The sequence below is a fragment of the Mauremys reevesii genome, linkage group 1 (genome assembly GCF_016161935.1).
Source record: "Mauremys reevesii isolate NIE-2019 linkage group 1, ASM1616193v1, whole genome shotgun sequence".
Classification (NCBI taxonomy): domain Eukaryota; kingdom Metazoa; phylum Chordata; order Testudines; family Geoemydidae; genus Mauremys; species Mauremys reevesii.
The window spans coordinates 37,638,994-37,767,510 of NC_052623.1; the positions used below are offsets into that span (position 1 = coordinate 37,638,994).

General features: G+C 43.8%; 2 protein-coding genes across 6 annotated transcripts; one reads left to right on the top strand and one right to left on the bottom strand.

Moving 5' to 3' along the window:
- Positions 1–10,245: 10,245 nt before the first annotated feature.
- On the bottom strand, positions 10,246–31,122 carry ANGPTL5 (angiopoietin like 5). Its single transcript, XM_039512454.1, has 8 exons — positions 31,024–31,122; positions 28,943–29,090; positions 28,050–28,153; positions 27,520–27,613; positions 26,232–26,332; positions 20,668–20,788; positions 12,072–12,257; positions 10,246–10,629 (listed from the first exon to the last, which is right to left on the bottom strand). The coding sequence occupies exons 1-8, from the start codon at positions 31,120–31,122 to the stop codon at positions 10,310–10,312; spliced, it is 1,173 nt and encodes a 390-aa protein (XP_039368388.1). The 3' UTR covers positions 10,246–10,309.
- Positions 31,123–53,715: 22,593 nt separating this feature from the next.
- CEP126 (centrosomal protein 126) lies at positions 53,716–120,302 on the top strand. 5 transcript variants are annotated; one of them, XM_039542221.1, is made up of 12 exons: positions 53,716–54,041; positions 56,868–56,987; positions 62,347–62,492; positions 64,706–64,817; positions 69,015–69,213; positions 106,667–108,839; positions 111,061–111,219; positions 112,684–112,808; positions 116,321–116,408; positions 116,899–117,108; positions 119,086–119,150; positions 119,789–120,301. In XM_039542221.1, the coding sequence occupies exons 1-12, from the start codon at positions 53,884–53,886 to the stop codon at positions 119,894–119,896; spliced, it is 3,663 nt and encodes a 1,220-aa protein (XP_039398155.1). In that variant the 5' UTR covers positions 53,716–53,883; the 3' UTR covers positions 119,897–120,301. The 5 variants fall into 5 exon arrangements, 4 of the variants coding, with proteins under 4 accessions (XP_039398155.1, XP_039398222.1, XP_039398297.1 ...); XM_039542288.1 differs by having other exon boundaries at positions 106,667–108,242; positions 119,789–120,300; XM_039542363.1 differs by having other exon boundaries at positions 106,667–108,227; positions 119,789–120,300.
- The last annotated feature ends 8,215 nt before the right edge of the window (positions 120,303–128,517 follow it).

Genomic DNA, 128,517 nt, shown 5'->3' on the forward strand with positions numbered 1-128,517 from the left:
CCCAATGGATGACTCCTGCCAATGGCCACTTCTCCTCTACCTCTTCCTGTGACTTGGACCTCCAGCCAGGGTACTTTAAAGTCTCTTCCCTTCCAGGGTCGTCCACAAACAAAATGCAAGGAGAATTAATACAAAAAACCTGAGTTCATAGGAAATAGAGGGGAATGATTCCTTCCCAAGGTGCAACAGAATCTGGTCCTCCCTCCCATCATGGAGGGGCCTCTGGGAAACAGTCATCTGCAATGCTCCTGCCTTCAGATAGCCTTTTCCTCAGAAGGTGAGGGTTGGAGGGCTGTTCTCTTCCTTGATCTGCTGACAAGTGAGCTGCTCTGCTCCCCTTTTAAGATCCTCCTCCAGCATATGCATGTCCAGCAGGTATGGCAGGGTGGAGCTGCCTGAGCCCAGAGCAGCTTCTTAACCCCTTGTGGTTCAGTGTGAAGTTGAGTGGGCTGAAATGTAGGGTGGGCTGAAATCTCATTGGCATTTCCCTGGGCACCCATCTGGATGCCAGTATGGCCAACGGCATTGACATAATTATCACATGCTGTGCACTCCATAATGTTTGTGAGGATAACGGGGAGTGCTTGCATCCTGATTTGGCATAGGACAAGTATGGCTTACAAACTCTGTACAGGTAGCTGGATCCCACCTAAATGCACTCTGGTCCTGGTTCCCAGCAGGCATGGGAAATCAGGGATGCCATATGTGCACACATCATGGAACAGCAGGGAGGCAGAGGGTGGCATCTCCCTGTGCCGAGGAACACCTTCACACCCTGGACTGTTATTGGAAAAGCACATAGGGGAACATTGACATATCCATGTGGGGCTACATAGCTGTATGAGGGTTTTGTTCTGTTGCCTGATTTTAGGAGCTTAATATTATTGTTTAGATAATATGGGTTATAGGCTCACTAATTAATCTGATCAGAAGATAATGAGGGTCTTGTCCCAAAATCAGGCTACACAGAGTTTGCAAAGACCCTTGAGATGTACTTTATGTTTTAGCTCATCATTACCTATCTAGGATAAAGGTCTCGAACATATGTATGCTAACTTGCCTTAGCTCAACATACAGGATCTAGCCTGTAGGTTACTTGTGTTACAGCCAGAAATACTCTAATGCAAATCTATAAATCTATTGTAATAAAACAAATAATCAAACCCATAAGAAAAGATATATAAGCAAGCAAGCAGGCTAGCCCTATAGACTACAATTCCCTGTAGCCGATGGTCATTAGCTGTTTATTCCTGTGACAATTCACATGGCCTCTCCACTGAGTTATTACCTTAGGGTGGGATTAGTGCTGTTGAGAGTGGCGGCCAAGTCATACTGCGATCATTGTGCGAGGCTTGTGTCATAACTGTTCACGCTTGTTTGCAAATCTCTGTTATTGAGAACTCTCAATCTCTCCTGACGACCTTATCAACATTTGCTTTTGGGGCGTGCATTCATTCTATTTTTATAACCGTTGTTTTTCAGTAATGCTAGCTGCACTTAGCAACTGTTAAGGAGCACTAATCCCAAGGCTGAAACAGGTCAAGGGTTTTTGTGGAGGCGGGGGACACGACAATGAAGGTTAGTATCAGATGCCTGTATTGATATTTGATTTGTGTTTCATTTTTCTGCATGTGAAACAAGCCATAAAGATGTTTATCTACCCATTTCCTGGGTTGTGAATTCAGCTGCTTTTAGAACAAGTAGTGCTTTCTGTAAGCATGTAACACGAACTGTACTTTCCCTGTCCCTCCCATGTATCCTTGGGACTTCAGATATTTCTTAACCTGGGGGGCAGGGCTGCGGAGTGGGACAGACAGAAAGGTGTTCGCCGTATGATGGCACCAGAGAGTTACACCATTGCTCTTCATTTGCTGTAAATCCCAACCTGAAAACATCTCACATACTTAGGAAGGGGGTTCCACACACAAGTCAAAGAAACTATAATATTTATTCATAGTAGTGTGTGGAAGGTGTAATTGCAATATTTTAAAAAAGAAATGTAAACCAACAAAACATAATGAGACTGAAACGGTGAAATATGGCCAAATGTTAATGTTTCTGCTCACCACCCTAAGCAGCAGCTGGAGCCAGAGTAGGCAGGGCTGGTGGTTCATGGAGAGGTGCAGAGAACATGGCAGCAGGCGAGCCCTAAACTAATTCGGCCAGTAATTCTATGAGCCTTTCCATTAGGGCATGCTCCCCTGCTCTAAGGCATGCCTCCTTCTCCATGAACCAGTTCATTAGCATCTCTTCCTGCTGAAGAACCCAATCCTTACATACCCTAAGGAACTCAAACTGCTCCTGATTCCTATTGTCCACGCCAATGAGCAGGTCCTCCAGGGTCCTTCTCCATCTGCCTCTGCAGTGATGTCCTGCCTTTCTGGTGGAATGATTTCCCTATCAGGAGCAAAAGGTCCTGGCAATTCAAAGACAACTGTAGCATTATTTTTTGCCTTTGGAAGAGGCTGAGAAATTATCCCACATACAAAATGATGGGGTCTAACTTAGCAGTAACCCCTCAAGAAAGAGATCTTGGAGTCATTGTGGATAGTTTTCTGAAAACATCCACTTAATGTGCAGCAGTAGTCAAAAAAAGCTAACATTAGAACCATTAGAAAAGGGATAGATAATAAGATATTATTAATACCTCTGTATAAACCTATGGTATGCCCACACCTTGAATACTGCATGCAGTTCTGGGTGCCCCATCTAAAAAAAGATAGATTAGAATTGAAAACAGTACAGAGAAAGGCAACAAAAATTATTAAGGGTATGGAACAGCTTCTGTATGAGAAGAGATTTAAAAGATTGGCACTTTTCAGCTTGGAAAAAAAGACGACTAAGGGGGGCTATGATAGATGTCTATAAAATCTTGACTGCTGTGGAGAAAGTGAATAAGGAAGTGTTATTCATTCCTTCACATAACAAAAGAACCAAGGGTCATCCAATGAAATTAATAGGCAGCAAGTTTAAAACAAAAAAGGAAATACTTCTTTGGCGAAATACTTTGGCAAACAGGGGCTGCTAACAGGGAGTTTTGCAAGGGAGTTCTCCAGGTGAAGGAGGAGCAAATACAGCATCTGTGGGGTAAGTGACTGTCTGTAGTGTGTGTTTGTTTGTGTTTGGGGGTTACTTGCTGTGTGCTGAGCTTGTGTTTGTCCCTAGATCTCAGGGTGTCAGCCAGAGGGGCGTATTTCTCCAGCTTTTGAGATTGGGCATAAGGGAAGGCCAGGGTCCTGTTTTCAAAGACAATTGTCCCATCCCCAACTGGGATGTTTCTAAACCGGCCTCTCCCTTCCTCTGGTCAACATGGCCTTGGGACCATCACTGCCTGCATGCTGGCTGAGAAATGCACAGACACAGAGGCACAATGATTATTCATCAATATTCTGTTTCATAGCTTCTACCAAGTGCATAATAGTGGTTCATTGAAAATCAATAAAATCATTGATTTATAGCCGTGTCTTGCTGGGGGACCTTCTAAGGGTTGAAGTAGAGCAGCGGCTGGGGTTAAAATCAGGAATGTCTCACCAGAGCAAAAGGGGATATTGGTGGGCCCACCAGCTTCTCCAGGTAGAAGTGCAAAATCACATGCCTCTTGTCTTGCTGGGGGACCTTCTAAGGGTTGAAGTAGAGCAGCGGCTGGGGTTAAAATCAGGAATGTATCACCAGAGCAAAAGGGGATATTGGTGGGGAGGATGGGGCTCCAGCCATGGCTTGGTGTTCTTCTCAGGTTCGCTGGCAGTGTCTTCCTCCACCAGCTTCTCCAGGTAGAGGTGCAAAATCACATGCCTCTTGTCCTCTGGGTCTTCTTAGGCATTCTCCATGGTCCCTGCTGCCTCCTGGCTCTAGGCCTGATTGGCAATGAGGCCAATGGGTTTGAAGAGGCAGTCACGAGCCACTTCAGGCTCAGTACTGGGGGCTCTTGACAGCACCCAGTTAAGCTCCTTGTAGAAGGGGCATGTATGATGAGCCCTCCCAGAGTGACTGTTGGAGTCTTTGGCGCTCCTGCGCAGGAGCCTCACAGGCTTGATGCACTTCTAGCATTGCTGGGCCGGAGTCCACCCAATGCTTTCCAGCCTCCGTGAAATGTCCTGGTAGTGATGAATGTTCCTGGCACTCTGGGCGAAGTCATGGAGGACAGTGTACTCCGATCACATGTTGATCAGCATCCAGGTGTGGTTGGTGAGCCAAGCAGCTGCTTTCACAACAGGATCCATTGTTCACCTGTACTGATCAAGAGAGGTCAGACCAAAGGTCCATCTAGCCCAGTATCTGTCTACCGACAGTGGCCAATGCCAGGTGCCCCAGAGAGAGTGAACCTAACAGGCAACGATCAAGTGATCTCTCTCCTGCCATCCATCTCCATCCTCTGACGAACAGAGGCTAGGGACACCATTCTTACCCATCCTGGCTAATAGCCATTTATGGACTTAGCCACCATGAATTTATCCAGTCCCCTTTTAAACATTGTTATAGTCCTAGCCTTCACAACCTCCTCAGGTAAGGAGTTCCACAAGTTGACTGTGCGCTGCGTGAAGAAGAACTTCCTTTTATTTGTTTTAAACCTGCTGCCTATTAATTTCATTTGGTGACCCCTAGTTCTTGTATTATGGGAATAAGTAAATAACTTTTCCTTATCCCTTTCTCAACATCACTCATGATTTTATATACCTCTATCATGTCCCCCCTTAGTCTTCTCTTTTCCAAGCTGAAAAGTCCTAGCCTCTTTAATCTTTCCTCGTATGGGACCCTCTCTAAACCCCTAATCATTTTAATTGCCCTTTTCTGAACCTTTTCTAGTGCTAGAATATCTTTTTTGAGGTGAGGAGACCACATCTGTACACAGTATTCGAGATGTGGGCGTACCATGGATTTATATAAGGGCAATAATATATTCTCAGTCTTATTCTCTATCCCCTTTTTAATGATTCCTAACATCCTGTTTGCTTTTTTGACCGCCTCTGCACACTGCGTGGACATCTTCAGAGAACTATCCACGATGACGCCAAGATCTTTTTCCTGACTCGTTGTAGCTAAATTAGCCCCCATCATGTTGTATGTGTAGTTGGGGTTATTTTTTCCAATGTGCATTACTTTACATTTATCCACATTAAATTTCATTTGCCATTTTGTTGCCCAATCACTTAGTTTTGTGAGATCTTTTTGAAGTTCTTCACAATCTGCTTTAGTCTTAACTATCTTGAGTAGTTTAGTATCATCTGCAAACTTTGCCACCTCACTGTTTACCCCTTTCTCCAGATCATTTATGAATAAATTGAATAGGATTGGTCCGAGGACTGACCCTTGGGGAACACCACTAGTTACCCCTCTCCATTCTGAGAATTTACTATTAATTCCTACCCTTTGTTCCCTGTCCTTTAACCAGTTCTCAATCCATGAAAGGACCTTCCCTTTTATCCCATGACAGCTTCATTTACGTAAGAGCCTTTGGAGAGGGACCTTGTCAAAGGCTTTTGACAACCATAGCTGGGGCCACACCCCAATCAGGCCACAGGTGGTCCTATAAAAGGCTGTGGGCCAGGAGCTCAGGCAGTCTCACCCTAGCTGTGGAGAGAGATGGACCTGGCTGCTTGGGAGCTCGACAGGGTACCTAGAGTGGAGCAGGACTGAGGAAAGGCCAAAGAAGCTGGGGAGATCCAGGCTGGAAACCACCAGGCTGCAGGCCTTGGTAAAGGCCGGGAAGGGTACTGGGGTTGCAGAGGTGCAGTCCAGGGTTGGCAAAGGCAGCAGGTCCAAACCCCCCTTGCTGATGATGAGTGGTATAGACTGCAGTCTGCCCCAATGAGCGGGGGTTAGATGGTGACTGGCAGTAGCCACTGAGGCGAGGTGGGGGTAGAGGATTGGGGGTTCCCCTGGGTGAGGAGACCCAGAGAGTGAAGGTACTGCCAGGAGGCAGCACCCAAGGTAAAGGGGCACCGGGGTCTGGGAGGGACACAGGGCCAGCGGCAAGGTGAGAAACTGGCCTGCAGAGGGTGCTCTGGAGCTGGAGACCTAATTCCCTGGACGACCAGCAGGAGGCACTGTGGCAGTGAGTCTTCACTTCGCTACACAGGGGGACAGGGACCTTATAGATTGGGTAAGGGTCAGGCAGAAAAGGATGCCATGAGAGTTATGGAAACTTGAGACCTGGTACAGTGCACCAAGTGCACATGGGTACCGGGCTGTGCCGCAGTCTGAGACCCGTGCTTACCCACATGCCTTAGGCATGCTAGCTTACTTGTCCTCGACTCATCCTCACACATGTGCTTCTGGGGTTTCGATATAGACAATAGGGGGTTTATGGCACAATCATGCACATGGTACAGTTAATAGTGTAGATGTAGCCTAAAAGTTTGGTTGCTAAAGTTAACTGCATAGATGTAATATACTTAGACTTTTGTACGGCATTTGGCTTAGTGCTGCATGAGATTCTGATTTAAAAAAATAGCACAATATAATATTAACAGAGTACACTTTAAATGGATTAAGAACTGACTAACTGACAGTACTCAAAAAGTAGTTGTCAATGCAGAATCATCAACACATGGAGGTGGTTGTAGTGGGATTTCTCAGGGATTATTGCTGGAAGGGAATATATAAAATCACTGCTGATAACATTTGCAGGTGACACAAAGATTGGCAGAAAAGGAAATAATAATGACCATAGGGCAATCATACAGAGTGCTCTGGATTGCTTAGTAATCTGGACTCATTCAAACAAAGTGCATGTTAACACTGTGACACTACACCCCATATTCTTAATGGAAATATGGTTATGTTATGGATATGACATAACTGAAATGTACTTTATGCAAGATGGCTCATGCAGGGTATCGTTGGAAAGGTTATGAATTACTGAATGTATCGTTGTTGTATCTGAAGTTGGGAATATTGACCATGTCTTTATATTTCAAATGAGCTATGTTGGATGAGGCCAAACAATGTTAGCGGCTTATTGAAGCAATGCACACAAGCATAAGGATTATCCCAGGAACTGTGTGCAATAGAAACCTCTCAGAGACAGCTCTACATAATGGGGACTGTTTGACACAGGTCACAGTGAAAAAAGCTTTCCAGCAAGTGGGGGGAAGATCTAAAAGAGGAACAATGACAACATGAAGGGTCCTCACTCTTCCTACAATAACAAACATGAAAACACTGGAGGAACAAAACGGAACTGTGGGAAGTGATGGTCCCAGGCTAAGATCTTTAGCCAGTGTTTGAAAACCTGGGAAAGCCAAGACAACTTGTGCCTTAAGAATCTGCCAGCCTGTTTATCACTCAGGGTGAGAATTTGTTAATCTGTATTTTACCTATCTAGTGTGTTAAACTCAGTCTGCAGCTTTTGTTTCATTTGCTTAGTAATCTGCTTTGTTCTGTTTGCCTTGAACCACTTAAAATCTGCCTTTTGTAGTTAATAACATTTGTTTATAATATAACCCGGTTTCTGTAATTTCTAATGGGGGAGGAGGTGTGCATACCTTCCTCCACATTGAGGGAGGAAGCAGATTTCATAATATGCCTTGGGTCTGCACTCCAAGGGAGGTGGACACCTGAGTGCTGAAGCAAGTCCCTTAAAATGAGTCTTCCCAGAGCTGATCTGCAGCTGGGTGTGGCCCTGCCTGTGTGTGTGTTAGAGGAGGCTTTAATAGCCTGGCTCAGCAAGACAGGTTAAAGGGGGCCCAGGCTGGCTGAACAGATAGACTCAGTGGTATCTCAGCACATCAGGTGTCATCCCAAGGGGTCCAACCCATCACAAACATAGTCAAATGCAAATGTACCTAGAAATAAGGAATACAGTCCGTACCTAGAGGATGAGGAAAGCAAGACGTTTGAAAAAGATTTAGGGGTCACAGTAAACAAGTGACAAAGCTTGAGCTTGTTGCTGTGGCAAAAAATGGCTAATGGGATCCTTAGATGTATAAGAAGGGGAGTAGCAAGCAGAAATAAGGAGGTGATTGCTGAGACCGATACTGGAATAGCACATATAGTTCTGGTGTCCACATTTTAAAAGGGATCATGAAAAACTGGAGAAGGCACAGAAAAGAGCTACAAAAGTGATTTAAGGGCTGGAGAAAATGTTTTACCATGACAGCCTTAAAAAGCTCAATCTGTTTAGTTCGTCAAAAAGAGAGAGAGAAAAAAAAAGATTGAGCAGTGACTTGATTACAGGCTATAAGTACCATCATTGGGAGAAAATATTGGGTACTAATGGGCTCTTTAATCTAGTGGAGAAAGGCATAACAAGAACCAGCGACTAGAAGCTGAAGCCAGAAAAATTCAAATTAGAAATAAGGCAGAATATATTTTAAATGAGGCTGGTTAACCATCAAAACAAATTACCAAGGGAAGTGGTGGATTCTCCATCTCTTGACGTCTTCAAATCAAGACTGGATGCCTTTCTGGAAGATGCTTTAGCCAAAACACAAATTATGCTTTAATCAAACATAAGCTATTGGGTTCAATATTGGAGTAACTGGATGAAATGTAATGGCCTGGGTCACACAGTCAGACTAGATGATCCAATGGTCACTTCTGGCCTTAAATTCTATTCATCTATGAAAGTTAACACCCACCTCCACCCTGCCCAAAGATGCCAGCCTTCATCACCCACTTGTTACAGTTTCAAACAAGCACCTTTGTGCTTTCACCCATGCAAGCCCCTTGCACTTGGGAGGAGCCCCTGTAAATATTTGCAAAGCCAACTCATTGCCCCACTTTAAATCATTCCTCAAATCTCTCTTTTGCCGTGTTGTCTACAAAAAACTTGACACCAGTTAGACAGCTGGTGTGCTGACCAGTATTGTCTCATTGAATCTTATGTTCCTCCATCTGTCTGTCTACACCTGTTGTCACTTGTCTTTCAGTTCTGTGTTTATACAGTGGGACAGGTGACTAGTGTAATTGAGATCAGAATCCACTGTAAGGTTTGGATTAAAAATGTATTGAAGATGACTGACATTTAGATGTGACTCTCTACACCTACAGGGCCTGATTTCCCACTGCCTTGTTCTCTGTGTAGATATCTACATCTGTGGAAAGAAGGTGTAAAACATGACCTTTCTGAACAGATCATGTTTCACACTCACTTTTTACAGATGTAAATGATAACCCAGGGCACAAGGCTATGGAGAATGTGGCCCATAGACACCCTTTTTAGGTTTACAACGTTGCTTACAACAGTTACTCCTGATTAAAACTGAAGCAAAAGACGGACGAAACAGGGACAAATACTTTGTGCAACAAGGACGCCAGACTATGAAACCACAATTGCTCTGACAATATTCATATTTTTATTGATAGCCCTGCATTTTTACTGACAGAAAAAAATACAAACAATCCAGATTACTTAATATAATAGGCACTTCTATAGAGTGCGAGATGCAAGATCAGGTCCATAGTTCCAAAAATTACAATTTCAAAGACGTTTTGAAATTCCTACAAGTTCTGTTGGTGATCAGGCATGTCGTGCGTGCATTCATTTTTAGTGAATTAATAATTTAGGCCATTAGAAAGCCCTACATCTGTTTTACATATTAAGGACTCACTTGTTAAAGAAATCAGCCATGCATTTTTGAGTGCAAAATAGAGCTATAGTTTTGGGGCATGGCAGTGCATACCTAACTAGTTTACAAATCAGATCTGAAAGTATCCTTGACCATGTTGACCCTACTTTAATGGGATTTCTATTGAAATCTGTGAGAGTCTTGCTTAAGTAAGGATTGCAGGAGTCTGGAAGTTTATGCCAGATAAAGGAAATAATGTATTTTTCTAAATTATCTTAATGACACACATGTGTTTTGCTGCATTTTACTGATGATAGATTTTTTTTCTGATTGTTTCTTGGCAACTCAGATATGCAGAGAAACTAATTTCAAAAGTCAGCATTACTGCCACTTTATTATTTGAAAAAAATGTAAAATGCAAAGATGTGTGTGTTAAAATGCTGCCATCAGTTCTGAGAATTTCATAAGAGGCAGCTGAATAGAGATTAATGAATGTGAAAAGCCTTGTGCTCATATGATAAATATTACACGTAGGACCTTCTCATTCAGAGGTGAGGGTGCTAACCCATGAGCTATACTGACATATGGTAGTATAATATCATCAGGCATAATTTCATAAAGGAAATAAAATTGATTAGGTAGTGCTGAAAAGTGCAGTTAACAAAGTAGTACTGTATGTAAATAGTTAACATAATTCATAAGACTGGATTATTTAACTACAAGTGAGAGGCTTTAAGATTATGCTGATATATCAACCAGCATAATTGCTAAAAGAGCTATAATTCTATGTTATTAGGCTGCTATTTGAAATACGGATTATAGGTTCTTCTAATTTTCATTGAAACTGATTTAATTCTGATTGGCTTATTATTCTCTGCCCATGTATCCCAATGAATCCCTGTTGCAAGAAACTTTCCTGTGAAACGATGAACACCATTGAGATTTGCAAGGCCACACTGATTGAACCACCAGCCAGTGTTATCGCTGAAATTACTGCAGCTCTTCACGGGCTGCTCTTGGATAGAACATACTGGGTTGCATCCATCATTATCTACATCAAAAGTGCTGAAAGGCATTGCATTCTGATTATCTTCCTTTCTGTATCCTCGAAATGCATCACCTGAGTGAAACAGACCAGAAAGAAACTGCCATAAATGTTAAGATATTTATTTTTGTACAAAACCAAAGCCCTATAATTAATGCATAAATTGCATTTTTTAATCCTCTTTTGTTGGAAAGCTGCATTTCTTCAAACATCCAGGGTGATGTGTTATGGCATGACACCACAACTGTGTGTGAGAGAGAGGAGGGGAGAGGTAGAGTTATGTGCTGGAGAGAGAGGGAGAGAAAGGAATAGTTATTACTGAAACCAGGAGGAATACTGAGAAGTGCAGGAGAATTTGAAAAGTGTCAGAACAAATCATGGCTTTAATGTGGCTTTATAACAATAAGTACTTAGTATGCATGTAATCTAGAGCTTTCTGTCCTCAAAAATAGAAACAAAAGATGGGGAAACAGAAAAAAGAGAGGTTGTGATTCAGATTTTCAGTGGTGGCCTCTAATTTTGATTGCCCATTTTTAGACACCTAAGGCCTGGTTTTCAGAGGTGCTGAGCAACCACAGCTCCAGATGAGCTGTTTCAAGTTGGAATCTAAAATATGAGGTCACTTTTGAAATCTGGTCCATTGTGAGTGGCTCAGGCCCCCGAGAGAGAGGCAATCTGTAAACTATTTTCATTATAACACAGGAGTTCTTGACTACCAGTCCTGTACTTTAACCAGGAAATACTACTTCCCACAAAGAAGTACATCAGGTTAAATAAGACAAAGGACTGTCTACTGCTGGCTACCAAGAGAGACAACATGTGAAGAGAAGTGAGCAACCATTAGTATAGTTTTGGAGGAATACTGATACATTTTAATAAATGTGACAGGAAAACAAAAGGGCTGAAATGAGATGAAGTGTACTGTAGGCTCATTAATAGAAAATTGAAATACCTTTACCCGTTTGGAATGGCCTTAACTCTTCTTCAATACAAGTACTTAAATTGTGATTTCATCCACTACATTTACAGAACTGCCAGTGATATCAATGGAAGTTCTACACACTCTGGGCTTCATTTATTCTGTTCAGGTTTTTTTTTCACCCTCATCAGCATGGCATCGAAGCATCTTCCAGTAGTCCATTAAATAACGTGACTAACATCTGAAAGACTCTTATTGACTTCAGTAGGCTTTAGATCAGTCCCCGAGCAGCTAAAGAATCAGACCCTTATTGCATAATATATCTCACACTTAACTTGAATTTACTCAAATTCCTTCTTGGGGTGGGATGGGGGGGGATTATGCCTACACAAAAAATAAACCTTAATCCAACCAATCACCATAGCATTAATAGTCACTCACTTCCACAACTTTAAAATTCATCATGCACAGAAATAATTTATTTTATAGAAAAACACAAATTAGAAACGGACATTTTTCATATTATCCTAACTAAATATTTCATCATCTCCACCTTTTTTAGACAGACTTATTTTAATACTTAAGGGCGTGGTCTTACCAGCAGTTCCTGAATAACGCCCTAAATGGATTTTAAAGGAACACGCTTCATCCTCTAGCCAAAAGTTGTCATAAGATGCATAGGCATATCTGTCATCTTCAGATTCCAAACCCACATAAAGCATAAAGTTTGATCTTTTTTGATTTACTATATGAAAAACTTTCCTCAGTCCAAGCCAAAAGTCCCCTGTGAAAAAAAATATAATATAAATCACATAAACTTTGTAAAAAATATCTATAGAAGCAAAATTATCTCTTCCATTTTCCCCACTCTATTTCCCTTCCTAGACCAAAAGTAATGAATATTGTGCTGGTTGAAAGGAACATGCTTACTTAAAAGGCTTAGGAAGGAGGAGAAGGTTCTCTAGTTCATTGTGAAAATCTATTAACTAGATTCTCCTGTAAACATGTCCTAACTAAGGGCTGGTCTACACTAACGTTGTGAGTTGATCTAATTTACGCTAGTTCAGACACTCTCCCATCGACATTGTACTTCACCTCCCCGAGAGGCGGAAGCTGACATCAACAGGAGAGTGCTCTCACATCGACTTAGTGTGTCTTCACCAGACCCGCTAAATTGGCACTGCTGCATCGATCACAGCAGTGCCAATTTAGCCAGTAGTGTAGACATGGCCTCGGTGACATATATACAGAAGTGAGAACTAAATTGCAGTATACACTGCAGGTGTACAAAAAATTGGGTGGATTGTCTGCTTGGCCACACATAATCCAGTGTCAATCTTAATAGTAACATTGCTAATTAGAGCCACATCAAATCTCAAACCCTCTTGATAAGAACATGTTTGAGGTGTGATGCATTTATGAGCCTTAGGCCATGAAAGCTTGCCCAGCATGGGTTGTGGTTGTTTATGAAGCTGAAAAATTGCAAGCTTTCCTTCCTTGAACAAGCCCTGGTACTCCTCTGAAGGAGGAGCTGTCCTTACACAGAACTTTTCATTTTCTGATCTTTTCATTTGCTCACAACTTTCAGAAACTTGCAGCTATTGGAATGAAATTTTACAGGACCTGGGCTCTGCTTCAGGAGAAAAAAACTGGAGTATAAGCAAAAAGAGTAGAGCCTTTTTAAGTATGAAATGAATGGGGGGAAAATACACTTGATCCTCCAGCCCTTGTGCAGCTAAAAATCCCTGGAATTCAGTGGGAGTTGTGACAAAGTGTGCCCAAAGAGACACTCTGCACCCCAAATTCACCATATTAATACATAATTGTGATATGTTTTATACAAAGAATGCCTTGTGAGGTATCATTTTAAAAGTCTTAATCTGTTGAACGTTAATATCCTGCTAAATTGTGAGGTTGGGAACACCCACAAGCAGCCTTTCAGGTACAACAATAAAAAGGCCAAACAACACGGCTGTCTCATTGAGGAGAATACAAACACTCACAAGGATTACCTCAGGAACTGTGTACAACAGGAGCAGATTTACCCCGAAATATACCTTGCTGTGGCACGGGGCCCCCAATGACAGGGGGCCCCAAAACATAGGTGCGAGAACAAAGGATGTGGGCAGTGCTGTAGCACCCCCACATTTTATGCAGGGCTCTGCTGCCACCCCACGCCCGGGGTCCCGGCTGCCGCCCCATGCCACTTATGTTAAAACATATTGTTAGGAGCCCAAAACCACCTGGGCTCCTGGGGAGACAGGTAGGGCCCGAGCCCAGCCACTGGGGCTGCAGTGCAGCTGCCACAGCTAAGGGGGATCACAGCTGTCTGCTTTGCAAGGACCCAGCAGCCGGGGGAGGCGAGCAGAGATCAGTGTGCGGAGGCAGTGAGGTGGCCGCTCATGGAGCCGTATCCCCCCTCCTCACCTTCAGGTGGGTCTTCAGCCTACATGGATCTCTGCCCGCTTCTCCGGACCAGCCAGCGTGGGGCCGCCATGTGCCTGAAGCTGTCCTTGGCCATGAAGATCTTGGTGTCTCCTTCTCCAGCCCCATGGTGGCTCCACTCATGTCTCCAGGGCATCCGGGGTCCCAGCTGCCGCCCCACACCCAGGGCTCTGCGGGCTCTACTGCCACCCCACAGCCCATGCCCAGGTCTGGACCTGCGCCTGGGGTGGACAGAGGTCTGGCTTTCAGCACCCCCACTATTAAAAATGTTCCAGTGCCACTGGCATTAAACCTAATTGGGTGGTCCAAGGCTCACCCAGGCCCACCCATGGCTACGCCCTGGCTCTTTCAGACATTTTTATTGGCCTAAAATTGAGGTCAGTTTTTTAGCAATAATGAAGTGATACTATGAGTCTGGCAGTCAAAAACGCAAAAAAATGAAGGCAACGCAAGAAGACTAAGCTAAGCGACAGTTTATCATCTTATTTTAAAAAGCTTCAAGTATTGAATAGTGGACATTCATCAAAAAGTATGGGTCAGGAAACATCTGAATCATATGATCACTTGCCAAGTTGTGGGGATACCACGATGACTGCAAAAGTTGAACAAGTGGACTCTGAAGTGACAATGGAACTACAATATATTGGTAATTTTGTCAAAGTAAGGGAAGAAACCTACCCTGAAGACATTGCATTATGGCCAAAATCTGTTTCACTGGAAATGATAGAATATTTCTTAGAAAATAAACCAAAAAATGTAGATAATATGGAAAATTTGAGAAAAGAGTATGAGGTTGGAGGTCGAAAGCAATTAGAGGTCTTCATGAGTCCCATTTTCTGAGGATGAAGAAAAATGGGAGGACAGAACTAGAAATTGGTTGATTTTATTTATTTATTTTTTTGAAACCGTTAAGGCAGTCTACTGTTATGTTTGCAAATTATTCCCTGACCATAGTAAAGGAAAGCAAACACTCTACTTGGAGAAACATTGCAAGATATATTGCTGATCATGAAACTCCCAAAGCTCATATAAATGCTATGTGTAAATTTGTTCAAAGGTGTAAATTATCTGGAAGAATTGATTCTGTGTTATCAGCAGAGTTTGAAAAGGAGTGTTCTTATTGGAGGAAAGTGCTGAGACGTGTTGTTGCCATGATCACTCTGCTGTCTTCTTTGGGACTATCTCTAAGAGGACATGATGAGTCATCATTGTCAAATCGAAAAGGTAATTTTTTAACCTGCTTTGAATATCTTAGTGAATTTGATGATTTTCTCAAAGAACATTTGAAAAATTATCAGTTTTGTGGCTCAGGGAAATCCAACTTTTTAACACATCAAACCTACGATGAATTCATCACTATAATAGAAGAGTGGCTCAGAAACCAATTCACTGATAAAGTAAAGGATGCCAAGTACTATTCCATAATAGTCGATTCAACACCAGATGTGAGTCATGTAGACCAATTAACGTTAATTTTAAGATATGTGACCGCCAATGGTGAAATTGTAGAGCAATTTCTTTGTTTTGTCCTGCTAAAATTCCACACTTCTGAATGTCTAGAGACAACTGTTTTGGAAATCATTGCAAGTTTAGGTTTGGACATCAAAAACTGTTGTGGGCAGAGCTTTGATAACGCCACAAATATGGCAGGAAAATATTCAGGTCTACAGGCAAGACTGAACAATGCAAGCCCCTGTGCTTTATTCATACCATTTTCCAGCCATTTGTTAAATTTAATCTGCAACGCTGCAGCCAAATCTTGTGAGGGAGCTACACATTTTTTTGACTTTGTTCAAAATGTGTATGCCTTTTTTTTCAGTTTCCACGCATCAGTGGAGTATGCTACAATCACGCTTGGAGCAGGCAAATGGAAAACATTTGACAATCAAAAGAAATTGTGACACCAGGTGGTCTGCTCATGCAGATGCTGGTTTGGCTTTGAAAATGAGCTATATATAAAGAAAACCTTATTAGACATAATCACATCAAATTCTGAAAAAACGCATGCAGAAACTGAAGCAAAATGCTTAGCAATATAGTTTGAAAAGTATGATATTGCTGTTTTCACTCTTTTGTGGAATCGTTTACTTCAAAGAATGAATGCTGTCAGAAAATTCCTGCAAAAGGTTGATACAAATTTACTGAATGCTGCACAGTTGTTAGCCTCAGTTAAAAGTTTTGTCATGGAAGTTCGAAATGACTATAGCTCGGTGGAAGCAGAGGCACTAACATTAACAGAAAATATAGGTTCCTCTGATATGTCTGACGAGAAGCGTAAAAAAACCAGGAAGTTATTTTTTGATGAAACTAGAGACAATGAAATCAATTTAAAAGGGAAAGAAAAGATCATTGTTGAGATGTCAATGTTATTTGTGACACAATAATAGTACAATTGAGAGTAGAGGTGAATCTCTAAAGAAAATTGTTGATTTATTTTGCATGTTTTTTGAAGTAGGAATGAAAATGCTAAAAGCCACTACAGTAAGAAATTAAGTGAATTCTACCCAGAGGACATAGACACAAATCTTTTTGAAGATGAAGTGAAACATTTAATTCATTTTATAGAAAATGATGAGGTCTGTGCTTCGAGATCACCAGTTAATTTGTATACACTTGAACATGACGGTTTGCAGGCAACCTTTCCAAATATAGAAACCATTCTGAAAATATTTTTAAAAATATCGGTCACAAATTCTTCTAGTGAACATTCGTTTTCTGTATTGAAAAGAGTTAACAATTATTTGCAAAATACGATGAGGTAGGAACATTTGACAAGTTTGGCAATATTGACAATTGAAAGTGCGTCTTTACAAAATATTACTTACGATGACTTAATTGATAATTTTGTAAAGAAAAAGTGTAGAAAAAAAAGCTTTCTGAATTTTTTTTTTCAAATTGAAAATTTCTTCAGAGGAAGTTAACTTTTATTTTTCCATTCATGTATCATCTATACTTTTTATTTTTACCCATTTTTCACATTAGCATAATGCAAATACAAGATTTCATATAGACCAGAAGTTCTCAAACTGTGGTCCGAGAACTCCATTCAGGTGGAGCGAGGAAAGGTTATTAAGTATTTTTTTATAAAGCGCTCTTACCCAAAGCACTTTACAATAGTTAGCTAACGGTACAAACAACATTTGGAAAGATCATTAAGTGGTCCGCCGAGACCCTCAGCAATTTCTAAGTGGTCCGCGGAAAAAAAGTTAGACTACAAAAACAATCAAGGTACCTCACTTATTTCATTTACTTCCTATTACTTATAATATAGGAGGAAGATGAAGGAAAAAAGAATGAAAAACGGGGTGGGGAGATAAGAGAGAATGTTCTTTTTCTTGGCTGGGTCCCGGGGGGAGGGAGGGCAAAAAATGAAGCTGCGCATAGGGCCCCACTAACTCTAAATCTGCTACTGGCATACAATACAAACCTCTCAGAGATAGCACATACCCAAGGGAGACTTGTGACGGGCTGGATCACAGAAACCCCCTGGGAGCTGCCACCTGATGTGCCCAGACTACTTCTACCCCTGCTTTCCCTGCCAGCTCGGGACTCCATCACCCTGTCTTGCTGAGTCAGAGACTCCCGTCTGCTCCAACACAGACCCAGGGTCTGAATTACCTGCCCCAAAGCTGCAGGTTTGCCTGAAAGCAGCTCACAGAAGTGTTCCTGTCTTTAACACTCAGATGCCCAACTCCCAATGGAGTCTAAACCCAAATAAATCCATTTTACCCTGTATAAAGCTTACACAGGGTAAACTCATAAATTGTTCGCCCTCTATAACACTGATAGAGAGATATGCACGGCTGTTTGCTCACCCAGGTATTAATACATACTCTGAGTTAATTAATAAGTGTCATAAACAGATAGTTAAGGGTTAATGTCTCTTTTACCTGTAAAGGGTTAAGAAGCTCAGTAAACCTGGCTGACACCTGACCAGAGGACCAATAGGGGGACAAGATACTTTCAAATCTTGGTGGAGGGAAGTCTTTGTTTTGTGCTCTTTGTTTTGGGGGTTGTTCGTTCTCGGGACTGAGAGGGACCAGACGTCAATCCAGGCTCTCCAAATCTTTCTGAATCAGTCTCTCATGTTTCAAATTTGTAAGTAACTAGCCAGGAAAGGCGTGTTAGTCTTATGTTTGTTTTCTCAACCTGTAAATGTTTCTTTTTGCTGGAAGGATTTTTACCTCTGTTTGCTGTAACTTTGAACCTGAGGCTAGAGGGGGTTTTCTCTGGGCTATATAAATTTAAGTACCCTGTAAAGTATTTTCCATCCTGATTTTACAGAGATGATTTTTACCTTTCTATTTCTATGAAATTAATAGGCAGCAGGGTTAAAACAAATAAAAGGAAGTTCTTCTTCACGCAGCGCACAGTCAACTTGTGGAACTCCCTACCTGAGGAGGTTGTGAAGGCTAGGACTATAACAATGTTTAAAAGGGAACTGGATAAATTCATGGTGGCTAAGTCCATAAATGGCTATTAGCCAGGATGGGTAAGAATGGTGTCCCTAGCCTCTGTTTGTCAGAGGATGGAGATGGATGACAGAAGAGAGATCACTTGATCATTGCCTGTTAGGTTCACTTCCTCTGGGGCACCTGGCATTGGCCACTGTCGGTAGACAGATACTGGGCTAGATGGACCTTTGGTCTGACCCAGTACGGCTGTTCTTATGTTCTTATGTTATGTTATTTCTTTAATTAAAAGCTTTCTTTTTAAGAACCTGATTGATTTTTCTTTGTTTTAAGATCCAGGGAATTGGGTCTGGACTCACCAGGAGTTGGTGGGGGGAAAGGAGGAGGGAATGGTTAATTTCCCCTTGTGATAAGATCTAAGGGGTTTGGATCTGTGTTCCCCAGGGAAGGTTTTGGGGGGACAGAAAGTGTGCCAGACACTGACTTCTGGCTGGTGGCAGCTTTACCAGATCTAAGCTAGTAAATTAAGCTTAGAAGTGTCCATGCAGGTCCCCACATTTGTACTCTAAATTTCAAAGTGGGGAAAGAAACCTTGACAATAAGAAAAAAGTGATTTTATTAAATACAGAAAGTAGGATTTAAGTGGTTCCAAGTAGTAACAGACAGAACAAAGTAAGTCACCGAGCAAAATAAAATAAAATGCGCAAATCTATGTCTAATCAAACTGAATACAGATAAATCTCACCCTCAGAGATGCTTCAGTAAGTTTTTTCCTCAGACTGGACACCTTCCAGGCCTGGGCACAATTCTTTCCCCTGGTACAGCTCTTGTTCCAGCTCAGGTGGTAGCTAGGGGATTCTTCATGATGGCTCCTCCCCTCACCTTGTTCTTTTCCACCCCTTTATATATCTTTTGCATAAGGCAGGAATCCTTTGTCCCTCTCTGGGTACCCACCCCCTCCTTCTCAATGGAAATGCACCAGGTTAAAGATGAATTCCAGTTCAGGTGACATGATCACATGTTACTGCAAGACTTCATTGCCCACTTGCCAGCACACACATATACAGGAAGACTTACAGGTAAAACACACCCATCTGCAGACAATTGTCCTGGTTAAAGGGAGTCATCAAAATTCCAAACCACCATTCATGGCCCACACTTTGCATAATTACAATAGGCCCTCAGAGTTATATTTCATATTTCTAGTTTCAGATACAAGAGTGATACATTTATACATATAGGATGATCACACTCAGTGGATTATAAGCTTTGTAATGATACCTTACAAGAGACCTTTTGTATGATGCATATTCCAGTTACATTATATTCACTCATTAGCATATTTTTATAAAACCATATAGACTGGGTCCTGGTGGGAGGAGGGGCGAAAATGAAGCTGCGCACAGGGCCCCACTAACTCTAAATCTGCCACTGGCATACAATACAAACCTCTCAGAGATAGCACATACCCAAAGGAGACTATTTGACATATGTCACAGCAAAGAATCTTTCCAGCAAGTTGGAAGAATATATAAAAGGGAGAAGTGACATCATGAATTGGCTTCACTCCTCTTACAACACAGCACCTGAAAAGACCTCAGGAACAAAGACTGAACTGGGGAAGGGGGGCCCCAGGAGGGAAAGAAGGAAGCCTGCCTCTGTAAGGAAGCTTGGTGGGCTGTTTGTACTATCTAACAGGGTGAGACACTGCTTGATTCAAATCCTATCCAGTTTAGATAATTTAGATTGTGTTTTTGTTTATTTCCTAAGTCATCTTCTTTGATCTGTACACTTATCACTTACAATCACTTAAAATCTATCTTTCTGTACTTAATAAATCTATTTATATTTTACCTAAAAACAGTGTGGTTTGAGTGAAGTGCTTGGGGGAAAATCTCAGCTCAGTTAACAAAGGCTTATACACATGCCTCTCCACACTGAGGGAGGGGTGAACTGGGTAATAAATGTATACCGGTCAGGCTTTTGAACAGGGCAAGACAATACAGCTCTGGGGTCCGAGGCTGTGGAGCTGGGAAGAAGCCTTCATGTAACTGCAGCTGCGCGGATCCCTGCCTGTGTAAAAGTTTGCGTGAGTGCAGGACTCAGCATGGTCCGCAGCTTGTCCCAGCAGTGCAGTGTGAGAGGGCACCCAAGCTGGTGAGACAGAGCATTCAGTGGTACCCCAGTTCCAGGTTGCACCCCGGGGGGACCTGTCATAGGAGTGTAGCCAGCATTAGGACATCATGATTGGGTCCAAAGCCCTTTTTTACAATAGAAAATATACTTAGAATCTGGAAAATTTAGAACATTTATCTCTTGAACATATTAAATTAGTACCTGAAAGATCTCCAAATCCATCCAGGTATTCTGACCAATTTCTTTGGAAGTCAATTATCCCGTCGGTTCTTTTCTGAATCACAGTCCATCCACCTCCTTTAAAATCCATATCACACAAAACCTAAAACAGAAATGTGAATGGCTAGTGAATATCCTCTGATGAACCACTTACTGATGCAGCTGCAACATGGAAAATAACTTTTAAAAACCAGGACATTTTCCAAAATGACATCCCTTTAAAATGTATCAGAAAAAGTACTCTAAGATAAATGACTGGACCCAATAATGTTATAAGATATTTCTATATTGCCTCTTAATTGATTGGAAGACTTGATCAGAGAATTACTGAACTAGTGGAACCACCTTACATATATATATATGAATAAATATATTATCAGATGTGCTGGGGGAAGTATGTGTGTAGACACAGACACACACACCAATAAACATTATACTATGTTTGTATTTGTCTCCGTTTGAATTGGAAACATTTGCAATGAGTATGTATTAATAATGTTCAAAATTACATATATGTACAAGAATATTCAGTATTACATTTCTACTTCAGCAGAACAAAATTGGAAAAAGACATTAAAGGTGACAAATATTTCATCACCATTTTGTGCATTTTCCTCCTTTGCTTCCTACTGATCCTCTTAATTTAGTTTTCCAAACAACTTCTTATCCGAGATTTTTTTTTCCTTTCCAGTATTGTTTGTTATGCACGGGAAACACAGACTCCTAAGTGAAGGACTCACCAGGTACAGGAAGTAAAGAAAGAGCTTCTTTTCAGACATATCAGAATCACACTAATTCACCCTAGTGGGATGGAAAACTCTGCATGAAATAGATCCTGATCCAATCAAGCACTTAAGTACATGCTTAACATAGGCAAGCGTGTAGTCCCATTGAATGCAGTGGGACTACTCACATGCTTAAAGTTCTTTGCTGGATTGGTATCTTAGTCAAATTTATGCTGTAGTGTGTGTTAGAGATAGAGTCAATGCATGCGAGATCACATTCCCCAGTAGGGAATATCACATCATGTGCTTCACTTTCTCCTGATGTTCAAAACCTTTTGAACCCCAATATAACCTGACTCAAATATTGGCATACTCACCCATTGTCAGGGCTTGTGTACACTAAAGATATTTTTCAAATATTTCCCACCATAGCTAATGCTAATTCAGCTGCACAAGTGTTATCAACATTAGGTGCCCTAGTGCAGAACAGTGTGCACCATTTTAGACACCGCGTCACCTAAACTTGTTCAAAGGAGGTCTAATCATCACAGGGCTTAAAATGGCGGTTGCAGACAGTGACCTATTTATCTCTAGGCTCCAAATGTTACTAATACTAATAGAGCTTAACTCCTTAGAGCTGTAAGTCAGTGGGAGTACTCATGACAACAAGGGTAAGTACTGAGTACACTGTTGTTGCTCAGTAACTGATAATAATATAAGTAAAGGAAGGAATCCTGGAGCGAGTTTAGAAAATTGTCTCCATGTTCTGCTGAGTGAAAGCAGCAGAAAGTTTATGAGCCAGATCCTTAGCTGTGCCACAGCAGCATACAGCAAAGCAAAGGAGAGGAGTTGTAACATTGGTCACCTTTGCCACTCCCAGAGCCTGAGTTTGGATAGGAGCCAGTTTGGACCTCAGCACAAGTTACAGCAGCCTCGGGGCTGCACTCTGCTGCACCCAGTTGCTTATGTCCCCAAGTGGCTTTTCCTGCAACCAGGGACTGCAGGAACACTGCAGCACTCTTTCCAGGCCCTCTTTCCTCTGGAAACGTCCCTTATGCTAGAGCCAGGAAGGGGATAGCATAAAGCTCACTATGCTGAATCTCTACAACCTGGGGATTCCTGAATCTCAGGTAGCTGAGTAAGTCAACTTCCTGGATGCTTTGAGCTGGCCCTAAATTGTGGAAAGAAAGAACAATGCAGGGGCTAGAACAAGTCAGACCTGCTTGCTGGGAGAATCACAATGAGCTACAGGGGCAGCCTAAAAACCCCAGTCTGAAGAGAGAAGGATACAATTCTCTACCCATAGAGAGGTGATGGCATTTCTAGAGCAGACCACAGGAGGGAAACAATTACAGTCACCCCAAAAACTGTGACAAGGGTAAAGATATTTTGTTTTTATTTTAGTTCCTGTTCGTTTGAGGGGCTTTTTGTTTATTGTTGTTGGACAGTTGGTTACTGAAATTAATACTTTTATGCTGGCTTTGGTTGGTTGTTTTTTTTACTGGGACATACTGTCTTTTTTGTAATTTTTTCATTTAGTTATGTTTTACAAGCCTTCCACAGCTCTTGACTATGAGTGCCTTAGAAATGAATTATGAGTTATTTTGTCTACAGGTTTATGTCTTAATTTCTTGAGACTTTTGTTCTTCTATGTTTTAAGCTTTAATTGCAAACACATGTGTTTGTCTTTTGCTCTTTTTATGCCTTATCACATCGGTGGTTTTACATAAAAATATTTTCCCTTTAATATCATTCTTTAATAAAACACACACACATACTTTTGGACATTCTCAGGGAGATCCTGTCAGCATGATCTGCATTCAGATCTGTGTGACATCTATTAGACACGAAATGAGAGACCTTTCTGTAAGTGGAGGTTTTGTTCTCATTATTTATTGTTCCTTCATGGTTATAATTAATTTATGACTATTTTTCCCTTTGTCTTCTACTCTGTCAGTATTTTAAGGAATCTCCCCACTTACTTGATGTCTCCCACATCTTCAGATATTGGCAGTAAGTGCAAAATGTAGAAAAGTGTCAAAAATGCTTTTGAAGTGAAAAGAACTTTTTCATTTCAGAAGTGTTTGCACTGTGCTCTGAAACAGGTCATAATTTAACCACTTGAAGTCAAAAGTTACAGCAAATGGACTGAGTACTCTCTTTTCTCACTGAGAGGTAATAGTTAGATCTCCTCCAGTAAACACCTGATTTTGGAAAAGGCATGAATAGTTTTCTCAGCTGGAACCCTCCACTTCAGAGCCAAATCCTGACTCCTGAAGAAAGCCTGGAATACATGAGTTTGTGCAGTGGGTCTGCCTGGAATTGGGACAGAGAGAATCCTCCTCACAACAATCTGTGGAGCATTAACGCAACTGCTTCTGTGAACACTACCTCTGCTTTAGTAGCATCTGTGGCCTCTGCAGTCCACTTCCATGGGTAGAGTTGGCTGGTGATTCTGGGTAAAACATTTTTTGTCCTAAGCCCCATCCCCTACACTACGGTGAGAGAACTACTGAAGGACAAAGTTCTTTAGTACCAGGTGGAACCCAGACACACTGTGTAGCCTCTGCAGCTGGGAGAAGAACCACATTTCTGCTACTTTTGAGGGCTCCCAAGGCCCTTCTTTAGCCCTTTCATTAGATTTTGCCATATATGACAGTTTTATGTGCACAGGACTACAGGTTTGGGCTCAGAGTTTTGTGACTATTTTGTGGGATACAGTAGTAGGGTCCTCAGTGGGGTGGGTGGCCTAGTGGTTAGCATCCACTCAGTGAGAGGTTAGTGGTAGGTAACGCCGGCCCACCCACTCCACCAAACTCCAACCCAGGGTCCTAGGAGGGTCAGTAGCATTGACCCCTGGAGGTGGGGGGGGCCTTTTGAGTTATCCTCCCTGGGCTGCTTCCTGTCACTGCTCCCTCTGTTTCTGGTCCCAGATAAGGAAAAAGAAAAAGGAAACCAAACTGTCAGCACCAGCCAGGCTCATCCAGTCCTGGTACTTCAGGGCACCTCTAGCCCCTTTTGGCATGAGCTTGCAGCATAGGTCTGTACTCCGCTCCAGCCTTCTGAGCTGGGTTCTTCCCTTTTCAACCCTGTCTCCAGTTGGAGCATGCTCTGCAAGATTGGAGGGGTGGGGGTAGCTGGGCCAAGTATTGTCCTTCAACCCCTGCCATCCCAGTGTGCGGTTTATATACCCCATCACAGGTACCAATTGGCTAGGGCTGGACGGGACATTTCTACCTGCTTCCCCCATCCCCGTTTTGTTACAGCAGAGGTGTGTATATAATTAGGTATTATAGTGTAGTATTTGTTTTGTCCTCCATTCTTCTTCCAATAACTGAATATCCCAGACATGTATATGCAAAATTAAAGTGGAAAGGCCTGTAGATGCAATGCCAAATCTCAGCTAACACATATGGACTTCTTAAAACAGAGCACCCAGAAGCAGAAACAACAGAAAAACATTGGACATTGAATATTCTTTTTAAAAAAATAAGAATTTAATCTGTTTGGTTTCTGCGAGTTCCAATTTTACCCAGACTTTGAGGTCAGACTCAGAACTAAGATCATTATCCTCCTCACCCACTACCTCCCCCACTGACACGGAGAAGAGCAAAAGTGTGGAAACATGTGGATTGGGTGGAAGGGACAGCTGTTTGCATTGCATAACCAACCATACATAGGCTTCAAGGTACTGATGAGGGTTTTAAAATTCACATTGCTGGGAGGAAAGGACAGTGCAGCTAGGAAACCGCAGCCCTATATGCTCCCAAGGAAAGAGGCCCTAAATTTTCTTGCAAAAGGCCACATAGCTTAATGCAGCATTAACTCTTCCTCTACTCCTGTACCCTGCCCTTAGATAAGGAAGGATTATGCAGCCACAGTGAGGAACCCAGTGTCCATGTTGCAAGAGAGCATCTCTGTCAGTTTTGAGAAACTAATAGAGGGAATAAAGATTACAAGAAAATACCCTGACATCTCTGGTTGTGGGGACAGAATTTCTTTCAGTTCCTTAGTCTTTGTGCAGGTGTGTGCCATTGTCTAGTCATGCTCCATGGCCCTTCCATGGCCCTTTTATTCACACTCATAGGAGGAGAGCAAAAAAGCAATGTCTTTTCCACTCATTGAATGATGTGGAGTTTTTATAGATAAGGATGATTCATTGGTTAATGGCACTAGCCTAGAATGTTCAAGATCAGGTTCTGCTCTACCACAGATTTCTGAGAAACCTTAGGCAAGTCACTTAGCAGCTCTGTGCCTCAATTCCCCACCTGTAAAATAGGGAGAATTGCACTTCCCCCACCTCACAGGTGCGTTATGAGGGTGACAAAGTGGGTGAGGAAATAACTTTTATTGGACCAATGTCTGTTGGTAAGAGAGTGCTGTGTCAACTCAAAAGCTTGTCTTTCTCTCACCAACAGAAGTTGGTTCATTAAAAGATATTACCTCATCCACCTTGTCTCTCTAATATCCTGGGACTGGCACAGCTACAACAACATTGCATACAAGGGGTGTTATAAAGCACTCGGCTATTATGCTGATGAGGCCATATAAAGTACCTAAGATAGTAAGTTTTCTTCCAGGTGGTTTTCACTGTATCTGAAAAGAGAGAATATGGCTCTGTATCTGAGATTATATTTCTTTGCAAGAACTGGGAAAGATTTCAAAATTGTAATTATGGCAGAACCACTTAGATGGCTCTTACTATAAATTCTTATTCACACAATGAGAAATATCCAAGGAAAATACTTTAAAATTATTAAACATATTCTACATACATATTTTCAAGTAAAGTCTGTCCAATATGTGAGATAATTTTATTACCTCATAAGGGTAATTTGATCCTTCTGGATGGATTATGTACAGACCACTGGGAGTTTTTGCAACTGAACCTATGGTATCTTTAATATCAGTGCAATCCAGTCCTAGAGAACAAAATTATTCAATATAATTTAGGTTAAACATTGCAATAACAAATACAGATTGCAACAAAAGGAAAGCACTTAGATGTAAATGTATGAATGATCTCAAATTAAATTTCGTTGTCAAGTAAATTATAAAATTATCTTTAATCAGAGATTTATTTTGAAAATGTGAATTCTCTGGAATGTGGTAAGGTCAGAAATAGGCAGAGAATAGAGAAAAAGGAACTTTCCACACACAAAAAAAGCATTAGGTGCAGTTGATCTTTCTAACCATAACTAGCACTGCATAGAAGATTACACACCATGGATCTGATCCTGCAAATCTTACTCAGGCAAAGATCATATTGAGTCAATGGAAGCTTTGCCTGAGTAATGGCTGCAAGATAAATCCCTTTATGTAAAGCAATTGCTGACCCCCTCTTGTAAAGATTTAGATTTACAGTTTAAAAATCCTTTAAATCATACCATATATCAAAAATATTTTGCTTAAAAGTATTAGGACAAATCCTGCTTGACTTACTCAAGTGAGCGGCCTCATAGAACCCAATGGGACTGCTTAGAGGTGAAATTCCTCTCCTTGGAAGCATCAGAACAAGGAGGGCTTAAGTGTAACACAGGTCTTGTGTTTTACCAGATGCACAGGCATGAATTTCACCCAGTGTGAATAAGGAAGCAGGATTTTGCAATGTGCTGAACAACCCTGCATCCCCAATTCAGAAGGGACTCAGCACCTGTGTGACAGCAAATCTGATATTTTCCACAAATATCATCCATCTGGCGTAAGTTTTCTTTAAAAAGAATCCAAAGTACTTTTGCAAAATTAAGATTTTAAAACAGTTCATAAGTTTTCCAAAGCTTATGCAGTACAAATCACTTCTGAGTAGCTATTATAAATCCCCAGGAGCGCTGCCAGTTTTTTGGCGCCCTAGGCGGCGGAAGGTCCCGCCCCCAAAATGGCACCCCCGACAGAGGCAGCGGAAGGTCCCACCCCCGAAATACCGATGACGACCAGGGCGGCCGCCGCCCCTCAAATGTTGGCGCCCTAAGCGACCGCCTAGGTCACCTAATGGGTTGCACCGGCCCTGTAAATCTCATATCTTCTTGACTTTGCTTTTCTCATTTCCTTATCAGGACACTTATAAAGATAAAGAGAAAAGACGTAAAGGTTAGACAAGAAAAATACTTACCATGAGACTGAACTGCTTTGTAAGGAAGTGGATCCAAATGTTTTCTCAAAACTTCTGCATTCAAAAGAAGGACCCTGTTCATAAGTTCACTCACCTGTAAATTCAGAAGTAAACAAGAGTTTAAATACCCTTAGACTGGAGCACTGAGATCTGAAGTCTTATGACTTGCTTCTTCCCTTTATACAGATGTTCTGTAGTTAATTTCTATGATGCATGGTGATGCACACTTTACATATCCATAGGCCATGCTGAGTGCCTGATTTTCCACTGCCTTGTATTTGAGCAATCATTTAGGACTTGATCCAACTGCCACTTAAGTCAAGAGAAATTTTTCAAAGGACTTCAATGGGACTTGGGCTGGAGCCTTATATCTGTGCAAAGTGAGTGCACAACGGTTGTTAGACACTATCAAAGAAGAATGGCAGCGTTTTACATGCCATAAATACTTAGATTTACCACAGTAACACAATAACTATTAATGTGTGTCCTAAGTGAAAATAAATTTTCATATTATAAATAAAAATTAGTACCTGATTAGAAAGATAATCCAAAGAAGACTGTTGGTCATCCATCATATTTCTTATCAGCTTTTTTGTACTTCTTGCATATTCAACAAGAGAGTTCTGCAAATTTCCTAAAAAAGAGATATTGTCACCCACTACCATATTAAAACTGTAGAACCATTTTAAGCTGCATACACTTCATGCTTATTTTATGAAGTTTATGTGAACACCAAAGATGTCTTATTTTAGGGGGCTTAAGTGAGACCTAAGTGGTGCATGGGCTCTGGACTAGGCCCTCAGGAGACATGAATTGGCATAGCCCCATTGACTTCAGTGGAGCTGTGCTGATTCTGCAGAAGATCTGTCCCTTCAGAAAGGCTCTCTGCACAAGGATGAATCTCAGCCTCTTACAGCATTCGTAGGTACCAATGTGAATGATACCTTAGAAATACAAATGCAAATAAAAGACAGGTAGATATCTAAGGTTTTCTGTCACTGCAGCTTCAAATCTTTTGCTCATCTACCAACACTCATGCTTCTGGGCTTTGCTCACATGCCAATAGACCTAAATGTAAGACAGACAGAAGATTAATAATGCATGTTAAAAGAGACACGGAAAAGATAAGCAACTTGTTAGAATATTCTATGGCAGATTGCAGCAGGCTCTGCGGGGTTTGACAAGGCAGGGGAGAGAGCACAAGGAGTCCTCTTCCACCTGGGTATCTGCACAAAGGATAACCACTGTCTCAGCCCTTTTATGCCCACCAGTAAATCCTCTGCATGGTGCCCAAACTGAGTAGCTAGGTGTAGTGCTGGCCCACGTGCCTGGGAAGAATCAAAGTAAATACAGTTTGCTATAGGTACATAGAGCATAGGTGAGTTTGTTGCTGACCCAAAGGCTTTTCTTAAGGAATACATACGGCACATGTAATGTTTTTCTCCTTGTAACATTTTAGCTTGAATATCACATGGCACAAGGCATTGTTCCTTTTGTTTTGAAATAGCTGTTGATTTATTTTTTTCTGCAGTCTTGGGTGGTGTTTGCACAGCACTGCCATTGAGTGTACCCTGTTATACCAAATAATGGAAGACAGATTATGTTTTGAATTTGCCTTTTTATCCTTGTCTTAAAAAATTAAAGACAATAATTGCCAGCTAGTAACTCAAAGCAAAGACCATAGAGCTTTGAGCCCAGGTACTGTTGAGTGTTTCCTGCTCAGAAGCTCCCCCAGAAGATTGAGCCAGAAGTAAGTTAGACGTTTAAAAACAGTCTTAAAAGGCTCCTAAAAACTGGCTGGTGAACTACTTCCACCTCCTGGCATTGTAAACCTAAGGCCTGAACTTGCAAATACTCACTGCTAGGCTTAGAGCTTGCTGCCATGAGCAATCCCATTAGAGTCAATGGGACTGCTCGCAATATAGTAAGTATCACATCCAATAGTCCTTGTTAGCAGTCAAGCCCCACAACTAAACAAAATTATTTATGTTGTGGTGAAGAAGAAGATCTTCAGGCTTATCCCTTTTTACTCACAATTGTAGTCCCCCTCTGTCTAGTACATAGTACAAATTATCAGGTAGACCTCAACCTGGCAAATACTGACATATAGATATATACTCTACCCAGCTAAGAAGTCAATAAACTCTAACCACATAGACAGCTCATATTTACAATCAAATACTACATTGGCAAAATATATTTAATTTCCCTCGAGCAGAAAGTTTAAATGGACACTATCAACTTGAAATCTAGCCAATTCTAAACAAAGGGGGTCAAAAACAGTTTCAAGGCACTGCCCCCATAGGGTTTTGTGGTTATACATTAACATGTTCACACTTTTAAAATGTTTTTCACTCCCCTGTTGCTGTGTGAAACCCACAGCATCAACAGGGGGAACTTATTATTCACAAAGTTCTGTCAAAGTAAACAAATTGAAAACATGTTTTCTCTGATCCCTTTGGGCTGTGATAACCAGTGGTGTTACTTGTAACAATATAGGTAAAAACTCAAAACTAGTTTCTGCCTTGCAGAAAGGAAAAAATGCAATTGACTTTCCAAACATTTTCTCCAGATTCCCTTTTTGCCCTCTAAAGATTGATGTTTTTAAAATGTCATTGTTTTGTTACAACACTGTATAGTGATTGTCTATTGTGTTGTGCAAACTGAAGCATGATTCTTATAGTATTATGATTTTAAAAGGAAAACCTAATTTATTCCTGAATATTTCTAAAGCATTTTTGGTCCTCCCCTCCTGCTCCAGATTCCTCCCTCTGGCACTAGGACAACAGTGGCATAATACTGCATAAGTTTTTCATTGTCACCTGTTTTTCATTTTTAAAAGTGAAAGCAAAAATAACAAAAGATTGTGAACTGACAGGTTTTAGAAAATCTCTTGAATTACTAGGAGTATCTTGTGTCTCCTCTGCAGATAAATTTGTATCTTTCTTGGACTGCAGACTCCACTCTCAGTTGAAAATAATCACAAACCGAAGCAAGAAATGTTATGTAACAGTTAAAACCAGACCACTTGAAACAGAGTTCCGGAGCAGAGTTTCATCCTGGCTACCAACCAGGTATTAACCAACATCCATGTTCAATTACACAGGGTCAATCTATTATTTTTAACCAGTATTTATATAAAAACAAAAGCAAACAATTATTAAAAGACAAAGGGTCAGATTCTGATCTCAATTATATGGCTATAAATATCTGTGTAATTCTACCGAAGAAATGGAGTTACTCTGGAACATATGAATTAAAAGATTCAAAACTCAAATAACACTTGTTAAGAGGAATGTTTCTGTGTTCCACTGTTAATGAACTAATTTTCTTGCTGCAATTTTAACAGAGTTTTTTTCTTTCACAGAGGAAACTTAACTTTTCTATACATCATAGTCCATCTAGGGTAAAACAATCTACATTTTAAAAGCATCACTCACTGTTCAGAACCTCTATTCAGTTGCATTAATTATCTTATGAAATCAATGTAATTGAAAACCTTACCTTAGTAGAACAGGGTCTGACATTACCTAGCACAGTCTCACCCCCAATGAAAAAAATGATATTTAGACAGATCAATGAAGTTGGACTAAACTGGATCATCTTTTACTTGAAGAAATGCAAACGCTTCAACAGGTTTCAAATTTCTGTGGAAAGGCTTGTTCACTATGAAGTCCTGAGTCAAGTATTTGGGAATGTGTACAGCACAAATAGCAGCCAGCACATTAGTCCTTTTATGCCTGGATTTAACAAAACACATTTTATTCATAGAATAGAAGATGTATATACTGCACTTAATACAGTGTTTTGACCCTGAAAGCAATTACTGCTTAGTACCTGCATATGACACAACCAATGTATTAACATTTACATTGTATTAGGATTGTGATAGGTCTTGGGAAATGTTGCTCTTCAAACATGTTTATTTGTATTTAGTGGGCTGGACTGGTTGAAAGAAAAAATGATTAATTAGTGTCTAAATCCTTTTATAAACACTTTAACCTAGAAAAAAACTGTCCATATTTTTGTACTAGCAGTGCTAGACCTATGGCAGTTTCAGAATACAGTATGTAGGTTTTCTGTTTTTAAATTTAAACTGATAAAAATGCACTGCAGCTAAAAATCTGAGATTGGCTTTTTATAAAAACTTACCATTTGTGCTATATTGAAAATTGTTTATAGAGGGGACTAATGGACTTTAGAGATCCCTCAAACTCAGTGATAGAACATCTCTAGGACTAAAGGGATTTCGAATGGACTAGTTTTTTAAATAATTCAAGAAACACAATTTTTATTCCTAAAAAATTTCCCACAGTAGATGTGCCTTAAAATCTGAAAAACAGGAAAACTAAGCACCTAAACCATTAATCCCTAATTATAAGCCCTATATTCAGGTACTTACATCTTTTACATCGAACAGTACAATTTGGGCCTGAAATTCCTCATGCTTGATTTCACCTCAAAGCTGAACTGGTTTTGAAAGTTTAGTAAAGATCCACTTGACTATTTTCTGTGATCCAAGTACATGTGAGGATTGATATTTGGTATGATATGGTTCAATACATGAAAATCCCCAGCCTGCGGTACTGTATTAAGAGAACATCATGGCTAGTGAGCAATTGGTATATGCTGTAGTAACCCTGACTGGAGTAAGATTTGAAAATAGCTATTAAAAAATCCCATTTTGTACCAATGATATTTTTTTCAGCATGAAAATATACTGTATGTGACCTGATTCTGACAGGAGAACCTATAACTCTCACTCAAGTCAATAGCAGCTGCGGATGCTCAACATCTCTCAAAATCAGACCCTAATTTGTTCAAATGGGCTTCATAGCATCCCTGTAACAGTGTCAGTAGGATACAATAATATCTAATCAGAGCACCAATAACTTACTTGCTCATGGTTTACAGAGCTAAATTGTGCCCCACAGGACATGCCCACACAGGAAAGTAAGGGGGTGAAAGCCTGCATCTTATTCCCCTGCACCAGCTAACTACAGAGAATGTTACTCGTGGGGGACTTCTGTGCCACTGCACATGCAGAATTTGCACAGAAATTAATGGGTTTCGTGCAGAATTTCCTTTTCCTCCACAGAAATGAGCTGCAGAGCTGCTGACTGTCACTAGAGTCTGCTGAACCTGGCAGAGCACACTGCCAGGGGATGGGAAGGGAGCCCTCAAGGAAGGAAGATGCAGGAATATCCACACAAGCTCAGGACTCAGAATCAGGCTGTTTCTCCCTCTGGATCGCTGTGGGGGATGGGGTGCAAGTGTCTGGGCAGGAGGCCTGCAGCTGGGGACCAGGGGGAGGAGCTGCGGGTGTCTGGACTACGAGGCACCCCACAGCTGGGCTCTGAGGGATAGGGGAAGAGGATGTGAGTATCTGGGCTGGGGGGTGCCCCACAGTTAGGCTCGGAGGTAGAGGATGTGTGCAAGTGTCTGGGCTGGGGAGCACCCCACAGCTGAGCTCTGGAGGGAGGGGGTGTGGGTGTCTGGCCCCGCTGCTGGGCTCTGGAGGGAGGGGGCAGAGAAATAGGAACTGGGTTGTCATAGGAGTCTCCTTAATTCTCTACTCCAGGAGGAATTTTTTTGTGTCTGTATTGTTACAGACATAGTTGCTGATAGGTATTTGAAATAAATTACCAAAATAATTGAAATTGGCATGATTGTATAGTATTATTTTAAAAAATAAAAATGCAGATTTTTAAAATATTGTGCACAGAATTTGTAGGTTTTTGGTGCAGAATTCCGCCCGGAGTAGAATGTGTGGAGGGAGATAGCATGTTTACTCATTCTTCTGTACACATGGGTGAGAAGTAGAGGGGAAGTAGGCAGAGCCTTTACTCTACCCCCCACTCCAAGCACCAGTCACCACCACTGAGCTGGAGCATAGAGACAAGTAAGATACACAAGGTAAATGACTGCAACAGATTTACTTCCCCATGGAGAAATGGGGAACCAGACTGGCCTGCTCCTGCAGCAGCACAGCTACCTCTTACTCAAGGGTTGCTGTAAAACCACAATCTTCATCTTTGCTCTCAACCAGGCAAAACTCCCACTGACTACATTGGAACAGAAAAGTATTGAAGTACCGACCTATAACTTAAATTCAATATTTAATAAGAGAGTTGACTAAGTTCCAATGGATTATTGGAGACATGTTTATTGGAAAATATGTATTACAAGCGTGTGTGTATATATATGATGTCTGATGTTTATAACATGTTACATACAACATTTGAAGTTAATTAATACATCATTAAAATGGTGGAAGTAGCTGGAAGTTGAAGTTAGATACAGTCAGAATAGATATAAGGCATAGGGTAATTAACCATTGGAACAGGTTACCAGGGTTGTGATGGATTCTCTATCGGTGGCAATTTTAAATCAAGATTAGACGATTTTCTAAGAGATATGCTCTAGGAATTATTTTGGAGAAGTTCTGCGGCCTACGTTATACAGGAGGTCAGACTAGATCAGGGATCGGCAACCTCTGGCACGCAGCTTGCCAGGGTAAGCACCCTGACAGGCCGGGCCAGTTTGTTTACCTGCCAAGTCCACAGGTTCGGCCGATCGTGGCTCCCACTGGCCGCGGTTCACCACTCCAGGACAATGGGGGCTGCAGGAAGCAGCAGCCAGCACATCCTCAGTCCGCACTGCTTCCCGCAGCTCCCATTGGCCTGGAGTGGCGAACCATGGCCACTGGGAGCCGCGATCAGCCGAACTTGCGGACGTGGCAGGTAAACAAACTGGCCTAGCCTGCAGGGCTGGCTCCAGATTTTTTGCCGCCCCAAGCAAAAAAGGCCAGAGTGTGCCGCCGTTGAAGCAAAAAAAAAAAAAAGGACAGTCATTTACCTTGTGTATCTTACTTGTCTCTATGCTCCAGCTCAGTGGTGGTGACTGGTGCTTGGAGTGGGGGGTAGAGTAAAGGCTCTGCCTACTTCCCCTCTACTTCTCACCCATGTGTACAGAAGAAGGAGTAAACATGCTATCTCCCTCCACACATTCTACTCCGGGCAGAATTCTGCACCAAAAAACTACAAATTCTGTGCACAATATTTTTAAAATTTGCATTTTTATTCTGTGCACAATATTTTAAAAATTTGCATTTTTATTTTTTAAAATAGTACTATACAATCATGCCAATTTCAATTATTTTGGTAATTTATTTCAAATACCTATCAGCAACTATGTCTGTAACAATACAGACACAAAAAAATTCCTCCTGGAGTAGAGAATTAAGGAAACTCCTATGACAACCCAGTTCCTATTTCTCTGCCCCCTCCCTCCAGAGCCCAGCAGCGGGGCCAGACACCCACACCCCCTCCCTCCAGAGCTCAGCTGTGGGGTGCTCCCCAGTCCAGACACTTGCACACATCCTCTACCTCCGAGCCTAACTGTGGGGCACCCCCCAGCCCAGATACTCACATCCCCTTCCTCTGTCCCTCAGAGCCCAGCTGTGGGGTGCCCCCTAGTCCAGACACCCGCAGCTCCTTCCCCTGGATCCCAGCTGCAGGCCTCCTGCCCAGACACTTGCACCCCATCCCCCACAGAGATCCAGAGGTGCTGCCCCAAAGGACCGGAATGCCACCCCTTCAAAAGTGCCTCCCCAAGCACATGCTTGGAATGCTGGTGCCTAGAGCCAGCCCTGCCAGCCCACCAGGGTGCTTACCCTGGTGGGCCACGGGCCAAAGGTTGCTGATCCCTGGACTAGATGATCACAGTGGTCTCTTCTGGCCTTGGAATCTATCCATGAAATGAAGTTGCAAAGTAAAGGATTCAGTAGTTAGTAAATTCCAGAATTAAAAGACAATCCATTTTGTCATGTCCCAGACAGGGGTTTGGAGCTATTCTCTGTGGCTGATTCAGAGTACTGGAGAGCATGCTCAGTGCAGATGCAGTGTTCAGCGATTTTGACATCCAGCCTCCAACAAGCTCCAGTGCATGTGTGCAAATGTGATTTAGTGTGGCTGTTATAATCTGGCCCAATCAGAATGGATTTTCATAGATACAGGAAAAGGACCTCTAGGATCCTAGGACAAATGTTAGGTTCCTGATGAAAAAACCTAGTTTTTCCTTTAAAAAAAATTAACAATCTATTTTCCCTTAACCTCACACTAAGAAAAGGGTGAACCATTTTTGCCAAAACATAAAAATAAATAAACCTGAGACAGAGACCAAGCACGGACATTTTTAGCCTGGTTTAAGTTTAGTAAAGTTATAAGCAATTGAAAATAAAGGGTTATAATTGGAACTGTTAGGCAACCTCAGTAATGGTGATTGCCACCAGCCTCATTGCAATTACAGATAATTAGATTTAATAAAACAATATAACAAATACAGTATTAAGTAAACAATCATTGAGTTTTAACAATTATAAGTAAATAAGCCATGCTGGGTTTGATTCATGTGGGTTTCACAAACTGGATACTGTAGCTCCTTTCATAGGGTTGGACATTAAAACAAATCCTGCCAGTTCACTTGAAGGTTGAGGCCCTAGCAATCACACTAAAGTTTATGGGGACTGTACCTTCCCATGACTTAGGCCTGGTCTACACTAGGAGTTTATGTCAAATTTAGCAGCGTTAATTCGACTTAACCGTGCACCCGTCCACACCAGGAAGCTAATTAGTTCGACCTAGAGGGCTCTTTAATTCGAATTCTGTACTCCTCCCCGATGAGGGGAGTAGCGCTAAATTCGACATGGCTATGTCGAATTAGGCTATGTGTGGACAGAAATCGACCTTAGTAGCTCCGGCAGCTATCCCACAGTGCACCACTCTGTTGACACTCTGGACAGCAGTCCGAGCTTGGATGTTCTGACCAGCCACACAGGAAATGCCCAGGGAAAATCTGACACTCTCCGGCGCCTTGTGGATGTTCTGCAGGACCGCAGGCAGGAGGACAGAGCCCCCCTGCACTGTATCTGCAACCGCCCTCCCCCGCCACAAAGTCCCAAACCCCCCTCACCCAAAGTAACAAGAAGGAGGGGCGACAGGGGCCGTGAAAACTGTCACTGCACCCCTGCAGAGTGCACAAATACAAGAAGGCTCTCATTCCCTAAATGTTGAGAAGTCCTTCCCTTCCTGGCTCACCGAAGCCTCAATCCCAGTTTCATCCCCTAACTGTGTAGTTGATTATTAAAAGTGGTTTGCTGTTAATTACTATTTCCGTCAAGTTTTTCTACAGAAGACTGTCTGTGAAGGAGGGGGGAAGGGGGTTGTTAATTGCATAGGACAGTCACCTTTACCAGGGTACAGACACGGGGGCAGGAACAACAGCAGGTCACACACACAGTGCAGTCAGTAGGCACCCTGGTCAGTCTGGGAGGTGTTTTCCATGTTCTGTGTGGGTGGGGGGTACGTGACTTTGTGGCATGGGAGGGCGGTTACAGAACTTATGCAGCGGTCCTTGTCCTGGACTACAGAGCCACACAGCAGGGGAATCTGTAACCGTCCTCCCCCGCCACAAGGTCACGTAGCCCCCACACACAGAGTCCCGAAAAGGAGGGATGGCAGGCTCCGTTGAAACAACCAGTCCGGCACTGCAGACCGCTCTAGGAGCAGGAGCCTATCATTCCTCGAGTGTAGAAGCGGTGTTAACATCACTGCACACCCTACCCACCACAGTCTGCGTCCCTGTTTCAACCCTTTAACGCGAATTCATTAATAAAGAAAATGTTGTTAATTAACAATATTCCATTAACTTTATTTTTAAATGTGTGTTGGAAGGGGGGAAACGTGGTGAACGGGGTATGTAACACAGAAGAAAGTCAACAGTAACTGAAGCAGGGGCAGGTTCAGCTTCTCTGTAAAGAAACTGAACAGTCACAGGTTACCCTGCTCCCTGAGGAACCTAGCTTTCAAAGCCTCCCGGATGCACAGCGCTTCCCACTGGGCTCTTCTAATTGCACGGCTGTCTGGCTGAGCGTAATCAGCAGCCAGGCGATTTGCCTCAATCTACCATCCCGCCATAAAGGTCTCCCCCTTGCTCTCACAGAGATTGTGGAGCACACAGCAAGCTGCAATAACAATGGGGATATTGGTTTCGCTGAGATCCGAGCGAGTCAGTAAGCTCCTCCATCTCCCCTTGAGAAGTCCGAAAGCACGTTGAATGATGACAGTTACCCAAGACCACCCTCGACACATTTTTCCCCCCAGCATGCACTGTGGGGAAATCCCAGAATTCAAATGGGCAGCGGGGACTGCGGGAACTGTAGGATAGCTTCTCACAGTGCACCGCTTCCAATGTCGATGCTTGCCCTGTTAGTGTGGACTCACAAAGTCGAATTAGTGTCCTTAGTGTGGACACACAAATTCGACTTTGTAAGGTCGATTCCACAAATTCGAATTAAGTTAAATTGAACTAATCTGGTAGTGTAGACATACCCTTAGTATATTAGCTACCGAATGAAGATTGGGAGCACTTCCCTATTCCTTCTGTTTTGTGGAGGGCTGGGATTAGGCTGCTTCCTAACCCTGAAGAACTATATGGATTTGGAGAGAGTCCTCGTTCCCCTCCACCCGCACCAAAGCTAAACGATGTGGAAGCAGCCACCTGTGGAAGACCTTGAAGACCCTCTACAAGGGGGCATCCAAGCCATTAGGAAATAGGAAGAGGAGGCCCAGAAGACATGTAAATCCCCACCATGCTCTCTCCTGCAATCCCCAGAAGGTATATAAGGTAAAGCTGGGGGTCCTGCAGGCTGGGACAGCTGTTTCCCAGGAGGCTTGGGATGTGCAAATTTTGTCAGTTCAGGTCTGTAACTATTCACAGATCTAGGCTGATTTTTTAATGGTTAGGATTTGAACTTGAATTTTCCCAGATTTCAGATAGGTTTAGATTTCTAGTCAGACTGTTCTACAGCCCTATTAACAACTCTGTTCAAATGAAAGATGTTGATTAAGGGCTAATAAAGCTTTTCTGACATAATGAACTTTATCAAACAAGAATAAATATATGGATTAAAGAAGTGGACTGTGGGTCAAATCATAAGTGGAGATACCTCACAGAAGCAACAAGTAAGCAGGGGCTATTCAGTATTACACTTTATTTAGTCACAAATGTTATATTTAGACCCAGCAGAGAGGGACCTAGACACAGGCACAGAGGGAGCTGATAGAAATACAGCTGTCTACCATGCTCACTTTATTGTTATGGCTGCAAAACTGAAAGGAACATAAAAGTGAGGCTTTGCACTGGGTAGGGGGAAATGCTCAAAGATTTAAAAAGACAGGCCATCACATGTCTTCATCCTACTTTTAAAAGCTTTCTAAACACATATACATTATCATTTACATGGCTAACATGAAACACTATATAGCCTAACTAAAAGTTGCAGATGGACTATCACAGATTCTTAAACTGCAAGGGACTATTCTACTTGAAATAGCAACTCACTAACTAAACAATTTATAAATTCAGGTGAACAACTGGTTTTTCAACTCTCTTGGGATAACATGGTGACCGTGGTACTGAAGTGTCCTGAACAACAGGAATCAACTGGACTGGTACAGAATTAACTGCATCTGGTATCAAAATTTCTCCCACTGGTTTCTCCATGCCATTAGGAAAACTCTGGGAAAGAACTTCACCCACTCCATATGGCGAAGCATCACAAGCCAATTGTAATGGTAGTGAAGCATCAAAACTTTGGCTGATATCAGCAGTTTCTTTGCTTCTCTAAATGCACACTCACATTCTTTTGTCCATTTCCATTTTTTTCTTTGCTTGTAAGAGTTTATGTAACAACACCACTACTGTCACCAGATTAGGCAGAAATTTGCTGTAGTAATGAAGCAATCCTAAGAATGAATGTAATTGTGACACATTTTATGAAGTTGGCACTTCAAGAGCTGCCTTCTCTTTCTCAAACATGATCCCCTTGATCCTTTCCTGTAACAAGAATGTCGTTCAAGTAGCACTGAACTCCATTCAGTCCCTTCAGGATCTCATCCCTGGCTTTCTGGAACAGGGCAGGTATTGATGTGATACCTAAAGTCAACCTGTAACAAAATTAGCCTTTTTCTGTACTGATTGTGAGATATCTGCAAGATGCCGAATCAAGCTCCATTTGTAGGTATGCATTGAGCAAATCTAATTTACTGAAACACTGTCCTCTACTAAAAGTAGCAAACAAATCTTCCATACGAGGTTCTAGATACTGGTCTGCAGATAAAACTGCATTCAGTGTTAATTTGAAATCTCCACAAATTTAAATGGAGCCATCACTCTTGATCACTGGTACATAGGCGTAGCCCACTCACTGTGTGAAACCAGTGACAGGATGCCAGTGTTTACTAAATGGAGCAAATCAGCTTCTACCAGAGGCCTCAGAGTATAAGGCATAACTATGGTCTTGCAATATTTTGGCTGGCTGTCAGACTTAACACTGAGCTTCACTGACACATTGCTCATCTGTTCAAGCTCTTTTTCAAAAACTTCAGTCTGTTCAGTATTTCTTGAAGATTTCAAGGTGCTTTTGTGATCATCTTGATCTCAGTCCAATTCTCTTTGTGCTCCTCAACCCCAGATCTGCCAAATAATGGTGGACATTTTTCTTCAGTCACATACAAGGGTAAAACAACAGATTGTCCATCTAGTTTAACTTTCACCTGGGGTATCCTTTTTGGCGTATCCTAAATTTTCTCTGGTATAAGTCTTCAAAACTGTGGAGGTTTCTTCCAGAGACGATTGTGACAAAGAATGATGATAGGTACAGGCAGAAATCAATGAAACAGCAGCTCCAGTATCAAGCTCTATTCTTGTAGGAGATTCTAGGAACAAAGGTGTGACCCAAAGCCATTTCTGACTCCAACTTCTAATAACATGTGTAGTGCTAGGTCTTGGTCAATGTCACTAAAGCTCTTGTCTTTTTTCAACTTATGAATTCCTGATTTCTGTCCTTTCTTAGGTTCAGGCTTCTTCTTGTATGTATGGTTACTCTGTGTTGCTGGTCACTGAACTGTACGATGGGTCATGGCAGTGTGTCCTTTCTTCTGGCACTTTGTGCAAATAGCTTGGTATGCCCAGCAATCCTTCTCAGTGTGTGTAGGTTGTGCACAACGGCCACATGGAAATTCTTTACATTCTTGTAGTCCTCTGTCACGCTGATGCAGGAGGTGAACATCTCAGTTCACCCTAATTTCCATAGAACCCTTCTCTGCAGTTTCCATTGCAACTGCTACTTCAACCGCCTTCTTGAATGTAAGCACTGATACAATCAGTAACCTTCTGGAGCTGATCATTGCATAATCCGAAGACTAATTGGTCACACAGGACATCGCTCAATGTTTGTCCAAACTGACAATGCTCTGACAACTTCCTTAGAGCAGCAACAACCTGCGCTATCGACCCTTCACTTCCCTGATGTTGCCAGTTAAACCGATATTGTTCCACTATAATCAGTGGGGTGGCATTGCTGCAGTAGCTTCAGCATATGTGACAGTTCCATGCACAGTAGCCAATAGGTCACACAACAGTCCATATGCCTTCAGTCTCATCATTGTCAGCAAATTTGAAACTCTTTGTCTATCTGGAATGGTGTTGCAGGTTAAAAATTACTCAGAATATTCAAGGTACGCCACCCATGATTTGCAGCTGTGGTTGAATTCACCAACAGTCCCTACAAAAGTTGCCATTTTCTCTGCTCTCCTGTTGGACGTCCTCTGGATTTCTTTTGTGCCACAGGAAACTGTTTCGTTGTTGTTAATGCACTGTCTGTACTCATTCTTCCTTTTCTGGCTGTGTGCCAACACTGCAGATTTCAGAATTCTTCCTTGGGCTGTTCTTGGACTCCCTCTGCTAGCTATAGATCCTCAGTGCAGGCTAAGCTCTTTCTCTGCCTTCTTACATGTGGTCAATCAATATGTCTGCTTACTTTCCCTTCACTGTTTCATGTTTGAATAGCTCTGGTAGTAATTGCCGTACCCTTATCCTTTGTTCTGTCTTTATTTGTCCACTTCCCCTCTCTAGCTATCTGGCTCATGCTGTCCTAGGTGCAAAAAGCAGCAGTCTGTCATCTTGTTCCTCAAGGTGAAATGTCACACTTTTTATATAGTATTATTTGCTTACTTTTTCTTGTTCTTCAGGCAGAGACAGCAGTGGACACTTGCGGGATAGAAATCCTGTGTCGCCAGATGATACATTTGGACCCAGCAGAGAAAGAGAGAGACACAGACACAGGGGGAGCTGATAGAAACACAGATGTCTGCTTGGCTCACTTTATTGTTCTGTCTGCAAAACTGAATGTACCACAAAAATGAGGCTTTGTACTGTTTAGGGGGGCATTGCTCAAACATTTAAAGGGACAGGACTTCACAAAATATGTGACAGATTGACAATATCCTGTAGTATCCTGGACAAACCTTAAGGAATTAAGATACATTTTACTGAATTACATTAAACTTTATTGAATTAAGATTAATACCTTTTGGGGTATATTGTATTAAAAATGCAATTTTGTATGTTCTCTAGTAGGGAGGGAGGTGCTAATGTACTTCCCCCATTATCAGCCCTTGAAGCCACGTCCCTGGAAAGGTTTATTCATAGATTCATAGATTCATAGATTCTAGGTCTAGAAGGGACCTCAAGAGGTCATCGAGTCCAGTGCCCTGCCCTCATGGCAGGAACAAAATACTGTCTAGACCATCCCGGATAGACATTTATCTAACCTACTCTTAAATATCTCCAGAGATGGAGATATTTAAGGTTCACATATACTAGTTCAAACTGGATTCTCCAGGGACCAACAAGCAAAGAAATGTTTTTTGGATAAATAGTCTGGTTTTAAACTGGCTCATGGCCTTCTTCCTCATAAATCAAATGGACAGGATTCCTGGTCCATGGAGGGCCCCAATCCTTATGATAGGGATGGAAGGACTGGGCCTACGGAGCCCTCATAAGACTGTTTCCGCTTGTTCTGAGTGGAAGCTCTGAGGAACTGGTAACTGCAAAGAATCCCCTTGGGTGGAGGGTTGAAGGACTGCACCTCCCAGAATCCATGTTAAATTGAACTCTGGTGAGCTTATTAGCATGCATGTCGGATCTTTAATTGTTTTTACTATGTTTTCTCTGTAATGCTTTTACCTGAAGAATAAAATAGGCTTTCATAGAAAGAACTGTGTGGTGCCTTATAACTGTAGCAATTACACCTGATAACTGTCTCTGATGTTAGCCAAAAGGGCTCGTTTTCCCCCCGGAACTTACCTAATTACACCAAGGAGGCACGGAGACAGGAAGACAAGTACCACACCCTTTATTGATCGGTCAGCTGAGCGGGTGTTCCTCTCGGCTAGTGCCAGAGAAAGAGACACACCTTTCATGGCCAAGCGGCCTACCTTTATAGCCGGTAACAAACAACTTAGCCTACGTTTGTCTATGTCATTTGGTTGACCTATAGACCCTGTACATGTATCTATTAGGGGATAATTGGGTACGCAGGATACATATATCATTTTGTGGGGACTACAAGAGACATACAGCTGTTGAGGATACATTTGTCATTCTGAAGGGGACACAAGATACATCCGTTGACCCTTTGTACTAGATACTTTGGATGCATACATGTGAACGCAGCTGCATACACTTGGGGAGTCAACATATACTCGGGGAGCCAAACAAAACTGATAAGCGAAATAGCTGACTTAGGTAGATACACGGCCTTCAGTCTAATGAGTTCTGTAAGCTTTCCAACACAGTTTGGACAAGCATGACATAACTTTGGTTTACTCAGGCCTAATACGGAAAGGCTTCATTAGCACTATGATTTTCCAACAACTCCCCCCTTTGAGAATACTCACCAAACCTTTTGGCTGAGTTTTCTCACACTTTGAGGCCAAAAAGCAATGAAGCTCTGCAGAAATATTTACAACTGCTCTTTTAAGCTTAGTCACCCCCAACCCAGGAATGAATGCATGGACAAAAGAGTGGAACCTTGTTCATTTAACAACGAAGGGATCGGGGCACTGACTATAACTCAGGTAGGTATACCCAGTGGTTTAATTTCCCAGATGTCTCGGTGAATAATTTACTCCCATATGCATCCTCCCCATGGACCCGGCAGGATTCGGTATGTGGGAGCCACACCCACCCCAACCGGTCCATATGCTTGGAAGGAGCACTGTAAATGTACACACTTCCACCCAGAAAGTGTCCAAGTATGTCTTCATGACCACAGATCAGATGGTACTCCTGATATGTCTGTAAGGGCAGTGGGTCAAGTCTGGTGCTCAAGATCACTTCAATGGCCATCAGCTGGTCATCGAGGAAATCCTGAAATTTTAAACATACTAGATCCCACTGCAATGCCTTCCCAGCCTCAGTGATATTCAATACCACCTCTGTCAGTAACTTCTGGGTTATAGAACTAAGGGTGGAAATGACATGTAACTCACCAACTTCAGCCTATACTTGGGTTAGCTGAACTTCAGAAATAAGGCTAGTGGCCCTTTCTAGTCGGCCCAATTTCTTATTATGTTCTTGGCCTTTAAGAATATTCCAAATGGCTGCTACACTATTGGCCCCAGCCCACAGGGATCTGCCCAATTTCTTCTTTTTCCAGAGGAAATAACCCAGGCTCTTTGTTGTGCTAATCTAATGGCAGTCCCCTGTGAGCAATCTGGGTATGTAAAAGTGATCTGAAAACTGGATAAAGGCAATGTCATTTAAAATCCAATTAGGGAGGGCAAGACATACTAAAGGATTTATCCAAAACACAGGGCGCAGCCTGTAGAATAAACCCCAACATTCAATTAATACCACATTCCCAAGCAGGGGTCCCACAAGTTTGTTCCTGCCAGTGTATAAGTCTTTGATTCTTTACCAGGGTCAGTTCTCAATGTCCTTTTTAGTCAGGAATTCCTGGACTTTGGCAGTGTCAGTGGAGTGAGTGTTTCTTCTAGAAAAGTTCAAAGGCACAGTAGGTCTGTCAGTGGACAAGGGAGAGGTTAGCTAGCACGTCACTTTGTCCATTTTCCCTGCTGTCCACAAGCACAGTTGAACTAGAAGAAAGCATAGGCTAATTATCAGTAGGAGAATTCTCCTGATGTAGAGGGGTCTTTTTGCAGTAAGAATCATGGGTCCAAGCAGTCAGTCTTTGGCACTTCACAGCGGTGTTGGTAATCAGCAGGACTCACTAAGGGCCTTTCCAGCGTGGAGCCAAAGCAGTCTTTCGTTGGTGGACCTGTACATTGATCCGGTCTCCAGGTTCCATGGAGTGGCAGGGCTGCTAGGGTCTTCGGGTAGTGCGTCTTTACCTGTGTAAAAAGGAAACCTAACACATTGCATTAGTGTCTTTGCAGATTTTACAGCTGGTTGGGCATATTCAAGCCCCCCTTTTCTGGTTGTTAAAACTTGGCTAACTGTGAACAGTGTCCTTGAACGAAGTCAGTGTATCTCTTTTTTTTTTCTTTTTTTTTTTTGGACTGAGCTTGCTAATTAAAGTTTTTCTCAGTTAACTGGTTATTTTTACTTTTACCCGTTTTGGCTTCTTTTTTAACCTACAAAGGAAACTTTTACTTTTTACTTATACACCTTTTGTTAACAATGAACACACACACATTGGTGTTATACAGTACATTAGTCTTATTATTTAATGTATGCCACATATACCGTTCTACTAAAATAACCTTATTACAGAGCTTTGGAACAACAAGCCAGGACAAGCACACCCACTTTGATGAGTTCATTTAATACAAGCTCTAGTTCAATAGCTTCCCACCAACCCCAGCCCTCTGGCTAGAAATCTGAGGTAGCCAGAAGGATCCCATGTACAATATGGGGAGTGGGTTAACTTTTTATGTCCTTGCTTCCAAAGACTGTTAGTATGCAATTTGGCCAATGCAGTTTTTTCTTTTACTTAAGAAAATACATAAGACTTTAGTATATCACATTTTTCTGATGTATCCAAACACTTTGTATTTTAAGTTGAACAAAACAAATATCTGCATTTCAATTCAAGCCTTCTGCTTTATTTCAAACCAGACCATCCCATGAAAATATTAAACACAACAATTCTGACCACGAGACAGACACCACAAGACAGAACATAGAACACAAAACATAATTTTTACTCTGCCAGTAAATCATGGTATGTTGTATGCTGTTTAGCTGGCATTAGTTTTCTTTGATTATCTGAAAGACAAAAACAGAGGTCTACCCCTTCTGGGCAGTCAATTATTGCTTAAAATATACAAATACCCTTGTTGATTTTAGGCAAAACAGGGGAATTACCCCATATTTTCTTGTATATGTTTTATAGGCAGCCCAGGTTTCAGTGGCTTTTACCTTATCAGTTAGATAATTTGCATTAATACAGATGCTTTCTGGCTTGCTTTTACTTTTAACTCCTGCTTTTAAACACTGAAAGAAAACATCACCACTTATAGTGCCTTAGAGCCTAATAAATTTTCATTTACATAGCACTGTATACATTCTTCAGCTAATTCAACAAAATTGTTCATAGCCAAATGATTGCAATCTAATAATTTCTTTGCCTGAATTTATTTACAAACATTTAAAAAAAAACACCAAGAACTTTTCTCTTTAGCATTTTTACAAAGTTCAACTACTATTCCCTCCAGCAACTACAGAGTTAACTTTTCACTCTCCTTCAAATCACTTGCTCTTTCCTTATATCACTTGCTTGGCTCCCAACAGCCACTTACCAATTCAAATCACCATTCCAAATATCCTTCTGAGTATTTGAAATCCCCATGCTTACACTCACTTACTTCTTCCTTCCACTAGACCCTCAAAAGTTTCCAACCTGTTCTCCAAGCTCTCTGTCTGTTGCCTGCCCGCCTGGGCCCGATCCTTTTTTTTTTTTTATTTGCGCTGAACCGTTTCTTTCATGGACTTCTGCCCCCACCCTTCTGGGTTTTTTTTTCCTAAAACATTTTATTCACAAGACGACCCGAGTCCTCCCTTGTGAGGCTTGCCACCTGGGCAAAACGCATGGCCCACTGGCGTTAACTATTTAATTGCCTCTTGTAGCAAACACACTGCTGTTACGGCGTATGCTGAGCACAAATGGTTAAATTTTAACAAGTCCCTAAAGGACTGGTACTTGCTTAGCCAGGGCTTCCTTTTATAACTGGAAGTCCTGTCTCAAGGCCTGCAACTTGGCCTGGCGCAGGTTTGAGTTGCTGCCTGGTTCATGATCTATGCTCTTAATTGCTTAATTCTAGTTATCAAATACACATTTTTTTCCTTTTCTCCAACTACTCTATTGCCCAGTCCTGCTACGACTGGGGGTAGATTCACCTGCCACCCTTCCTGGTCAACCAGGGTGGAGAGAGGAATGCTAAACCCTTCTCCAGTTCTCAGACTTACTGCAGCTGAGAATGGGCACACCTTTAATTATGCAATCCTCAACATATAACACCAACAGAACCAAATAAAACAAACATAAAACAACAAGGGTAAAACAAATAGATGGTGTAAATTCTACAGGGTTCCCCCATTCTCTATTGCTCACCAAACTGTGACAAATTTCTGTTACCAATTTATGCCTCATGTCAGGTGATCAAACTGACACTGCAGGACGGTGGGGGAGGATAGAGAAAACACACCATATAACCAAATTTTAAAGCTTCATTACAAATAATAAAACAACAATGGAGAGTGTTGGGAACGCTTCCACATCACTCATAAAAAAAAATATGAATGCCCCATACTTACACATATCCAGACTGGCCACGTCTGTATATAACATTCAGAAAAGGGGAATAGGTGGACGGGAGATTATCCTGTATACAGCTTGTTCAGAATTTCCAACATGCTTCCGCTCTTGGAAAGGCTGTTCTTGTACACCCTGGAATCTCCTGCGGTGTCTCTTTCAGAGATTCTAGTCCAGGTCAGCTACCTCTGGCTTCTCCAGTGTCACCAAGCCACACCAGCACCGGCATCCGTCACAAAGTCAGACTGTTGGATCTCACCAAACAGTTAAGCTTTGCAAATGTAATCTCAGTTCTGTAACTTGTACTGCCTTTGGTTTGCTTGACCTTGAGCATAAAACAACTTTCTCTTTTTATCTCTGGGCGAAGCTGAGTTTTAAATTAACCCGTTTCTAGACAAATTGCTCACACTGTGTCAGAGGCTTTTCTTTGGTGATTAAAAGCTCCTCTGAGATATATGATCTTATCTAGATTAAAGGTACCTTTTAATGGGCATTGTTTAGATGGATCTTCACGCGTATAAAGATTCCAATTCTCTAAATACCTGCAGGTTTTAGAACCATAATGTACGTACATATAATATGCTGGGGTACCCTTAGGGGGTGAGGTGGAATGTTTAGACTGTCCCTTACCCACACGGAAAAGAAGGGGGGGGAAGAGAAGATGGGTTCACGCTCCTAGACCCGGTTACAGTTTTGGCTTCCAGCATACCAATAGAACAAGAAACAAAAGTACCCCTACCAAAAAGAAAAGCCAGCCCTGGGGCTGCTCTAAGTCCCAGTAATTGTTCAGCACGGCCCACGGACTCGTGGAGTTAATGGAATTATTCATTAGCCGTGTCTGAACCTAGGTACCTTAACCAGAAAGCTTTTACCCACACACACCTTCCTATTTGTGGGTTCCTTTACCATTAGGGGCCCAAGGTCCCAACCCTCACTCTTCGGGGGCGTTAATCCTCAAACCCAGGAGGTAACGCACTTACCACGCCCGGAGTGGCCGCGTCCGGCAGGTGGACTCCCCTCTTCTGGTACTGTCTTGCTTCCGTGTCGGCTGGAGTTCTCTGTGGAGGGGGCGTAGCCGTCCCGGACGATTGCGGCGACCCGGAGCTCGAGCAAACCAATAGCTCAAGGTGGCCACTCTCCTGAGCCGTCCTCGGCCGCCAGTCAGCGCCTCCAACAGGGAGAGAAGTCCCGGCGTGGAGTCGCCATTTGTTAGCCAAAAGGGCTCGTTTTCCCCCTGGAGCTTACCTAATTACACCAAGGAGGCACGGAGACAGGAAGACAAGTACCACACCCTTTATTGATCGGTCAGCTGAGCGGGTGTTCCTCTCGGCTAGTGCCAGAGAAAGAGACACACCTTTCATGGCCAAGCGGCCTACCTTTATAGCCGGTAACAAACAACTTAGCCTACATTTGTCTATGTCATTTGGTTGACCTATAGACCCTGTACATGTATCTATTAGGGGATAATTGGGTACGCAGGATACATATATCATTTTGTGGGGGCTACAAGAGACATACAGCTGTTGAGGATACATTTGTCATTCTGAAGGGGACACAAGATACATCCGTTGACCCTTTGTACTAGATACTTTGGATGCATACATGTGAACGCAGCTGCATACACTTGGGGAGTCAACATATACTCGGGGAGCCAAACAAAACTGATAAGCGAAATAGCTGACTTAGGTAGATACACGGCCTTCAGTCTAATGAATTCTGTAAGCTTTCCAACACAGTTTGGACAAGCATAACATAACTTTGGTTTACTCAGGCCTAATACGGAAAGGCTTCATTAGCACTATGATTTTCCAACACTGATGAGAAAGCAAGCAGATGTCTTTGGTAAACCTGCCTGTGTTGGACATGACCCAGTGAAGGCAGGGAACTGTGCAGCTTGGCAATACTCCATTCAGAAGGGAGAGAGATATGGGATTCCTCCCAGAAAAGCAACGGCTGGGGAGCTGGAAGCCTGAGAGTGGATACCTTTGCTGGAACATTGAGGTGAAATACAGGTACAGTTGCCCTGAATTGTGACAATATTCCCAATTTAAAAGTGGGTGTAAAACATTACTATTCTGTTTTGTTAATGCTTTATATCTAATTTGTACTGGTGAAAAGCATACACGGTGACTATTGCGCTAGTGTTTAGTTAACTTGAGAGCCAGGATTCTTGGAGTCTTGTCTCAACTCTGACATTTATACGCCAGGTACTTTTAAGCAAGTCGCTTACCCTTTTGAGCTTCAGTTTTCCCACTTGTAAATGGTAATAATAATGCCTACCTCAGAAAGTATGGTGAGCCCTGTAAAGCAGTTTTGAAAAAAGAACTCAAATGCAAAGTATTATTTTTATTCTCATCAGCACAGCCACAGAACAGCTGCACATTATGAAAGAGAAGAAGAAGTGGTTTAAAAACAAACATAGCTGCCAAGACGTGCCTTGCCAGGAAATCACCAGGGCATTTGGCCTTGTGCTAACATCTCATCCAAGGTGTGGTAATATCCCAGTATTACACACCCTGTTCTGTCTTATTGCTTAAAGTGCAGTTCTTCTCTGAAAATAATGAAACAAACAGTACATTTTTATTCCACACAGCTGCTCCCTTTTTGTATTATGTGTTATAACTGCATACTGTAATTACAAATATAATTGTTCATTGCTGTCTATTCATTTTAGCGTTGCAAAGTCAGCACAGCTAGCAGAAAGTGAGCTGAATTCTGTTTTATGTTCTGCATCATCGACAAACAAAATTATTTAGTAAGGTAATCAGTTACATCTGTGCAAACTCACTGAAGGCAATAGGCTCACTAAAGCATGTTTTGATCTGCAAAATCTTTATTTTCAGTAACGAGACAGCAAAGAATCCAGCCTGAGTTTGTAGGGCTGAGGGGACAGGTAGAAAATGACATCCTTTTACCATAAATCAAGAACAATATGGAAATAGTTGAGACAACAAACATAGAACCCCACGTAATGCTATTTACTTTTTAGAGAAAAAAATTCATATTATTCTAAAAGCATGTAAACATTCCCAGTTAAGCATGTTAACACCCTGTGCTGCCACATCACTAGCTTGGCTGTCCTGCCTGCTGATGAGCAGTGTCTATATGCCAAGTGCTGTACTGTGTGGAGGGAACGAAAAGAAAACAAAATCCTCCCAAATGCCTCCAAAAGGAAGCAAAGTGCAGCAATGAGTATTGTTCTCCATATCATCATTCTGAGCCAATAAAAGGCCCATTTGAAACAACGTCAGTACTGCCAACTCCAAGCATTCAAAAATGAGTTCAGGCCTCAAAGAATCATGAGATTGGATTAAATTCATTAAATTGTTTTCTAATCTTTAGGATAGAACAGGGGTCGGCAACCTATGGCATGCGTGCCAAAGACGGCATGCAAACCGATTTTTAATGGCACACTGCTGCCTGCCAGGGTCCTGGCCACCGGCCCCACTCAGCCTGTTGCCGATCCCAGGCCGGCAGCAGGCTGGGCGGGGACGGTGGCCAGGACCCCGGCAGGCAGCAGCGTGCCATTAAAAATCCTGCCCGGCCCAGCCTGCTCTTCTCCACCCCCTGCCCACTGCTCTCTCCTGCTGGTGCAGAGTGCAGAAGCTTGGTCCTGCCGGCTGCTGCTGCAAGGCAGCCTCCACCGGCAGCCAAGCTCCCTCCTCCCACAGCATACTGGGTTCCTGCCCCTCCTCCTCTCCCTCCCTGCGGCCAAACAGCTGATGGCCCTGGAGAGGGAGGGGGAGAAGCGGAGCCAGAACTGCAGCCCTAGAGAGCTCGCTGCTCCAGAGAAGAGGCAGGGACAGGGCCTTGGGGAAGGAGGGTGGAATCAGGGCATATCCCCTCCAGCCCCCTCCTGTGAGCCGCTCAGGGCAGGGGGCTGGGAGCATTCCCAGGACTCCAGCCCACCTCCCCAGCCCCCTGCCCTGACTCCAGAACCTCCCTACCCCCACCCCCAGCCCTCTGCCCTGAGCCCTGCACCTCCCACAACCCCAGCCCTGACTCCAGCACCCCCCATACATACCCAGCTTCCTGACATTCCATGCCCTGACTCTTGCATCCCCCTCACCTGCCCCCATCTCTCTGCCCTGACTCCTGCACCTCCCACACACACCCACTACCCCAGCCATGACTCCTGCACCCCCACACATACCCAGCCCCCCACACCCCATGCCCTGACTCCTGCAACTCCCACACATCCCCACCCCCACCCTGAGCACCAAACGGGAGCTCCTGCACCCCCCCACACACACACATTCCCACCTGCACCCCTCACACCAAATGGGAGCTGCCCAGGTAAGCACTCCACACCCAGACCTCCTGCCCCCAACCCTGCGCCCCCGCCCGCATTCTAGCTCCTGGCCAGACCCTACACCCCAACCCCCAGCCTGCTCCTTCACCCCCAGCCCTCCCCCAGCTCAGTGCACTCCCACCCTCAGCTCAGTGCAGAGAGAGAGAGGAAGAGAATGGGCTAAAACCAGGGAGAAGGTAGGTACCCGCTCTATGTGGGCAGGGCCGGGACCCCAGACCTGCAGCGGGCTGAGCAGGGCCAGGACCCAGGCTGGCAGGAGCTGTCGGACAGAACCCCATACCGGCAGTAGGCTGAGCCCCCTACTGCTGGTCTAGGGTCCCGGCCGCTGGTCCCGCTCAGCCCGCTGCTGGTCTGGGGTTCTGGCTGCTGGCCCCTTGCCAGCCAGGGTCCCGGCCGCAGGACCCGCTCAGCCCGCTGCCAGCCTAGGTGAATGGAACCCCAGGCCGGCAGTGGGCTGAGTGGGCCGGCTGCGTAAGATCAGCATTTTTATTTAATTTTAAATGAAGCTTCTTAAACATTTTTAAAACCTTGTTTGCTTTACATACGACAATAGTTTAGTTATATAATATATAGACTTATAGAGACCTTCTAAAAAACATTAAAATGTATTACTGGCACGCGAAACCTTAAATGAAAATGAATAAATGAAGACTTGGCACACCACTTGTGAAAGGTTGCCAATCCCTGGAATAGGATCTTTAGGATAGGAACATCTTTAGGATATTCTTCCATTTTTCAAGGTGCACTCAGGTTTTCCAGCTTTTCTCAGCAAACGTGAAAGCTAGAAACTTGCAGAAAGCAAGCGTAACACCGACAGGCCCTGGTTATTGGTGGGTGGGATTGAACCTAGGACTTGTGGACATAAATGCATGAGCCTCTACTGCATGAGCTAAAAGCCACATGGCCCTTAGCTAAGGCTGTAGAGCAGACTCATTAATCTCTCTCTAAGTGGTCTCGGTGCCACTAGATGGACAGAGTAGAACACCCAGGAGGTGTGTGGGTTACATACTTCTCCTAGCTGAGTAAGCATATCCCGAGCATCAGAGACTTCCCTGTTGAAATCCCGGACAAGCCCCCACTTTTAACACCGACAGACCCCGGTTGTCGGCGGGTGGGATTGAAGTTGGGACCTCTGGAGCTTAGCGCATGAGCATCTGCTGCATGAGCTAAAAGTCACATGACCCTTCTTAGCTAAGGCTGTAGAGCAGACTCATTAATCTCTCTCTAAATGGTCTCGGTGCTACTAGATGGGACAGAGCACCACTCCCAAGAGGTGTGTGGGTTCCACAAGCAGACAGTCTTACCAGATACAAGTCATGGAGCTGGGGCTTTAAGAAGAACTCAAAACATCACAAGACTTCTGAGAAAATTATGAGAGTTGGCAAAACTGTTAACATAATTTACCCATAAAAGTGTCCCAGTATTACCAGCTCCCGCAATTTTATCACAAGACTCATCATGTTTGGTGTTATTGTAAAGCCCCAGCTCCAAGAATCACATTGAAATTCACCTTTCATTTTTTTTAAAGAAGCACCGGTAATTTTCTTAGAAAACATGACCCCTTAAAGCCTCAAAAATTAGACAGGAAATAAAAAGAACCCCAAATGTACATTTTTTTTAAAACTCATCTTTTGGATGTTTAGAGTTTTTTAACAGGTCAGCAGCGTTAGCAATCAGGGCCGGCTCCAGGTTTTTTGCTGCCACCAAAGCAAAAAAAAGGCTGGATTGCCGCCCCGTGAAAAGGGCCATCCCAAGCACATGCTTGGAACGCTGGTGCCTAGCGCCAGCCCTGTTAGCAACAGTCTCCCGCATGCGTCTCCCGCATGCGTCCCGCATGCTACCCTTGGTGCAACTATACCAGTGGTAATACAGTGGTTGGCAACTACCAGAAATGTCTAGCCTATGTGTTTGTTTCCCTGCAATTTGTCTGCAATTCTCAGCCAAACCCCTTCAGCTCCTATCCCGCCCTCTACTCAGGCCCCACCCTCTCTCCCAGCCCATCCCTGCTCCTAGCCCCGCCTCCTTCCCGGGCCCCTCCCTGTCTCCCAGCTCCTCCCCCTCCCTGCCCCTAGCCCCGCCCCCTTCCCGGGCCCCGCCCTCGCTCTCAGCTCCTCCCCCTCCCCGTCCCAGCCTTACCCCCGCTCAGGCCCCGCCCCCGTCTCCCTTGCCGACGGTGCCCAGGCTCCTCCCCCTCCCCTCGCGTCGTCCCTGGTTTCCGTTGCGAAGGAAGCGGCGTCTCTGGTTGCCAAGATGGCGGCCGGGCGACAGAGCCCCGGAGCCGTGGGCGCCCCGGCCCAGCACTGACCCGGCGTGTGAGGGACCGAGCGGGCCGGCGGCAGCAGCTGTCATGGGGGCGGCCCGGCGGGGCTGAATGGAGCCCGGCGTGAGGGCCGCGGGGGGCGGCAGCCCCGCACAGCGGGAGCAGGGCTCTGCTGCCCCGGGCGGCCCCGGCTGGAGGAGCCTCTTCCTCCCCGATCCGGACAGCGCCCTCCAGAGCCAGGCCGGCACCTTCGCGGGCAGCGCATGCGCGTATCCTTCGCGGGTCCGGGGCATGGCCACGCGGGCTGTGCGGGGGGAGGGCTGGCGGGCCCCCCGCGACGCGCCCCACCCCCCGGAATGTTGGGGGGGTGAGACAGGCCCCAGCGACAGGCTCCCTGGGGGAGGAGGGGCACGGAATGAGTCCCTTGAGGAGGGAGGCTGGGGTGAGAGGACAGGCCCTGGGGGTGGCTCACTGGGGATGTGCGGGAGAGGCTTGATTCGGAAGTCCCAAGAGGTGGTTGCCTCAGGAATAGGTAGGACAGGCACCCCAGGGATGGGTGGGACTCAGGATTGCTCAACAGCCCTCAGGTTGACATGTGGGTGGGGTTTGTCCCATGGATGGGCAATATCCTCCCCAGTGGTTTTACAAGAGGGACCTGCTTACACTATTGTCAGGGTACCCAAGGTACCCAGTCCCTATGGTGCCCCCCAGTGTGGTGGCAATATGGGGTTATTCTTGGAGTCTAAAGCTAGAAGGAACCATTTTGATCATCTTGCAGCAAGATATTGTGATATTACAGCAAGATACATGGGCATAAAAGCAGTCTCTTTTTACATCAACGAGAATAAAACAGTACCTAAAACCGTTTGGTTTGAACTTTCTCTCTTTCTCTAGTCTTGCATACAGTAGATATTTTGAGGACATATCTCACTGTTGCACAATTTGATTCAGCTTTACCTGTGATGGAAATGATGGGAGTCCTAGTGTAGACAGGACACTCATGCTCAGCAGTATTTTTACTGCTGTGTCAGTGAGACTTGCTCTGATTAGACAACACAGCAATAACAGAGCCTGTGCTCTGTGTGCATTTTTGCTCCAACTACTGCTACCCTTGGTGCAACTATACCAGTGGTAATACAGTGGTTGGCAACTACCAGAAATGTCTAGCCTATGTGTTTGTTTCCCTGCTGTCTGTATAATCTTTGTGCCTAAACGTATTTCTATGGCACCCATTGCTGTAATGGCTAAGCATATGGGCAGTATCTGATTAGATACTATTATTATTTATTTGTTAAGTAGTGATGTGCTTGGTTTTGAATAAGACAAAGAAAAACACTCAATCTCTGATCCAAACATTTCATGATCCAAAATACAAAGATTATATTTTAGACTGGCAGCTAGGACTTTCAAAGAGGCCTAAGGTGGTCAGGCACTCAACTCCCATTGAATTTTAATGGGAGTTGGATGCTTCAATCCTTTGGGCTGCTTTGAAAATCCCAGGCCTCAGTATTATAATGACAGGCACTTTACAAATTCCTTAAACAGATTATATTAAATAAAACATTAATGTGTGTGTATTGGTGCCTCAGGAAAGTAACGGACACAATGCTAAGATAAGGCAAATATTGTATCCAGCTTGACATTTACTGTATAGATATGTATTTTAAGAAAGAATATTAAATAATTTTGAGTTGGAATTACTCATTACATTACAGATTAAACAATGACCATGTAGGGATTTTTTAATGTTATTTTAAGAAATATTTTCCCTTTGATAACCTTGCTGTATGGTAGCTAGTTCAGATAATAAGGAATGATGTATCCTGAACTCTACATAATAAAGCTGTAATTCCATGTGGTAACATCATAAACCCAGAGTGCAAAGCCAGAAACTAAGTGATGGAGTTACCATCTTAGTGTATGTAAATTAAGGCAGTACTTTTATTTAAAATTATACATTTGTGATAAGGAGCTATTGTGTAATTACTGGTGTAACTTTAGCGTCCTCGTGGCCAAGATGGAGTCTGCTCTGCAGGCAGCTCTGGCCAAGAGACAGCGCGTGCAGGAATGCAGCAGGAGAAATCCCTTCCACCCCAGGGGCACCTGTTCCAAACCCCCCAGAGTGAACACACACACCCATGGGAAAAGTACAATGGACATAACAAAGGGAGATATTTATTTACAGAGGGCTGGGAGGAGAAAAACAACAAGGAGAAATATAGGGGGAGCAGTAAAACAGGGCTGCATTCAAACCAAGGCCCCACGGACCCAGTGGTAGCACAGTCTGAAAGGGCAGACACTAAGCAATGTGTCTGCGCACAGAGTTCAGGAGGCCTGAGCAAAGTTCCAGTGCGGTGGTGAGTCTTTGGTGCTCCTGGTCATCTTCGGCGCCAGTGAACTCTCCCCAGCAAACCCCTCCGGTGCCCTCTTCTGCCACTCTCTGCAAAGCCACACAGAGCGACCACCTCCCCACTTAACTATCTAACAGCCTCCCTCCTTATTCCCAGTGCAGAGTCACAAGCCCCAGTACTCACAGCCCCAGGCAGCTCCGGGCAGCCGTGATACTGGGTCCAGCTCCGGCCTGTCCTTCTCGGGTGATTCCCCCCAGCACAGGACTCCTCCTGGCTCCTGTCCTGGGCTGTCCCCTATCGGGCTTGTCCTCCTCAGGCCTCCAGCAGGTTCTCTCTGCTTCCTTCTCCAGGGCCAGCCATGCTGCTTCCCCTCTCTCTCCCTCCAGCTCCAGCCCTGCCCCCTGGAGTTTCCCTCCTTTTTCTTACTCTCCCCCTCCCCCTTGGGAAAAAGATTTAAAGGGGCCATGCTCTCTAGACCCCAAATGGGTTACACTGGTAATCTGAGGAATCATCATCTTTTAGTTGCTCATGGATAGTTTACACTTTCTCAAAGAAGTACATAAGGCTCGTCATGCAAAAGGATCCGTGCAAACATGCTATTATACCCATGAAAAGTCCAATTTTAAATCTGTACCTAAGACTGCAAACTCTTTTGTAATCATTCTGAAACTTAATAATACTGCATAGGAATTTCAAGGATTTTACCTACATTTTCTGTTGTCTTTAACATAATGCCATGGTCAGAACTTTGAAATTTCTTCTTGAAAGAGATTTAGAAGAAGAGCGTGAAGCATTATTAGAGGATCAAAAAATATGTCGGAGTCGGGCACGAAAACTTTGTATAGAGACAAATAGAAGAAGAAAGTAAGTAATTATGGGATTTGGTTTGGGAGGGTTGTTTGTATTTTGTTTTGTAAGGACTTAGTCAAGTTGTTAGATATTTGATATATTGATATTGTTAGTCTCACATTTTAAAAAAATCTATGGATCTAAATAGTAGCACAGCTCCATTCCAGAGAAATCGAGGATTAGTTTGTTGTTACAGGATACCCAAAATATGAAAAGAATAGTGTGAGTCTTCTTCAGAGTTTCTCATTATTATGGAAACTTTTTTCTTTAATTAGCTTTGTTGATCAGAATTACCTCCCTTTTAGCAATATTTCGTCATCTCCTGGGCCTCATCTGTATTCCTTGTGTTCTCAAAACTCTCATTGGCTTTAGTGGGAGCTCTGAGTTTGTAACAAATGCAGGATTGGACCTCTTTTATTTTATTTGTAACAGTCATCTTGTGGGTATTTTAAATGGCAACTCTGAATTTTCTACCTTTCCTAATACTTGTATGCAAAAACATGACAGTTGGCTAAAAATGATCAAACACATCATTTTGACTGATGACCTTTGAAAAAACTCTAGAAGTCTGTGTATTATAGTGGACTACTGTCATTAAATTGGTATTCATGTAGATGTTATATGTACTTGCATAAGAATTCCATTATAATAGTAGCCTTAAGAAATACGCTGTGTTTCTAGATTATGATCTAGGTAAAATTATTACTTAAATAATGTAGGTATGATGTATATCAGATAAATAATTGCTTATTTGTATGGCAGCTGAGATATAATTTATCAGTGGTTGAACTGTAAGTGTGTTGTGACAGGTTAACAAGTGGAAGATGAAAGGGAAACTGTACCTATTTTGTTCTGCTCAGCAGTCTGAAAGTTGTAAAGTTCTTAGTGTGAATCATAGAATCATAGAATCTCAGGGTTGGAAGGGACCTCAGGAGGTCAACTAGTCCAACCCCCTGCTCAAAGCAGGATCAAACCCAACTAAATCATCCCAGCCAGGGCTTTGTCAAGCCTGACCTTAAAAACCTCTAAGGAAGGAGATTCCACCACCTCTCTAGGTAACCCAATAAACTGAATATATAATAAACTGAATAAACTGTGAAATATACAAAATATAGAAAACTTGAAAATCAAGAGCCACTGTTCCCCTTTGTGGGAAAAATAATGTAGGGACTAGGAAGCTCCTTGAGTTTTAATTCATTCTTTCTTCCCGATTGTTCCATTGAGAGGGATGTGATTTACCTCCTCATGAGTGGTTCACTGGGTTAGGCCTATAAAATTTGGGGATATTCTGAAATCCATTGGGATTTCAGAACACCTACAAAGGGCATGAGTAATCATATGAATGTGGCAGCCTCTATGTTGCTATCTGGGCTCCCCCAGGGCCCACACTGCCAAGTGGCTGCACCAAAATTCATCCCAGAGGGGTTTGAATGCATGTAGCAGAAATTACTCTTGGTACCACTAGCTGTAACTTCACATTTATTTCTTATTTAAAAAAAAAAATAGATCCATGTGGACCTGACAGGAGCATACCGCTGAGCACCTAGCTCTACCCCCTTCTGGCTCCTAATAGCAGTAAGATCCCTGTGCTGTTTGGGCCTACAGAGTGTAGCAGAGATGCTGTTCCACCTTCTCTGCCTTCTTGTGTTGTTATGTTTTGTTCTGCATCGCAAAGGGGAGGGGAGCTTGTGGCCTAACATTTTTACTATCACTTTTTAGCAACACAATAACTATTACCAGCATACACTTGAAATGCAAATTACATGACAAACTTTGAGCCCCAGTCTGAGATAGCTCAGTGTGCAGAGAACTATTTTTGAAGTCAGTGAAAATTCCTTATATAGAGGGCTTGCAGGTTTGAGCTTTTTATTTTCAAACTTTTCCATGTTTATTGATTCTGCATAGTATTTCTTAACTTCTGAAATTTCACAGTGAGTTATAATTTTCTCTTTAAAGTCATATATATCTATATATATCTATATATATATATAAAAATGAGCTATCATATAATGTGCTGTTTATGTCCCATATGTGTTCAGTCAAATGATGAAACACAAAAGTATTGAAACACATGCCTTATGTACGGTGTTCAAATTAGTGGTTGGAGTTGGGCAATTGCCTCTAGTCTCCTTATGTAGCTGTCTATTATTCATAGAAGGGGCCACATTTAGTAAAATTTACAATCAAGTGTCTTACGGCCAATATCTGAGCTACTTTGAAATTTGGGTAGTAAATCTGCCTATTGTAATCTGGGTAGTGTATGTCCTCTCCAATTGTGTATTGAACTTGCCCTCTCCCTCTTTGAGCCACATACTCCAGCTGTAGGGTTGTAGGATTTCCCATTATCTAAAGTATACAAAAGACAGATCCAGCATATGAATTTGTAGATCAAGCAAACTCTCCTTTCCCTGAGTTGCTGCATGGAGAGTTGTTTTTAAAAAATGTTTTTCAGGCTCAGTAGGTCTGTCCTTTATCCAATATTCACTACCTTAATGGGTTGGGTGACCTAGAAATATATAATGCCCCTCCCCAGCCATAGCTTCTACTGACACCATCTTCGTACAATATTTGTTGTTTATTTTGAGGGTATAAAGTACAAATGCCTTCAAGTGTTTGTATGAAAATAAACTTTATTACTTAGGTCGGTGGTATAATATAATTAAACATACCTCATAATGCCCTTGTTTTATAAATAATAAAACAAGCAACAAATATAATAATAATATTTTTCACTTTCATTTGAGACTCTAACAGCATTAATTAAGCCTCATACCATCTCTGTCAGGTATGTAAATAGTCCAATTTTACAGAAAGGTTAAATGAGCCACAGAAATGTTCTCCCTCTGGGCCCCCCATACCACCAAGTGTCCTCTATTTTTAGTAACTTTTGAGAGCTCAGTTTGATACACCAAGGGCCTAATTTTCAGAGATGCTGAGCTCCTGCAGCTCTCATCAACTTCCATTGTATTTTGGGATGTTCAGGATCTCTGAAAATCAGATCTTAAGTGTTTCAATTTCAACATTCAAAACAAAAGTAACATCAAAATTTTGGCTAAGTTGCTTGCTCACAGTCACATAGCAAGCCATTGACAGAAATGGGAATAGAAACCAGAAGTCCTGATTCCCAATACCTTCCTTTAACCATTAGAGAATGTTGCTACCGTTCAATGAGACAAATGGACTGATTGCATACTCCCTATGAAGTCATAATTGCCAGTGAAGTCAACGGAATGTAGCTTGAGGAAGGAGTGTAGGACAGGCCCTTTATCATAGGAGCTTATATTGTAACTGGTTTTTACATGGCCTAAATTCAAATAAAAATTTACTATAGTTTTCTTGTAAAAGCAGCAAAGAGTCCTGTGGCACCTTGTAGACTAACAGACGTATTGGAGCATGAGCTTTCGTGGGTGAATACCCACTTCTTCAGATGCATGTGACGTCACATGCATCTGACAAAGTGGGTATTCACCCACGAAAGCTCATGCTCCAATATGTCTGTTAGTCTATAAGGTGCCACAGGACTCTTTGCTGCTTTTACAGATCCAGACTAACACGGCTACCCCTCTGATATAGTTTTCTTGTACATGTCTTCCTTTTCCAGTAGGTTATATTCTGATCTGGGCACACTTCACAATAATTTACAGTCTCAAGCAAGTAGAAGGCATTTATCATATCAGTCTAGTACTGAATCCAGTATTAATTTGACATATTTGGATTACAAATTATTTTTCTGCATAGACAAACCTGCTGATAGTTATTGGGGGCCATTTCATGATATTGTTTTTAAGCAGAAGTCCTCATCAATTTCAATGGGAATTTAGACTAAACATGCTGGGAATTTTATCTGGGAGATGAGCTTCTAGTCACTGTGATCCCTGAGCAGCAGAATTCAAAAATTTAATCAGAGTGGTCACTGCTGCAGGAATATTTGTGTAATCCTTCTGCCTGTTGGAGTTGGCCACAAGAAGGGCCGGGTTCAATATCTAGGGGTTCCTTTTCAACAATACAACACAAAACAGGCTCAAGCCCCACCCAGTAGCCTGGGACAATTACATACCACCCTCTGGGCGCCTCTAAGAGGCAATACTTCCCTTCTAACAAGCACAGAGTCTGAGTGTAGAAAAGAAACTTTTTAACAAAAGAAGGGAAGTAACCTAGCATTAATTTGGAAAAACACCATAAACAGGGTTCATAAACATAAACCATGAGCAAAAGACCCACCTCCCCTTTTCCTCAGGTTCTTAAGTACAGCCACCAGAAAAGTCCCTTTTAATGTGCTCATCCCTTCTCTGCACCCCACTCACAGTTGTTATCCTTGGTCAGTGCAGACCCTGAGTTCAGAAGTACATTTGCTGAGTTCACCTCCGACCCTGGGTAGTAGTGGGGGGGTAAGAAGGCACTTTATTCACTTCACTGTCTGGGCACTCGCTCGCCGCTCCTCTCCACCAGCTGCCCTGTCAGCCAATTGCTGCGTCTCTCCACCGGCCGCCTCACTAGCCGATCACCGTGCTTCTCCACTGGGCTTTGCTTCACCAGCTGATCACTGATTCACTGGGATGTCTTTGGGTCCCATCTCTTAACACAGCTCTTAGTGATTTCAGCTGTTAGTGGGGGAGCCTCACTGCTGGTGCACACTGGGCAGTCTTTTGCATCAGAGACACTGTCCCAAAGCAGGTCTAATACTTAGACCTAGATTACCAGTGACTTCAGCTCTGCAGAGTGTAACAAGACTCCAGGTGAGTCTTAATCAGCTCTGTTATTACACAGTGGAGAGAGGAAGGGTCAAATGGTGTCTAGGGCCCTTAGACTTGTATTTTCTGTGTGTGTCTTTGGTTAATAAACTTGACCACTCAGAAGGGGCATTATTTCTTATGTAAAGCCTCTTTAAACTTATTGATGACATGGGAAACTGAGGCAGGGAGCATCTGCAGTGCCACATTTGGCCAGCAGAGTGTATTATAGGGAGGATATGCCTTGTTACATAACTCTTCCTTGTGAAGCATCTGGTACTAGCCACTGTCAGAGACCAGATACTGGTCTAATATGCTGGGCGATTACTATATTCCTCTCATAAGGGAGGGTCAGATCATCTGATCAAAGTAAGCAAATAAGATTGTGATATGACCCCTCTTCTTTGGCACTTGTAGGACATTGTCCAATTTCAAAAATGTTCTCAACTGAACCCTCATTTTCCAGTAACTCTGAAGTTTGCGTGGCACTGTAATCTGTCGAGAAGTAAGCTTTTAAACTAAACAGGATATTATAATATTATGCAAATAGTTTTATGAAGGCATTTCTCTGAGTGTAATTATAATTCCTGTGTGATGGGTTATGTTCATCAGAAAAATAACTGTTGCTTTTACTTTTTAAATAGAGCACTCGAGGAAAAACAAAGGGCAAAAGAAGAAAAAGAACTAAGATCTAGAGAACAGATCCTGAAACAAAGGAAACTGAAACTTCAAGAAGCAACTGAAAAGTTCCAGCGTGCTCATCTCCCTTTTTCCCAACGCAGGAGAATAGGTTTGGAAATGCATCGCATAATGTAGTGAATCCTCATATTGTATGTATTTGTCAGTCTAATGCTTCCTCAAAGTGCCCAGGACTATGAGTCCACTTGGTACCCTTCTGCCTCCAGTGATAGGAAGATTTGCTTGTACTTAACTTAGAGTCAGCTCCCTGACACCACCAGTCTGTCAGCTACCCAAACAATCTTCTCAGGGAGTGCTAGCCCTCACTTTGCATTGCAAGTTAACAATAGGTGCACCCCAATCCCTGAGCCCCCTTAAAGTGTTCCCCTGCAGTGTTAAGCCCTTAACCACTGGATACTCACAGAAATTATCCTCTAAAGGAACAGTGCAAACACCAGCCTGTTTGATTTAGCTGAGGATCAGCCCCAATGTAAGCTCGCAGCACCGAGATATATTTATAGTGAAAACAAACATGTTTATTGTCAAAAGGCTAAGATTTAAGAGATAGTGGGAAAGGATAATGATAGAAACAGATATGGTTACATATAAAACAAAGTATAAGAGAGCATAAACTGTAATCAGATCAGTTTATATAAAGCCAGCTCAAACTGGATTAAGGATAGACAAATGTCAGACAATATTTGGAGAGTACTTGGAACCATCCATAGTGCCAGATCAAAAAAGATCCATTTCTCTTGTTATTACTAGACACAGAGAAAGCCTTTGATAGAATAGAGTGGAACTTTCTTTTTCAAGTCCTGTTCCATAAGCAATGTTCCCTCTAATTTTTTACATCCATGTGCAGAATGAATTTTGTTATGTGTATCAATATGGAAGTGAGAGTGTGGTGGGGATGGGGGTGGGGAGTTCAGAGTTGGGAGGGGGCTCAGGGCTGGGGCAGAGGGTTGTGGTACAGGGGATTGAGGGCTCTGGCTGAGGGTCTGGGCTCTGGGGTGGGGCCAGGGCTGAGGGGTTTGGGGTGTGGGAGGGGGCTCAGGACTGGGGCAGAGGGTTGGGGCATAGGGGGGGTGAGGGCTCTGGTTGAGGATGGGGGCTCTGGGGTGGGGCCGGGGATGAAGGGTTTGGGGTGCAGGCTGCCCCGGGGCTGTGGCAAGGAGAGAGGACTCCCCCCAGCCCTCTCTTGCTGCAGCTGCTGGGACTCAGGGAAAGGCGCCTCTCCCCGCTGCTCACCTGTGCAGCCCTTGATAGCCTGCTGTGCGGCCGCAAAGCTTAGAGGGAACTTAGCCCATAAGGACTTTGGCCCCCCGTTATTTTAAAAGATAAGTTGTCTTTACACCTGTCCAAAGCAGCTGTGCAAGTTAATCTCCCCTTTCTGAATTACACAGAGGGACTAGGCAGGGATGTCCATTGTCTCCTTTTCTTTTCTTGCACTCGAGCCTTTTGCAAAGAGAATAAGGAACAATGGATCTATCATGGGATTAAAACAGTCAGGAGCACATCAGAAAATAGCATTACATGCACAAGTATTATATTATTTTTATCTAAACCAAGTATTTCCCTAAAATGAGTTTCTAAAGAAATCCAGGACTTTGGGAAAGCATCTGGATTTAAAGTAAATTATGCCAGATCTCAAATGTTAGCTTTCCGTTTGCCAGACTCTGAAAAGTCACTCCTCCAGAAAACATTTGGGTACAAATTCTATAAGATACTTGGCAATTCAAATCTCAAACAACCTATAAGAACTCTATGAGTTAAATGTCAAACCACTACTTCAATAAATGAAAAAAGTAGGCAATTTTTTTTTGATTGGGAAGAATAGCTACAGTCAAAATGAATATTCAGACAAGGATATCTTCCTTATTTTAAAATCTTTCTGTGATTAGCCTAGATAAAACTGTTGCAGGAATACTGAGGATGCTGTTAGAATTTATATGGAATAAGAAAAAAACAGGAGAGAGAGAAGATACTTTGTACAGACCCATTAAACAGGGTGGACTAGCTTTTCCAAATATTCTATGGTATTACATATTTCTTTCAGCAATGTAGACTAAAGACAAATGCTAAAATTTTAAAATTCAGATCAGGCTCCTGATTAATCCATATTTAGGCATCTAAATAGAACTGGCCTGGCTTTTGTCTTCAGCAGTATTGAGCAACCCCAGCTCCTAGTGATGATCAAACCATTTCTGTTTATTGTTAGTCTGACTTTAGGTATCCAAGTTTGAAAATTTGGGCCAAAACGATTTATGATAAAGTTTTATAGAATGTTTCCTGATGATGTGTCTTTCCCTTTAACCCAAATAGTTCAGAGAAAACCAGCTCCTCGATTAGAAGAGGCTCTTGAACAAATTCAAGGATCCGTTTTAACATCAGGGTTATGTTTATCATCATCTAATAGGCACAAAAGTAGCTGCAGGTAAACATTTCTATTTATTCTATTGTGTTTAAAAACTAAATTATTTAGCTAATGCATTGCAATATACAGCAAATAATTGACACTACTCTTCTGGAATTTTGGCAAACTATTTAGTGGCAAAAAATGCTGCTATGAGTACTGTAGCAGCAGGGTCGTTACCCTGCTCCTGCCCTGAAGGGCTTAAAACAGCCCTGGAGGAAGGTTGTGGCTGGGATCTGCGAAGCTGGGTTGATTGGGAAGCGGCTGCAGCTCGGCCACGCCCCAATCAGGCCCCAGCTGGCCTGTATAAAGAGGCTGGGAGCCAGGAGCTCATGAGTCTTTCTCTGCCTGTAGAGGGAGAAGGGCCTCGCTGTAGGGAGCTAGAGACAGAGTACCTGAGTGGAGCAGGGCTGGGGACAGGCCAGGGCCGGCGCTACAGTTTTCGCCGCCCCAAACAGCGCGCCAAATTGCTGCCGTGGGCGGCGGGGGCAGTCTGTGCGCCCTTAGGGCGGCAGGCACGTTTCTGCGGCGGCGGCAATTCAGTGGCAGCTTCTATGTTTAGCTGAAGCCACCACGGACAGCTAAACACAGAAGCTGCTGCCGAATTGCCGCCACCGTGGAAACGCGCCTGCCGCCCTAAGGGCACACGGACTGCCCCCGCCATCCACTGTGGCAATTCGGTGCGCTGCTTGGGGGCAAAACAACAGGGACTGCTGCCCCTTGTAGAATGCCACCCCAAGCACTCGCTTGGAATGCTGGTGCCTGGAGCCGGCCCTGGGACAGGCTGAGGACCTCGGGAGCTCCAGCCTGGAAAGCCCCAGGCTATGGCCTAGCATAAGGCCAACAGGTACTGGGGGTTGCAGAGGGCAGCCCAGGGGTAGGCAAAGGCAGCAGGTCCAAACCCAACCTTGCCAGTGATGAGTAGGCTGATACTGCAGTCTGCCCCAGGGCTTGGGGGCTAGACAAGGACTGGCAGTACCCTGATACTGAGGTGAGTTGGGGATAGTAGGTAGGGGTTTCCCAGGGAGGGGAGACCCTGAGAGAAAGGGGTTACTGCCAGGGGGCAGCATCCCAGGTAAAAGGGCACCGGGTCCAGGGAGGGCCATGGGGGACAGAGGACAGCCTGCAGAGGGCACTTCAGAGCTGGAATGAGCTAATTCCCTGAGAGACCATCAGGAGGCGCCGCAGGGGTGAGTCCGCTCCGCTACAAGTACTATTAAAATTAAAATGTTGTGCCATATCCTTAAATTGTTTGATGTCTACATGGCACAAAAGCAGAGGAAGGGAGGCAAACGTTTGCACTCCCCTAATCCTGGGGGCTAGTTCAATCCCCAGCATCAGTTAGAGCAGCCTCAGGACTGTTCTAGCCTGAACCAGTTGCAGTGGCTGCCAAAGGCCATTCTCCCATCCCAGGATTAGAATGGAATGAATAATGAATTTTTTTTGTTCTTGGGCAGTTCCAAAAAAAAAAAGTTTCATTTTGGGTTGAAATGAAACATTGAAAAAATTTCAAGTCTCATCAAAATGAAACATTTTATTTCAACCTAACTTGAAATTTTTTGTTTCAATTTTGCGCATTTTAAGGAAAGCAAAGGAGGAATAGCTTTACAAACAGCAGGAATGAGGAGGAGAAGGAGGTGGAACCCTCCTTATGAGCATTAGCCCAGTGGTTAGGAAACTCACCTGGGATGTGGGAGACCCAGGTTTAATTCCCCTGCTTTCCCCCTGCCTGACGTGAAGAAGGAATTTGAACTTTGAGCTCCCATGTTGCAAGAGAGTGTCTTAGCCACTGGGCTATAGGATATATGTGGCATTGGTCTTTCATAATCTCTCCTGTTGAAACTCTTCCACTTGGTATAAATAATAGTCATTGGAGCAGGGAATTGACCTTGGGTTTCCCACATCCTAAACAAGTGCCCTAACCACCAGGGTATAGAGTCTTTCTCTCTGTTTGTTCTGGTCCCAATGCCTATTCATTGTCATTCCCAGTAGCATTTTGTAGTCCTTCTAATAACAATTTCAAGTTGGGTTGAAACAAAATATTTCATTTTGACCATTCTGAAACATTGCAGTTTCAATTTGGTCAAAGCTTATCAGCGAACTCAACACATATTAGTGAATAATTCTGGGTCATCCAAAACTGCATTTTTCAGCGAATAAACTATAGCTGAAAAAATTTCACCAAGCTCTACCCAGGATTGCTGGAGCACAAGAAGATATGATATGAGTAGGTAGATATTCCCATTTCATGTATGGAGAACTGAGGTACAAAGATTAAGGTCGAGACTATCTATTAATTTCGAATTTGAGCCACTTAGGACCTGATTTTTCAGAATACTTAGCATTGTACAGTACTTACTGTGGTCAAAGCAGAGCTCCCATTGACTTCAGTTGCAGCTGTGAATGAACAGCATTTCTTCAAATCAGACCCCCAGTATATCAAGATGGGCACCCAGAAAATGAGGAACACATAATTATTGACCTCCCATGAAATGTTTGCTTAAGTGACTTGCCCAGGATCACATAGGAACTCTGTGGCAGAGTCAGTTCTCCAGGAAAGCATTCAACTGCTTTAATTGTAATACTGTCCTTTCTCTTTCTGAAATCTTCTGCCTCATCCACTATATACTTTCCAGCTTCTATAAAAAATAGTATGTGATCATGTATTTAAAGACTGTATCCTGATATGTACAACACAAGGGGGCTGAATTAAGGTTGCACAGTCAACTTTAATCTGGTATTTCCTAATTTATCACTGCTTGACTTTGAAATCTTAATGTTCTTTGAATATAGTTGTTGTGTATGGTTTCCTAGTTTTTTGGTTTTTTTAAAAAACAAACTGAAAAAATAGAAACTCTATAATGTGACACCATATTGACACCCACATGGATCATCAGGAAGGTTTGAATCTTTATATTCACTGCATAGACTTTTCCCACTTGAATTAAGTGGCTAACTGATAACAGTGGTAGGTTGTCATTCTCTCTGTGGACCAGCACTAGAGGGGAATGGGACATTTTGTGGATTTCACTAAGAGGGTGGTGAAGCACTGGAATGGGTTACCTAGGAAGGTGATGGCATCTCCTTCCTTAGAGGTTTTTAAGGCCCAGCTTGACAAGTCCCTGGCTGGGATGATTTAGTTGGGGTTGGTCCTTTGAGCAGGGGTTGCACTAGATGATCTCCCGAGGTCTCTTCCAACCATAACTTTCTATGATTTTTCTGTGATTTGCTGACAGCAGAGGAAAGGTGAGGCTCAGGAACCTTTGGTTCTAATCCGGGCTGTAGAGGAGTGTGTGTTTTAGTGGGCAGCACAGACTCTTCTGCCCAGTCCCCCCCAAGCATGATCCCTTCTGCTCCTTCCCCTTTTACCTGCCCCTGTCCCAGTTCTGTTCTTTCTCCACTCCATAGGCTTCTCATCCCAGTCTCATTGCCCAGTCATTCCCAGTCCCTCCCCCCTAGCTTCTTGTTCTCAGTGTCCTGCCCAACCAGACTAAGTACCCTCCTGGCTCCTCATCCAATCTGTCTCTCTCCCTTTCAGTCACCTCTGCTCGCATTTCTTGTCCTCAGTGACTTCCAGTTTCCTCCCTGGCTCCTCATCCAATCTCAGTGTGTCCCTTGCCCACCACTGTGTTCGTGTCTTGGTCTTTGCCCAGCCAATCCCAGTTCTCATGCACCATGAGTCCTCTTCCAAGCTGTCTCTACTATCTTCTCCTTCCCCCTGCACCACCAATTCTCATGGGATGGCAAAGCCACATCCCTGATACAAAGCTCTCATCCACTCTTTGCCAAATTCAAATATCTCTTCCAAGGCATGGGGGCACTAGAGCTTCTCAAAGAAAATATCACCAGTATTTTTTAACATGGGCAAAAAACAAACAAACCCTAGACTCATTCTTGGAAATGGCTGAACCATTTTGTCAGAAGCTTTCCAAAATAATTCAGCCTGAGGCAGTCATTAAGCATGAAAAATGTCAACCCAAATGGTTAAAGTTTGGCAAAGCTATAAGCAACTGCACAACCTTAATAATCAGTGGTGCGATCAGCCCCACCAGTAATTATGTATATATTATGTTGCCTTTATTTGGGAGATATTATATTCTTGCCATGTACTTCAGCATATTTCTTATTTTAAAAGCTATGTATTGTAAACTGTATAGTTAGATCAAGAAATACATAGTTTAGTTACTTTTGGCTTAACTTTTATTTTCTCACACCAAGAACTACAGATTCTCCCTCTGATTCATCAGCATCTAAAAATGGCTTCTTACATCGAAAGCAGATCTCCACAAATGGTGGCTATGATAAAATGATCCAAGAAAACAGTGGAACAAACTTGGATAGTGACCAACTTCTCTTCCAGCAAAATCTGGAGGAAATGCAGCGACTCCTTGAAAAACAGCATCTCAGCAGCTTGGCGGTAGGATTCTTTGAAGTTATTCACTAAATAATGTTTCTTAAGTGCCTTACTAAAAATGAAAAGTCAGATAGGCAGCTATCCTCCTGACAGTCTGATTCTGTTTCAAGTGATTTCACGTGTGTATTCAACTCTAGGGGTGTGTGTGCCCAGTATACTAGTAGTATCAGTAAAAGCAGCAAAGAGTCCTGTGGCACCTTATAGACTAACAGACGTATTGGAGCATGAGCTTTCATGGGTGAATACCCACTTCGTCAGATGCATTCACCCATGAAATCTCATGCTCCAATACCTCTGTTAGTCTATAAGGTGCCACAGGACTCTTTGCTGCTTTTACAGATCCAGACTAACACGGCTACCCCTCTGATAGTAGTATCAGATTTTTCCTTAGTGGTACCAGGAAGGACAGCATGTGCACTGTCTGCTGAAGTGTCTTGGAGAAGCTCTCTGGCCGCCCAGCTCTGAAGGTAGCACAGACGTAAGGATGGCAATTCTGAAATAACCTTGTGATCCCCCCTGCAACTTCCTTTTGGGTCAGGGCCCCCAATCTGAGAAATTCACGGGGGAGACCAGCAATCTGTATAGTATAGAGGAAAAGCACACACAAGACCACATTTCATGGGAGGAGACCAGATTTCAGGGTCCATGATGTGTTTTTCATGGTCGTGAATTTGGTAGGACCCTGCTGATGAGGCAGTAGTGTCTGGTGTTTCCTCACTTCTCCTGGACCATTACGGGGCCCACCAAGACCTCCTGAAGAGGGTGACTTCCTTCCTACATATGCAGATAGTAGTAGTTCAGGAGAGCTCACACAGATTGTTGATATGTTGGGATCTGTGGGGCCCTCTTGAGTGGCATTCCCAGTAAAGAAAACTCTTCTGGAATTCACAAAAATATTGTGGCCAAATGCTATCTTCCCTGACTCCCACAGCTAAAAGGACTGAATGGGAAGTAGTATGTCCCCTCACAGGGGTTTGAACATTTTTATATACACCCCCTACCCTGGGGTCTTTGGTGGTTTCAGCTGTTAACTAAAGACAGCACCAGGGTCCACACGCGTCTACCCCAAAATCAAAAGATGCAAAGAAACGTGACCCTTTTGGGAGAAAAGTTTATTCTATAGCTGAACTACAACTATGGATTTATAATCCATAAGCATTGCTGGGCATTATGACTTCTCCCTCTGGGATAATATTTTAAAAATTACAGATGAGTTGCCAGAGGAGGCCATACAAGAGTTTCTCACAGTGTAGTGAATGAGGCAAAGATTGTAGTCAGGACTTTGCTTCAGGCTGCATTGAACGCTTCAGATTTTGCTGCCAGAGCCAATGAATCAGCCATTACAATGCATAGCTGTTCCTTGTTCCAGTCAGCAGGTCTTCTTCAGGAAGTCCAATAGACCACTCTTTTGAGGGACCAGTGGTTTTTTTCTCAGCAGATCGACTACAAGCTTCAGAGCCTTATAGATTTTAGAATTCCACTCCCAAAAGAAGATGCAGTTCAGCCTTCAGCAGTCCAACCATTATACTTTTTTACACATTGTCAGCAGGACCAGTCTAGGAAAAAAGGGAACAGTTACAGGAGGAGACCACCTTCACCATTTTTGTCTTCTGTGAGCTCATCCAGCCAGCCTAGGAACGCCAACACTCAGTTTGACATTTTTGGACCCGTATCACTACAGACCAATGGGTCTTAAGTATGGAGGAATTGGGATATCTCCTTCAATTTTACTTCTAACTCCATTTCCCCCCTCCCAATTCCTATTCAGGGACAACTCTCATGAGGAAGCTCTCCTTCAGAAATTATAGAACCACACAGTTAAAAGGGACCTCAAAGGTCATCTAGTCTAACCCCCTGCCAAGATGCAGAATTTATTGTGTCTAAACCATCCAAGACAGATGGCTATCCAGCCTCCGTTTGAAAACCCACAGTGAAGGATCTTCCAAAACCTCCGTAGGCAGTCTGTTCCATTGTCATGTTTGTCTTAAAGTTAGGAAGTTTTTCCTGAAATTAAATCTTCTGTGCTGTACTTTGAACTAGGGCTGTCAAGCACTTAAAAAAATTAATTGTGCAATTCATTGCACTGTTAAACAATAATAGAATACCATTTATTCAAATATTTGGGTGTTTTCTACATTTTAAAATATATTGATTTCAATCACAACACAGAATACAAAGTGTACAGTGCTCACTTTATATTTATTATTGATTACAAGTATTTGCACTGTAAAAAAACAAAAGAAATAGTATTTTTCAATTCACCTAATACAAGTACTGTAGTGCAATCTGTTTATCATGAAAGTTGAATTTAAAAATGTAGAATTCTGTAAAAAAAAAATATATATATATTGCATTCAAAAATATAACATTTTAGAGCCTGCATGTCCACTCAGTCCTACTTCTTGTTCAGCCAGTCGCTCAGACAAACAAGTTTGTTTACATTTGCAGGAAATAATGCTGCTCGCTTCTTGTCAGCTGGAAGTGAGAACAGGCGTTCGCATGCCACTGTTGTAGCCGATGTCACAAGATATTTACGTGCCGGATGTGCTAAAGATTCATATGTCCCTTCATGCTTCGACCACCATTCCATGTGTCCTTGCTGATGATGGGTTCTTCTCGATAACGGCCCAAAGCAGTCGCTTGTTCATTTTCATTATCTGAGTCGGATGCCACCAGCAGAAGGTTGATTTTCTTTTTTTGGTTGTTCAGGTTCTGTAGTTTCCGCATTGGAGTGTTGCTCTTTTAAGACTTCTGAAAGCATGCTCCACACCTAGTCCCTCTCAGATTTTGGAAGGCACTTCAGATTCTTAAACCTTGGGTCGAGTGCTGTAGCTATCTTTAGAAATCTCACATTGGTAACTTCTTTTGCATTTTGTGAAATCTGCAATAAAAGTGTTCTTAAAATGAACGCGTGCTGGGTCATCATCCGAGACTGCTATAACATAAAATATATGGCAGAATGCGGGTAAAACAGAGCAGGGGACATACAATTCTCCCTCAAGGAGTTCAGTCACAAATTTTAATTATTGCATTATTTTTTTAACAAGCATGATCAGCATGGAAGCATGTCCTCTGGAATGGTGACCAAAGCATGAAGGGGCATACGAATGTTTAGTATATCTGGCACATGAATACCTTACAATGCCAGCTACAAAAATGCCATGTGAATGCCTGTTCTCACTTTCTGGTGACATTGTAAATAATAAGAAGGCAGCATTATCTCCTGTAACTGTAAACAACCTTGTTTGACTTAGTGATTGGCTGAACAAGAAGAAGGACTGAGTGGACTTGTAGGCTCTAAAGTTTTACATTGTTTGAGTGCAGTTATGTAACAAATTCTACATTTGTAAATTGCACTTTCACTACAGTACTTGTATGAGGTGAATTGCGAAATACTATTTCTTTCATTTATCATTTTTACTGTGCAAATATTTGTAATAAAAAATAATACACACTTTGATTTTAGTTACAACACAGAATACAATGTATATGAAAATGTAGAAAAACATCCAAAATATTTAATAAATGTCAATTGGCATTCTATTGTTCAACAATGCGATTAAAACTGTGATTAATTGCAATTTTTTATCATGATTAATTTTGTTAATTGAGTGAGTTAACGGCTATTAATCAACAGCCCTACTTTGAACCCATTGCCTCTTGTTCTGCCTTCTGTGGCAAGAGAGAACAACTTTTCTCCCTCTTTTTTGTGGCAGCCTTTCAAGTATTTGAAGACTACAATCACATCTCCCCTTAATCTCCTCTTTTCCAAACTAAACATACCCAGTTCCTTCAGCCTTTGCTCATATGGTTTAAATTACATCCCTTTGATCATCTTTGTTGCTTGCCTCTGGATCCTTTCCAGTTTCTCTACATCCTTTCTATACATTGCTGAAACAGTACTCCAGCTGACACCCAACCAGCACTGAGTAGAGCGATACTGTCACCTCCTGTGACTTGCATACTATGCCTCTGTTAATGCAACCTAAAATTGCATTTGCTTTTTTTGCAACAGTATCACATTGCTGACTCATGTTCAGGCTGTGATCCACCACAACTCCCAGATGCGTCTCAGCTGTGCTGCTACTGCCAAGCTATCATCTTCAGTTATCAGCTCACCTGCATTGACCAGTGGACCCACCACTATCCATGATCTTTCTTTTTTGTCTTACGTATTTGAAGAACAAGTTTCAGAGTGGTAGCTGTGTTAGTCTGTATCAGCAAAAACAACGAGGAGTCCTTGTAGCACTTTAGAAACTAACAAATTTATTTGGCATAAGCTTTCATGGGCTAGAACCCACTTCATCAGATGCATGTAGTGGAAAATACACGAGCAGGTATAAATATATGGAAACAATTAAAAATGGAGACAATTCAATTAACAATTAATTAGAATTAGAATTTCCCCAATACTAATTTCCCCCTGTTGTTACTCATACCTTCCTGTCAACTATCTGAAATGGGCCACTCTCATTACCACTTCAAAAGGTCTTTTTCCTCTCTTGGTATCATGCTCTTAATTGAATTGTCTTGTTAGACTGATCTCAGACTTAGTAAAGCAACTCACATCTTTCCATGTATTTATTCCTGCTCCTGTATTTTCCATTCCATGCATCTGATGAAGTGGGTTCTAGCCCATGAAAGCTTATGCCCAAATAAATGTGTTGGTCTCTAAGGTGCCACAAGGACTCCTTGTTGTATCTGAAGAACCCCTTCTCTAACTTTCCTTGCCAGCTGCAACTCATTCTTTGCTTTGGCTTTCCTGATTTTGTCCCTATACGCTATTCCCTTGTATACTTCCTTGGTGGCATGCCCTTTCTTCCATTTTCTGTTTGTTTTCCCTTTTGGTTTGAGATAGCTGAAAAGCTCCTTGTGAAGCCATGTTATGCTCCTGTGGCTCTTATTATCTATCTTCTGTACTGGAATAGATGGATGTTGAGCCTCTAGTATTACATCTTTTAGGAACTGCCAGCCTCCTTCAACTCCTTTTCTTCCTAATTGGTCTTTCCATGGGATCTTGCCTACTATTTCTCTGAGTTGGTTGAAATCTGCCTTTCTGAAGTCCAGTGTACTAGTTTTGCTGTTCTTATGTTCTCCTTTCCTTAGGATCTTGAATTATATCAGATCATGATTACTTCCTCCCAAGTTCCTGACCACCTTCACATTCACAACTGATTCATCCCTACTGATCAAAACCAGATCCTAAACTCCCAGACAAACTCCCTCTGTTTGCTTCTCCTCTGTACAATCTCTTCTTCTGTTGGGAGCCATAGATGAAGTTCGTCCTTTATGCAGAGGAAAGGGGTTACTTCCTAATTCCAAAAGCTAAAGAAGGTCTCAGACCCATGCTAGACCTGCGAGAGCTGAACAAATACATAAAGAAAATTAAAGTTTCACATGATCAGTCTGGTTTCCATTATCTCCTCCCTGGAGACTGATATGCTGCCCTCAGCAATACCTCAAAGCCACAGGAGAGTCCTCAGATTTATGGTTAACGAATCCCACTATCAGTTTGCAGTCCTGCCATTTGGCCTATCCCCCATATTTTTACAAAGTGCATGAGAATGCTGGCTATGTTCCTAAGGAAATCAGGAGTCCAGCACTGGGATTGCTAATAATGAGGGAAAGGCAGTTCTCTCACCTGTTCAGAGAATACAGTTTACAGGAGCAGTCTTGAATTTTATGGATGCCAAAGCATTCATCCCACAAACCAGATTCTAGACAATGTTTGCCATTTCATTAGAACTGACAACATGGAATTGCCTCAGGCTTCTGGGGCACATGGCCTCATGTACTTAACATGGTTTGACATACCAGGCTGCTTCTCAGGAGTCTGCAGAACAGGCTGAGCTCAATGTGCTCTTTGATTTGTGATCTACTGGACATGTTGTTTTGAGTACTCACAGAAGTCTTAGCCTTTTTGGATTGGTGGATGGACCAGCGTATGTGTGGGAATTTGGTTTGTTTCCCCACAGCCTACTTTGACTCTGGTTATAGACTCTTCTGCCCTAGGTTGGGGAGCCTAGCTAGGAATGCTGCAGACAGCGTTTAGTTTATTCTGGCCAGGATTTAGCTCTCCATATAAACATGAGAGTTGAGCTCCATTTGTCTAACTTGTCATGCTTCCCTCCTCCATACCAAGGGAAGGAATTTACTAGGTCTTACCAACAACAGAGTGGAGATGTTATATATGACTAAATAAGGAGGGGCCAGATCGAAACTTCTATGCCAAGAGGCAATACTGCTTTGGTAGTTTGGCATCACCAGCTCAGTCCACTTGAAGCCTGCCTCCTTCCAGGTGTCCAGAACTATCTGGCAGATGGATTGAGCAGATTTTTCACCAGTCGCAGTGAGATACCTTTTCCAGGTCTGGGCCATTTACCACATAGACCTGTTTTCAACCCAACACAACAGGAAGTCTCATCTCTTTTGTTCAGAGGTAGGTCAAAGTCCCAGGTCTCTGACAGATGCTTTCCTGTTGCCCTGGAAAGACAATCTCAGGTATGCATACCCTCCAGTTCCACTCCTACCCAGTGTTGTTAAAAATCAAACAGGACCATGCACTCATAATTAGGGCTCTACCAAATTCGCGGTCCATTTTGGTCAATTTCACGGTCAGAGGATTTAAAAAATCGTCCATGTCATTGTTTCAGATATTTACAGCTGAAATGTCATGGTGGTATAACCATGGGCTCCTGACCCAAAAGAGGTTTGCGGGGGGATTGCGAGGCTATTGTAGGGGGTTCACGGTATTGCCACTTCTGCACTGCTGGAAACCTTCAAAGCTGGGCAGCCAGAGAGCAGCAGGCAACACAGACATGAGGGTTGCATAATATTGGGGGAGGGTGTGGGGGCAGGGACCAGCATTGCCTCCTCAAACTGCAAGTCTCGGGCACGCGTGAAGCACCACCGGCAGGGGCTGCACTTTGTGGTTATAATAACGGTGATCAGCTCTCCCATCATGTAGTGCAGCCCCTGCCAGCACCGCTCCGTGCCTGCCTGAGGCTTGCAGTTTGTGGGGGGGCGCAACGCCACTCCCTGCCTCCCAAACTACGCCCATGTTAAAAATCCCCCCTGGTTCTGGTGCCGTTGACTTGGTGCTCCTACCATGTGCCAGGCTGCAGCTGCTAGTCCCAGCTGGGCTGGGGAGGGATGGGACTTCCTCTTCTCCTGCAGGGGCTGCAAACAGGGCTAGGTCAGACCCCACCTCTGGGAACTTCCCCCAGCTGCAAGAAGCTCTGCGGCTGCTCCCTCTGCATGACACCTCCCCCCATGGCTTGGGGTATGATGGGGCAAGAAGAGGAGCGAAAGTGCTTAGCTTCCTGCAGCCAGCAGAGACTACTAGGATGATCTGAGGAATGGAAAATCTACCCTATGGAAGGAGACTCAAAAAGCTTGGCTTGTTTAGCCTAACCAAAAGAAGGTCGAGGAGAGATACAATTGCTCTCTATAATACATCAGAGGGATAAATACCAGAGGGGGAGGAGTTACTTAAGTTAAGCATCAATGTGGACACAAGAACAAATGGATATAAATTGGCCATCAACAAGTTTAGGTTCAAAATTAGGTAAAGGTTTCTAACCATCAGAGGAGTGAAGTTCTGGAACACCCTTCCAAGGGGAGCAGTGAAGGCAAAAAACCTAACTGACTTCAAGACTGAGCTTGCTAAGTTTATGGAGGGAATGGTATGATGGGACTTCCCGTGATGGCATGCTTCATTGGCAACTGCCAGTAGCAAAAATCCCCTGGAGACAGGACATTAGATGGGGAAGGCTCTGAGTTACCTCAGAGAATTCTTTCCCGGGTATCTGCCTGGCGGGTCTTGCCCACATGCTCAGGGTCTAACTGATTGACATAGTTGGGGTTGGGAAGGAATTTCCCCCCGGGTCAGATTGGCAGAGACCCCGAGGGTTTTTCACCTTCCTCTGCAACATGGGTTGCATTTCACTTGCAAGTTTAAACTAATGTAAATGATGAATTCTCTGTAACTTGAAGTCTTTTAAACCATGATTTGAGGACTTCAGTAATTCAGCCAGAGGCTAGGGATCTGTTTCAAGAGTCGGTGACGTTCTGTGGCCTGCAATGTGCTGGAGGTCAAACTAGATGATTGCGATGGTTCTGACCTTAAAATCTGTGACTCTACAGTGATCACTCACTTTTCTCCAATTGCACGTCCCTCCGGTTTTTGAAGCGCCTGGGCCGGTTATATCCTCAAGTAGAGGATCCTATTTTCCCTTGGAACTTAAACCTGGTGTTAGCAAAACTAATGGGTCTGCCCTTTGAACCATGACTACCTATTCATTGCTTCATCTTTTAATGAAGGTGGCAATTACCTGTGTAGAATAGGAAAATTGAGAGGTCTGGTATCTGACTGGTTTTATACAGTATTCTGCAAGAAAAAGATGCACCTACACCCTCATCCAAAGTAGTTTCTCACTTTTACATCAATCAGGCAATATACTTATCAATTTTCTTCCCTAAACCTCAGGCACACACTGGCTGCTAGGAGGGTGTTAGTGTTTTACTTGGATAGGACTAAACTGTTTAGGTCATCCTTGCAACTGTTTGTGGCAGTTTCAGACAGGATGAAGGGCCTTCCGGTCTTATCCCAAAGAATCTCGTTGTGGATTTCCTCACGTATGTATTTGTGCTATGAAATGGCCAGCATAACTCTGCCAAACAGGGTGCAAACACACTGAAAGAGACCACACCCAGCCTTTCTAGCTCAAGTACCTATTCTGGACATTTGTAGAGCCCCACCTTGATCTTCAGTATATACTTTTGCTTCTCATTATGCTATTTTAACAGTCTAGAGATTATGCCAGATTTGGACATGTGGTCCTTCACTCAATATTCACATAGACACCAATCCCACCTCCAGATTGAGTTGCTTGTTTAGTCAGCTGAAGTGGAATTGATCTGTGTAATCACTTGAAGGACAAAAAACAGATACTAACCTGCTCCATAACAGCAGGGCCGCCCAGAGGGGGAGGCAAGAGGGGCAATTTGCCCCAGGCCCCGAGCCGCACAGGGGCCCCCACCAGAGTTTTTCGGGGGCCCTGGAGTGAGGTCCCTCACTCGCTCCGGGGGTCCCGGAAAACTCTTGCGGGGCCGGGCGCAGGAGCTTCTTCCGCTCCCGGTCTTCGCAGGTGGCGGGTCCTTCCGCTCCGGGGCGGAAGGACCCCCCACTGGCGAATTACCGCCGAAGACGGAGCAGGACCCGCCGCCGAATTTCAGCTCGGTCTTCGGCGGTAATTCGGCGGCGGCGGGGGGGCCCTTCCATTCCGGGACCCGCCGCCGAAGTGCCCCGAAGACCCGCGGCTGGGGGCCCCCTGCCGCCGAATTACTGCCGAAGACCGGGCTGCGCTTCGGTGGCGGGTCCCACTTCGGCGGTAATTCGGAGGTGGGGGGCCCCCGCCATGGGTCTTCGGGGCACTTCGGCGGCGGGTCCCGGAACGGAAGGGCCCCCCGCCGCCGAAGACCCCGGGCCCCCGGAATCCTCTGGGCGGCCCTGCATAACTGTTGCTCTTCCACATGTGTTGCACATGTCCATTCCACATTAAAAAATTCTTACAGCCATTTAGTTGAGATAAACTAGCACCGTCATGCCTTGTAGCAGGGACTTGAAATTTGGAAAGGAGGTTGCCCAGGTATCAGGGATGTGTCTTTTGTAGTCCATATAAAATTTGTCTGTGTTATAAGCCTCTAAAAATTCTCAGTTCGCACCTGCTTTGAGGAGACTTGTTAAAGTTTGGCAGTTGAATTTGACAAATATTCCATCTGTAATGAGCATGCTCCAGTGCAGAGGCTGAGCAGGCTTTTCCCTGCAACTGCTCTTTTTGGCAGCCAGAGGACACTTTTTAATGCTGAGCACAGTAACTGTGAGAGTAACTTCTCTCCTGTGCTCTCAGTGCTCCTGCTGCTGGGGCCCAATCCAGGCATTGTGCAAGAGAAGGAGGAAGCAGTCTGACTGGACTGCAGAGGAGTGAATAATGCAGGAGGTGAGGGGAACAGGGAGAATAGGAGTAGGGAAAAGAAAGCATAAGGGACAGCAGAAGGGAAAGGGGGTAGAACTGGAATTATAGGTGGGTTGGAAAGAAGATGGGGGTGTAAAGGAGCAGAGGAGGAAAGAAAGCCTGGGCAAAGGGGTGTAAAAAGAAATAGAGTATACTCACTTAGAGACCGTGAATTGAACCCAAGAGTCCTGAGTGTCTACATTACTCTGCTGGTGGCAAATAGCTGTGAAACCCAGTGGCAAAGTGTGTATCTCATCTGCCCCTAGTGGCTGGTCCACAGAGAGGATGATAGCCTATTACATCAAATGGAAGAGGTCTGTGCTGTGTATGTAAAAGTCCATTCCCTAATGACGCAGATAAAATAAAAACTAACCAAAAAATAGAAATTTTATTTTAATGTAATTTCTTATGTTAAAAGAATGGTAGGTGGCAATTCAAGCATTCAAAAATTAGAAAATACCAGTATTAAGGATTGTGCATATGTATTATATATGATAAAGACTTTAATTACATGATCACAAACTATTTTTTCCACATGATCACTGTCTCATTCACTGCACAGGATGGCTGGGGCTTTATCAAATGTGTATATAGTGACTGGTCTGCAGGACCCTGCCTCATTTTTTGCAGAAGTTGGATGGTGTGTAGTGGATTAGGCAGGGGATTGCAGGAAAAATAGGTGGGATCATTGTTCAGGAAATTGAATGTCACTCTGGTGAATTGGATCCTGTCTTTGTCTCTGCCACAGACTTCAATGGGTAAGTTTCTTAAACCGAAATGTTTGCAATTGGCCGCTAATTGTGTTTTCCTCATTTTTTCTGGTACTCCACATGAGATTTTTTGGTGCTCAGAGCACTCACAGCTGCAACTGAACTCCATTGGCTCTGTGCTGGCTATAAAAATGCTAAGTATTCTGAAAAACCAGGCCCAAGGTGTCTCAATTTGGGCACCCAAAATTAGTGGACACTTTTGGTCTTTAACACTCTGTGCCTCAGGGTTGCCAGCTATAAAATTAAGATAATACCATGCGACTCAGAGGTGTTATAAAGATAAATTCATTAATGTTTGTGAAGTAGCTATAATTGCGAGAGCATCATAAAAACACCTTTTAGGAGAGGGTTTCTCAAACAGGGGTTGCCATTTGTGTAGGGAAAGCCCGTGATGGGCCGGGTCGGTGTGTTTACCTGCCCAGTCTGCAGGTCCGGCCGATCGCGACTCCCATTGGCCGTGGATCGCTGCTCTGGGCCAATGGGGGCTGCGGCTCCCACTGGCTGCAGATCGCTGCTCTGGGCCAGTGGTGGCTGCTGGGGCCACTTCCAGCAGCCCCCATTGGCCTGGCGCAGCGATCCACGGCCAATGGGAGCCACAATCGGCTGGACCTACGGACATGGCAAGTAAACACACCGGCCTGGCCCACAAGAGGCTTTCCCTATACAAGCGGCGACCCCTGTTTGAGAAACCCTGCTTTAGGAAATCAGTAATTTTGCATTCAACTCAGGTTTGGGTGGTGTGCATAAAAAGGCGTGGTCCACACATTGAATGAGGGGAATAAAAAGAAATATTGAATAATTAAATCCCCATTTACTGAACAAGGCAGAAACCTGTAGAAAAATAGTACCTGATCTGTACTACACATATATAAATTTCATTGTATTAAACATATGGGAAATAATGAAAAACGTGTTTTGTTTTTATTTCATGATGAGTTGATAAATTCAACCTTCAGAAGACCAATCCTGCAAACACTTATGCATGTGGGTAACCTTGCTTGCATCTCATTGAGTTGACTTATGTGGCCATTGACTGCATTAGTAAAGTTTCTCCTGTGTATTTGCAGAATTGAACTATACTTCTTTAAAACTAAAATTTTAAAGGTAATTCATGGGAAAATTGAATTCATTTTTGCAGTACCTTTGCACTATTGTGGAAGGAGTTGACCTGCATCATCAGTTGCATCTTCAGTGCATGTTCTATCATGCTGCCTTGTTCAGAGATCTAGACGTGACTGAGATTAAAAAAAAAGAGAGAGAGCATTCCATTCTATACCTTACAACTTTTTGACACTCTGATGAATGTTTGCAGTGTTGTTGTAGCCGTGTTGATCCCAAGATATTAGAGACACATGGTGGGTGAGGTAATAACTTTTATTGGACTAAATATTAAAATATTAAATATTACATTAAATTTAATTTATTAATATTACTATTAAAAGATATTTTCTCACCTACCTTGTCTTTCTAAGAAGTTGTATAGTTTCTTGGGCTAATTAGGGAAAACAGTTTCTTAAAAGAAGTGTTAGGGAGTACATGGAATTTGCACAGAAATCAAGTTTAATTTTGATGAAGAGTTACATTCAAAGAAATGGCCATTTTTATAGGTTAAGACTGATAGCTAAAATTGAATGTGCTGGTGATATGACAGAATCAGGTGACCTCTATATTAATTTTCCTCTTAGGAAGGTGAATGACATCAAGTTTTTGTTGGCTCTCATTCCATCCTGCAATATAGCAATGTAAACCAGATTATTTTTCTATTCCAAATGACACTAAAGTAAACTTTATTTTAGCTAAACCCTTTATTAATCAAAGTAAAATATAGCTGCCCAATTAAATTAAAATATAGCTGCCAGTGTATTTCTCAGAGTATTCTTATGTTAGTGAAATTACAATTGGTTCCAATCACATGTGCTTTCTTGATTCATAGAATGGAATCACACCTTCACTCAAGATCTGACAATCTGGGCTTGTGGTTTCAAGGGTACCTTGCATAGATACAGGGGTCTACTTTAGCAGATACTTATGAGGGTAGGGGCCACAACATAGCAAACCACAAATGAAAGGAATCTACTTCACAGTTTAATTAATACCTCAAAGCACTTTGTTGTGAAGAAGTTAGGGTTGCTACACACACAACATGCCAGGCACAAACTACAAAAGCAAGGAAATGAGAAGTTAAGACACCTAACAGTACATAACTGTCAACTCTTCCACCCACAAGTACACACCTTACCTTTACAACAATCATGAACACAACTTTAACTGTGCACCACCACCCCGTCCCTTTTGCTCTTCTGCACACTCCCATTTGCCAGATTATTTTTTTCCCCAGCACTAGTAGTTGTGTTTGTTTGGTGAAGTGGTTGTGCTGGGAGAGGTTAGTTTTATAAAGGAATGCATTCAGAAGGATAGTTGAAAGTTAGGAAACATCAGAATTAAGGTTGCCCACACAATCTGTTTGGTTTCTTTGTACATGTGCATTATGATACAGTCTTCAATTACATGACTGCAAACTTTTTTCCACAGGAGCCCTCCCTAATTCAGTGCACAGGATGGACTGAATAATCATCTATTCAATATGTATTTTCATCCTCATCATTCAGTTTGTGGCTTTATGCATTTATGTGGCTCCAGTAATTAGGTGGGTGGCCCTTCATTCTCTCGTGTGCAGCCGCCCACGCATGCACCTTAGAGGGAACTATTCGTGGACCACCTGAATGCAGCTCGCGGACCACAGTTTGAGAATCTCTGCTGTATAGTAATGCATACACACAAGAGAGCCAAATCAAGGTTCCAAAGGAACCTTAATTCTGGCTTTTCCTATCTTTTGAGTGCTTGACATTGCAATATTAACATTCTTTTAATATAGTTTATTTAATGTGATTTTCTAATTTTTTTCCAAAATTAAAATAAATGTCTTCATGTGGACCCCATATTGTGACTATGGGTCATTAGCAAGATTGGGTTCTTTAGATCTACAGTATAGCCTTCCACCACTTGAGCTAATGAAGAAACTAGTAGAAGTACAATGCCATTATCATCCATTCTCAAACTGTGGTCCGCGGTCCTGCTTTTATCCTATCCACTCCAGAAATCCTGACCCTCTGCCTACCCTCTGGTCTTGTAATGTAAAGTTTTGTGTAGCCTTAACTATAGGTGTTACTATGTGTGTTACATGTAATTCCAAAAATCTTTATGAAAGATATTGTTCTCTACCAGAATTTACAGGGTTTATAGGATTTTAGACACATTTCTATAAGACTTATATTCATTTCATCTTGTTCTGTAGGACTTTTTCCTAAGGGTTCCTCAAGTAGTGTTCCATCTGAAATGCATATTTAAGTTACTAAGCTAAATTAAAACATAAATGGATAAATATTAAAATGTTGGATAATATATTGTGCTTCTGGAAATTCACAGCCATTTGCAATAGCAGGTCTTATCCCACAGGGACAAACAGACTACCTTACCTCCTCACACATCAATCATTCGCATAACTGTGAAAATGGTTATATGTAAATAGCAAATAACATGAGCCACAGAATGACTCCTGGGGACACCACATGGAGTTCAACAGTAATAGAGTCTAAAACTACTGGCAGTAGCCTTTGAAGTGAGATTTAAATTAGAGATCTAAATGTCTCTGAGGCCTGGTCTACACTAGGACTTTAATTCGAATTTAGCAGCGTTAATTCGAACTAACCGCTCAACCGTCCACACCAGGAAGCCATTTAATTCGAACTAGAGGGCTCTTTAGTTCGAATTTGGTACTCCACCCCGACAGGTGGAGTAACGCTAAATTCGACATGGCTAGCTCGAATTAGGCTTGGTGTGGATGCTAATCGAACTTAGTAGCTCCGGGAGCTATCCCACACTGCACCACTCTGTTGACGCTCTGGACAGCAGTCCGAGCTTGGATTCTCTGGCCAGCCACACAGGAAATGACCCGGGAAAATTTGAATTCCTTTTCCTGTCTGGGCACTTTGAATCTGACGTCCTGGTTGGACATCGGGGCGAGCTCCGCAGCACCTGCAACGATGCAGAGCTCTCCAGCAGAGGAGTCCGGGCAATCCCAGAATAGAAAGAGGTCCCCAGCATGGACAGACCGGGAAGTCATGGATCTGATCGCTGTGTGGGGCGAGGAGTCTGTGCTCTCGGAGCTGCGCTCCAGCAAGCGGAATGCAAAGACCTTCGAGAAGGTCTCAAAGCCATGAAAGACAAAGGATACAGCCGGGATGCGATGCAGTGCCGCGTGAAAGTCAAGGACCTAAGACAAGGGTATCAAAAAGTCAGAGCGGCAAGCGGAGCCCCAGACATGCCGCTTCTACGAGGCACTGCATGCCATTCTAGGTGGGTCTGCCACCACTGCCCCACCAGTGACGGTGGACTCCGAGGACGGAATAGTGTACCAGGACAGTTCCTCCTCGATGTTCGCCGATGGGGAAGATGAGGAATGGTCTTTGGAGGACGGCGCAGGCGACAGCGAACCCACTCCCGCTTTCCCTGACAGCCAGGATCTCTTCATCACCCTCACAGAGATCCCCTACCAACCCTCCCGCCCGTTAACCCGGACTCAGAATCAGGGAAGGATCAGGCGGTAAGTGCTATAAACATGGAAACATTTATTTTTTAAAAACAGGTATATAAAAAATAGAAATACTATATAAAAAATTTTAAATCTCAAACTATACAAAAAGTAGGTCCACACATATAGGAATAGAGCAATAATCCTCTTGGAACAGTTCAAAAAAGCTCTCAGAGAGCAGCTCGAAAAGCCTCCGCAGGAGGTTCCTGGGGAGAGGTGCCTTATTGGGTGCTCCATGGAAGCACACTCTTCCGCGCCAGGACATCCTAATGTACATAGGAACCATCGCCTCCACCAGCATTGCTGCATATGGTCCTGGTCTGTGCAGGGCTTCCCTTAGCATCCGCTCTCTCTGACTCCGAGTGACACGCCTCAGGGTAATGTCGTTCTGGAAGTGCTGCATCTAATTAGGGCAATTAGTGTACTGTTACTATTGTGAATGGTAGACTTTTACTTTGCATAAGAATGACCCTCGCTTAACAGCCACGTGTTGGAGGCCACAGAGGAAAAGCATACAGTGATCTTTCCTGTGCACTTCCGGGAGGGGCTGGAAAAGGCTCAGACTTTATGCTTTCCAGATTGCCTTTAGCGGGAGGGCACAGCTATCCATTAACTGTTAAGCAGACTCTACTGTAAGGCTTACCAGGTCTGGCTGCTAGACGGATTCAGCTGTCCCTCCCTCTCCTGTGCAAGACCGCAACCACTGAAAGCGTATTCAAATCTCGAACTTGGCCTGAGATCTTGTGAGACTAGGTGCCCTGTATGGTCTTGTTCACAGAAACTGACTAGACTGTGTTCACTGTTCGCAAACATGTATCTGTTCAAGGAAATCACTTACTTTTTCCCATCACACAGCTTTGGCTCTTTCCCGGACTGCCCCGTCATCCACCTCGCAGAGGCTGGCTAACATTAGGCGGCGAAAGAAAAAGACTAGGGACGACATGTTAACTGATGGCCTGCTCCACAGCCGAGGCGGCAGAGCAGAGACAGTGGAGGGAGACCCTGTGTCAGCAGCATCGCACACACATCGAGCGGGAGGATAGGTGGCGGCAGGAAGACCAGCAGGCGACTCAAACGCTGCTTGGTCTAATGAGGAGCAAGCGGACACGCTCCGGCGCCTTGTAGATGTTCTGCAGGACCGCAGGCAGGAGGAGAGAGCCCCTGCACTGCATCTGCAACCGCTCCAACGCCAAGAAGTCCTGTCTCCCTCACCCAAAGTTACAAGAAGGAGGGGCGGTAGGGGCCGTGAGAACTGTCACTGCACCGCAGCAGAACGCTAATGTACAAGACACCTCGCGCTCTAAATTTGTAGAAGTTCTTCCCTTACAGGATCACCCAGTCCCAAATCCAAGTTTCAACCCCCAATGTGTATAACATTATTAAAAGCGGTTTGCTGTTACTCTCTGTTGTGTCAGAAGACTTTGTGTGTAGGGGATTTTTAATTGCAGTGCATAGCCCACATTACCAGGGTACAGACTTGGGGCAGGGTCAACTGCAGGGCACACACAGACTGCAGTCACTAGGCACAAGGGTCAGTCTGTGTGGTGTATGCTGCCCCGGTCATTCGTTGATGTGTATGCTTGTCCAGGGTCCTGGCGCCTGCCATCCCGAATGTAAAGGCAGGCTTCCTTACCATGCACTTCGACCGTAGCCACGAGCCTCTCCGCTGCCCTGAGCCCCAAAGAGCCCTCATCCAGGGACAGATACTCACCCGTCCCCACACCCTCACCCCTTCCAACGCCCAAACCCACAGCCCACAGCCATCATGCAAACCCCTATCCAAAGACGGCACCCCGCCCCTTCCTGCAAACTCACCCATTCCTGCAAACCCACCCCTACATGCCCAATCACTGTAAACCGTCCCCAAACCCACAGACCAAGGTAGGAGCAGGAGGCAGTCCGTACTGTATTTGACAAGCGGTCTGTACATCAGTGCACACCCAGCACAGTATGCTTCCATGTTTCAACCCAGGAACAGAAATGCAAAGTCAACGAAAGATTTATTATTAATTACTGTTACATGTCATTAGTTTTAAAACGTGCTTTGGAAGTGGAAACTTGGAGAACCGGGTTTGTGAGCTCAGATCTAACTCGACACATACAGACACAGGCCCATGATCAGGCTCTCTTAAAATCAAGTGGACAGTCACAGGTTACCCTGCTCTGCGAGGAAACTAGCTTTCAAAGCCTCCCGGATGCACAGCGCTTCCCGCTGGGATATTCTCTCGGCATGGGTGTCTGGCTGATCGTAAACAGCAGCCAGGCGATTTGCCTCAACCTCCCATCCGGCCAAAAAGGTCTCGCCCTTGCTCTCACACAGATTGTGGAGCACACAGCAAGCAGCAATAACTACGGGGATATTCTTTTCACTGATGTCCGAGCAAGTCAGTAAGCTCCGCCACCTCCCCTTGAGACGTCCAAAAGCACACTCCACCACCATTCTGCACTTGCTCAGCCGGTAGTTGAAGAGTTCCTTCTCACTGTCCAAGGCGCCTGTATAGGGCTTCATGAGCCAGGGCATTAGCGGGTAGGCCGGGTCCCCGAGGATCACTGTAGGCATCTGCACATCCCCAACCGTTATTTTGTGGTCCGGGAAGAAAGTACCTGCCTGGAGGCGTTTGAAGAGACCAGAGTTCCTGAACATGAACCTTGCCTGCTCACCGATGTTGGTAAAACGTCCCCTATGGTCCACCAGTGCTTGCAGCACCATTGAAAAGTAGCCCTTCGGTTAATGTACTCCTGGCCTGGTGGGCTGGTGCCAGGATAGGGATGTGAGTCCCATCTATAGCCCCATCGCAGTTTGGGAATCCGCCATCTATGACGACCTGGGCGTTTCCGAGAGTCACTACATTTGAGAGCAGTTGCTCAACGAGTGCGTGGGCTACTTGAATCACAGCAACCCCCACGGTAGATTTGCCCACGCCAAAGTGGTTCGCTACTGACCGGTAGCTGTCTGGCGTGGCAAGTTTCCAGAGGGCTATGGCCACTCGCTTCTGCACACTCAGGGCTGCTCGCATCCGGGTGTCCTGGCGCTTCAGGGCAGGGGCCAGCAAGTCACAGAGTTCAAGGAAAGTGCCCTTACGCATCCTCAAGTTAGCCACTCTGTTTCATCCCAGACCTGCAGCACTATGCGGTCCCACCAGTCCGTGCTTGTTTCCCAGGCCCAGAATCGCCGTTCCACACCATGAACTTGACCCATTGCCACCATGATCTCCACTGCCCTGCTTTCTGAGAGGTCTGCGCCACTCTCCTCACCGTGCTGCCGGAGCCTCCTCGCCCGATTTCTCAGCATCTGACTGTGGAAGAGGTGGACGATAAGGTGCGAGGAGTTGACAACGGCCATAAGTGCAGTGATGATCGTAGCGGGCGCCATGCTCACAGTGCTGTGGCGCTGTAACCGACCAGAGAAGGGCGCGATCAGATTTCGGCGCTTTCAGGGAGGGAGGCGTGATTGACGGTTCAATGACGACAGTATCCCAAAACCGCCTCGGCACATTTTTTCCCCAGCAGGCATTGCGAGCTCTACCCAGCATTCCAATGGGCAGCGGGACTGCGGGAACTGTGGGATAGCTTCCCACAGTGCACATGTGGACTCAGAAGTTCGAATTAATGTATTTAGTGTGGATACACAAATTCGACTTCATATGGTCGAATCCACAAATTCGACTTAAGTAGATTCGAAATAGTCTTGTAGTGTAGACAAGGCCTAAGACTTGCACTGAATTCCATATACATTACACACTGTCATAATGAAATATATTCCACAAAGGGTATTAGCAAATATAGAATATAGAAAGCATACTGATAACTGAGTGTAGAAGATGAATTACTGGGTCTGAGCAAAGCCTTTCAAATCTCTGATCAATTTAGAAGCTTCAGGATATCCGCGTTTGTGACTGCTGGGAAAACATAGGTTTGGGGTAAATTTTTCAAAAGCACTTAAGACCCATTAACACTCAATGAGAGGTATGCACCTACCTCACAGAGGTGCTTTTTAAGACCCAACCTTTGGTATTTGTTGTCATCCTACTTATATAATCATTAGTACAAAAATGACACAGAGTAGTTGAGAAGACACTGGATTTTTCAATTCCAAACCAGACAGAAAAGAATTTAGGATTTGAGTACTGTTAATGAAATTCTCAGTCCCAGAACATACATGATGGGGATTGAATATTTGGTTTCACCTTAGTAGAAATTATTCACAGGAAAATGCTGTAGTTAAAATCAAACTTTTCCCCAGTGCAAGATGTCTTTTCCAAATATCAAAATAAATATTAAGACAGTCTCTAGTAGTTTTTTTTCAATATTTGTACATTCTGTTTTCATATTTCTAAGTTGCTTATATGTAGGTTTGGAAGGATTTGATTTTTATTGGTTAATATTGGTAAACGTTGATTTCATCAGACATACAGAAACTTACAAAAAATATTTCCACCGATAACTGAAATTTACAGATAGTCAAAGTAAGAAAAATGCTACTTGAGAACTTGAGCTTGATTTACCAATATTTATTTTGTATATTTTGTCATGATATTGACAACTAATATTTTAATGTTTATAAAGCTTTAACTTTGAGTCTGTGTCTACTGTCAATAAATAATTATTGTCTGATCCCCCCATATTTTTCTGCATCTGTGAAAATTTAACTCAATGAAATGCTTCAAACAATTAATACTATCCCTCAAAATTTTTAAAAAATCCAATTCTCTCAAGCCTACTTCTATATAAGAAGAGAAAATACATTAAGTTACTTGTGGGCAGAAAAAAACATGATGATACAAGAAAGGCTTATGACATCCTGCAGATAACTTAACCACAGCAACAGCAAATTAGGGAAGTGACTCAGTTAATTCCAAACTAAAAACTATTTAACAAACTTAGAAGACTGAAGGAAACCACTTAGTGCTAAATTACCGTGCATTTGGTGGTCCACTGAGGCAACAGAGCAATATCAAAAGTAGCAGAGGGTGAAGGAGAAATCAGTTAACTTTAAAATCAGAGAGAGAGATCCAAAGCAATGATAAAATCCTGACTTAATGTGCATCGTATGTGTCTGGGATGATGGGATTAATAGGATTAGGCTGAACTATGAAGACTCTGGATAATTCAAATTCCGTATGTCCAGTATCTGAAGTTTGAAGTCATACAGTGTAACAATTTCAGAGCTCTCACAAGAAAAATTGTTATAGATTCAAAATCCCTCAGAATGCTTCCAAACTTTGGACCACTGTGCGCTCATTGATATTTAAGGGGAAGTTACCCTTGAAAGAAAGTGAGGGAGTCCTGCTTAAAAACTGAAAGTATAATTTAGCCTTTTTATTGGATATTAAGAATAACACTTTCAAAAGCTTGAAACACAAACTTAGGTACCTTTCAAAATGGGACTTAGATGCTGGTGAAAATTTTACCATCAGGCCCTGGGTCAGCAAAGCATTGAAGCACATAGAATCTTAGAATCATAGAACTGGAAGGGACCTTGAGAGAAGGGTGACCAGATGTCCCTATTTTATAGGGACAGTCTCAATTTTTGGGTCTCTCTCTTATATAGGCTCCTATTACCCCCGACTCCCTGTCCCGATTTTTCACATTTGCTGTCTGGTCACCCTACTTGAGAGGTCATATAGTCCAGTCCTCTGCACTCATGGCAGGACTAAGTATTATCTAGACCATTCCTGAGAGGTGTTTGTCTAACCTGCTCTTAAAAACTTCCAGTGATGGAGATTCCACAACTTCCCAGTGCTTAATCACCCTGACAGGAATTTTTCCTAATATCCAACCTAAACCTCCCTTGCTGCAATTTAAGCGCATTGCTTCTTGTCCCATCCTCAGAGGTTAAGAAAAACAATTTTTCTCCCTCCTCCTTGTAACAGCCTTTTATGTACTTGAAAACTGTTATCATGTCCCCTCTCAGTCTTCTCTTTTCCAGACTAAACAAACCCAATTTTTTCCAATCTTCCCTCATAGGTCATGTTTTCTAGACCTTTCATCATTTTTGTTGCTCTTCTCTGGACTCTTTCCAATTTGTCCACATCTTTCCTGAAATGTGGCACCCAGAACTGGACACAATACTCCAGTTGAGACCTAATCATTGCAGAGTAGAGCGGAAGTATTACTTCTTGTGTCTTGCTTACAACACTCCTGTTAATACATCCCAAAATGATGATCACTTTTTTTTTTTGCAACAGCGTTACACTGTTGACTGATATTTAGCTTGTGGTCCACTTTGACTCCTTTCCGCAGTACTCCTTCCTAGGCAGTCATTTCCCATTTTGTATGTGTGCAACTGATTGTTCCTTCCAAATGGAGTACTTTGCATTTGTCCTTATTGAATTTCATCCTATTTACTTCAGACCATTTCTCCTGTTTGTCCAGATCATTTTTTAATTTTAATCTTATCCTCCAAAGCACTTGCAACCCCTCCCAGCTTGGTATCGTCCACAAACTTTATAAGTGTACTCCCTATGCCAACGTTTCTCAAACTGTGGTCCGCGGACCACCAGTGGTCCACGAATAGTTCCCTCTAAGGTGTGTGCCTGGGTGGCCACACACGAGAGAATGAAGGGCCACCCACCTAATTAGTGGAGCCACGCAGGCCTGGCTCCACTAACTAGGTGCCTAGACCCTGGAGAAGATGTACATGTAAGGTGAGGTGGTGGCCTTGGGGGAAATAGGGAGTAAATGGGAGCAGGCAGTGGGATGAGAAGACAGGGTGGGGGGAATTTGGGACATGCAGGGCTGCGAGGGCCAGAGAAAAAGGCTCCTTTCCCCAGCTCCAAGACTGCGGCTGCCAGGGAGAGACAGCCCTCCTTCCCAGCCCCAGCTCAGCGGCTGCTGCAGTGGGGGAGAGAGGGCACATCCATCGCATTAGAAAGGTAAAACTACTGATATTAAAATATGAGTTGTGTGCTTTTATTTGTAGAACAAAAAAATGTTTATTATTAAGGTTTTTTTATAGCACTTTTATCCCAAGTGCTTTACAATAGTTAACTAATGGTGCAAACAACATTTGGAAAGATCATTAAGTGCTGAGACCCTCAGCAATTTTCTAGTGGTCCGCGGAAAAAAAAGTTTGAGAACCACTGCTCTATGCCATTGTCTAAATCATTGATGAAGGTATTGACCAGAACCAGACCCAGAACTGGTCCCTGCGGAACCCCAGTCATTATGTCCTTCCAGCATGACTGTGAACCACTGATAACTACTCTCTTGGAACGGTTTTCCAACCAGTTTTGCACCCACCTTATAGTAGCTCCATCTAGGTTGCATTTCCCTAATTTGTTTATGCATAACTTTAAGCACAGAGAGACTACCCATGAGATTAAAGTTAAGCATGTGCTTAAGTGCTTTGCTGAATTGGAACCTGTTATGTAGTGAAAGCAAGAAGAGTGCTAAAAAAAACGAGAAAAGAAGAATAGTATTTTCAGTAGATGATAAGCAGTAGGTTCTCAGTTCTTACACACTTTTGTTTAAAAGTAGGCTAGCGTTAGGTGATGGTTATTGTAGTCTTGGTGTTGAAATACATCAAAAATGTAACATACAGTATAGACTGTAGAGTCAATCTTGCATTTAAGTGTATAGTGGTCATCAAAGAAGCCCACAAAACAAATACAGGTAGAGGCTTCACAAGGAAGCAACTAGTATTATATGTTACACACAGTCTTCACTGTTGTTGGCAGTAAGCCTTAGATCGCCTTTACCTCTTCCCTTACTTGCAGTGCACATTGTATGGACAGGGAAGACCATGGGCAGAGAATGATTATGTCATAGGAATCAAGGGCTAAAGTGCTGTCCTCGTGTAATGAGATGCTTAAATGTATTTGCCTCTTCTTTGGAGGTGTAACTTGGTAGTTGTGCAACAAAACTCTCAGTTAATAGAGGTTCAGATTCCTTTGGATTCCCCGACTTGCTTATTGCTTTTTACTTTGCACTTACATAAGCAATCTCTGCACAAGGTCTATGCAGGACCAAGCCTTAATGTAACAGAACAAGCAACAGAATAAATAGTTTAATATGGAGAGCTTAATTCTCCACTGCACCCACTCTGTGTTTGGATGCAGTGAAAGAGGGAAGACAGAGGCCAGCTTCAGCACAAGTTACAGCTGCAGGTGGGTGGCTTTAAATTACACCATTGATGAAATGTTCCCTTAAGGACCTTACCCCAGTGGGCAGTCAGGCATAGCAGACCCTCACTCTGCCACACACACCCTGCCATGCCCCCAGTCTGCTCCTGACAGACTCCTCCCTTCTCTTATGTTGAGGGAGAGAGAGTTTCTGGCATATTAGCATCTTTATGTGGCTATTCCCTCTGTGCAGTGGAATTCTTCCATGAAAATCTCCAGCTATTTCAGGTTCACTTTGGTCCAGTTATATGGCACAAAATGAACTTGGTTGACTGGCGAATCTAGGCCTGTCTACCTTAATGCCTACCAGACTTAGTGCCTTTTTAAATTTGATTTTAAAATGTTAGCTAATCAAAGGCAACATTTTCTAATCATTTCATACCCTGTGCTCATCTAAATACTATCAAAACAGTACCAGTGTGAAAATTGTCACCCATACATTTAGATGCACATGAGATTTACACATAGTACATTCTCTATTAGGAGAGCCTGCATTGCAGAAAATGAACTAGTAGGTGTTTTCCATTCTAATTAATGTGTACTGTAATATGACCTTCTGAGCGGGAACAAAAAAAGTGAACAATAATGCTAACTGTTTCTATGATGCTATGTAAATAAACTATTGCGTGCATTTTTAATAGAAAAGTTGTGATAATCTCTTCTGTTATAAGCGGTGGATGTGGTATACCTAGACTTTAGTAAGGCATTTGATACGGTCTTGCATGATATTCTTATCGATAAACTAAGGAAATACAATTTAGATGGGGCTACTATAAGGTGGGTGCATAACTGGCTGGATAACTGTACTCAGAGAGTAGTTATTAATGGTTCCCAATCCTGCTGGAAAGATATAACAAGTGGGGTTCCACAGGGGTCTGTTTTGGGACCGGCTTTGTTCAATATCTTCATCAACGACTTAGATGTTGGCATAGAAAGTACGCTTATTAAGTTTGCAGATTATACCAAACTGGGAGGGATTGCAACTGCTTTGGAGGACAGGGTCATAATTCAAAATGATCTGGACAAATTGGAAAAATGGTCTGAGGTAAACCGGATGAAGTTTAATAAAGACAAATGCAAAGTGCTCCACTTAGGAAGGAACAACCAGTTTCACACATACAGAATGGGAAGAGACTGTCTAGGAAGGAGTACGGCAGAAAGGGATCCAGGGGTTATAGTGGACCACAAGTGAAATATGAGTCAACAGTGTGATGCTGTTGCAAAAAAAGCAAACGTGATTCTGGGATGCATTAACAGGTGTGTTGTGAGCAAGACATGAGAAGTCATTCTTCCGCTCTACTCTGCGCTGGTTAGGCCTCAACTGGAGTATTCTGTCCAGTTCTGGGCACCGCATTTCAAGAAAGATGTAGAGGAATTGAAGAGGGTCCAGAAAAGAGCAACAAGAATGATTAAAGGTCTTGAGAACATGATCTACGAAGGAAGGCTGAAAGAATTGGGTTTGTTTAGTTTGGAAAAGAGAAGACTGAGAGGGGACATGATAGCAGTTTTCAGGTATCTAAACGGGTGTCATCAGGAGGAGGGAGGAAACTTGTTCACCTTAGCCTCTAATGATAGAACAAGAAGCAATGGGCTTAAACTGCAGCAAGGGAGATTTAGGTTGGACATTAGGAAAAAGTTCCTAACTGTCAGGGTGGTTAAACACTGGAATAAATTGCCTAGGGAGGTTGTGGAATCTCCATCTCTGGAGATATTTAAGAGTAGGTTAGATAAATGTCTATCCGGGATGGTCTAGACAGTATTTGGTCCTGCCATGAGGGCAGGGGACTGGACTCGATGACCTCTTGAGGTCCCTTCCAGTCCTAAAGTCTATGAATCTATAAGATAAATTTAGACAAATGAAAATATTATGTAAGTCACACTTGCAGAATTTTTCTTGCTTGAGTGAATAATATATTTTGATGGGTAAGGTAGACAAATAGAAGTTGTGCCTGGGCTGGTACATTTTCATGATGCTTTTGCAAGGCTGAACTAAGTAAAATTTTCTGTCTTTAAATCAGAAAGCCTCAACTTATTTAGCTACTAAATTGTCTCTTGGGGATTGATTTGGCTGGAATTAGATGGATGCTCTCTATAAGGAATTATTCTGCAGGGTGGGAGAAAAGAATTCATATATATGAACACAATAGCAACTCCTGTTTGAAGTTTTCAGGCAAACCTCTGTATGGACACACTTGTATCAGTTTAAAACTGCGTCTAGCAACTTAGCTTGCAACTTATAAATTTACAAATGCAACTAAATTGATGTAAGCCAAGTTTACTCTGATATAATAGTGTCCGCACAAAGTTCTGCCTCAGTTTAACTAAATCAGTTTAGAAATACACCTTTACTTTATATGGTGCAACTTTAGGTGCAACATTTTTCCCAGATGGAAACACTACAGCTAGTCCCAAGGTGTGGTCTTATGTAGAAAATTTAGAGAGGAGTTTTTTCCCATTTTTTCCCTTCTTTCTTCAGCTGTGAAGCTCAAACAGAGGTTAAAATATAATTTGGCTAAAAGGAAAGGTTAATAAGTAACTAACAAAGCTCTATATATTCTGTTTTACTAGAAAGACACCAGCTTGCATAGTCTTACTTTGAAAATGTTCCCTAAAGGGATCTTTGCCTACATTTGGTTCTTTGTTCTTGTATTTGGTTTCTTTATCTCAGATCATAACTATAATATAAGCCTGCACCCACATCTGAACATTTAGTGCAAGATAAGATTTAATTCAACCATTAAAAGTCTTTCAAGATACTTTTGTATCAAAAGAGCTCTCTAATTTTTTTATTTTGCAATTGAAAATTGTTGAACAACTTTAAAATATGCAATATTGTAGTTTAACAATAATATTAATATTAAATTAAATAGCATTCTGATGGGAAAAGATGTGCTTATTTATTAACAGATTTTTTTTGTGGTTTCCTTAATAAGCCTTCAGAAATTCAACTCTTTCAACATAATTGTTAAAGGAGCTATAAATTCTTACTGCAGTTAGTCCTGTTTCTTGCAATTTGCAAATATTTCCCTTTAAAGTTACAAGACAAAAATAAAAAAATAGTGCTCGCACTATTATTCTTAATGAATCTCCTACCCTTTTCCCCCACCAGAATGTAATTAAGATTGCCAGGTATCCTGTTTTCTACCAGAACACCCAGTCGAAAAGGGACCCTGGTGGCTCTGGTCAGCACCGCTGACCGAGCCATTAAAAGACTGGTTGGCTGCACTGCCAGTGCAGCAGAGCTGGCAGGCTCCCTGCCCCACTCCCTGAAGCAGCCAGCATATCCTTCCGGCTTCTAGGCAGAGGGACAGCCATGAGGGCTCTGTACATTGCCCCCGCCACGAGCGCGGGCTCCGCAGCTCCCATTGGCCAGGAACCACGGTCAATGGGAGCTGCAGGGACAGCACTTGCAGGTGGGGACGGCGCACAGAGTCCCCTGGTTGGCCCTCCCCCTAGGAACTGGAGGGACACGTTGCTGCTTCTCGGTAGCCGCCTGAGGTAAGCGCCACCCAGAACCCGCACCCCTCACCCCCTTCTGCATCCCAACCAAGTCCTGAGCCCCTTCCTGCACCCAAACTCCCTCTCGGAGCCTGCAACCCTTCCCACATTCCAACCCCCTCCCACATCCTGAACCCCTCAGCCCCACCCCCCAACCTGGAGCCCTTCCCCCATCCTAGAACCCTCACCCCCTCCCACATCCCAATCCCTTGCCCCAGAGCAGTAAAAATGAGTGAGTGAGTGAGGGTGGGGGAGAGCACGCGACAGAGAAAGGGCGGATGGAGTGAGTGGGGAGGGATCTCGAAGAAGTGGTGGGGTGAGGCCTCGGGGAAGGGGCAAAAGAGCAGGGCAAGAGTGTTCGGTTTTCTGCAGTTAGAAAGTTGGCAACCCTAAATTTAATTGATTCTGAAATCAATTGTCTAGTCTACAGTGTTGAATCAGGGCATCAGGGCCGGTGCAAGCACTAGGCAAACTAGGCGGCCACTTAGGGCACTGAGATTTGAGGGGCGCTGAAAAGCGGTGCCTAAAAATAGGACCAGATAGCAATCAAGACGCAGGCTGCAGGTCGCAGACTGTAGGGAGGACGTAGATAAGAACCACGCTCTCAATGAATTGCTCTCCCGCCATTTAGACAGCCAGCGATTATAGGGAAGTCCTTTGATTAGATCGCAGGCTATAGGGAGGTGATAAGAACCACACTCCCAGTGAATTGCTGTCCGACTCCTGCCATTTAGAAACCCAGTGAAGTCCTTCGATTAGATCGCAGACTATAGGGAGGACATGTGTGTGATAAGAACCATGCTACCAATGAATTGCTCTCCGATTCCTGCCATTTAGAAAGCCAGTGAAGTCCTTTGATTGTGAATCGATAATTGTACAGATTGCTGTGTTGGTAGGTACTGTGACAAAGTTCTTCCTCTACCTTGGTGGGTCTTGCGCTTATTGGCTGATTTGCTCGCCTCAGAGATCTTCCCCTCTGGTGGAACCCACAGTCTGGATCAACTCCTGTGTCGGATCAGGAGTTGGGAGTTTTGGGGGGAACCTGGGCCTGCCCTCTACTCCAGGTTCCAGCCTAGGGCCCTGTGGATTGCAGCTGTCTATAGTGCCTCCTGTAACAGCTGCATGACAGCTGCAACTCCCTGGGCTTCTTCCCCATGGCCTCCTCCAAACACCTTCTTTATCCTCACCACAGGACCTTCCTCCTGGTGTCTGATAACGCTTGTACTCCTCAGTCGTCCAGCAGCAGCACCCCCTCTCACTCTCAGCTCAAAGTGCCTCTTGCTCTCAGCTCCTCACACGCTTGCCACAAACTGAAGTGAGGTCCTTTTTAAACTCAGGTGCCCCAATTAGCTAGCCTGCCCTAATTGATTCTAGCAGTTTCTTAATTGGCTCCAGGTGTCTTAATTATCCTGCCTATCTTCATTGGTTCTAGCAGGTTCCTGATTACTCTAGTGCAGCCCCTGCTCTGGTCACTCAGGGAACAGAAAACTACTCATCCAGTGACCAGTATATTTGCCCTCTACCAGACTCCTGTACCCCACTGGTCTGGGTCTGTCACAGTACATTATTACAGTACTAGCTCCTCGGTCTTGTAGATTGCACAGCAGCAGCCAGAAGGAGAGTGGAGCAGCTTGCAGCGGGAGGTGTAAGACCCCCGCTGGGACTGAGCTGTGCTATCAGTGTGTTGCAAGCGGGGCCAGCTTGCACATGGCATGCTCCTCGGAGAGCGGGCTGCAGGATTTCCAGGGCAGAGGCTCTGCTCCCTGGGGAGAGAAGGGAGGGACACCATGGCTGGCAGCTCTACGGGCTCTCTTTTGTGGAGGGGTGGCTAAGCCGCTTTAACCCACCTCCCTGTGCCCCAGCTTTCTACCCTCCCAACCCTGCTTTGGCATAAGGGCCGTGCACTCTCTGCCTCACAGTCCTGCCTGCCCCACACCCCCCTGCCGGAGCGAGAGCCCAGCATTCAACTCCCCATCCCAGGCACAGGACAGACTCGTGAAGGCAAAGCAGGCCACACGCTCCCATTGCCCTGTTGCAAGTGCACTTGGCCCGCTGCTGCTGCATGCCAGGGACTGGAGAGGATAGTGCTCATTTCACCTTGCGGCTCTTTGAATCCTACCCTGCCCGCCGCCCCACTCCACACCCAAACCCAGTCTGCTTCCCTTCCCCTCCCCAGCCAAACCTGATACCCCACTGACCGAACCCGATCTGCTTCCCTTCCCCACCTAACCCAATACCCCACTGACTCAACTCGGTCTGCTTCCCTTCCCCTCCCCAGCCAAACCCAATCCTCTCAGTGACCGAACCCGGTCTGCTTCCCTTCCCCACCTAACCCAATACCCCACTGACTCAACTCGGTCTGCTTCCCTTCTCCTCCCCAGCCAAACCCAATCCTCTCAGTGACCGAACCCGGTCTGCTTCCCTTCCCCACCTAACCCAATACCCCACTGACTCAACACAGTCTGCTTCTCTTCCCCTCCCCAGCCAAACCCGATCCTCTCAGTGACCGAACCCGGTCTGCTTCCCTTCCCCACCTAACCCAATACCCCACTGACTCAACCCGGTCTGCTTCCCTTCCCCTCCCCAGCCAAACCCAATCCTCTCAGTGACCGAACCCGGTCTGCTTCCCTTCCCCACCTAACCCAATACCCCACTGACTCAACCCGGTCTGCTTCCCTTCCCCTCCCCAGCCAAACCCAATCCTCTCAGGGTACGTCTTCACTACCTGCCATATCGGCGGGTAGCAATCGATTTCTCGGAGTTCGATATATCGCGTCTCATCTAGACGTGATATATTGAACTCCGAACGCACTCCCATCGACTCCGGAACTCCACCACCGCGAACAGCGGTGGCAGAGTCGACGGGGGAGCCGCGGATGTCGATCCCGCGCTGTGAGGACGGGTAAGTAATTCGAACTAAGGTACTTCGACTTCAGCTATGCTATTCACGTAGCTGAAGTTGCGTACCTTAGATCGAACCGCCCCCCAGTGTAGACCAGGCCTTTGTGACCGAACCCGGTCTGCTTCCCTTCCCCACCTAACCCAATACCCCACTGACTCAACTCAATCTGCTTCCTTTCCCCTCCCCAGCCAGACCCGATACCCCACTGACCAAACCAGGTCTGCTCCCCTTGCACTCCCCAGCCAAACCCGATCCTCCCAGTGACCGAACCCAGTCTGCTTCCCTTCCCCACCTAACCCAATACCCCACTGACTCAACCTGGTCTGCTTCTCTTCCGCTACCCAGACAAACCCAATCCTCCACTGACCCGAACCCAGTCTGCTTCCTTCTCCTCCAGACCAAACTCGAACTGTCACTGATTGAATCCGGTCTGCTTCCCTTCCCCTCCCCAGCCAACCCGGAACCCCCACTGACCGAACCCAGTCTACTCCCCTTGCACTCTCCAGCCAAACCTGAACCTCCACTGACTGAACCTGGTCTGCTCCCCTTGCACTCCCCACCGAAACCCGAACCCCCACTGACCGAACCCGGTCTGCTCCCCTGGTTCTCCCCAGCCAAACCTGAACCCCCACTGATTGAACCCGGCCTGCTTTCTTCTCCGTGGAAAAATAAATTCTAAATTATTAGTGTTACTCTGTGACAGTGTATTGTGTATAATGTATGTGATTTATTTTAAGGCCTGGTCTACACTAGGACTTTAATTCGAATTTATCAGCGTTAATTCGAACTAACCGCTCAACCGTCCACACCAGGAAGCCATTTAATTCGAACTAGAGGGCTCTTTAGTTCGAATTTGGTACTCCACCCCGGCAGGTGGAGTAACGCTAAATTCGCACTTGCTAGCTCGAATTAGGCTTGGTGTGGATGCTAATCGAACTTAGCAGCTCCGGGAGCTATCCCACAGTGCACCACTCTGTTGACGCTCTGGACAGCAGTCCGAGCTTGGATTCTCTGGCCAGCCACACAGGAAATGACCCGCGAAAATTTGAATTCATTTTCCTGTCTGGGCGGTTTGAATCTGACGTTCTGGTTGCACATCGGGGCGAGCTCCGCAGCACCTGCAACGATGCAGAGCTCTCCAGCAGAGGAGTCCGGGCAATCCCAGACTAGAAAGAGGTCCCCAGCATGGACTGACCGGGAAGTCCAGGATCTGATCGCTGTGTGGGCGAGGAGTCTGTGCTCTCGGGCTGCGCTCCAACAAGCGAGCAGACCTTCGAGAAGGTCTCTAAAGCCATGAAAGACAAAGGATACAGCCGGGATGCGATGCAGTGCGCGTGAAAGTGAAGGACCTAAGACAAGGGTATCAAAAAGTCAGAGCGGCAAGCGGACGCTCCGGGCCCAGCCCCAGACATGCCGCTTCTACGAGGCACTGCATGCCATTCTAGGTGGGTCTGCCACCAGTGCCCCACCAGTGACGGTGGACTCCGAGGACGGAATAGTGTACGGGACAGTTCCCCCTCCTGTTCGCCGATGGGGAAGATGAGGAAGGGTCTTTAGAGGACGGCGCAGGCGACATCGAACCCACTCCGCTTTCCCTGACAGCCAGGATCTCTTCATCACCCTCACAGAGATCCCCTACCAACCGTCCGCCCGTTAACCAGGACTCGGAATCAGGGAAGGATCAGGCGGTAAGTGCTACAAACAGGGAAACATTTATTTTTTAAGAAACAGGGATTTATATAAAAATAGAAATACTATATAAACATTTTTAAATATGAAACTAAACAAACAGCAGGTCTACACAAACAGCAATGGAGCAATAGTCCTCTGGGGATATTTCAAAAAAGCTCTCAGAGAGCAGCTGGAAAAGCCTCAGCAAGAGGTTTCTTGGGAGAGGTGCTTTATTGGGTGCGAAGCACACTCTTCCGCGCCATGCCATCCTCAGGTAGAGGGGGACCATCGCCTCTACGAGCATGGCAGCGTAGGGTCCTGGTCTGTGCAGGGCTTCTATTAACATCCGCTCTCTCTGTGTGCGCCTGACACGCCTCAGGGTGATGTCGTTGTGGAAGTGCTGCATCTAATTAGTGGAATTAGTGTACTGTTACTATTGTGCATGGTAGACTTTTACTTTGCATAAGAATGACCCTCGCTTAACAGAGTTTTACTTTGCATAAGAATGACCCTCGCTTAACAGCCACTTGTGGCAGGCCTCAGAGGAAAAGCATACAGGGGTCTTTCCCGTTCACTGGCGGGAGATGATAACGCTCATCTTTTCTGCTTTGCACATTGCCTCCAGCAGGAGAGCACAGCTAAGCACTAACTGATAAGCACTCTGTACTGTAAGGCTTACCAGGACTTTGTGCAAGAGGGATGCAGCTGTCTCTCCTCGCTTGTGCGCTCTCCAGTGCAATGGCGCCGCCAATGAGAGCGTATTCCGAAATCTCGGACTAGTTCTGAGATCTCCTGAGACTTGGTTCCCTCTTTGGTCTTGTTCACTGAAACTGACTAGACTGTGTTTACTGTTGGCAAACATGTATGTGTTCAAGGAAATCACCTACTTTTTCACATCACACAGCTTCGGCTCCTTCCCGGACTGCCCGCCATCCGCAGAGGCTGGCTCGGATTAGACGCAGAAAGAAAAAGACAAGGGACGACATGTTCCAGGAACTGATGGCCAGCTCCAGAGCGGAGGCGGCAGAGCAGAGACAGTCGAGGAGAGCCTGTGTCAGCAGCATCGCACACACCTGGAACGGGAGGATAGGTGGCGGCAGGAAGACCAGCAGGCGACTCAAACGCTGCTTGGTCTAATGAGGAGCAAGCGGACACGCTCCGGCGCCTTGTAGATGTTCTGCAAGACCGCAGTCAGGAGGAGAGAGCCCCCCTGCAGTGCATCTGCAACCGCCATCCAACGCCAAGAAGTCCTGTCCCCCCCTCACCCAAAGTGACAAGACGGAGGCGGTAGGGGCCGTGAGAACTGTCCCTGCACCGCAGCACACCGATAATGTTAGAGACAACTGTCGTGTAAATTTGTACAAGCTCTTTCTTTACAGCATCAACCAGTCCCAACTCCAAGTTCAAACCCCCACTGTGTATTACATTATTAAAAGCGGTTTGGTGTTACTGACTGTTTCCACGTTTCTGGTGTCAGAAGACTTTCTGTTGTTCTGTGGGGTAATTGTAATGTCACTGCATAGCCCACAGTGCCATGCTACAGACTTGGCTGCAGGGTCAACTGCAGGGCACACACAGACTGCAGTCACTAGGCACCAGGGACAGTCTGTGTGGTGTATGCTGCCGGTCTTTCCTTGAGGTGTATGCTTGTGCAGGGTCCTGGTGCCTGACATCCCCGAATGTAAAGGCAGGCTTCCCTTCACATGCATTTGGACCGTAGTCACGATCCTCCCCGGTGCCCCGAGCCCCAAAAATAGACCTCATCCAGGGCAGATACTCACCCTTCCCCACACCCCTCACCTTCCAACGCCCAAACCCACAGCCGTCATGGTAACCCCTATCCAAGGACGGCACCCCGCCCTTCCTGCAAACCCACCCATCAGTGCACACCTTAACCAGCACAGAATGCTTCCATGTTTCAACGAATAAACAGAAATGAAAAGTCAACGAAAGATTTATTATTAATTACTAAAACATGTCCTTAGTTTTAAAACGTCCTTGGGAAGTGGGGAAAACTTGGTTTATGATCAGGCTCTCTTAAAATCAAGTGGACAGTCACAGGTTACCCTGCTCTGCGAGGAAACTCGCTTTCAAAGCCTCCCTGATGCATATCGCTTCCCGCTGGGATATTCTCTCAGCACGGGTGTCTGGCTGATCGTAAACAGCAGCCAGGCGATTTGCCTCAACCTCCCAAGCGGCCAAAAAGGTCTCGCCCTTGCTATCACAGAGATTGTGGAGCACACAGCAAGCAGCAATAACTACGGGGATATTCTTTCGCTGATGTCCGAGCGAGTCAGTAAGGTCCGCCATCTCCCTTGAGACGTCCGAAAGCACACTCCACCACCATTCTGCACTTGCTCAGCCGGTAGTTGAAGAGTTCCTTTTCAGTGTCCAAGGCGCCTGTATAGGGCTTCATGAGCCAGGGCATTAGCGGGTAGGCCGGGTCCCCGAGGATCACTGTAGGCATCTGCACATCCCCAACCGTTATTTTGTGGTCCGGGAAGAAAGTGCCTGCCTGGAGGTCTAAACAGACCAGAGTTCCTGAACACACATGAACCTTGCCCGCCCACCCGGCGTTGATGTTGGTAAAACGTCCCCTATGGTCCACCACAGCTTGCAGCACCATTGAAAAGTAGCCCTTTCGGTTAATGTACTCGCTGGCCTGGTGGGCTGGTGCCAGGATAGGGATGTGAGTCCCATCTATAGCCCCACCGCAGTTTGGGAATCCCATCGGCGAAGCCATCTATGATGGCCTGGACATTTCCGACAGTCACTACCTTTGAGAGCAGTTGCTCAACGATTGCGTGGGCTACTTGAATGACAGCAATCCCCACGGTAGATTTGCCCACGCCAAAGTGGTTCGCTACTGACCGGTAGCTGTCTGGCGTGGCAAGTTTCCAGAGGGCTATGGCCACTCGCTTCTGCACAGTCAGGGCTGCTCGCATCCTTGTGTCCTGGCGCTTCAGGGCAGGGGACAGCAAGTCACACAGTTCAAGGAAAGTGTCCTTACGCATCCTGAAGTTTCGCAGCCACTCTGTGTCATCCCAGACCTGCAGCACTATGCGGTCCCACCAGTCTGTGCTTGTTTCCCGGGCCCAGAATCGCCGTTCCACACCATGAACTTGACCCATTGCCACCATGATCTCCACTGCCCGGCGTACCCTGCTTTGTGAGAGGTCTGCGCCACTCTCCTGACCGTGCTGCCGGAGCCTCCTCGCCCGGTTTCTCAGCATCTGACTGTGGAAGAGGTGGACGATAACGTGCGAGGAGTTGACAACGGCCATAAGTGCAGCGATGATCGCAGCGGGCTCCATGCTCGCAGTGCTGTGGCGTCCGCGCTGTAACCGACCAGAGAAGGGCGCGAACAGATTTCCCGCCGGCGCTTTCAAGGAAGAGAGGGAGGGCGGGATTGACGGTTCAATGACGACACTAACCCAAAACCACCGTCGGCACATTTTTCCCCCCAGCATGCATTGGGGGGAAATCCCAGAAGTCCAATGGGCAGCGGGGAGTGCGGGAACTGTGGGATAGCTTCCCACAGTGCACCGCTTCCAAAGTCGAAGCTGGCCCCGTGAATGTGGACTCAGAAGTTCGAATTTGTGTATTTAGTATGGATACACAAATTCGACTTATTAAGGTCGAATCCACAAATTCGACTTAAGTAGATTCGAAATAGTCCTGTAGTGTAGACAAGCCCTAAGATCCATGCTGTGTTGTGCAAAGTGAAAACAATAACACTGTCAGGTTATTTATTTATTTTCATTAGTAGACTAAATAATTAAATTAATAAATTTTCAATCCAAACATGTATTAATTCTAATGAACAATGCCATAGTATGCAGTATTCATTTTTGGAAGTTTTTAATAAGCGATGCTGGGGGCAGGGGGCAAGGTAGAAGTTTCTCCTAGGGGGCGCAAAATATCCTTGCACCGGCCCTGCAGGGCATTATGACTATAACAAAAAGAAGTGGAGCGAAAATAGGAAAACAATTAAAATGCAATTTTTCTTTCATTGTTTGTGTACAGTTTCAGACATACTACCTTGTGTTATGATCCCATTAGATGTCATAAATTATGTTTGTTCAGGCTTGGGCAGTACTGAAATGAAAGACATCCACCGAACACCTAGGTATTGAAAGAGATGACTTTGATGATTGAGTAGGTTCCACTCCTTCCTCTGAAATATTACCTTATTAGTGTCTCACTAAGGTGTTTTGGGGAAGTGGATGGCACTGCACTACTGTATGCTTTTGGATGTGATGTAATTTCCTTTCTCCTGAGAGACAAAAAGAAAGAAATCAAGATCCTATGTATTTATTTTAAAATGTGTTGTGTTAAGATACTCTTGTGATGAATGTTGTATAAGATCATAGGTGGTTGAGTTCTAACCGCTAGTATTGAGAAAAGATTTCATGACACTTTGCATAAGGATATTCATTCCAATATTATGGACAAATTCCAGTTTGAGTTATAGCCATGGCCTCACTCCATCTTCTTTGTGCTGCTCCAGAAGTGTAAAGGGGATGGAAAGGTAGCTTAAGTAAAATTTCCTCATAAATACAGTACAGTATACTAAAAGTTAGAAGCTATGCTTTTTGCTGTTATGGTTCCTAATTCACAACCCAATTATCTACCCCTGCAGAGATTCTAAAATTACAGAGGATTCATGGTGGTTAAGTCCATAAATGGCTATTAGCCAGGATGGGTAAGGAAGGGTGTCCCTAGCCTCTGTTCGTCAGAGGATGGAGATGGATGGCAGGAGAGAGATCACTTGATCATTGCCTGTTAGGTTCACTCCCTCTGGGGCACCTGGCATTGGCCACTGTTGGTAGACAGATACTGGGCTAGATGGACCTTTGGTCTGACCCAGTACGGCCATTCTTATGTTCTTAGGATTAGAAGTGATGAGGGTTTTACCATCAGATATTTGGTATTAGCAATAAACTTTTAAGGTGAATTTAATTGCACACTGTGGAAAAAAATGATTATTGGATTCTCCTGTCCACTAAATGAAGATAGCAAGTAGAGCATTCCCTTCATATAGGGGAACACTGTACCCGGTGAAAGTTGTTGGGCAGCATAGTGCTTGAACATGGTGGAGAGTCAGGGCTTGAATATTTAAAATAACATGCATCTGTTTTATTAAGTGGGCCAGTTTGAAAGTTCACATGGGAGCTGCATTTCTCACCATGTATTGACTGTAAAATATCTTAACAAATAAAAACGCCTAATTGTTGGCATTTCACTGCTTAGTGCTGACAGTAACCATCTTGTTGGAAAGTAATGTAATTTGTGGGTCAAACAAAATGAGATCAGTTCAGTGCAAGAGACTAAATATGTTGTAGCCCCACAACCCCACAGATATATATGTCCCTGACCACAGCAGAACTATTGTGATTTCACTGCATGGATGGCAGCAGAATTTAGGAAACCTATGTGTATTGTCCCTTGAATTCCATAAAGCCCAGATTTCCAGGATGCTCCTTGTGTCTTAGCACCCAGGGAAGTTTTGAGGATTAGACAGTGGCAATAGATCCATGAATACACCAATATATTTTTTAATTCTGCTCTTGAAGAACTGATATAAAAACACAGAAATAAAATCCTTGAATTAGACATCTGTTTCCTTAGAATGTGATCTCAAAAGTTCATTCTTTTCTTTTGTAATAAATGCCCAGATATTAATTGACTTGAATGAGAATATTTCAAGTCAATTGATGATGCTGTGAACATAAGAGTGAAAATAACTTCCATTATTCTACCGAAAGTATAGTAGTGTTTATCTGATTTTAACCTAAGCTTTAATTAATATAAAGAACAAAACTGTACTAATCAATACAATAGCATATTATGACTGTAACAAGTCCTATTTTTCTGTGTTTCAGAATTTTCACCAAGAAGTCAACCAAATAACAAATTCTGACAGCCCATCAAGCCTGGACAGTCTTGAGGCAGGAGAACAAAATGAAAATTATACAACACCCAGTGAAACATCTTTGACTACACAGTGGGACGACTCTATACCCTACAATTCACAAAAATCACAGTCTATGAATAAGAGCTTCCTTCATACACCTGAACTAACTTTTTCTAAAAATCAGCATGTAAATAATTGGCTGATAAATTTAGATACCCAAAATAGCCAGCCAAACACTCCTTTTCATGACACTTTAGCTAATGTTCTAATTCCTGTTGAAAATGTACACAATCCAAAACAGAAATCATTTGTTCTTAGTGGAACAGAAAAAAGAACAACAGATATATGTACTTCTGATAATCAAATAACCTTTGTAAACAGTCCGTGTACTTTTATGCAAAATAGGAAAGAAGAAAAAACCAATATGTTGAAAGTTCCATCTTCTGGAATGGTTAGTAGAGAGAGTTCATTAGCCACTGATAGCCCTGTGTTCAAATCCAGCAAAGCCTGGGTCACCTCTGATTCTACTCCAAGAGAAAGAGTTCTAGATTCTGTACAGGAGCAGAGTTCTGAACTGACCCAACAGAGAAGAACCACCTCATCAGTACAAACCTCAAATCAGCCTATGGCAACACCTGTAATCTTACCTCCGAAACAGTGGAGTTCAACTGGTGTTCACAACAGTACTTTCTCATCTAATCCTTTACAAAAGGGCAAAAATACAAATACAGTGCCATGTACTGATAATCTAGACAATTTGTCAGAAACAAAAGATGAAAACATAAAAAATTTTAATGGTATTAATCAGGGATCATCTTTATTTCAAGACACATCTAATGCTTCCATTTTGTGCAACACTGATCAAGAAGAGGACAAAAAAGAAGAAAAGGGAAATGTGGCTGAAGCCATGTCACCTTTGTCTAATGCAAAGTTTAATGGTGAATTGTCTGAACATCACAGATACCTGAGAAATAACATGCATGAGCGAAAGGGAGTGAAATTGCCCAAAAGCATTTTAAAGAAAGAATCTAAATATGAAAATTATTGTTTCAAAGCAGTAGTTTTGAACCGAAGGATCAGTTTTGGGAATCAAACTGCATCATCGATCAGAGACAGTCTAGAATTGGCAAAAATAAAAGGGAAAGATGCAGAAAATCAAAAGACCAATAAGAAACTCAGATGGTTTGATGAAACTGACAAAATAGTAGTAGAAGATGATGAAAAGTGCACCACAGGAGTATCTCAGGCACAGTTGCAGCCGTCTTATGTTCAAAGTAAACTCAATGATGCTAACAATAATTTAAGAAGTATTCCAGCTTGCACCACAAATTCTATCTGCACAGAAAATCACCAGGATTATCCCCCAATATCCACAAAAATTGTTGCTGCTGGAGGCTCAGAAAGAGACTGTATGCCTCTGCGTTGTTTTGTATCTACAGGTTACCACTTTGCTAAACAAGCTTGGATGGCATCAAAGGGTGATGAAAGTAAACCCCCTGCATATAGTGGTGACTCTAAAATTCAGAAAGGTAATCTGTGTAAAGGTAAGACTAAGATAATCAGAAGACCAAGATCTGCCAAAACCCAATCAGGTTTTACACCTAAGAATAGAAAGGGCACTATAATCCGACCGCAGTCTGCTAGTGAAGTAGATAAGGTTATAAAAGCTCAGGGTAAAATCATTGTACCTCATCCACCACCTAAACCTGTACCAGGCAATAGGCCAGATCAGAATGTAGCAGACATTATGTGTCAACCAGTAAATTCTTCCAAATGTCAATCCAACACTACAAATGGTAACTATGTAAATGCAAGACACCTTTTGCTAGCAGATCAGGTTTTAAATAGAACCACTATAGAAAATAATAAGAGTATTACTTGCAGTTCTGACTTGGTCACTGAGAAATTGGTACCCCCACCTTCCTACAACGTATCTCCAAGTGAGCCTTTGGAAAAGACAAATTATACTGTAAATAATATTCAGACAATTGCCCAACAAGACAGCTTGATAACTGGTACCAAAAGGAAACCTGTATCTGCAGAAAATGGACTACGTCTTGATCGTACACCAACTGATGAAGAAATAAATCTTTTGTGGCAGGGTGTGCATAGTGCCCTAGCTCAAAAGGATTATGCTGCTGGTAAGAATCATTCTTGTTTTTTTTTAAAATAGGGAGTTTTAATGATAACAGGATCTTGCATTGTTACACATACTGTTTTCACCTTTTCACACAACAATTTGAAGAGTTTCTACTTTTCTCATTATCTATTATCTCCTAGAGACCCCAGTCATAGATGAGGGCCCCATTTTCTTGGGTACATTACAAGCATTAAATAAAAAGAAAATCCCTTCCCCAAAGACAGGTGGATGAAACAAATAGATGTGAGGAGGAAGGCAGAGAACAAGTTAACAGTAAAATGAGTGAGTTTTACATGGTAAACTATAGCTTACCACCTGCCAGCCACTATCAGCTGGCAGGACTCTCTCATTTGGGAAAATTGTTTTTTGAAAGGATCTCATGAAAGAGCCATTAATCTGCCATGTTTTTAAAGTGATTGCTCTGTAAATATTTGGTATTGGGAAGACTCTCAGTCTCGCTAACACAGGGAATGTTTCGAAGAAAGTTGCCCATGTTAATAGAGTAAAGAAAGTGGAAGAAATTTCTGACAGCCATATGTCACTGTGCTGGCAAATATTTGTGTCAGAGAGAATTTATAGAAGCATTACATGCTTTACAAAAACGTTTTCTGGGAACATTACTGTAGAAATAACTATGGGCAAGACAGAGCAAAAGATACACAAGAAAATTTAAGAGAATAAATCATATCTTCCTGCTAATTAACTTTTAAAGCATGTTTCAGACTGATTAATTTATATTTACAAATGCTTTCCCAGTAACCCCTTTGCACTCTAGCCAAGTTCTGTGCTTTGGAGCAGTAATGGAATCCTGAGTCCCCACACTGTACCCAGCTGAGCTGCTGTATGGTTTTCCAGCCTTGCAACCTCTTCCAGAGGCAGAGTTCATGACTCCGCCAACTCCACTTCATGTACCAGCAGCCACGCTGTGCCTCCTACCATACAGTTGTGACCATCCTGACGATCACTCAAGCTGGTGCAGAGCCCCCTTCTATTAAAATAAAGAGCTTCCATGTCCCTTATTGGGCCTGTCACTTCATGTACAGTACATACACTGTATGTCTCAAAAACTACATCTTTGGGGAAGAGCAAAGTGCTTTGAATATATTTTGTAGTAAAGAGGCAAGAAGAGAGAGGAGAGAGTTTCTGTTTCCCTACCCTTCTGTGTCTTCATGCAACTGAGCACTGTAACTTTTAGAGACAGATTTTACATGTCACATGCAAATATTTTAAACCTCTTCCCCCGCGTCTCCCCACCATACACACCTACGTACTGGAGGGATAGATGGAGACATTCCCTTTTCTTTGAAAATCAGCGGTGGTATTCTTTCGGTATCTATTCATTATGTCTATTGCATTCTTTAAGTCAGATTATTTATATTAAATACCCAAATTTGGTTTTAGTGACTCATTATTTATATTTCAGTAGTGCCCAAAATGTTCTCAGCACTGTACAAGCATATGAGAAGACACAATCCTTGTCCTAAAGCTCTTTCCAAGAGAAAGCAAATCCTGCACCATTCTTCTTCAGTGACATATAGTGTTGCAACAATATCCTGAAGTACAGCAGTGTGTGTGAGCAGCTTAGAAAACAAAAAATATTATTTACTGCAACATACAACCTAGTGTATATTAAAGAAAAACAACATAGGGAGGGCAGTCAGGGAGCAAAATGTTCATTTCCATAAACAAAATGATCAGCTATGAGGGTCTTTCATTAAATGTTTTAAATGGAGCTGGAAGCATCAAGTGGTGTATTTACTGATCAAGGCATAGTATTCCCTAAGGGTTTGATCCTACATGGTGCTAAGCACTCTGGCCCTTATCCAACAAAGCGCTAAACATATGCTTAACAGTAAGCACTGGAATGGTACCACTGATGTTAGTGGGTCTAATTCACATGCTCCGAGTTAAACGCTTGCATACGTGCTTTGCTATATCAGGATAGAGTCCTCAATACCTTGAAGGATCGACTCCTAACATATTCTATTACTGTGTTGGGTAAGCCTCACTAAAACTTTAGTCCATAGTTTCTTCATAGATCTAAATACATCTTGGCTTACTTACCAATAAAACTAATCTTGGTGCTGATCAAGAAGTTCACTTCTAACTCTCACTGTTTTTTTCAGAAATATGTTACTTGATTAATAATTCAGCATTTTAAAATTTTTAATGTTCCTCAGTATATAATGAATACAACTTCATTACATTCAGTTTCCTTTCAGGTGATTTCCGGCATTACGATGCTCGTTACAATAATTCCGGTAGCACTAATTTGCAACCTATTAAAGCTAACATATCCCATGTTACTCTTGATGGTGGCAACCTTCTGACCACTTTTAAATCATCTAGAATGAATGGATTTTTCTCTTCTTCATCAAATGGTAAGAGACCTTATTTGTTAGATATCACTGTAGTAAAAATGACAGAGAAAATGCTGTTAAAAGCACCAAAAGACATTCTGGGACAAATTTTTAAAACCTTACCAAATTGTGTACACAAAAAATGGTCAAGCACACCTATAATTGCACACGCAGAACCTACATTTTCACATCAAGTAACTAAGTACAAAATGGCATATAATATCTGGGTATGCAAGTTCCTGATTTGCACCTGCAAATTCCATATGCAGACGTATTTTTCCCTGCAGGTGTAGGTTAGAGGCTGAGTTTTGAAAATGTATTAAAACACTGAAGAAAACTGAATTAAGTTTGCAGTATAGTATCTAGTTTAGGCTTATGCGTCTGAAGAAAATTGCTGCAGTTTTTTTTGTTTGTTTTAAATACATTAAAATGAGTACAAATACTCATAAATTAGCAAGGCAAAAACAAATATAGCTAAGAAGCTCTAATATGTACAGCAGTGGTAGTGAAATCTCATGGGATGAAACTTAGTCAAGTAAATTCAATTCTGTGAACTAGTGAGCATCCCCTACAATGTGCTGAGTTCTCGTAATTACTGTTAAATCCAATGGGAGCTGAGACCATGCAGCCCTTAGTAGGAAGCACTGATTACCCTGGATAGTTAGGCCCTAAGGTTGTTTCCTAAATATTGCCTATCTTATAAAATGGAATTATTGTTTGGCATGTCATTAGACATTGCTGTATCACAAAGGTAACTCAGAAGTTAGCTAACTATTATATTTTCATCAACCTTAGGCATTTATAGAGGATCAGCCACTATACAGTAGAACAGGGTTTCTCAAACAGAGGTTGCCGCTTGTGTAGGGAAAGCCCCTCGCGGGCCAGGCCGGTGTATTTACCTGCCCCATCCGCAGGTCTGGCCAACGCGGCTCCCACTGGCCGCAGATCGCTGCTCCGGGCCAATGGGAGCGGATTGGCCAGGAGCAGTGATCCACGGCTGCGTATGGAAAAGGTAAACACACTGGCCTGGCCCGCCATGGGCTTTCCCTACACAAGCAGCAACCCCTGTTTGAGGAACCCTGCAGTAGAATCTCAGAGTTACGAACACCAGAGTTACAAACTGACCAGTCAACCACACACCTCATTTGGAACCAGAAGTACACAATCAGGCAGCAGCAGAGACAAAAACAAATATAGTACAGTACAGTGTTAGACTTAAAATAAAAAGGGGCGGGAGACAGCATTTTTCTTCTGCATAGTAGTGTCAAAGCTGTATTAAGTCAATATTCAGTTGTAAACTTTTGAAAGAACAACCATAATGTTTTGTTTAGAGTTACGAACATTTCAGAGTTACAAACAACCTCCATTTCCGAGGTCTTCATAACTCTGAAGTTCTACTGTAATATCAAAGTGCCAGTAATCTTTGCACCTCTCTATTTAGGATGGTTTTACGTACTGGATGCTTTTTTGTGTTTCTCATTTTAGGTGCTGTTCCTGTTACAAGACGAAAACAAATTTCTGACAACAGCGAAAATAAACGTAGAGCTCTTTTAGAACAGAGAAGACAAATTGTAGCCTCTGCAGGAAGGAAACCCACTCATTATGCACAGGTAGATATCAATTTCTGGGATGTTGAACTGAAAATGTCAGTCAAAGGTTGTCACAGAATAATAGTTTCCCACTGCTGTATACTTGTTGGAGGAATAATGGAAAATAAATATTGAAGTAAAGTCAAGATGTTAATTTTAAAACAGGAAATGCTGATTCTATGACTAGTTACTTTAGCAAATGATTGATGCAGATACATTGATTTTGTTTGATGGATAGTGATACAATAATGTGAGAATTACTCAATGTCCTTCTATTGACCTGCTGCATTCTGATTGTCTTAAAGAACATATTTAGTGTTCTTCAGCCAGTAGACAACTAGCCATACAACTCCCTAGCTGAATATAAATATATATATAGCAATCTAACTGGCTGATGCACACTCCAGGGGCGGCTCCAGGCCCCAGCATGCCAAGCGCGTGCTTGGGGCGGCATGCCATGGGGGGTGCTCTGCCGGTCGCCAGGAGGGCGGCAGGCAGGGCTCCTGTGAACCTCCCGCAGGCATGCCTGCGGAGGGTCCGCTGGTCCTGCGGCTTCAGTGGGAGCCGCCCCGGCACACTCTCAGATTGCTTAAATAAGAGGTACAGACAAATATGTGAAAATATATGCGTAACAACTCATGCGGTACCCCAATTAACAAAGTAAAAATGCAATTACATTTCCCTCATTCCTCCCAGCACTGTGCTCATCCTCGTGATTCTTCTGCCTTTTTCTTCCAGGACCACAGCTGAAGCCTCTCCCTCCTTTGTCTCTTTTTCTTGCCTGGGAAAGCATGTAATATGAATACATTGAATATAAATGTACCAATTCAAAAGTTTGTGTGCCTTTGGGGTGGGTTTTTTTTCTTTTTCTGTTTTTACTTCTTATTCCCTTCTTTTTCTCCTTTCATCTCCCACTTTAATTTTTCCCTTTTATTTTCACACAATTTTCTCTTTTCCCCTTTTTTCTACTGTTTTCTCTATGTCTCCCTCAATCTCTGTTTCTCTCTCTACTTTCCTCAAATCTCTTTGCCTCCTCACAACTTTTCCCTCTTTCTCAACCCATGTCTCCTGCTATCCATGATTATGGTAGTCCAGTTCCCAAGCCTGGAACTTTTCTTAGGGACATGTGGCCTTTCTCCTTTGCTGCCCTCTCATGCTAGTTTGAACCTAACAAGAGAGTGGCTTGGACAGAGAAATGGAGTGCTGATATGTGATGCTGCCAAGAAGAGCCTGTATGGCATTCATGTGTATTTGGAGCACTGAACTGGTGTGCAGCTAATATCTTTGTTGTAGAGCACTATTGAATAATCTGCACTTATTTTGTACATTGGTTTTTCCATGGGCATAGGGGAGCTCTCCCTGCAAAACAAATGCAGAATGTACAACAGAAATCTACATTGACAGTCAGAGAGGAGAATTTTACCTTAACCTTGAATTTTAGTTGAGAATGGAAATTGCATGCACTAGTTACACATAATAGAACTTCATGTCATAAGATTTATGAGAACTTTGAGAAGGCCAAACCAAAGCCCCAATCCTGCACATGTTTAACTTTACTCATGTGAATAAAGTTAAAGTGTGGGAAGTGCTTGCAGGATTGAGGCCTAAAATCGATTGAGGCCAAACTTACTTAATTCTTTCCAAGATTTATATTATCATGAGTATTATAAAACACCAGCAAACATACAAGGTATTAAAATTAGTTACTTGCTGATTATATGTATTGTTAATTTAAGAGAACCTTTTGTTCACAAAGGAAAATCACTTGGCTGGATCAACTCAGAAGTTTCCTATGGCTTACGTGTCTATCAGATTACATCACCAGTGAAAAATAACAAGCACTTTCAGGAAACTAAAAAGGAAAGTCACAAGTCCAAAAAATCTTCCACTGAAAATGAATGAGAAAGTCCAACATTCCTGCAAACATAAAAATAGTTTCTCTGCACATTCTCAATAGTTTTTAACTACACCTCTACCTTGATATAACGCGGTCCTCAGGAGCCAAAAAATCTTACCGCATTATAGATGAAACCGCATTATATCTAACTTGATGTGATCCGCCGGAGCGCGCAGCCCCGCACACACCCCCGGAGCGCTGCTTTAACGCGTTATATCGGAATTCGTGTTATATTGGGTGGCGTTATAACGGGGTAGAGGTGTATTGTCACAGTGAAATACTTTATCTTCCTTTACAACAGATGTATTATTTTCTTTGGGGGTTTTACTGCTATAAACCAGTCACCAGAAATACATAGACCAAATGTTACCAAATATCTTTATAGAAGGCATACAGCTGTTATGAGATTCATTAATCATCATTGTTTATTCCAAATATAAATGTTTCCTTTGCATAAAAACATTTTGTTTTCATCATTTTGCATATATAAAGTATACATAGCAGAATTAAATATTGCTGTGGCTGTAAAAACTTGTAGTGGTAGTGACATCTTACTGGAATGTGATTTAGTTTAGGGTCATCTGATATGCTGTTATTGGCACCAGGCTACTTGTCATTGACTTCAGAGCTAAATGCATTAGACAGATAGGCATATAAAAATGCTCAGAGTTTTGATTAGAACTTTTAATTAAAATTTCTAATAGTCACTGGGCTCCTTGTTTTTTAATATTTGTAAAAGAAATGAATAAATAAAAGTGTTAATAAATCAAAATCAGTCAGAGGATTTTACAAAATGCACATTTGGGAGAGATTAATAGATTCTAAGACCAGAAGACCAGTTGGGACTGTTGTGATTATCTAGTTTGACCTCCTGCAAAACACAGGTTCTGGAGCTTCACTGAAATAATTCCTGTATACACTGTCAATTAGAAAAAACATCTAATCTTGATTTTAAAATTGCCAATGATGACAATAAAGAGACTATAAAAATACCAAACTATGTGAGTACAATCCAGTAAAAGTGTAAAACAAAAGTCAACCAGAATGCCTCTAGGGTCTCTTGCTACTATGGATCCTCTCCACACTTCTCCAGTGCAGGCTGTTGCTTAGCAACCACAATATAGACCGGGGTAGGCAACCTATAGCACAGGTGCTGAAGGCGGCATGCGAGCTGATTTTCAGTGGCACTCACTGCCCGGGTCGTGGCCACCAGTCTGGGAGGCTCTGCATTTTAATTTAATTTTAAATGAAGCTTCTTAAACATTTTTAAAACCTTATTTACTTTACATACAACAATAGTTTAGTTATATATTACAGACTTATAGAAGGAGCTTCTAAAAACATTAAAATGTATTACTGGCATGCGAAACCTTAAATCAGAGTGAATAAATGAAGATTCGGCACACCACTGCTGAAAGGTTGCCGACCCCTGATATAGACAAAGGTATATAGACATTTTTGTGTGCTTTAAAAAAGCTTTATTAATTGCTCATATTTTTCAAAATAGCTTTTGAACTTGAAAACACACAGCCTGTAAACTTCAGTAACATAAATATCTTAACTAAAACATTAAAAATCTCCAGAAATGTTAACCTTATTTTAAATAATATTCTGATAAAATGATCAATTTTTACAGAATACAGTACATACTGTCCAGCGAAGTCCATTTCAATGTGCATTTGAGCCAGTGCAAACTGTGAGTGGCATCCCTAATTCTGATGAAGGTACAGTAGTTCATTTCAGTTCCATTCTTTGTTATAGATAAAATAGTTGCACTGTGCATCAGCTGTTGCCTTGTAGCATCAATGATTCTGAATCAGAAAGTATGGTCTGTTGGCTGGAAATAAAGATCTTTCCACTAAAAGTTAATACAGCACAGCACAATATCACTTATATCTGATTGGTGGATTTAGAAGAGCATCATGAAAAAAATAAAGTCTCTATTCCTCTAGTGTTGTATTTTTTTAGGTGTATAACAGCTACGTGTACAGGCACAGTATGTCACTATTAGCTGGCTGTAAAGCTGGCAAGACTGGCTCCTCCACCAACTATCTTCCTCTGCCCCATATTAGGAGCACAGGCAACCTTAATTCTAGCATTTCTTAACTTTTGAATGCATGACTTTGCGACATTAATATTGTTTTAATGTGGATTTTTGTGTGCAGTATATCCATGAAAAAGTTCAGACTGTGACCAGCTCTGTAAAATCTTTAGTTTCAGAAAGCACTGCCCAGTTTTTGCTGGCAGAAAATCTAGCAGGTACATCAGTTACAGAAGGTGAAATCCTGGCTGCTTTGGAAACAGTGCAACCACCTGGACAAACCATGGTGCTTAACAAGGCCCAGCGGCGAGGCATGAGTGCACTGTCACTAGAAGAACAGAAGATTCTTCAGTCACTTGATCGTCTCAATCAAAGATTGCAGAGTAAGTACAATATATAGCAGGGATCCCACTGGTCACGGTTCGCCGCTCCAGGCCAGTGGGGGCTGCGGGAAGCCGAGAGATGTGCTGGCCACTGCTTCCCGCCACCCCCATTGGCCTGGAGCGGCAAACAGTGGCCAGTGGGAGCCGCGATCAGCTGAACTTGCGGACGCGGCAGGTAGACAAACCAGCCTGGCCCACCAGGGTGCTTACCCTGGTGAGCCATGTGCCAAAGGTTGCCAATCCTTGATATATAGTATTAACATAGTAATAACTTACATTTTAAATAATGGTTTGAGTGACATATATAAACATAAACTATGTGGCTATAAAGACCTATAGGTGCATATGCTCTGTCCTGTTGCATTTGTTATTTAGTAAACATACCAAACAGTAGTACAAAACTCTTACTCAGGCAAAACTCATTTAAAACAATGGCAGTTTTGCCTGAGTGAAAACTAAGTAAGATATTTGGACTTGTCCCCCCGTTAAACTTGTGTATGCTGACTGGTCCCACATGATATGGTAGCCTGAATATCAATACAACTTCTGAAAAGGAATTCAGGTTTCCCATTTCCCATAGGAGTGGCAAAAGCAGAGGAGAGTAACCTTGCAACCACTGGGAATCTGCTTAGCTGTAGCACAGAGTCACTGATCCCAGAAAAACAGCAGTTCAAACTTCTCTGTTTTAAGAGGCAGTTTTAGTATGATGTCCTCAGGATTAGGCAGAAGGAGATATTAAATGAGAAACACAGAAAAGTAGAAAAGAAAATACTCTATGAACTGTAAAGGAAAAAGAAAGACACACACACACATAGAGGCAAATAGGAAAGAGACAGGAGACAGGGAAACTAAAGAAGATAGCAAAGCAACAGACAGAAGATAATTAAAATGGAGAAAAAGTCAAGTAAACTAGAAAGTAAAAAGGAAAAGTCCAACAAGGAATATTAAGGGAACAATGAAAGAAATGTAAAAGTAATGACTGGAAACCATACAATTACAAAAACTAAAGTAAAACATTGCTAGTGTGCAGTTAACTACTGCACATTGTATTCCAAATTTATCAGACATCGTGGGCTCAATTCCCCTTTTTTATCTAAGCTCCATTAGGTGTAACAAGGGGGTGGCCATCAGATCTGGCTCCCTAATTGTGGTAGGTAAAGTAGCTGACAGGTCCCGGCACCATCCACATTATGCCCTTTCCCTCCCCTGATGAACCCCTACAACAGAGGCAGGGGAGGGTGGCTGGTGCAGAAGTCAACTCTGCCAGCTTTACCTCAGCAAGGAGTTCATCTCCACAAGACGAATTATCTCAAGACAATTTAGCCAGAATCCAGCCACTTTGTAGTATGAGTACAATCCATCACCACCTGACATTTCCAAGTGGTCTTATCTCCAAGTTATGTAATTCTATATAGAATGTGTTGCAGTAATCCATTCTGGAGGTGGCAAAGACATGGATCACTATGTCAAAGTCCATATCTGAAAGAAAAGGTGACAACTTTCTGGCCAGGTTTAGCTGGCAAAGAAAGCATTCTTGACAGAGATGCCAGATCTTCGCCATCTCCGCTCCCTTTATTGTTTTGTTTTACAGAAAATCTAAATCTGGGAGTCAAACTACAAGACAGTATGCCTTCAACATGGCCATGTAAATGGATAACCCATTCTGAGTGGTGTTTTTTTTTTTTTTTTTGATATCCCATCTCTGAGGAACTGGCCTTCTTTTTTTCAGATTTGGATTTCTTTTTAGATGTTAATGTTTAATTTACAATTCCAAATTTTAAAAATGCAAATAAAGTAGATGTTTCAACCTCCCTCAGGCCAAAGAAAAATAGTTAACTTGTTAAATTGTAGTAAAATTGTTGTATTTTCCACAGTCTTTAAGAAGGCTGGTACTGACTTGTTGACTGTTGTTCATATTTTTGTTCTAGCATGTGTTTTATATAATTGTTGCATCATAGTTTTGTACTATTTTTTTAGATGTCCAAGAAACCATTGCCAAAAACCTATCCGTGTCAAGTGTTTTACAGATAATCTCTCCTTTGGTAAGCATTTAGATTTACTGTTTTCTGACTTAGACAGTATTGACATTGGTTTGTTTTAGGATTAACTGAGTTGCTAGAATTTCAGAGTGCCATTTGCGTGGGATAGTGTTCATAACAGGGCTGTCTGAATACAGTCAAGGAGGTGGTCAGAGCCAGAGGTGGCATTGGGACTGCACTCGGGAGTCACACCAAAGATCAAAGCCGGAGTCAGACGCCATGCTCTTTTGTTAGTACACTTGTTTTACTTTTACTATAAACCAATTCAGTGCTGTGTTTGAAGGGTTGTATTTACCACAGTTAAATTAATAAAGTGTGATTGACTCTTTAACAGACCAGAAAACATAATATCTTCTGTGAATGTACAGTGTAGGGACTGCACATTGCCCAGAAACATCTCTGAGGAGCTTGGGGGCTAGAGTTCGCTGATTGCTATGTACTAGGCAAGGTTTGGGCTGGAAGAGCCTTGAGGAGTTTGCCGGGAGGAAGACAGACTGGTTTAGCAGGCAGCTGACACACTGTCTAATAGCCAGCAAAAATCGCTCTTGCTGAGGCAGAGGGATAATACAGTAGCTCACAGCTCTGGGTATCCCCAGCAGTATGTTACACATATAAACGCATTATTCTTCAATTTGTTATAGAACATTCAGCAATCTGCATCCTCCTCTTCTGTGGACCCTCCATTAGCCATGCGAAGGTATCGGAGTATGTCAGCTGATACTCTGTCACGACTACAGAGAAGATACTGACATGGACTAACAAAGGCTGCTTCACTGGATTTTATTTTAATACCGCCTCGTGTTCTTTATGTAATGTATACTTGTATTCAAAACACTACACACTATAAAATCAACCACAGTGTAAAGATGTAAACAGTAACACAAGTAATGAATGTCAGTTAACTAGTTTACATTTAAGACATTTTATTATGCACTTTACTGTAAAATATTGTATTTTGAAAGAGTGGAAATACCTCACATTTTAATGAGTCTATTGCTGGTTGTAAATGTACTGTATATTTAATTAAAATGACATGGAAAAGAGATTATTTTGCTACTCAGGTTAAGATTATGTATAAACTAATCTCCTATCTTCATGGTTTTCCAGATTTGCTAATAAATTCTATTACATTTGTAAAAGGTATGTTGTAGAAAATGATCTGATTATCAATAATCCATGGAGCAGCCAGGTAAATGTTGCATCTCTTATCTTTCATCTGATGGCCCCACTCCAAACTACTACAGACTTGTCTATGCTTCTCGGTCAACAAGTCTGTTTGATGTCAGCTTCATGCTTCTCTTGGTTTCTCTTCTAGCTCCTCTTACTGAAAATGCTGGAACCGTCCTAGCTTCTGAATTTCCTTGACTGTATTAGACTTACCTTTGTTGTGTGCAGTGCTGATGCAGCTATTTTGAACCCAGGATATTAGAGAGACAAGGTGGGTGAGGGATATCTTTTATTGGACCAACTTCTGTTGGTGAAGGACACAAGCTTTTGAGTTTACACAGAGTTTACATAGGTGGTTCACAATTACATGGATATGGTATGTGCCACAAAGTAAAGAGGAAAAATAGCAGTTTCACAAAATAAAGACAGTTTTCTACTATGGCTCCCAGTGTTCTACAGTTTATGTGCATTTCTAGGGAAAATTATTCCAGGCCTAGCTCGTTCTAAGAATAGTAGCTTTAAACTGATCAAAATATTATAGGTAGCAAACTAACTATAGCTTGAGGTTTATCCATTGAAGATTTGAAAGTGAAAACTATAGTTTTAACTGCTTATAATTAAGTCATGGTTTCTGTTATTACAGTTCCAAAAGCCCCTCTAAAATCTGAAGAGCATGTACTGTAGAGTTTGTCCAGCTTACGTCTTTGCAACCTTTCCTTATTTACCATAGTGCACTATAACTGAGTCAATATGTCCCAACTAGAGCTGATTAAAACTCAGAATTTCCCTTACATGGGAAATTTCAACATTCCTAAATTTTTCATTCCATGAAAACAAATATTTTGTGAATTTCCCACAAAAATGACAATCCAAAAAAAGTGATTTAAAAATTTTGAAATTATTTCGAAGTAAAATATTCACTTTGATTTTTTTTTCACTTTTATATTTATTATTTTTACATTATTGCCTGACATGTTAATAGTAGTAGTGCATAACATGACACGTCACCATTGTCAGGTCACGTCAGAATATGACAAGATGTCATTGACATAATAACTGAGAATATTCCTTTTTATTTTGAATTCATTAAGGGCACCTGCTACTAAGTATTCTGGTATTTGTTTGTGTTCTAATGAAACTGTTTGATCCTTTGAAGAAGAAAAGAAGATAAGCACTCATTACAACACAACTAGGATCTAGAAAATAAGATGTCAGATATCATTTGTACTAAGTAGCAGCTACTGTGAATGATTTTAAAAGTAAAATATAAAATAAATTTTTTTTAAATTGCAACTTTTCTGTCATATGTCATGACTACAGTAGTTTTTAGAACAAAATGACTTGTTCATGTTATGACCTAACATATGTCCCCTTGTGCTGCTACTAAGTCATTAAATAATGTAAAAATAAAAATATAAACATGCAAAAAAAGTTTTGAAATGAAATTTTAAAATGTTTCTGGACATTTGTTTTGATTTTTTTTTTTGTCAAAGTAACATTTTGCAGTGGAAAACTTTTTCAACTAAAATGTCTGACCAGCTCTGTCCACTTAACAGGTTGCTCTCTTGTTCTCTCTCCTGTAATGTTTTTAAAGCATGGGAAGATTATCCTATATGGTGTGTTCCCTTTGTTGTTTTCGTTTCCAAACACTATGAAAGATAGTATGATAAATATAAGTTTCACAGAAGTCTCAATTTATAAGGCAAAACAGAAGCAGGAACATCCATCCCAGCCAGCTCCTTGCAGGGTGAGTGTATGGAAGGTGCCCACAGCCCTTCAGGGGGCATTGTGGCACCTGCCAGCTAAAGGCAGCCCTCCCTTGTTAAGAAGGCTGCCTTTGATCAATCCCAGTGCCTCTAACAAGCGCTGGGGTCATCTTACAGGAGGAAAAGAAGGACAAGGTGAAAGTAGGCCTTCTCCTTTGCCTCCTGCTCCATTGCAAACTGGACACCTTAAAATGGATTGGGAGCTGGTTGCTTGTGGGGCTCATCAGCGAAAATTAATGCTAGCTGCTTCTGTGGCAGACGGTCCTATCAGCAGAAATTATATTCCTCACAGCAGGAGTAAAATTAGGTTCTTCTCGAGTGCTTGCTCATATCGATTCCAATTAGGTGTGCGCGCGCCATGTGCACATTCGTTGGAAGATTTTTACCCTAGCAACACTCGGTGGGTCGGCTGGGTCGCCCCCCGGAGTGGCTCCATTATGGTGCCGGATATATACCCCTGCCGACCCAACGGCCCTTCAGTTCCTTCTTACCACCCGTGTCAGTCGTTGGAATAGTTGAGCGCAGCTTAGCTGATCTCCACTTCCCTAGCCTACTCGTAGTTCTTTACGGATAGTTGTGTATATAGTTCAAGTTTTACAGTTTTAGTTAGTTTTAATCGTTTGTATATATAGTTAGTGTATATAGTTGCGTGGGGATCGGGGATTAGCCCCTTCCCTCCACCCAGTACCGGGGCTCATGCCCGGGTCACTGGGATTCAAACCGTGCTCGGCGTGCCAAAAGCCGATGCCAACGGAAGATTCCCACGACTCCTGCCTTAAGTGCCTTGGGGAATCCCACCTTCCTGACAAGTGCCGTATCTGTAAGGCCTTTAAGCCGAGGACGAAGAAGGAGTGGGACTTTCGTCTCAAACAGCTCCTGATGGAGGCAGCTCTTAGTCCAGCGCCCTCGGCACCGAGCGCTGAACAATCCACATCAGGGAAAAGTGCTCTTTCGGCTCCGGACCGCCCCGGTACCGCAAAGGCCCCCCGGCACCGACCGTCGCCGGCACCGATGTCGGCTCGGCACTGCTCCCTGTCCCCACGGCCCAGGAAGCAACATAAGGCTTCCGCTGCATCTGTGCCATCTGCACCGCAGTCGGAGCACCCGCCTAAGATGGATCGCCCGGCACTGACACCTGCCGCAGCACCGCTAGCAACAGCACCGTTGGTTCCAGTCCCGCAAGGGCTGTCGAGTCCGGTGCCCGAAAGCTCCCCGTCTCACGCTGTGGTCGAGCTCACTATTCCGTCTACCCCGGAGACCTTTTCCACAGCGAGGGATTTGATCGCGATGACAGAGACCGCACTGCCTCAGCCCCCGGCACCGCCGGAGCAGGTCATTCAGTCTATTGGCAAGCCTGCCCTGCTGAGGCCGCCCTCCGTCGGCACCGCTGACAGGCACCGATCAAGATCTCGGTCCCGCCGGCATTCTCAGTCCCGTCGCCGATCTCGGTCCCGGCACCGCTCTCCATCACGGTACCAGTCGCACTCGCGGCACCGCTCAGCTTCCCGTTCGCCTGCCTGGTACTCCTGGTACCGATCCGGCTCCCAGCATTGCTCCTGGCACCATGCATCTTGCAGCCATTCTAGGCGAAGAGCTTCGAGATCCCGGTCAACCTCCCAGCACCGACACGGTCGTAGGTCCCGGTCTCGTTCACGGTACCGTTACAGCTCCCAGTACCGCTCTCCGGTGCCATCCCGAGAAAGACCAACTCGAGACGTGGCTCCTTCTCAGGGTCCCTCAGCACCTCCTTGGCCGTCGAGACGCACCTCAGTGTCATCTCATGCTGGCAGCGCTTCCTATGCACAGGACCGTGACTCGGACGTGCCCAGCCGCGTGTTCCAGGAGAGCCAAGGCCTCGAGCAAGGCCCCCATCAGTGGTCTTTCTGGACATCTTGGGCATACCACCAAGCCCAAGGTGCTCCCCCAGATGCACCACAGTCCGTGCCATCGGAATACCGGGTGCCAGAGGCGACCGTAAGCCACCCCCCCCCATGGGTATGGATGAGGCTTCCGTTCCACCGGCAGACACACAGGCCCCACCGGAGCCTGACACCGCCCCCCAAGAACAAGAGCCCCCACAGGACCCTCCTGTCCCTGGCCTCTCCTCTTCCTCTTCACCAGATGAGGCGATGGGGGGACATCCTCCTCCGGCCCTCCCCTAATTGACCTGAGGGCTCATCAAGACCTTCTGAGACGAGTGGCTCAGAACATGAATCTTCAGGTGGAGGAGGTCCCTGAAATAGAGGACCCAGTGGTGGACATCTTATCAGCTGACACCCCTACAAGAGTGGCCCTGCCCGACTTGGCAGCCAGGACTCTGGCTTCAGGAGTGGTGATGAGGAGAATATCCTGGCTTCAGGTGTCAGGCCTTCCACCTGAATTACAGCAAACTTTACAAGACTTGCCCTTTGAAGGCCAAGGGCTATTTTCCGAAAAGACTGACTCTAGGCTGCAAAGCCTAAAGGACAACAGAATAATCATGGAGGAGGACATCCTCCTCCGGCCCTCCCCTAATTGACCTGAGGGCTCATCAAGACCTTCTGAGACGAGTGGCTCAGAACATGAATCTTCAGGTGGAGGAGGTCCCTGAAATAGAGGACCCAGTGGTGGACATCTTGAAGAAGGAAATCAGGTGGCAAGAACCCTCTACAAGCCTCATTGGCCCTGCCCGACTTGGCAGCCAGGACTCTGGCTTCAGGAGTGGCGATGAGGAGAATATCCTGGCTTCAGGTGTCAGGCCTTCCACCTGAATTACAGCAAACTTTACAAGACTTGCCCTTTGAAGGCCAAGGGCTATTTTCCGAAAAGACTGACTCTAGGCTGCAAAGCCTAAAGGACAACAGAATAATCATGCGCTCACTGGGAATGCACACCTCGGTGACCCAGCGCAGGTCCTTCCGTCTTCAGCCTCACCACACTTACCCCCCACCTAGGCCACGACAGGACTTCAGCAGAAGACGTGGCCGGGGGAATCGCAGGAGGCAGTCTGGGCCCCACAGGGGTCAAAATCAGGGCCCCCCTAAACCACCGGCGGGGCCCAAACCAAACTTTTGAAGAGATTCCCGAGGACGGCGCACCAGTTGTTTCCCAGGATCCTTTTCCACCCTTCTACAACCGCCTCTCCCATTTCCTCCCTGCCTGGTCCCAGCTAACATTGGATCGTTGGGTCCTGTGCACGGTGGAATTGGGATACCACCTTCAGTTTGTTTCACCCCCACCTTCCCACCCCCCCCTCCCCGATCCCTCTTCAGGGACCCCTCTCACATGCAATTCCTCTTACAAGACGTACGGATACTTCCCACCATAGGAGCTATAGAGGAGGTACCAAAAGACTTGAGGGGCAAGGGGTTTTATTCCCGCTACTTCCTAATCCCCAAGGCAAAGGGAGGTCTAAGACTGATCCTAGACCTGCGAGGACTCAACAAGTTCATGATAAAGTTGAAGTTCCACATGGTATCCCTGGGGACCATTATCCCGTCATTGGATCCTGGAGACTGGTATGCCACTCTCAATATGAAGGACGCGTATTTCCACATCGCAGTTTACCCACCACACAGATGGTACCTCCGTTTTGTGGTCAACTGTCAACATTTTCAATTTACGGCCCTTCCATTCGGCCTTTCTATGGCCCCACGAGTATTCACAAAATGCATGGCCGTAGTCGCCGCCTCCCTCCGTCGTCGTTGAGTGCATGTCTTCCCGTATCTCGACGATTGGCTCATTCGAGGGACCTCCAAGACGCAAGTGAGCCATCATGTGGGCATCGTCAAAGATCTCTTCAGGCGACTAGGCCTGATGATCAATATAGAGAAGTCCACTCTGGTTCCCACACAGAGAATAGACTTCATTGGGGCAATCCTGGACTCCAGTCTTGCCAGAGCCTGCCTACCACAGCCTCAGTTTCAGGCGATGGTAACAATTATTCAAAACTTCCCGACAACCTCGGCTCGCACTTGTCTCGGCCTCCTAGGCCACATGGCTGCCTACACCTTCGTGACCAAACACGCCAGACTACGCCTCCATCCACTTCAAACTTGGCTCACCTCGGTATACCGGCCAGGCCGAGACAGCCTGGACACGATCCTCACAATTCCCACGAGCATCCTAGGCTCCCTGGCCTGGTGGCTGACTCCCACCCTGGTCTGTGCATTGTCCTTGTCCTTTGATGGCCCTAACCATGGACGCGTCATCTCTGGGTTGGGGTGCCCACCTCGAGAGTCTCCACACCTAAGGCCTTTGGTCTGTTCAAGAACTAACCTTACACATCAATGTGCAGGAGCTGAGGGCAGTTCGCCTCGCGTGCCAGGTGTTTCGAGAGCGTCTCCAAGGCCGTTGTGTCTCAGTGTTCACGGACAACACAACGGCCATGTTTTACATAAACAAGCAGGGCGGAGCACGCTCCTCCCTCCTTTGTCAGGAAGCCATTCAGCTCTGGGTCTTTTGCATAGCCCACTCGATCGATCTGGTAGCATCCTTTCTCTCAGGAGTTCAGAACACCCTGGCGGATCACCTCAGCAGATCTTTCCTGTCTCACGAGTGGTCGATTTTGTCCGGACATCATCCATTCTGTTTTCCGGAAGTGGGGCTTTCCCCACATAGACCTCTTCGCCTCTCACAAGAATCGGAAGTGCCACGTGTTCTGCTCCTTCCAGGGTCGCTCCCCGGGCTCCCTCTCAGACGCATTCCTGATACCGTGGACGAACCATCTACTCTACGCCTTTCCACCGTTCCTGCTGGTCCACAGGGTCCTGCTCAAGCTCTGCAGAGAAAGGGCCCACCTGATCATGATCGTTCCAGCGTGGCCGAGGCAGCACTGGTACACCATGTTGTTCGACCTGTCAGTGGCCAACCCAATTCCACTACCACTCTGGCTGGATCTCATAACTCAGGACTACGTCAGACTTCACCACCCAGACCTACAGTCTCTTCACCTCACAGCATGGTTGCTGCGTGGTTAAGCCAGTCTGAGTTACGTTGCTCTGCCTCGGTACAACACATACTCCTGGGTAGTAGGAAACCTTCCACTAGGTTGACATATCTGGCCAAGTGGAAGCGTTTCTCCTGCTGGTGCACTCAGCATAACGCTGTTTCCATGCAGGTACCAGTTCCTACTGTCCTGGACTACCTCTGGTCCCTGAAACAACACGGCCTAGCGGTTTCATCAATAAAGGTGCATTTCGCAGCCATCTCTGCCTTTCACCCAGGGGAGAGTGGCCGTTCGGTCTTCTCTCACCCCACGGTTTTGAGGTTCCTCAAGGGCTTGGAACGTTTGTACCTGCAGGTCCGACGTCCCGCCCCGACCTGGGACCTCAATCTAGTTCTAGCCAAGCTTATGGGTGCTCCCTTCGAGCCGCTAGCCACCTGCTCACTGCTGTACCTGTCCTGGAAAACAGCATTCCTCATCGCCATTACATCGGCAAGACGAGTCTCCGAACTTCGGGCCCTCACTGCAGACCCCCCGTATACAGTGTTTCACAAGGACAAGGTACAGCTGCGACCACAACCCGGCCTTCCTCCCTAAAGTCGTTCGGCCTTCCATGTCAATCAAGACATCTTCCTTCCTGTCTTCTTCCCGAAGCCACACTCATCGCGCCGGGAACAGCAGCTGCATTCCCTAGACGTCCGTAGGGCTCTCGCCTTTTATATTGAACGAAGAAAGTCCTTTCAAAAGACGCCCCAACTCTTCGTTGCGGTGGCAGACCAAATGAAGGGCCTACCTGTCTCCTCCCAGAGGATTTCATCTTGGGTGACGTCGTGCATCCGTGCCTGCTACGACTTGGGTCACGTTCCAACGAGCCACCTCACCACCCATTCTACTAGGGCTCAACCTTCATCTGCCACCTTCCTGGCCCATGTACCCATCCAGGAGATATGTCGTGCAGCTACCTGGTCCTCGGTCCACACCTTTGCGTCACATTACGCATTGGTACAACAGTCCAGAGATGACGCGGCATTTGGATCAGCAGTTCTACATTCTGCAGGGGTATATATCCAGTGCCATAACGGCGCCACTCCAGGGGGCCACCCAGCCGACCCACCGAGTGTTGCTAGGGTAAAAATCTTCCGACGAACGTGCACGCGACGTGCGCACACCTAATTGGAATGGATATGAGCAACACATCTCAAAGAACAATAGTTACAAAGGTGAGTAACCGTCTTATTCTCCCAAACCCACAGAGTCTAAGAAATGAGGTAATTCTTCCCTTTGCCTCTAGTTAGGCCTTGAAATGGCTGTGTGCCTTGGAATAATACTGATCTGATAGGACCCCTTAGGTTTACATGGGCTGGATTAAATCTGGGACATGTTAGGATACTCTAGATTTGGGCATCAAAAGGGAAAAAAGTTTGCAGTGCATACGGATGGCTGTGTTTTTCCTCCCTTGTCATTGCTGCCAAGAAAGGGAGCCCAAAATTGCAGCCACTTGGCAAAAGAGTCT

Coding starts and splice junctions, on each gene's coding strand:
- ANGPTL5 (XM_039512454.1), bottom strand. CDS start 31,122: ATGATCCAGTTTAGTCCAACTTCATTGATCTGTCTAAATATCATTTTT. Junction 29,091..31,023: donor TCAGACCCTGTTCTACTAAG/GTAAGGTTTTCA, acceptor TTGGTATAACAG/GGTACACTCAATGGCAGTGC. Junction 26,333..27,519: donor CAAAGCAGTTCAGTCTCATG/GTAAGTATTTTT, acceptor TTTGTTCTCTAG/GACTGGATTGCACTGATATT.
- CEP126 (XM_039542221.1), top strand. CDS start 53,884: ATGGAGCCCGGCGTGAGGGCCGCGGGGGGCGGCAGCCCCGCACAGCGG. Junction 56,988..62,346: donor GAGACAAATAGAAGAAGAAA/GTAAGTAATTAT, acceptor CTTTTTAAATAG/AGCACTCGAGGAAAAACAAA. Junction 111,220..112,683: donor TTTCTCTTCTTCATCAAATG/GTAAGAGACCTT, acceptor TTCTCATTTTAG/GTGCTGTTCCTGTTACAAGA.